Source organism: Podarcis filfolensis (assembly GCF_964270895.1).
Source record: "Podarcis filfolensis genome assembly, chromosome: 5".
In the NCBI taxonomy this organism is placed as follows: domain Eukaryota; kingdom Metazoa; phylum Chordata; class Lepidosauria; order Squamata; family Lacertidae; genus Podarcis; species Podarcis filfolensis.
In genome coordinates this window covers 43935975-44054751 of record NC_139608.1, presented here as the reverse complement: position 1 = coordinate 44054751, position 118777 = coordinate 43935975, and the positions used below count along the sequence as shown (strand labels likewise).

The 118777-nt window shown below is 42.5% G+C and overlaps 4 protein-coding genes and 2 long non-coding RNA genes across 12 annotated transcripts; 2 read left to right on the top strand and 4 right to left on the bottom strand.

Annotated features, from left to right (window-relative positions):
• Nucleotides 1-826: 826 nt before the first annotated feature.
• Nucleotides 827-12343, bottom strand: AS3MT (arsenite methyltransferase). Of its 2 annotated transcripts, none has more exons than XM_083616453.1 (11): nucleotides 12247-12343; nucleotides 11988-12019; nucleotides 10443-10570; nucleotides 9514-9664; nucleotides 8734-8870; nucleotides 8240-8309; nucleotides 7642-7723; nucleotides 6846-6977; nucleotides 6155-6297; nucleotides 5862-5996; nucleotides 827-1074 (listed from the first exon to the last, which is right to left on the bottom strand). In XM_083616453.1, coding segments are annotated over exons 1-11 (1113 nt in total). In that variant the 5' UTR covers nucleotides 12248-12343; the 3' UTR covers nucleotides 827-972. The 2 variants fall into 2 exon arrangements, with proteins under 2 accessions (XP_083472579.1, XP_083472580.1); XM_083616454.1 differs by having other exon boundaries at nucleotides 827-1071.
• Nucleotides 12344-16009: 3666 nt separating this feature from the next.
• BORCS7 (BLOC-1 related complex subunit 7) lies at nucleotides 16010-24761 on the bottom strand. The gene is made up of 5 exons (XM_083616471.1): nucleotides 24396-24761; nucleotides 20590-20652; nucleotides 19333-19376; nucleotides 18605-18625; nucleotides 16010-16846 (listed from the first exon to the last, which is right to left on the bottom strand). The coding sequence occupies exons 1-5, from the start codon at nucleotides 24543-24545 to the stop codon at nucleotides 16795-16797; spliced, it is 330 nt and encodes a 109-aa protein (XP_083472597.1). The 5' UTR covers nucleotides 24546-24761; the 3' UTR covers nucleotides 16010-16794.
• A 3087-nt stretch (nucleotides 24762-27848) lies between these two features.
• On the top strand, nucleotides 27849-40981 carry CYP17A1 (cytochrome P450 family 17 subfamily A member 1). 3 transcript variants are annotated; one of them, XM_083616443.1, is made up of 9 exons: nucleotides 27851-28209; nucleotides 28401-28512; nucleotides 31662-31800; nucleotides 33563-33792; nucleotides 34658-34744; nucleotides 36344-36559; nucleotides 37691-37860; nucleotides 38663-38766; nucleotides 40276-40981. In XM_083616443.1, exons 2-9 carry the CDS (start codon nucleotides 28417-28419, stop codon nucleotides 40551-40553), a joined length of 1320 nt encoding a protein of 439 aa, XP_083472569.1. In that variant the 5' UTR covers nucleotides 27851-28209; nucleotides 28401-28416; the 3' UTR covers nucleotides 40554-40981. The 3 variants fall into 3 exon arrangements, with proteins under 3 accessions (XP_083472570.1, XP_083472568.1, XP_083472569.1); XM_083616444.1 differs by lacking the exon at nucleotides 40276-40981 and adding an exon at nucleotides 38869-39446 and having other exon boundaries at nucleotides 27849-28512; XM_083616442.1 differs by having other exon boundaries at nucleotides 27850-28512.
• LOC310763794 lies at nucleotides 31698-50705 on the bottom strand. Its single transcript, XR_014548806.1, has 3 exons — nucleotides 49569-50705; nucleotides 34856-35208; nucleotides 31698-31787 (listed from the first exon to the last, which is right to left on the bottom strand). It is a non-coding gene; the product is annotated as an uncharacterized lncRNA (long non-coding RNA).
• Nucleotides 47367-49260, top strand: LOC310763795. Its single transcript, XR_014548807.1, has 3 exons — nucleotides 47367-47862; nucleotides 47956-48137; nucleotides 48214-49260. It is a non-coding gene; the product is annotated as an uncharacterized lncRNA (long non-coding RNA).
• A 3377-nt stretch (nucleotides 50706-54082) lies between the features above and the next one.
• On the bottom strand, nucleotides 54083-107990 carry WBP1L (WW domain binding protein 1 like). 4 transcript variants are annotated; one of them, XM_083616461.1, is made up of 4 exons: nucleotides 107735-107990; nucleotides 69149-69251; nucleotides 57702-57863; nucleotides 54083-56382 (listed from the first exon to the last, which is right to left on the bottom strand). In XM_083616461.1, the coding sequence occupies exons 1-4, from the start codon at nucleotides 107756-107758 to the stop codon at nucleotides 55640-55642; spliced, it is 1032 nt and encodes a 343-aa protein (XP_083472587.1). In that variant the 5' UTR covers nucleotides 107759-107990; the 3' UTR covers nucleotides 54083-55639. The 4 variants fall into 4 exon arrangements, with proteins under 4 accessions (XP_083472587.1, XP_083472584.1, XP_083472585.1 ...); XM_083616458.1 differs by lacking the exon at nucleotides 107735-107990 and adding an exon at nucleotides 107046-107330; XM_083616459.1 differs by lacking the exon at nucleotides 107735-107990 and adding an exon at nucleotides 95758-95806.
• Nucleotides 107991-118777: the final 10787 nt, after the last annotated feature.

The following is a 118777-nucleotide window of genomic DNA, read 5'->3' as shown; positions in this document are numbered from 1 at the left end:
GCTATCTGTAGCTCCTGTTTTGTCAGCTCAGCAGCTCCCTACAGTTTAGAAAGAGGACAAAGCTGGCTGTAACAGAGCATAGGGAGATTACTTAATATATATAAGCCTTCCAAAAGATCAGGTTTATGGATGTCCACTTCCCAATGACGCCATTCAAGAGTACAAGGGAAGAGTCTGAGATACAGAGCAGTACCCTTCACATACAGAGGATTTGAATCAGTGTCCCAAGCAACAGTATTGCTACCTCTCACATGTGATAAGCCACTACTGTCTTCCTGCTGGATCTTTGGCAGTTCTTTAAGGCAGGGATAGTGAAACTGTGGACCACCATATGTTGTTGCACTACACTTCCATCAGCCCCAGCCAGCATACCCACCAGTAAAAGCAATTAGACTGCCAGGTTGCATACTAGGGCCTTCTCAGTGGTGGCTCTACAATTTTGGAATTCAATCCTAGAAGGCAATTTCTCTTGAGAATAGGCAAGCTCCATCTCTCACATTTTTTTTAAAGAAGGCCTTAACAACCTATTTTTTTCTCAATAGCTTTTGATCTGAGGAGGTATAAATGAGGGCAGTTTATGGTTATTGTGTTATGCTGGTGATTTTAATGTTATTATTGTTTATTATTTCTAACTATGGATTTTAAACAGTTTTACGGAATTTATTTGTGTTCAAAAATATTGTAATCCGCTTTACGGTGCATTTCTTAAAAAAACAAAACACAGTGTATTAATTCCGTAAATAAATGGTCAGGATTGATAACCATTATAACCATCTGGTTTCCCACCAATGCTTTAAGACAAGATATTTTCACTCTTGAGACAATATACACCAACACAGCAGAGCATCTAAATCTCATAATTTATTCCTTTACTCTTACTACTGCTCAGAAACTGCAATCTCTCTTCTTGCCTTTCGTTTTTGGATTTATTCCACTGTAGCTTTTCAGACTCTTGATTTTACACTGAAAGGTTCAGCAGCATGCTTTGGCTCCACAGCATCCTGAGGGATTTTGTGCAGGGACATTTGGCTCCATCTGCTCCACTAACTTAAATGGATCCCTGAGTTTCTCCTGCTTAAAAAAAAAAATACAAGCAAAAACAAAGCAGGGTCAAAGCGAAAAAGGTAATGAGGATCTGTGTTACCTAAGCTAGAAAGGGCATGTTTTCACTGTTTCTTTTTACTTTCTAGTATTAGCATATTTGCAAACTTAATAGTTAATAGTATCAAAACTACCACTGACCGGCAAGTAAAATTACCATGTGGCACCAGAGAAAGTAATGAATATACAGAAGGTGGTGATTTTGTAATTGTCACAACAAGATGGTATGATTGCGATTTGGATAATAAACGCCATCCCAAACCAAGGCCTTACACCAAAGCAATTTCTACGAGAGAGCGAGGGTATTCTTGCCAGCTTCTACTTTAACCCAGGGCTTCGTCAGATATGGCATCTGTGGTGAAAATAAATGATCTTCACATCAAAAGTGATCTTCAGCCCCCCATCCTGCTTTTTACAGCACAGAATCTTCTACAATTTAATTCCAAGTGCTCACTTTTACATTAAAAGACAAATGTTTTCTGTCAAATGGTGCAGCCAATAACTGGGCAATAACAAAAAATGTGCAATGACAATTTTTAGCTCCCTGCCACCGGCAAGATAAGAAGAGGATTGTCTTCTTTAAGATTTCATAAGGTTTTTAACGTCTTCATATTACTGCATACATTACACTTACCTAATTTCTGCATTTGCAGACATTTTATATTAAGTTTTTCTTGTTATTATATATCAAGGAAGAATTTTTGCTACCCAGTAAAGAAGTTTTTAAGCATTTCTCTAGTATTTTCATAGTTTTTTGGAAGGTTAATATGCAAGATTATCACAGTAAAAATAAAGGGGTTATAATCCAGACTAAGTCAGTCATCCTTAAGTCTTATCAGTTTCAATAAGAAGTCTGGATCACTAACTTGTCCCATTGATTTTGATGAGAGCAAACCACAACTAACATGGCCTGGATCCAACTCAATGCTTCTAAAAATTCAGTTCTACTGATTCAAACTGCATACAAGAGGGATCACTGCAAGCAGTTCACCAAGAAGTGAAACAAAATACTTTTGAACTTGTGCACATGGTGTCTTTCAAGGGCTAAACCAGTTCTGAATTTCACTTCCAAAAGAGGTAAAACCAAAAGGAAGGCCTCAAGGTCTTTCCTCATTGTTTGTGGTATTTAGAGTAGGTACAGATAAAGCCACAAGGCTATATGCTATAGATACGCAAAAGAAAAGGAATTATAGAGATAATGAATGAATGAGTTCAAAGGATTTTGACAACAGGCTATTGCTTTGACTGGCCACTTAGTTTGGAAGTATGTCCGCACCAGCTCATTCTTAGAGGAGCTCTCTTTGAAAAGGATAATCACACCATATGCTTTGTCCTTGCACCATCTGCGCCCGATAAAAACTGCAATTTCTGGGTTTTTTACATGGAAGTCATTATCTCATTCAAGGGGAAATAACCGTCCTATCATTAAACACGGATAGATGCCTTGGAGTGACTCTCCTCCTGGGCCCTGCTGTGCTGCCTCCCTTAGTGTTGCATTAGAACAGGGGTCGGCAAACTATGGTCCAGGTGAGTCGCTGCTTCCCGGCTGAGGGAAGGCAGAGGAGGAGGCGGGGTCTCTGTGCCCAGACCGTGGACCTGCCTCCTGCCCCCAGCGGCGACCCTTCTCCCTTCACTGCCTGCCACCTGCCCACTTTGAAGGCGCTGGGCCAAAGCCATCTTTCTCTCTGCCTGAGCACCTTCCTCTTCAGCCTGGGCCGGCGGGCCGGGAGGGGGCAGCTTCTGCAGCAGCTACTGTCCCTGCCCAGGCTGAGGCCTGTGGCATTGGTGAGGCCTGAGAAATGGGGAGGGAGCAGTGAGGGGGCTGGTCTGGAGTCATGGCCAGCGAGGCAGCGGCAGTGCTTGGGCCCTCCTCCCACAGTGGGGACTGTGGCTGCGGGGGCTTCCAGCTCTGGCTCTTTCTTCTTCCTCTCTCCCACCCCACCCACATGGCGGTTCATATATTTTTTTCAAAGTATAGTCCAGCCCCCCACAAGGTCTGCGGGACAGTGAACTGGCCCCCTGCTGACAAAGTTTGAGGACCCCTGGACTAGAATGTGGGAGAGCAGGATGCAAATCCCCACTCGACCATTAAGCTCATTGAGTGACTCTGGACCAGTCACTGTCACTTGGCCTAACCTACCTCGCAGGGTGGTTGTGGGGATTAAAAGGGGGAGGACCACCCTGAGCTCCTTAGAGAGAAAGGTAAGATATAAAAGCAATAAATAATAAACAAACAACTGGGGGGGGCATACACACACAAATACCATAACCTACAACCTAATTTTTAAAAATGAACAAGCAAGTTTAAAATATCATCCACAAACACATGCAGCCTTGGGATTTCAATGTAGGTCACACACAGGCAACAAGACCAGCCCTAGTATTAGGGATGGTGTGTCTGCAGGAAAAAGCAGCTAATTCTGAGTATCATGTGACGGCAGGAAATTGACAATTATTTAATACATTATTGTTGTATTTTCACATCCAGGGAGAAGGAGAAGCCCTTGTGAGATCTTCTGCCCCAGGTGCCCAAATAATGCGACCAGCCTTGGGTAGCATGTACCTTGATGTGTGAGGAAGGGGGCACCATTTACAGCTCTACCTCAAACAGCAAAATGTCTTGCTTAGGCTGCCCCTGAACTTGGTATTTTGTTGACCTTAAATCCTTTCATCCACACATGAGGGCAACCTGTCCTAAGCATAGCAGACTCTATCCTTGCATTGTTTCTTCCAAAACAGGATTTTAATCCTTGGACTGAAAAAAGCATACATTTTCCAGTGCTTACAGCGAGAGGCAGGATATTGGGGAAAAGTAACCAAGAACTGGCTTTAGACTTGCTGGTTAATCCAATCCTGGCTTAGAAATTCTATGGTGTGATATATAAGCTTGGGTTACATTGCAGTGATGACATGGAATCTTTATTACAGAAACCAAACGTAGTTGTTTCTGTTGGGAGTGAAGCCTAAAGCACCTGACTGCAAACCTCCCCTTGGGCTTTGCTGCTTATCTAAGAAATGCCTCTCATGCCCTCATCCTCCCTCTTCCGTACGCCAATAAGCAAAGGGTTATCCTTTCTAGGACACACAGCTGTTTGCCTTCATCAGATGAATTGGGAGGAGGGAATAGGCTTCTTATAGATAGACGAGCTCCAAAATAGGGTCAGGGCCGCAGGGTAAGGCTCAAGATTCAGTTAAGCATGCTGGATGTACAGAGAAGCCCCTGGGGAATCCAAAGCACTAGTCGTCCTTTCATCTGCCGCTGCAACGTGCCGCACTGCTCAAAAGGGCTCCCTTTCTGCAGGCAATCATTTTAAGTCTCAGTGTACATGCACTGTGCAAATTACACAGGTGTGACTCCAGATTAATGCAGGGCTTGTTCATATCATCTCTTCTGAACGGTCTATGTGTTAATTTCAAGGCTGGAATGGCTTCACAGACTCTGCTGGAATGGAATCACCTACTGAGATACTTAGCAATTTGTAGTTGATGCCAGAGACCCCAAATCTAATTCTGGGAGGATCAACATAGCCATTCAATCTGGACGAAGCACATTTCAACATAATTTACATGCACACAGGTCATATCCACACTACACATCTAAAGCATATTTATACTACTTTAACAGTCATGGCTTTCCCCCAAAGAATACCAGGAACTGTAGTTCCCTTACAGAGCTACTATTCCCAGCACCCTTAACAAACTGAAGTTCCCAAGATTATTTGGGGGAAGCCATGTGCTTTACATGTATGGTGTGGATGTGAGCATAGAGTAGGCATGCCCAAAGTCTGTTTCAGGGGCCTAATCCGGCCCGGTTTAATCTGGCTTATTTCCTGGGGTAAAATCCTAAAAAAAAGCTCAACAACTTTGGTTGGCCCCACGGCCCTTCACTTCATCAAATCTGGCCCTCATTGAAAAAAGTTTGGACACCACTGCAGAGGAATTAACAAGTTTTGTCTGGCACTGCTAGCCAGCTAAAACTTCTGGTTGCCAAACTGACCCTCAATCTCTAACTCAAATGGAGGGACAGGATTTTGTGTCAATTATCACATGGAGCTTTTGAAGCTCAGAAATGGCATACAAGAGCCCTCACTTGTTTTTCTCTTTGCACCACGCTAGTGTGAGCACCTTGGATTAAGCCCCAAAATGAACTAAGCTTGGCAAACACATTTTTCCTAGTACTATCACAGTTTGCTCATCTACAGGAGCAAGACTTGAAGAAGTCTGCAGCAGACCTGGGGGTGGGCAGGTCTGAGAACAGTAGATGTTACTGAAGTGTGAAAACATCTCTTTCAGTCCATCTCATTTCTGCAGAACTGCAACTCCCACTGACAGTCCACACTTCCATGGGAAAACAGACTCTGGAAATCTGCAGAGATGTAAATAAAGTGTGCCGCTCATGCTTATGAGGAGTGTGGTAGTTTTATCACAATCCTAAGAATAGAAATTTCCTTTTATAATTTCATTGTAAAGTAAAAATCACTAGTCTGGCATAAGGCTCAGTAGGCATTAATCCACATTGGATTATTGCAATGTGCTGCCCTTGAAGACAACTCAGAAACTTCAGCTGACCCAAAATGCACCCACCAGATTACTATTCAGGGTTCCATTTAGAGCTCATACAAACCCATGCTTTAAAACAGTTGCATTGGTCGCCAGTTCATTTCTGTGCTTAATTTAAGGTGCTCATGCTAGTGTTTAAAACCACAAGTGACTTAGGATACAATAATGCTCTATTAGTATTGCTATAGGGTCTAACCAACCTTTTGCTTCCCAGGCATATAGCCTTCTGGGGATGAGACCTTCTGCCCCACTGGCTGGATCAGGAATTTCCTAGAAAATCTTGAGTTCTGTAGAATAGCTGCTGTCTCCTCATCCACATCCACCACTTCTCCTTGCTGAGAAAGGAGGGGAAGAGGGTGAATGCAAGACACATCACAATTAACAATCAATAAACAGGCTAGATGGGTATGTATAGGCAAGGGCTTATTATATTTACCTTCTGTTGGCTACAGCCCTCTTTCACTTCAACCCCAATGCCTCATCAGGCTTGTACCTTGAACCTGTAGTTAATGTCAAGCTCTAGTTCCTTCTCATGCCCAGGGATTCCTCCTTTGTAAATCGCTTCACACTGCTGAGCTGACCCATCCTTGGGGATCTTGAAGAGGCGAAAAGTAGCAGAAACAAACTGGAAGTCACCTATAATCAAAGTGGAGGGGCTTGTGTCACTCCTGAGCAATGTCACAGTACAATTCCCACCTCAGATGTGGGCTACCAGACGCATGTAGGTAATTTTCAGGGTCTCTCATCAACTACAACACTAGCTGTGTTTTATGCACCTGGATTCCTCCCTCCTCTAAAGATGTACACGCCTGTGGATTCAGAGATCAAAATATTCACAAAATATTTTTGCAACCAAGAATTCTCAGGTTAGCAAATTTTATTCCTTGTCCTGCTTTCCTCGAAGCTATGCATGCAGGTAAAGAAAATATAGGAATACCGCTAGCCATTTAACCAGGCAACCAAGGTGTGCATCTGGAATGTGCCCCTAAGTCTCAAGCATCTGAAATTAATTAACCCTGACTTAGGGCCAAACGACATGCGTAGCGGGAGAGCCACAATCCGATCTCCCAACAGCTTTTATTTGCCACAAAAACAAAAGTGCAAGGAGGAGGGGCAATCTAGACTGAAATGACACTGAAAGTCGACCGAGGAGGCTGACTAAGGCTGAAAAGTAGCACTCTTACCCACGGCATTTTCCAGCTCCTTGTTAGCAAGGGTTATTCGAGAGGCAGCAACCAACCGAGGTGGCAAGAATCCAACTTCCTCAGCAATTTTGTACAGATCCTTCCACCACAGGGCTCCCCCTAGGCACTCACCTACAGATGGTAGGATGACAAAAGTGATCATTTCCAGATAGCATGGGAACAGGTACACGCAGCTAATTAATGCAGGATTTAACCCTATCCACCCAGCCACCAGCTGACACCACAAGGGCCATCAGCTGATGAGTTGTCTGGGGGGAAATAATCTCACAGGCCAAGACTGGCCTCCACACTGAAGGTTCCCACCCCTTCTCTAGTGTCAGCGTAGGATTGCTGCCCCAGTCCACAGAACCTTACATGTGGCAGCAGGCTTCTCCAAGGATCTCATCCATAAAACTGATCATTGGTTCTATGCTGTGGGCACCCAGAAGATCCCGTAAGTTAGAGCTGGGCTGGAGAACTTCAGGTTTGGGAACTGAACATGGCCCTGCATCCCTCTCTATCAGGCCCTTGGGAGACTGTATCCCATGAGACTGTATCCCACCCGCAGCCATGCTTTGCACCCTCATGGAGTGCTTCTTCCCAGCTGGAATGTGTTAATGAGCTCTGATCATTTCTGCTACTCCTAAGGCCCGTATGGTATTGAAAGACATTGGCCTATGGGGAAAAAATGGGTTACATATTTGAAGCAATCTTCAAATGGTATATCTGACAGGAAGATGCAATGCTGGCTACCATTTTTCAACTGGGTGTGGGGAGAAGAGAATAATTCACTCACCCCACAAGACTTTATGGTTCCTGGTTTCCTGTGGCAGGTCACGGTTGGCATAGACATCACTGAAATACATCTCCCCGCCTGCCTGAAAGAGCAGGTAACAACAAGGAAACCATTAATTACTGTTTCCACGGTTTGATAGGCAAAAGAGAGCCACTGTTTGCTGCCAGTTTGGTTGCTTGCTATGGATGTGTTGTGTCTTCAAAGGCAAAGCAATTCAACCACGTAAACTAATCTTGGGGAGGCAACCCATTCCTACTAGGTAAATTCAATCCTCCTCCTCCCTTTGTTTGTATAAACAGGGCCCAGCAGTGGCTGGAAACTCAAGAACATTGAGGAGAAACAACCCAAATGCAGACCTGACATATCTTTTTCCTCTAAAGTCTTTGATTTTCCAGGGATTTCTTTCCAGATGCTGATCTGCAAAGGTTCTCCTATTCCAGGAGTTTGAACACTCAACTCCAATTACACTTTCCCCCTATTCTTTAGTGTACACCTGGGCAGAGCTACGTGCAGAAGAAAATTCTCCTTTTCACTCAGAGTCCTCCCTGTTGGCCTTAGTTTGCCTTAACATGCCTTATGCAACCAGCCCAGTGTTTACCTTTAACACTCGATAAGCTTCATGCAGGACAGCTCTTTTATCAGGGGACAGATTGACCACGCAGTTGGAGCTAAACAAGAGATAAAGCCAACTTATTTATTTGATTTATTTATTCTCCTGCCCTTCCACCTGAAGGAACCCAGAGCAACTGTGAATCATCATAAATGACACGTCGTTATTAAAAATGTTGCAAAACCGTTAAAACAACTAAAACCAAGTTTGTGTATATAAACAGCCATTTCCAAGCTGCTGCACATACTCCCTCCCTTCAAGTTCTAAATGCCTCAGTGAACAGAAATATTTCCAGACTACATCTGAAATGATGGCAACATACGGAACAAACACACTTCACGTAGGTGCTACTGATATCCACAAAGCCTCAATCGCAGCACGGTGTGGAATATGGCATGCAGTGCTAAATCCAGAAACTCAAATATAACCCCCAGTTTCCAGCCTATCTGCTTGCAGAGGAAGGGGCTAGAAAAAGGTCCTACATTACAAGGTTATAGCTTTCGTCCTTCAAGCCTGCTTCACCCAGTTTCTCCATGTAGCCCTGGATAAAGTTTACATTGGGCTTCCGGTAGCCAAATTTGTTCATATGATAATCGATATGCTTCTTCGCCACTTCCACCTGATGGAAGGAAAGCAAGGATGTAAAAGATAGAAATTCAGTACAGAAGTATATGGTGCATGATAAAGCAGTGCTAACCACACACAGAGAAGCTTTAATATACCTTTGCTTATATTTTCTGCCATTAAACCCATCCCACCTACTCTCCTTATGCCAGAATACCAGCTTGCTCTTCATCCTCCTGCCATCCCCAGATGTGATATCAGTCTACGCATGATTTCATTCCAGTTGGACTTGCTGTACATGTTCCAAATTGCATATAGTAGTACAAGTATTTCCCAGCATCCTTCCTGGGTGCCCACAGAGACCTCCCTAGCACCCAAAGGGTCTCCCCACCCCACTGAAATTAGGTTTGAGAGGTTGTATTTGTCTTGCTTAAGTGTAGTGTGTGTGTGGTGCCTAAGAGAGTTTTTCTAGTTTGCAAAGGTGTCCAGGAGTGCAAAAAGGCTGGTGACCACCTAGGTTAAGGACTGCAAACAAGGAGGCTTCAGATGGGTGAGATGCCAGAATGGGAGCTTGTGTGAAAAAGGTAGGTCATGAAGGAAGCTGCATGCCAAGGAGTCTCAACAGTTATGCCCTCCATTTAGCAATCTGAAGGTAAACATGACAGTCTTGAATCAGCACACAAAGAACAACCTCTTACCTGGGATTCAGTCATGTCTACCCCGGTCACATGTCCATTCTCCCCAACCATCTTACTGAGCATATAACAGTCTCTTCCACTCCCACAGCCCAAATCCAAAATCCGGCAGTCTTCTAGGCATTCTGGGATCACCAGGCCACAACCATAGTACCTAAAGGAACAAAAGATAAAGCAATGCAAAAGTGAAACACATTCTGATGGAGACAAATGGGTGGTTCAGATCAGCAGCGAGATGAGCCAATCCTCACCAAGTAGCACTTCATTAGATAAATACAACTGTTGTGTTGGCACCTGTTGTTTTTTAACACGTCTGCCACTGCTGAATAGCTTGGTTTTTAAATCACTGCATGGGTTAGTCACCACAATATTACATATTCAGACAAATTAAAACAAATACAATGAAGGACATAGAAAAACAATAGTTGGTCTATGACCCTTGCAATTTAACAGCACAATCCCAGGCAGGTCTGCTCAGAAACAAGCACTATCAAGTTCAATGAGGCTTAGTCCTACATAAATAAGTACAGGCTGTAACCCTAAACACACTTACTAGGGAGTAAATTGCACTGAATATAGCAGAATTTACTTCTGAGCAACCATGTATGTGATTGCACCTCAAGATCTACAAGTTCTTCCCTAATCACACATATTATTCTCATTTTATTATTATTTTGTTTAGATTCAGCCTACCTTTTACACTAACTGATCAAAATTCACCCTCACTGATTAAACAACTAAAAGCTTTACTTGCTTAATCTGCCAGTTAAATGAGCTGCCCTAATCTTTTGGTTTGATTTTATACTTGATATGGCTTAGAGGGAAAAGGTTAAATAAGGATGAGGGGGAAATTAGATCGCCTCCCCACTTTCCATAATGCAATAGGCAGTAACTCATGAGATCAAAGTTCACTCAATAAAACAATACTGTACTTTGCCGAAACCTCCTCATGCACACATTGTAGGGCTTCTCTGGCGAATGTGGGCAAAGGCCTTGCTACAGTACAACAGGCATTGGTTTTTAGGTCTTCTTTTTTCTTCAACTCTTTGCCATAGTAATCCTAAAAAAGGAAACAGAAATTACTGGTATATACAACACGTTTGTAGCTTATAAAGAATGGTCGAAACACATGTGATGAAGGCAGGTATGTCTGGCACCAGCAGTTGGCCAAGACAGGCACTGGCTGAAGGCCCAATGGGCTTGGCAGGGTCCCCCAGCAGTCTGGCCCAACCCAGCCAGGCCACTACTTTCCCTGCTGGGATCCTAGGTGCTTTCCCATGGTGGGTGGCACCAAATCTATTGATTTGACAGATCTCTGTATCAGGGCATGGCATTTGGGGTAATTTAAGAGGGTAGGTCACGTTCATGAATCACTGCCTTGCCGTGGCAAAGGGGCTTGAATAACTCCAAGAAGCTATGAGCTATGCCATGCAGGGCCACCCAAGACGGACAGGTCATAGCCGAGAGTTTAGACTAAATGTGATCCACCTGGAGAAGGAACTGGCAACCCACTCCAGTATTTTTGCCATGAAAACTCCATGGACATTAAGGAGAAGTTTTGAGAAGAAATTTCCAAGGCATGCTCTGATTCATGGGGTAATGGAGAGTTGGACACGACTATGACGACTAAACAACGACAAAGAGGGTAGGTAGCCACCTTGGATGGGAGCCAATTTTAGCTTCCATTTAAAAGCACTTTTGCCCATCTGCCACTGAAGTAGGACCAGGGCCTGGTGGATGGCAGGGAATGCTGCTTGCATCAAAACAGTTGTGGCAACAGAGGAAGAATGTCCACCACAGTCAGAGTGGTGTAATGTCCTATTTGGGGTGGACCCTCATCAACACCATACCAAGAGCCCCCCCCCCATATGTCAACTGGCACAAAAGATAAGGCCTCTTCTGTGATGGCTCCAGGATATATGAACAGCCTCCCCCTTGATATAATCTAAGCAGACTCTACAAACGTTTCTATTCATGATGACTGTTTTTAGTAGAAAATCGTTAAATTTAATTTATTATTTCCAAATAATCTAAAGTACATTGGGCTGTTCTGTCTTTAGAGACTCTTTAAGCCTTTGATAATTTGGAATGGGCTTCTTTAATCAGAGTGTTAAAATCTAGGAAATTTGACCCAAAATCCATTTCAATAGTAATTTGTACTGTTTTAAACACTGTTTTCATGAGGGGTTGGTAAAAAGGTGATTGGCTGATTGAGTACTACTGGACACAGTCGCCAGGCTGGATAAATGAGAATATATGACGACAATGCTGAGATAAGTAGCCATGGATCAGAGGTGAGGAATGAGGAAAATTAGACACGGAAAGGCTTCGTTCTGAGTGGGCAAGACTTAAGTGTATATAAGTGTTAAATCATAAGGCCAAGATTAAGTGTATATAATGTGCATTAATGTGGAACAGATCATTGGGATCCCGGTGAAGGAAGGATACGTCAAGATCTCAGCATCAAACTATCTCACCTGGACCTCTGTATATATCCGCTCCGCAGCCACTGTTAAGAAAAGGAAAAGGTCAGCACACCGTGTAAACACACTTCACCCGGGTTATTGGGGGAGCTGCAGACGTAACACGCCGCTTTGCAGCGGATTACCAGAGCCAAACGTAGCCCTTCTCCAAGGGGGAACTCAACCCCAAAGACGGACTCTCGGCGGGTCTCCTCCTCGCTGACTCATGAGCCCCCAGGCTGCCCCGTGAGAAGAAAGCAGCAGCAAAGCTTACTTAGAGCGACGCCTCTAGCTCTGGATCCCACAGCGAAGCCCCGGAGCAACAAGGATCAGCCAGAGCTCCTTTGGCCACGATTGCAGGAAGAGCGATTGGATTGTGTTACAGGATGTAGGTGTGGCTTGTTTCTACAGAGGCCGCAGGGCCAAGAGGAGGTGCCTCGCGGCTATTCCTCCGTACAGAGGGGCGTCTCGTGGCTTCCTAAGAGAAAAAGAGACCGCGGGAGAAGCCCTCGCTGGAATTAGAGGCTTTGGAAGGCTCTGCTTCGCAGTCTGTGGCCCCGTTCTGTTTTCGCGCCACTCACGAATCTGGGAAATTTAGGAACCCCCCCCCAGTGCAGGATTTACGTATAAACTAAACAAGCTATAGCTTAGGCCCCCACTCTCTTGGGAGCCCCGAAAAAATTTAAAGGAGAAAAAAACCCTGGATGTACATTTCCAATATATAAGATAATAAATAAAATAAAACCTACATACAGCAACAGTGTTTTGTGTTGTGTAGGCTCCTATTATGTGCAAATGGCTTTAGATACCTATTAAAAGGTAAAGGTACCCCTGCCCGTACGGGCCAGTTGTGTCCGACTCTAGGGTTGTGCACCCATCTCAAGAGGCCGGGGGCCAGGCAGCACACGGAAACGCCGTTTACCTTCCCGCTATAAAGCGGTACCTATTTATCTACTTGCACTTAGGGGTGCTTTCGAACTACTAGGTGGGCAGGAGCTGGGACCGAAAGACAGGAGCTCACCCTGCCGCGGGGATTCGAACCGCCGACCATACGATCGGCAAGCCCTAGGCACTGAGGTTTTACCCACAGCGCCACCCGCATCCCTTAGATACCTATTAGGTCCATAAATAACCCTATAGCATATATTCAACACACACACCAAAAAAACAGCAACAATTTGTTGTTGACAAAGGACAGCTGGACATAAAAAGGGCCCCATTACCTTCAGTATCTTAGGGCCTCATCAAACCTAAATCTGGCCCTGGATCAGACCCAGAGTCCGTCTGGTCCAGCGTCCTGTTTCGCACAGCAGCTAAGGAGATGTCCCTGAGAAGCTTCCAAGCAGAACATCTGCCTTGTATGCAGCAGGTGCCAAATTCAATCCCCAGCATCTTCCCCCGCCTGACACCTTAGAGCTGTTGCCACTCCTGGAAGGTGCCTTCCTCACAGCAGCTGGTATTCATGGGCATGCTGCTTCTGTAGCTGTTGCATTGTAGTCATCAGTCTTGAAAAAGGAAGCTGGCTTAGATTATGAGGGCCAATAGTTTGCCTATATCAAATACTGTATCAAAGTTACAGACTAAAAAAATTATTACAGGATAAGCTTTTGAGAGCCTCATTCCACTTCATCACATCATTAAGTGTTACTCTGAGTTGCAGATAGTGAGGCATCGCGAGGCTTTTTGTTGCCTTTGCTGCATAGAACTACCATGGCTACTCCTCTGGAAATACAAGACAATTCACATTAAATTTGGGAGTAGGGCAGTTTCTAACGCTCAGCTTACATAACCTAACTTACATAGCCTAACTTCCTTGCTGGTCTTCTGTTTAAGGCCAACTGTACAGACCCTCGACCCACTGATTTTCATCCTTTCCTACAAACCACACACTATTATTATTAATAATAATAATAATAATAATAATAATAATAATAATAATTTTTTATTTGTGCCCCGCCCATCTGGCTGGGTTTCCCCAGCCACTCTGGGCGCTTCCATAGAAACCAAAAATACACTAAAATATCACACATTAAAAACTTCCCTGAACAGGGCTGCCTTAAGATGTCTTCTGAATGTCAGGTAGTTGTTTATCGCTTTGACATCTGATGGGAGGGCGTTCCACAGGGCGAGCGCCACTACCGAGAAGGCCCTCTGCCTGGTTCCCTGTAGCTTTGCTTCTCGCAATGAGGGAACCGCCAGAAGGCCCTCGGCGCTGGACCTCAGCGTCCGGGCAGAACGATGGGGATGGAGACGCTCCTTCAGGTATACTGGGCCGTTTAGGGCTTTAAAGGTCAACACCAGCACTTTGAATTGTGCTCGGAAACGTACTGGGAGCCAATGTAGGTCTTTCGAGACCGGTGTTATGTGGTCTCGGCGGCTGCCCCCAGTCACCAGTCTAGCTGCCACATTCTGGATTAGTTGTAGTTTCCGAGTCACCTTCAAAGGTAGCCCCACGTAGAGCGCATTGCAGTAGTCCAAGCGGGAGATAACTAGAGCAGTCAAGAGAGCCATTGGAAAAAATATTCCTGCACATGCTCTCTTGCAGAGTAAATAAAGAAAGAGTATACAGTGGAACCTCAGTTTTCAAACGTAATCCATTCCGGAAGTCCGTTTGACTTCCGAAACATTCAAAAACCGAGGATCAAAGGGCGGCTGGGCAAATCTAATGGGAAAAAATGAGAAATGCGTTTGGCTTCTAAGGCACATTCGAAAACAGAAGCAGTCACTTCCAGGTTGTTGGCGTTCGGCTCCTGAAACGTTTGGCAGCCGAGATATTCAACAACCGAGATTTGACTATATTTTAAACCATCCATTGATATGCAGGAACTTGGTTCCTTCCCAAACTGATTATACTTACCAGATGCAATAGTTAGCTGGTGGCTTGATTTTAAATGTTTACATGTCAACTGCTTTGATTTTTTATGATTTAGCAGTATATAAATATTTTTCTAAATACATACATATATCTTACAACAATCGCAATAATTCTGAAACAGTTCTCTCCCCCCCCCCCACTTTTAACATTTTCATTTTTGTGTAAGAATGGAATGGTCAGCATTGGAACAGTGTAAATGGGACTTGCAATGAATTGTTGTAATGTGGAGTGTTCCTGTTCACTTTTCATGGCAGCCAGCCACTCAATCTCTTCTCACACCATTTTCCATTGTCCATCCCAGCATTCCATAGCCACTGAGCATGCTCAGTCCTCACTGGGTTGTTTGGGAAGGATTTCCCCATTAGGGTTTTTCATATAAAGAATTGTTGTATTTTGCAAACCCAAACCTGCTGATATTTCCTTCTTGTGAGTGGGTGACATCATTTTGGCTAATTAAGTAACAGCACTCATACAGTGACAGCATCACTCTTATCCACAGATATGTATTTAACTGGTACTAGATATGTATTTAACTGGTTCTTGTTCAAAAAGAGCAAGAGGTACAGCAATCGTAACATATATTGCCTGATTTTGTGTACAAAATACTTCGCTCCTTCAGTTTTTTGCAATTTGTCAATGAAGCATGAGTCCCGTTCTCTGAACAAAATACAAACAAAAAGGAAATACAAATATATTTTAAATACATATTTTAGATCAGTTCTGTTTCCCATGGGCTTTAAATTGGTTCAAGCCACAGCACTGTATAAATAAGATATTGCATGTACATCTGCAGCTGTATATCTGAATAGATTACTGGTTCAGTAGGATATTACATAATGAAGCCAAGGCTGCTTAATCAAGAGCCGTAATAGCAGTGAGTGCTTAGGAATGTAGCCCAAGGCCAAAACTGACAGCAGATGTACAGACTGAAGGGACCCCTTTCAAACACTTTCTGCAAAGGAAATATACACACTCAAGTAGTTTCATAACAGCTCACACTCATGTAGCTAAAACTACATTAAGAAATAAGGGAAAATAAATTTAAAGTATAATCCCATGCATATTAATACAAAAGTTAAGTTCCATGTGTTCAGTGGGGACTATTCCCAGATAAATGTGCACAGGATTGCAGCTTAAATTAGAAACCATTGGCAGCTATACATATTGATGTATATAGATTGATTGATTTGCAAATTGGCTGAACTTAGTCTTTTAAAGAAAATCTAAACAAGCTGTCAAATTTCATCTCTGCACACTCAGCTCCCACTAAACAAAGACCAAGTTGGGAGGGAAAAAATTCCAGTCCTCTAACTCTTTCTTTAATTACTTAGGTAGTAAAACTAGATAGATTTTCATACTCAGGGATGCAAAATGCCAGTACAAAGTGATGGTTGAACCTACACACAATAACCATACACAGGGAACCACCTGCATGCAGCTTTTTCAAACAGCTTTCTAGTGCTCATCCAACTACCATGAGATTGTATTCCTCAGCCCTGAAACATGAAAAATTTCAGCCTACTGATTAATCTGACTGAGCTCTGAACAGAGAAGAGTTTCATCCTTTAAAGCACTCTAAAACAAAACAAGATATATTTCATTTGTGATCTCCAGAAGTGTAAATCCTTGGAAAAATTAATCCATTAAAAATATGCACACGTGGGATTGCAGTCTGCAATTAGATACATTAAAATAGCCAGCTTTTTATAACTGCAACATTGGCGATGGAAAAAAATCCAAGAGTTTCCTCCATTTGCAGGTCAGAATCTTGTACACTGTGCAATGTACACTTTGCATCATTACAAACTGGCAGATTATTTGGGGATGAGATCAGTCCCATAGTGCATTTGGTGAAGAAGGAATAGAGGAAGGGTCTCCATAAGTCCTCAGACATGTAATTTCTCAGTGGTTTCTATCAGCTCTTTAACACCGTGCAACAGTCTCTCTTCATTTCAGAAGGTGAGTCAGTTGGTCGCACAAATTTGAAGACTGTTCAACACTGAAGATGAGAAGGAAGACTTCAATAGACACTCAAGGATATTAGGATATATTAAATATTGACTGTAAATGGGCCAGTCTGGGCTGCTTCTGCAATGTAAAGATGGACCAGGGTTGTCAGGATAAAATGGGGAGGTATCTGCTGATTTAGTCCACTAATCGCCCCTCCCAAAATATCCTTTAGAGATTGAAAGAAGAGGACACCCTACATCAACAAGAAGGGAACAGATGCTTCCATTTTAAAGGTTAACATTTAATACCCCACTGACTGACCCAAAAGGTTCTTGCAGCAGCTTAAAAAAATAGAAATAATGTTTGTTTTTACCTAACAAAACCACTTTACACCCAGGACTCAATTCAATTGCATCTACAACCAAGTAGCTAAAGATCCAACATTCTAGATACTTATCTTGGAGTGAGTCCTGACTTACTTCCAACTAAACATGCCTAGGATTGGACTGCACATCTTTCTGACTGAGAAATGAGGGCGAGGAAGAAGGGAGGTGTAAATGGGGACAATTTAAACGAAAGCCATAAGCATGAGGCTCATTGGCAGAATGAATCTGATCTTGAGCGATCAGGATGTCACCTAGGAGAGGAACTTTTGAAGTGCAATCCTGTGGGTGTTTACTTGGAAATAAGTCCCAATGTGTCAAACAGGGACTGCTCACCAGTAGTAAGCCTTACTCTCACAAATGGAGGTCCGTAGAGCAGGAAACAGAAACCATGGTGGGAAAAGCCAAAACAGTAAAGAGTATAGCCTTCTTGGTCCACTCACCTTTTTAAAACCATTTTTATATATCAAACAGTTTTATATATGCTTTTATTATACTGTAAACTGCTTCAAGATGCTTCATAAACATAGCTGTCAAGTGTCCCTTATTTGAAGGGACAGTCCCTTATTCCAGGGCCATGTCCCGCTGCTGTCCCTTATTGATGGATGTCCCTTAAATGTCCCTTAAATGATGTCCCTTAAATTTCAAGGGAAGCAGCTCCTCTCCCTCCCGCCCTGCCGGCCAGGGAGGACGGAGGCTCCAACTGTGTTGCTTGGCTGCGTTGCTCACCCAATAAGAAGTCTAAGAACGACTGGGGGGTGGAGCTTGCATGCCTTGTGTGTGGCTAGTTAATGCAAGCTGAGGGGCTTTTTGAATGCTGGATGCCATTTTGTTGCACGTGCTGCTGCAAACTTTGCAGTGCAAAGCCAGCCGGGGAGCCATCTTAAGTTGAGGCTGCATAGGCCTTGTGGTGCATGTGATTCAGATTCTAGTCAGTTGAACCTCTGGTTACAAAGTTGGTTGGACAGTGTTCTCAGTGCTACCAGCATGAGTTTGACCAGACTGCAGGAGGACAGGAAGATTGGAGTGTCTGGAACAGGTAAGGCTGCAGGTCCCTTATTTTGGCTGCTGGTCCCTTATTTTCAAGGCTGCTGGTCCCTTATTTTCAAATATGTAAGTTGACAGCTATGTTCATAAGAAGCAGTTCATAAATTAAAGGCTCTGGGTTATTATTTATGTATGTATTTATTTCATCACACATTTTACCTGTTTTTACTATGTTACACTTTAAAAATCAAGCAATATTACTATTATTTAACATTTATTTGGCACCAGCAGTGTGCCACCTTTGTACAGTTTTGTACAGAGGTGATATAGTCCTAACCTATTTGGTTTACATTCAAAATAACATGAACAGAACAAAAGGCAAAAGTAGCAACAAGGGGGAGTGTAAAAGCCACTCAAATAAAGCAGAGCAAACTTACTTTTTCTGAATAGCTTCTTGCCTAGAAAAAAAAGATGTCAATATAAAATAAATTATAAGGAAACTGGCTGCAAGGTGCTTAAGAACACAAACAGGTTGAACTGAATTCTGAACTGATGAAAGGCGGCCTGATTTCAGGAAGCTAAATAAATGAACGAGTATCAGATTGACTTCCATGATATATAGAACTGAACTGACATCCTGAAATTGCTACCAGTGTTGCAAAGAAGCTTGTGAAGTAAAGCTGCAAAAAGATAAATCCTACTTCTGAAGATTTCTTTTATGATGGCCATTAGATGTGTCTCAGAGATGTGTAAGGTAAAACAACCTAAGAGTCAATTTAGCTATTTTATCTTAGTAGTTAATAACAGAAGCTATATTGGAATGCTGGTAGTAGAGGACAAGAGTAACAAAATAATGCAGTGTGGAGTGTAGCTGTTCAAGATTCCAGCATTTTTTGTTCCATTCTACAATCCCCAACAGTCAGACAGCATTCATTGGACAATAAGCATGTTTGGGAAGATTTCCTCCTTAGGGTCCCCCCCCCAAAAAAATGTTTTTCTACTTCTGCAAGTCATGGAGTTTCCCCAAGCTTGCTGAAATGTCACTTTTGTGTTTGGTAAGTGAAGTTTTGGTTACATCACAGCCTGGACACTGGAAACATTAGAGGGGATGAGATTTTAATAGTCCTGGTCAATCAAATAAAGAGTACACAATGCATATACTTACTGGTACTGCAGATGAGTAGTTATAATGGCCATTTTCCTTAAACTCTGAAAAGGAGAAAATATTAAATACGGTAGATTTCCCCTCACTATGATTCTCAATCATTACTCATGGCATTTTACGTTACACTCTCCTAGCCTTGAGTATCTGTTGTTCTGAATGATCTGAAAGCTTTTGAAATTAACTTTATTTAACAATTTTATTTTTCCAGCTCTATACCTAGCCACTTCATACATTCTCCCAAATTTTTCAGCTCTGATCATGACACACCCTCCTAGAACTCATTTGGGAGCTTCCCTTTTAATTTTATTTAATACTGGATTTCAGATTCAATTCAGTAATTTTGGAATTCTAATCCTGAGAGCAACAAGCAAGATTCCTAATTGCCAAGCTTGATTAAAATAAAAAATAAAAATCTACCAGGCTTGGGCTGGACAACATACAGCTCACATACCATCTGTAACCAACCACACCAGCTGCCACCAGCCATGGCCTAAAGTTCATCACCAGCAACTGTATAAATTATGGGAAAATGTAATCACATTTTCTAGTTTTGGTTGAGTTTCATAGGAAGCAGAGTTCCCCTCTTAGCCACAGAAGCTGAGCAAGCTCCCTTGTCACATAGACTGACTCACCTAGAAGTCTGTAGACTGCCAATACTGCTCAAGAATTAATAAAATAAATAATAAATAATAAACCTTTATTGTCACTACACCACCTGTATGCCGTGAAATTAAACGAGCCCCCCTCCCCCCCCACACATACACTTACTTCCTGAAACTCCAACATAAATCATGAAGGCACAAGACTGGAATTATTGGGGCGGCGATGCACAGATATATAAGCCAACCGTATGTAGCAATGTCCACAGTCCCATATTTCAGAGATGAACAACTAGAGATGAATGATTTATTTATTTTTTGTCTAGCTCAAAGCTGGTAACGTTCTTGGTATAGATAACAATAAGCCAATGACTGTTTAATTCTCTTTAAATCTAACCATTAATACTAATGTCAAGGCTATTCTGATAAACACATAAACACTAATGTAGACTATTTGAAAATGATAAAGGCAGGTAGCCTATAGTGCTTCTGAGGTGAAGTCCAGATCATGTTAGGAATGGTGGAGAAACAAACACCTTTCAATTCCTAACCCTGCACTTTATGAGTCACCTCCTCTTTTTCCCATGTCTTGCAGTTCACAGAGAAGAACCTAGTTATCTGACAAAGTCCCCACTTTTGTAGCTCAAGTATTTCTTACATCTTCTGAGTGCAGAATGGCATCCTCTTGCATCACCATGTTTCTGGCAGCTTGTCCTAAGAACTGAAAGACATGGAAGCCACAGTAAGATACACAAGTTTCCTGTTCTTAGGTGCCAGTGATGTAGCATTCCACTGGTCCTCAAAGGTGGCAATTCTGCTCATAGCTTACTATTCCAATAGCATTTAAGCAATCTAAATGTAAGAATTATTGCAGGCTAACAAACAGAGGGTTAAAAAAAATAGTATTTGGGACTCATGGAAACATGCAGTCGGCTGCCATGAGTTTGGAATTCTCTTTTATTTTGACACAAGGTTTCAAGTAAGCTAAAGAATTACCGTATTTTTCGCACCATAGGGCGCACTGGACCATAGGGCGCACCCAGTTTTTAGGGGGGGAAATCAAGGAAAAAAAAATTTCCCCCAGCCCCAAAGAGCAGCGTACAGGCTGCGCACAACCTCTCCCTGCCGGAGCGGTTGCGCGCGGCTATGGCACAAGCCAAGGCAGCGAGCAGGATGGATCCCGCTCACTGTTTTGGCTTCCCCTTTAGCCCCGTGCAGCCTCTCCTTGCCAGGAAAGGCTGCGTGGGGCTAAAGACTCCATAGCCCCGTGCAGCCTCTCCTTGCCGGAGGGGTTGCGCGCAGCTATGGAGCAAGCCAAAGCAGCAAGCGGGGTGGATCCCGCTCGCTGTTTTGGCTTCCCCTTTAGCCCTGCGCAGCCTCTCCCTCCCGGGAGAGGCTGCGTGGAGCTAAAGACTCCATAGCCCCGTGCAGCCTCTCCTTGCCGGGAGACGCTGCGCAGGGCTTTTCTGGCTTTACTGGGAGGTGGGGGGATTCACCCACCTCCCGCAAAACCGGCAGAAGCTGCGCAACTCCTTTAAAGAGATTGCGGCTTCTCCTGGCTTTTCTGGGAGGTAGGAGAAGGGACTGATGCGGCCAGTCAGTCCCTTCTCCCTCCTGTGGAAAAGCCCGCAAGAGCGCACGGAGCTTGTGTGCAGCTCTTGGGGGCTTTTCCCGCTTGCCTCCCCCCTGCATTCGCTCCATAGGACGCACACACATTTTCCCTTGCTTTTTAGGAGGGGAAAAGTGCGTCCTATGGTGCGAAAAATACGGTAATACTCCAAAGCACGGGTAAGCAAACTAAGGCCCGGGGGCCAGATCTGGCCCAATCACCTTCTAAATCCGGCCTGCGGACAGTCCAGGAATCAGCATGTTTTTACATGAGTAGAATGTGTGCTTTTATTTTAAAAGAATCTCTGGGTTATTTGTGGGGCCTGCCTGGGGTTTTTACATGAGTAGAATGTGTGCTTTTATTTAAAAAGAATCTCTGGGTTATTTGTGGGGCATAGGAATTTGTTCATTTTTTCTTCTTCAAAACATAGTCTGGCCCCTGACAAGGTCTGAAGGACAGTGAACCGGCCCCCCGCTGAAAAAGTTTGCTGACCTCTGCTCCAAAGGCTTGGGGACATTGAGATGCAATCATGAGCAGCTGAAATCAAGACTTGACAATCGAATAATTTGTATGCTTCCTTTATTCCATTGAACTTATCCCTTCTAAGATATCTGGTAGACCTACCAAACATTAAAATGAGGGTAGCCTTTACACAGACAAGTTTAAATGTCCTTCTACTACAGGACTAGATAAGCTCGCACAAACCAATTCCTAAGAAGGACAAAGTTTGTGGTTGCAACTCTGTGCCAATAGAAGACAGAACTCATGTGCTCCTTGAATGCCCTTTAGAAACAACTATTTACCCATTGCTAAGAACATAGAAGGGAAGGTCACCCCCAGCTGTCTCTTTTGTTTTGTTTTGTTTTTTGCTGTCTCTTGTAGAGAAGTATATATCCTTTCAGAATATCTGAATTTCTTGCTAAGGCTCTACAAATCCATGCTATTAAACTTAAAGGGGTTATAGGAAATGATTTATCCTTTAAAGGTTAAGGAGCAGAAATGTAAATCTCTATTATTAATATTTTTGTTATCATTTTCATGTGTATAATGGCTGTCTGCTAAAACACAATAAACTGACTAATTCTTATTTATATGTTTTCCAAAAGAAAATAAAACAAATTGTACAGCATTTTCCAATTAGCATTCCGTTAGTGTCTGACTTCCCCTCTACCCTTCCATGGTTTTCTCAAATTTCCTAGTACTGCTGCATATTATAATTATTCTATGCCTTCTCTCCTCCACCGTATTCTCAGTAAACATTTTCTGCTGTTCTTACTCAAATCCTGCTTGTGTTTTAACATGTTTACAATAAAAAAAAATCTACAAACATTTTCCAATCCTCCTTGAAAAAAGTCTCATCTTGCTCTGTAATTTTACTAGTTAAATTTGCTAATTCAGCATATTCCATCAGTTTCAACTGCCAATCCTCTTTAGTAGGTACTGCCTCATCTCACCATTTTTTGTGTACATATAGTATTCTTCCTCACATACAAGAATTTTTTTTTTTTTTTGGTACATCTGTCCCAGTTATCCCTAAAAGAAAAGCTTCTGGTCTTTTGGGTAGAGCCTCCTTAAATATTCTCTTTACCTTGTTATAAATCATCTCCCAGAGTTTTAACCCAGGAAGTCCCAGAAAATAGGTAATGCCATGCAGCCCCCGCCCCCAATGAGCCTCTCTGAGGCTGTTCCCTCAAGTGGCACTTTGAAAGGGGCAACAGATTTGCTCTGAGTGCTGCACCTGCCTCCTTGCATTCTGCCAGGAGTTCTCTGGAAGGGTATTTATTTATTTATTTAGCTTTATATTTTTAATAAAAATCTCAAAGCGGTTTACAGCATGTTAAATCAATAAAACAGCAGCCAGGCAATGTTCCTCTGGCCTTATGAGGAGCCTCTTCAGTAGGGCTGGTGAATCTGGGCCTCGTCCACTAGGCCAAGTGGAAGGGGCCTTGCAGGGAGCGGCTAACTTCTATTATACCTTATTCTCATGAGCAGAAGAATTTTTAAGGTTTTTTGTATGGGAGCGAAAAAATAAATAAAAAGTACTTCCAAACCCACCCACCCCATATGCTTCTTTATTTGACAACTTGTTGCTTTTAAGGCCGACATATCTTGCAGACGTGTTCAGTCACTTGAATGTAATACCTCAAAATAGGGAATAAATTTTACAAATTTTGACTGTTAAAAAGTCGTAATCCTCCCTCCCAGGCAAAAACAACAGGGCTTTTTGTCCTTTTCAAAAGCATCATCACTTATGTTCTTTAATAAATGCAAGCAACTTGTATCAAATCCCTACCCCCACCCCTTTCTCAACTTGGAGACTGTCAGTTGCTGGGAATCACAGGTGGGCAGAAGGCTGTTGTTCGCATGTCTAGCTTGGGGACTTCTCACAGGCATCTGGCAAGATACTGTGAGAAGATGATGCTGGCCCAATCCTGCAGGCTTCTCTGTAGAAAGGCAGACCAAGATTCATATTGCCAATCATTTGTCAGCCCGAACAGTGCGGAGCACAGTATTTTATGACTGCAGCTAGTGGGAGAGAACTACTACGGCTTTTTAAAAGGAGGTGGAAACAGCAAGTGTGCTGAGAACTTTTGATTTTGAATCCCCGTTTCGATACCCATTTTTAAAACCAGAACAAGGAGTACAATGGAAAGCACTACTCAGCTGCTGTCCAACCCCCCTCCCCCCATGCCTAGGGCACTGCACCCCTCTTAAAGCGCTAGGAAGCTGGAGCAGTTCCAAAGCAGCCGGCATCCCACAGAGAATACAAATCCCACCATGCATTGCGCTCCCCAGCTGCCGGTCTAAAGTTTTGCCGCAGCGCAGTGCTTTCTGGGCCTCGTAGTCTCTCTCACCTCGGCGCTCCGAGAACCCTTCAGCACCTGTTTGGTGAGGGCGATGACATCCGTGCCGCAGCTGGTCACCTTCTCGGTCAACAGTCCCTTCACCGAGTGGCCGAATCGAGTCTGAACGTCCACGGCGCTCGCAGCTGAGGGTGCCGCCATCTTGGTAATGTCACCCGCCCGAACAAGCCCGTCTCCCACGTGAAGGATGCAACGACGGCGAGCGAGAAAGGGCAAAACAGGTGAAAAGGCAAGACGGCGAAACCGCTCTCCCAGAGGGTCCGGACCACGATCTTACGGATGTTGTGTTCTCAGTCTGTCAGACCCACACAGTCAGACATTAAGAAGTAATGGGGACATGCCCTTCCCCATTATTATTTATTTCTCAGGATCACCGCTTCTTCACACAAAGTGATTTATTTGCGCGCGCGTGCGCACACCCCTCCTCAACCATATAAATGAGAACAGAAAACAGAATCACAATCCCAGCCAATAAAACACAAATGTTTAATCAAATTAAAAGCGACAAAACAGAAACACCAGAGAGGCACTCACAATCACACCAGCGTGGTGTGCCACACCCTTCAAGAAGCACTGTTTTAAGCTTCTTGGGACAGGGACCTTTCTGCTCATTCTTTGTAAAATGCCAAGTGCAGACTGCATGAAAATATTAATAGTTGCCAGCTAAACCTGCAGTGAAAGGAGGTGGTAGAACACTGAGGTGAAAGAATGGGCTGAAGCCAGCACTTCATGGTAGGAAACAACACTTTTGTCTTTGCCTGCATATAAAAACTCCCTGTAAGGAAAAAATGAACACATCCTGGAGAAATGTTCTGTGCCAGTAATCTCCCTGCTGGGCTAGTTTTCTCCTTGCAGGAGAAGCAGCACCACTCACCTGTCTTCCCAACATCAAACATCCCTGCCCGTTACTGACAGCAAGAAGGGGAGAAAGTGGGGAGTTTTAAGTTGTGGGTAGACATAGCGGATGACGCAGTGATTTCTCCAAAGCAGCTCTTTATTTGTACGCTGGAACAGAACTGAACAGCAAACAGCTCAGCTGACCTGCTTTTATAGGCAGCCGGCTGTCAACACTGTAGCAACAACAACCCAGGGTTTCCCGCCTAAAATAACTGACGTGGACCTGAGTGAAAACTATCTACATGATACTCCTGGTGGCCAGGGTGAGAATTTCAATACATAACAGGGAGATTAGTGCAAGAGCAGTGGCAAGTGCAGTGGCAGAACCAATCTGATGTTCCTGCCACTATGCTCACACTGCACCAAGCTCCCTGCCTCTGCATCCTTCCCCCACCTGGTAACTGGGAGTGACACTCAGTGTTGGGAAGCCTGGTGAGCAACGCTGCCCCACCTCACCAACTGTTACCTGTATCACCTCTGCATCCTCAATTTCATGCAAGCTTCCATTTGCTATTTTGGCAAAAAAAAAAAGTTTTTATCGGTGGTTGCAAGAACAAATGATCGCTATATTCTAAACAAAATGCTTGTTTGACCTGGAGGTAGGCTGTATGAATTGTGTATTGCTTTGTAATGGTTTGTTGGGTCTCTGGACCGTAATAAAGAGTGATGATGCTATTTTGGCCAACTTAAGAAGTCTAAATGGGAGAAATAGATATCTACAGTAAACAATACACATGAAAATGCTATATATTTATCTGCCTAAGCAAATTCAGCTGAGACTGTTCCAAGGATGCAATGGAAATTAGGCAGAATGGATATGGGGAAATGATAATACCGGCCTTAGCCATAGCAGTATCCAACTGCATAACTTATCTGGGGTCTCAGAACATTCAGCTTTGATCTTGTCATTACTTCAGAAGGCAGCGTCCCTCAGCTGTCACCTTGAGAAGTATCAAGAAATAGTGACCCCCAAGGGATGGCAGTGTTCACAACTGTCGAAATGGACCCTGACACCTGGAGATGGGGATGTCATAGAAAGCTGGTCTCAAGGGGAAGATATTTTGCGCCATCTTAAAGACTCACAAATTTATTATGACATAAGCTTTCATGGACCGTTGTCCACTTCATCGGATGATCCAATGAAGTAAAGTGCCTGAAAGCTTATACTTATACCATTATTTAAAATGTGTTAGCCTTTAAGGTGCCACAAGATATGAGTTGCCAAAACAATTCATTGAGCTCTCCTGTAACACAAGCTTGGAAGTGCAATTTCAGCAACTAACATTACAGTGGTACCTCAGGTTACAGACGCTTCAGGTTACAGACGCTTCAGGTTACAGACTCTGCTAACCCAGAAATAGTACCTTGGGTTAAGAACTTTGCTTCACGATGAGAACAGAAATCGAGCTGCGGTGGTACGGCAGCAGTGGGAGGCCCCATTAGCTAAAGTGGTGCTTCAGGTTAAGAACAGTTTCAGGTTAAGAACGGACCTCCAGAAAGAATTAAGTTCTTAACCCGAGGTACCACTGTATCTGCACAGTGGAACCTTCCCACCTTTTCTTCTTTTCATGACCCACCCCCTAAAGAGAGCCAGCGTGGTGTAGTGGTTAAGAGCGGTGAACTCGTAATCTGGTGAACCGGGTTCGATTCCCCGCTCCTTCACATGACCTTGGGCCAGTCACACTTCTCTGAAGTCTCCCAGCCCCACTCACCTCACAGAGTGTTTGTTGTGGGAGAGGAAGGGAAAGGAGATTGTTAGCTGCTTTGAGACTCCTTCAGGTAGTGATAAAGCGGAATATCAAATCCAAAATCCCCAGGAGCCACAAGCAGAAATGAGAGTGTATGGAAGTTCTATCACACAGCTAAAACTCCTTGCACTAGTGAAACATTTGGATTCTGGCCTTAGTAATTGCCGTGACTAGCCTGTCATAATGAAAGGGCCTTTTCAGTGGTGGCACACAGCCTTGGAATGCTGTCCCACTCTGATACCTTCACCACACCAGGTAATTTTATTTTCCCAGTCTGGGTCCTTTTTTGAACTGGTCCTATTGAATTATTTTTATGCTGCATTTTTAGATCTGCTACCTTTTAATGCCCTTTATGTTGTTTTTAAAGTAAGCTGTGAGCATAAACGTATCAGCCAATAGAGGGATAATTAATAAATTCTGCTTTGCATTAAGAAACCTTAGACACCCCAATTTAGAACTTCCACAGAAAATTGAGTTTGACAGCTTAGATTTGTGTCTTTCATGAACAAATGGGGGGGTATGTCTACCCCATACAGTGGTACCTTGGGTTACATATGCTTCAGTTTACATACGCTTCAGGTTACATACACCGCTAACCCAGAAATAGTACCTCGGGTTAAGAACTTTGCTTCAGGATGAGAACAGAAATTGTGCTCCGGTGGCGCAGCAGCAGCGGGAGGCCCTATTAGCTAAAGTGGTGCTTCAGGTTAAGAACAGTTTCAGGTTAAGAACGGACCTCCGAAATGAATTAAGTTCTTAACCCAAGGTACCACTGTAGTGGAATGTATTATGGGGATATTGAGGACTGCTTTTGGAATGGGAAAGTAGATTATACATTTTAATTAAACCAAATAACCCTTACTTCTGCATTTCCCACTGCTTATCTCTGATTGTATATTTGGCTCAGATCCGCTAAAGAGTTTTGCATTTTGTTACTGCTTTTCTCTTTTTTTGGCAGGAGGCAAGGCTAGCCTTCGTGCTTCAGATTACTGCTATCTCCCATGGGTTGTCCAGCAAGGCCTGGCACACCCCCAAGGTAAAAGCATGTGACTACAAACCATTATAAGAGCCGTAACTTGGCTGTTGCAGGGACATTGCTTCCCTTTGTCTTCTTGTTCTTTGATTGCTGACCAAGCCGCAAACCACCTGGGGCAATGACTGTTCTACTGGCTGCCTTACTCTTGGGGCTGGCTCTCCTATCCTTCTGGAGGATGGCAAAAGGGAAACTGGAGCCCAAGGCAAACTACCCCAGATGCCTGCCATCCCTGCCAGTCATCGGAAGCCTCTTTTATTTTATTGGACATACCCAATACCATCTCTTTTTCCACAGATTGCAGCAGAAGTATGGCAGCCTCTACTCCTTGTACATGGGCTCCAGTTATGTAGTAGTGGTCCACGACTATACCCATGCCAAAGAGGTGCTGCTTAAGAAAGGGAAGATCTTTGGTGGCAGACCTCAAAAGGTAAGCAAGCTACAAGTGTCTTCCTTATTTCTAAGCCATGAAATCTGGTGGGTAGAGTGGAAGAGGTGATGAAACAACAGAGTACAGTCATACCTCGGGTTACAGATGCTTCAGGTTGCATTTTTTTGGGTTACGGACCACCGAAACCCGGAAGTACTGGAATGGGTAACTTCCGGGTTTTGACAGTTGTGCATGCGCAAAAGCGCTAAATTGCACTTTGTGCATGCGCAGAAACGCCAAATCGCAACCCACGCATGTGCAGATGCACCGCTGCAGGTTGCGAACGCTGCGGGTTGTGAATGTGCATCCTGCACGGATCACGTTCGCAACCCGAGCGTCCACTGTATGTTCTTTTAAGTTCGTAACCAGAGGTACCACTGTATATTGTTAAGTTATGACCTGATGTCTGCAGCAGAAAACAGGGTGGTTTTAACATGAAAAGGGACATACAGGTGATGAGCATTGAATCCTCTAACCTCTCCTCTGTGTTCAGTCATCCCAGAAACATTATCTCCAGCCCAGAACAGGGTACTAGGATTGAGCTAGGCTAGAAGAAATATACCTGAAATTTACATGAGTGATTGTGCATGGGAAATGAGGTGAGCAGTCTTGGCTTGCTCTATCACATTGCATTTTGCCCTCAGCGAAAACTGTTATAATTCTATGAACATGCATTTGCTCTTCAGAGCATGATACAAGTGGGCTTCTGTGCTCCTTGAACAAAAGCATCACCCATTTTGTTCCTAAGGAAGAGTTACTACTTGGGTTGCTGAGTTAACTGCAGGTTATAAATTTCTGGAACTGGTTTATTGAATAAGATTATTGATACCTGTAGTACAGTATTCTCTACTCTGATTTGCAGCAGCACTCAAGGGCTTTGGCAGATTTCTTGCCAGTACCTAAGATCCTTCTAATGCAGCTGTCAAGGACTGAAACTGGCACCTTCTGCATAAAATGCATGTGTTTCACCACTGAGCTGTTGCCTTGCCACTCCTATGAACTTGTCTTTGTAACCCAATACAAAGAGAGAGAAAAACTATCTGGAGAGCAGCAGCATGGCCAGGAAGAGGCAGATTCTGATAGGCAGTTTCTGGTTGATTGTAACCCTTCTCTGTCCTATACTTTTCTTAACTTTCAAGGAGAAGAGGTGAAGAAGCAAATGCTTTCATGCATCTTACTTTTAGATTATACTCAGCGGCGTAGCGTGGGTTGTCAGCACCCGGGGCAAGGCAAGTAATTTGCGCCCCCTAACCTGGGGCAAGGCAAGTAATTTGCGCCCCCTAACCCCTAACCTGCCGCCGCTGCCAGCTTCTTCTTGCTGCTGCCTGGGCTGGGGTATTTACGGTAAGGTAGCCACGGCGGCGGCGGCGGGTCCGTGTCAGGTGATCTCAGGCGAGTTGCCGCTGGCGCTGCCTAAACGACGCCGCTTGCCCGGAGGAGGAGGAGGGCAGAGAGGCGAGGAAAATGCAACATGGCCCAGCAGCTGCAGTGGCGGCAGCGGCAGCGGCGGGGCTGTGAGGAGGGGCTGCCTGGCGCGCCCTCCGCGGCCCTGACGCGCGGGGACCGCGGCGAGCGCTGAGAGCCGCTGCCTGCCGGACGCCTTCAGCCTGGACGCGCGCACAGCTCGTCGGTTCCACGAGACATGGGGCTCTGCTACAGCCTGCACCCGAGGCTCTTCGGTGACTCCGGAGGCGGCGAGCGCGCCCCCCCCCCAGATGCTGCGCCCGGTGCGGCCGGCCCCCCCTGCACCCCCCACGCTACGCCACTGATTATACTTATTTTTCATTGAAATATTAGCCTTGGCATGTCTAAGTGCTTATGATCTATATGCATTATAGACATTACACAGTAAATATTCACTCAGTTTAAAATACATAGATATGGATCGTGAGCTATGTGGTTCCTTTAGTATGATAAATTAATGTTTGCTGAGTTCTAGGTAGTACTTCCGCCTTTCTTTAATCAAATATAATTTGTGGCCTTAGACAAAGTGGCATGTTCATATATTTTGTTTTCCTACCTTTCTGATGTCTGGGAATCATTTAGGTTCTTCTCCTAGCATGTTGACTTTGAAGAGGGATGTATATATATACAAAATCCAACAGCAAAACTACTTGACTATGCCATAAAACAAGGCTGATTGTAAGATCTGCAGCGCTGGAATGGTTCCAGAGGTGCTTTATGAATTACTGGTCTTGGCCTCTGAGTAATATGCAACATTTAATAACCTTTCAAAGAATTTCCCAATTTTATGACCCAGATAAATTGCTGCACCTTCTGTTTTGCTTTAAAAAAAAAAGTGCAGCCGTAACAAAAATAAAGAAAACAAAGAATCAGAAATGTAAACCAGAAAGTGTTTGATTCTTCATTTTCTTGTTAAGGTAGCATTTTTTAACAATTCAATAAAATAATTTTAATAAATAAACGAATTGCTGCACTTCTTAAATTACACCCTCATACCTCTTCAGCGTGAATGCAGGTTCCCTAATATACAGATGAAAAGGCACTAATATTGCAGTATTATGTCTGCAGTAGTACCTTGGTTTAAGAACAGCCCTGTTTACAAACTATTCAGTATAAGAACTCCACAAAACCGGAAGTAGTGTCCCGGATTGTGAACTCTACCTTGGTCTACGAATGGAAGCCAAATGGTGGAAGGGCACTGGCGGCGGGAGGCCTCATTAGGAAAAGTGCGCCTCGGTTTAAGAATGGTTTTGGTTTAAGAACGGACTTCTGGAATGGATTAAGTTTGTAAACCGAGGTACCACTGTATTCAGAAGTAAGTTCCATTACATTCACTAGAGCTTACTTACAGCCGACTGTAGGACTGCAGCCGAAATCTGTTTTAATTCCAGGATGAAGGAACATCCTCTCTTCTGTAAAAAGAGAACAATTCTGGGGGGAAATAGGCTTTTAACATACAAAACTGGTTTGCATATATTTGCCCATTTTAAGCCATAATATTTAGGGAACAACAAACCTGTATCAGTGATATTGTGAATAACTTTTCGGTCTGAAGTGGCTTTAAAAAGTAAATTTTAATCAAATGCAGAAGAATGAATCTGATGAAAATAGTTGTTTGTGTTTTTCCTCCTTCCAAGTAAAATAAAACTACAATGCTGTTAAGTTTTCTTCTTCATTGATTCAAGGTGACAACAGACTTGCTGACTCGAAACGGAAAAGACATTGCATTTGCCAATTACAGCCCGGTCTGGAAAGTTCAGCGCAAGCTGGCACATTCTGCACTCTCCATGTTTGGAAAGGGTTCTCTGGCCCTGGAGAAAATCAGTAAGTAAACAAAGGAAATGTTGGGATTGCTGTAAGAGAATTCCAAGAAGGGAGCTGAGGAGAGAAGATCCTAGTGATGACTCTTGTGGCCAAAACATTAGGGTAATTTGCTCCTCTTTGGCTGAATAACACTTTAAGCATTTGTTTTCAGAGCAGTGTTCATTCTCCTCCAGCCAGAGTGCAAATATACACATCACCAGAATTTAGGCACACACCACAAACCTCAGGTTGAGCTTAGGGAGGAATCTGTTTTTCCAGGTTGCAGCTGAAACTGGATTTATGCCATCACTCCCTGATCAGCTGGTGCTTGCATCACTCTTGAAACCACCTCCTTACTTGCCTTCTCAGAACAGATATTGAAATAGAAAAATGATAGTTATGTGCAAAAATGTTTTTTAAAAAGAGTTTCAAACAATTTTTTAAGCAGATAAAGCAGTGTGAAAGTCCACCTGAAACATGGGGGGGGGGGCACAGAGGGGTGGCAACCAAATTAAATTATGTGTGTCCATTCAGGAGTGAAGGTGCAGGGGGAAAAGAACTAGAGGAAGTGTGCACCCATTCCCAGTTCTAAGCGTATCTATGCTTGCTCTGAATGTTAAGTCTGTTTCCAACCATTGGTACAGAGTTTGGGTGCAGTTGTGTTTGGCTGCCTAAACCTTTCAAAGGTAGAATTCCATCTTATAGCCACATGCTGGTTTATGCTGGAGCAACTGTGCTCTTTTGGGGAGGGAGCATTATCTTTCTAGAACTACACTTTGAATAATTTCAGGCATGTATTAGGCACCTGCAACTTTAGGAGTAGCAATCGGATTTCCTTACAAATATTTTCTTTGTACAGTATTATATATTCTTCTCATCACACAGACTACTGGGGTTCAGGTGAATCATAGATTTGTAGTGTAATGGTTTTTTAAAAAAAAACAACCCACACCTGTATTATATAATGTGAAAAGGTCTAACAGAATACAAATAATCTCAAAGAGCAACCAAAAATAAATATATAAAGCAGGACGTCCCAGTTGAATAACTATAGGAAACACATGATCACTGAGACAAAGAAAATTAGATATAATGTCCTGGATCACATCCCTTCTAGGCATGCCCCTATGACCCCCTAATATATTGCAGCCAATCTTTGGGGTCAATTAAGAAGAAAACTCTTTGCAGGGAGGAGCAGCTATGATTCTGATTGTCTTCTATACGTATAGGAATTAATTTTCTCAGCCTGCATCAGATTGGAAGTATCATATGGGAGGAAAGGGGAGCAGGAAGGAGACTGTACAAAATTCTTAGTACAGGGCATCGTCTTGTTTTGTCCTTTACTGTCACTTAGTGGTAGTGGTCAGAACTTACTTGCAGTGTGGCCAAAGAAATACTTTTTATCAGTCTCTTTCTGCTAAAAAAAAAAAGTAAAACAAGAATAGACAAGATCTCAAATTATACTGCGCATGTCAGGAACAATAGAATAGCTACCCAGACAGCAAGGATTCTTAATATGGGAAGTAGTATAGTCACTTCAGAAAGATAATGACCTCCTGACAAAGCCATTAGCAAGTTTGTGGAGGAAATGGCTTTGAACCCTTGTCTCCCAATGTGGAACCAGCATTCTTATCTGATGGATTACCCTGTCTATTTCAAAGTTGCCCCATCTCCAAATCTGGGTTGCCAATGTCCCTCAGTTTCATCCTTTCATCTTTATTCATAACCACCTTCTTCTAGCTCCTAAAGGTTTTAACATCCCTTCATGCATGTCTTCTTTTAGTCTGTCAAGAAGCAGCTACTTTGTGTGAACTTCTGAGTGCTAAACAGAATTCGCCCCTGGACATGGCACCTGAACTGGCACGTGCTGTTACTAATGTGGTGTGCACCATCTGCTTTAACTCATCCTACCAGCGTGGAGACCCTGAGTTTGAGTCCATGCTCCAATATAGCCAAGGCATTGTGGATACTGTAGCCAAGGAGAGCATGTTGGATATCTTCCCTTGGCTTCAGGTGAGAGCTGGTGGGAAGGGCTAGCAACTAAATAACACATTTTCACCTGATTTGCCATTCTTCATTAAGAGAGGTTGAGGAGAGAGGGTTAGGTACTCTTTTAGGATAGATAGATACGATAGATAGATGATAGATAGATAGATAGATAGATAGATAGATAGATAGATAGACAGACAGACAGACAGACAGACAGACAGTTATTCGAGTGGGCAATAGCATATAGATCAGCTAACTTAGAATTCTATGTGAGGGAGGGGAAAAATCACTTTGTGTTCATTGAACAGAATGTGTTCTTTGACTGGGCAAAATCCATAGTTACTTGTTTCAATGGGATATATTTGATGCAGATATTCTGTACTTCCATGTGCATGCACATCATGTCAATCTTTGCAGCGTATAGAAAGTCAGAATAGAGACCCATGAGGTTTTATTGGAAGAGAAATCATACTAAGTTATACAGTGGTACCTCGGGTTAAGTACTTAGTTCCTTCTGGAGGTCTGTTCTTAACCTGAAACTGTTCTTAACCTGAAGCACCACTTTAGCTAATGGGGCCTCCTGCTGTTGCTGCGCCGCTGCACGATTTCTGTTCTCATCCTGAAGCAAAGTTCTTAACCCGAGGTAATATTTTTGGGTTAGCAGAGTCTGTAACCTGAAGCATATGTAACCCGAGGTACCACTTTACAGGGATTTTGAGGCACGTGCAGGATGCCAGAAGCATCTAGTCAGATCACAGTCTACATTACATGGAACAGATCTGTCTGCTACATAACCCTTAGTGGCAGAGATTAACACAGGAGTTCTGGAGAGGGGATTATTTTCTGCAGACAGGAAAAGAATTGTCATTATGGTTGTTTCTTTCTCCAGTTCTTTCCCAATAAAGACTTGGTACTGCTGAGGAAGTGTGTGGAAGCAAGAGATCAGCTCCTACAGCAGAAGTTTGCAAAACATAAAGTAAGTAGAATACACTTAATATTATTGTTATTAATTACCTGTTCTTCACCCTAAGGTCCCAGGGTGGGTTACAACAATTAAAACACAATATTAAAAACACTTAAAAATAACTTACACACACAGAAGGTGGGTCCTAAAAATATGCACCTCAAGTCTCAAAAGCCAGGGTAAAGAGATGCATAGAGTAGCAAACCCAGCAAAAGAGAGAAAGCTGTTTCATGGAGATGGAAGGATCTGTGGATAAAAGCAATGAGCATCATAGCAAAGATGAAAATGGTACTCCAAAATGAATCACAATTAGAACACAATTTTGGATGATGAGAGAAAAGGGAAGGAGAGAAAGATGTGTGCATAAAGAAGGATCCTGCTTCAAGACTCTACGTCTTACCTTCTCCCACCTTTTTAACAATAGGCCCAGAAGTGGGAAGAAGCCTCAGTTCTGGAGCTCTCAGTCACCAGGTGTCCTAAACCAGGAAGATGGGGGGATGTTGGCACAGTAAGAAATGTTAAATTGGACAGAGCACATAGAACAGAAAGATCCTACATGCTTTGCTGTCATGTCCTTTGAAGCCCAGTCATTTAAGAAGAAATACAATATTTTATATATCATTTGTGAACCGCAATCATTCCCAGAATGGTTCACAACAATAATAATCAGACTCATGGGCAAACCATATTACCCTCACTATAACAGATCTGGAATATCAGGTGCTGTTAGTGGCATCAACAATGGGATTGTGTGGCCGGGCATTACTGTGTTCTTCATGTCAAGACAGTGGTTATATTTTGGGGGTTAGCTGCGGGAAAGCCAGTTTCAAATCCTTGCTCAGCTTTGATTAATGTTCAGGGTAGCCTTGGGCACTAATCTACCTCACAAGTTTATTCTTCTTGTGAAACTAAAAAATGCTACTCTGAACTTCTCACCTCCATAAAAGTCAAAGTCACTTTTCACAGTGACTAAGATTCATTCATTCATTTAACGTATGGGCAGAGATCAGGGCTGGCCCAAGAGACACCCAAGTATAGGGCGGTATATAAATAATAAAAATAAGAATAATAAGAATGATCAGGCTGCAATACCAGAGAGTAAGTGCTATTGAGCTCAGTGGGACATACTTCTCAATAGACAGAGTCTTGCAGTGTAAGGCTCAATTTACAATAAACAAATAAAACACTCCTCATGTTCCCTAAAAAATTGCTGGCTGCTGAACCATAACAGTGTTAATTACTTCCAAGCAAATACTTTGCAGGACAGGACTGCAGCCATTAGATATATAAAAAAACCTAATCTATACTGACTCGCCCATTTCATGATACTTTTGCCCATGTTCCAAAATGTTATACTGATCTCAACATAATTTATTTCAAATTAGTGGGCATATAGTCACAGCTTCAGAATTTTAAAACAAGATTTGTATTTTATATTTTATTTCCCTCTTACGTGTTTTGGGGGAGGGCTGACAGTGGCAGCGGCTGGCAGCTGGCATTTTTAAAGACTTATGACAGTAGTTGTTTGGGGGTTGGGGGTAGGTAGATGATGGCCTAGACCTTAAATTGTCGCTCGATCTTAGCCCACAGTTGCTTTCATCTTCTACCCAGGAAATGTTCAGCGATGACGATTCTGCCAATTGTTTATTAAACGTACTCCTGAGAGCGAAACTCAACATGGAAAACAACAACAGTCATCTGTTGCCTGGGCAGGAGCTGACGGACGACCACCTGCTCATGACAGTGGCTGACATCTTTGGAGCTGGTGTGGAGACGACCACAACTGTGTTGAAGTGGATTGTCCTCTATCTCCTGCACTACCCAGAGGTACAGCTCCTCTAGTCCTGCCCAAATTCCTGGGGATTCTTGACAGTGTGTTATGTGAACAAGACAGAGAAGAGTAGCATAAAGTGCAATCCTATGCAGGTTCAAGCCCCACGTCAATTCCTGCATTGCAGGGAATTGGGCTAAATGACCGTCGTGGTACCTTCCAACCCTACAATTCTATGATTCTATGAAACAGTCAATATCAACTAATGCAAACAAGTCAGGATGAATGCTCAATAAATAGGTCATCTGGAAATAGGGATGGGGGAGAATTTTGATGCTGTTCTCATTTAAAGGTGAACCTATCTAATTCACACTTTCGGAAACAATATGTGAACCAAAAGAAAGCCACCCTTCAAAATTATTGCAATGCTGAATTATGCAATGCAGTTCTCCTGCCAGGTAATGGGTACCAAAGGTGCATATACTAGGGTAAAGTATACATATAAATGCATGTATTAGTTAAAATAATACAGAAAAGTGCATTATGTTTGGGGGGAGGAATTGGTTTGCAAAAAATGTATATTTGGGCAAAATTGTATACAAAAATGTACACACTGGGAGAAATTTGTGCTAAAATGCTGATGAATTTTCACGAGGACTTAAAAAAAAAATCACAAAAGGATGTGGAACTGAATTTAAAATGAGAAACTGAGAGAAACTGAAATTGAAAGATTTGCTCATTCCTATCGGGAAGTGACCTGTCTTCATGGGACTGCACCATTTTTAGAGGCATGGAGAGGGGGAATCACCCAATCCACACACTGATGCACGCTGATGCATACAGTAATTAAAAATGGCTCCCTTATGTTCCAGCCCTCCCCAAACAAGCAATACCATAGCTTCACACACCCCTCTGTTAGCACAGGAGGTCTTGGTAAATGGGAAGTGGAAAAGCTGTTATCCACTAGCGGTGTAGTTTCTCACACCTACTGCGTGAGCAAAGGAATTAATACATGAAGCCCTATTTCAAAAGTACATGAAGAGGCAGTAGCTTTCTTTCCACTGTTGAGTCGCCCAACTGTAAGAAAAATGGTGAGGCCGACAGTTAAAGAAATTAGGGGGGAAAGAGAGACTTCCTAACCTGCTGCTCTCATTGTCTGATTTGTCTAACGCTTCCACACTTCCCAGGTGCAGCAAAAGATCCAAGAGGAACTGGATCAGAAACTTGGCTTTAACAGATATCCTCAGCTTGATGACCGGCAGCACTTGCCTTATTTGGACGCTACCATTAGTGAAACTCTGCGCATCCGGCCTGTAGCTCCACTCCTTATCCCACACGAGGCACTGGCAGATACAAGGTAAAGTCCATTTCCAAAAGTGAGATCTGCTGCAAAGCTGAGGTGCGGAAGGAGACATAAGGGCATCAGTAAGAGGAAGCGGATGGTGCTGTGGTCTAAACCACTGAGCCTACGGCTTGCCAATTGGAAGGTTGGCGGTTCGAATCTCCGCAACGGGGTGAGCTCCCGTTGCTCGGTCCCAGCTCCTGCCAACCTAGCAGTTTGAAAACACACCAAAAAAGTGCAAGTAGATAAATAGGTACCGCTCCGGCGGGAATGTACAGTGGTGCCCCGCAAGACGAATGCCTCGCAAGACGGAAAACTCGCTAGACGAAAGAGTTTTCCGTTTTGGAGGTGCTTCGCAAAACGAATTTCCTATGGGCTTGCTTCGCAAGACGAAAATGTCTTGCGAGTTCCTCCGGGTTTTTTTCCCTTCCCCCCCTTTTTCTAAGCCGCTAAGCCGCTTATCTGATAAGCCGATAAGCCGCTAAAAGCCGCTAATAGCGCTAATCCGTCAATGGGCTTGCTTCGCAAGACAAAAAAACCGCTAGACGAAGAGACTCGCAGAACGGATTCTTTTCGTCTTGCGAGGCACCACTGTAAATGGCGTTTCCATGCGCTGATCTGGTTTCACCAGAAGCGGCTTAGTCATGCTGGCCACATGACCCAGAAAAACTGTCTGCGGACAAATGTTGGCTCCCTCGGCCAGTAAAGCGAGATGAGCGTTGCAACTCCAGTCATTTGTGACTGGACTTAACTGTCAGGGGTCCTTTACCTTTATCTTTTTAAGAGGAAGCCACTGATGGCCTTTGTCTTTCTGCAGCATTGGGAAATACGACATTCCTAAGGGAGCTCACGTTGTGATTAACCTGTGGTCCATTCACCATGATGAGAAAGAGTGGGACAAGCCAGGGGAATTTAATCCAGGTGAGTCTGCCGCACTGCCTCCTGGCGTGTGTGTGCTGCTTAAATTCCCTTTTTGTCTGGGCAGGGTGGATTTTCAACACACTTTTTCTATTCCTTTTCCAGCCCAGTAACTGAAACTGACTTGGTCACATCTCTGGCGGGCTAGGGACAAAGATGAAAGTTGTTTCCTAGTTCTGCTGGATCTTTCAGCGGCCTTTGATACCATCAACCATGACATCCTTCTGGAGCTGGGGGCACTGTCATACAGTGGTTCCGCTCCTTCCTCCTGGGCCGTGCCCAGAAAGTGGTGTTGGGGGATGAGTGTTCAAACCTCTGGGCTCTCACTTGTGGGGTACCTCAGGACTCTATCCTCTACCCCATGCTTTTTAACATCTATATGAAGCCGCTGGAGACATCATCAGGGGCTTTGGGCTGGGTGTTCATCAGTATGCAGATGACACCCAGCTCTACCTCTCTTTTAAATCAGAACCAGTGAAGGTGGTGAATGTCCTGTGTGAGTGTCTGGAGGCAGTTGGAGGATAGATGGCAGCTAACAGATTGAAGTTGAACCCTGACAAGACAGAAGTACTGTTTCAGGGGGGACAGGGGGGTGGTAGGTGTGGGGGACTCCCTGGTCCTGCATTATAGAATTACTGTCCACGGGCACATTTGGGAAGGGTCTGTAGCAGATGTGAAGAGCCTTCAGCTATCAGAGGCTTAGTGCTGTCCAGCTGGCCATAGATAAGACTCCGGGCTCCCAGCCAGTTCCAAACAATTGATTTATTAGACAAAGTTCAAACGTACATCTCCAGCGTTTCCATTAACCTCCTTCCCCTTCTTCGTCAGACTGACTGTCCGACGACACGCTGCTGATAATCTCTCTAGGCTCCCTATAACTGCTGGTTTCTGTCCTTTCATCCTTTCCCGTTTGCCTCTCCCTGACATCAGCCCTCCAAATATTTGTTTATTTCAACACTGTGTATACTGCTTGATCACAGCAATACTGGAGGAGCATTATAATAAGACTAAAAATGAGTTAAAACAATAAAATCAGAATTCATTCAGAAAGCCTGCTAGAATAATTTAAAAAGTCTTCAGTAGGTGTCAAAAGTGCAACAGGAAGACAGGAGTGCCACAAAACTGGGCCCACAGTACTGAATGTATGAGCCATGCATCTGAGCCATGAGGAACCACTAATAGTGACTCCCCCAAAAGGCCTTAGTGCCTGAGCAGGGATATAAGGGATCAGGTACGAGGTGTCCTGGACCCCACTTGTTAAGCGGCTCATTAAAGAATACAAGAACCATGAACATGATCTGGTAGCATAGGAACTACAACTCCCATCAGCCTCAGCAAGCATGGCCAAGGACCAGGGATGATGGGAGTTATAACTCAGCAACATCTGGAGGGTCGAAGTTTCCCTTCATCTGGTCTATAGAGATATTCCAGCCAAGTTCTTGTATGGTATCAGTTTATGTTTTATTTATGTTTTCTGGGGATATGTTTATGTGTGTTCTTCCTCCCACACAGGACGTTTCCTGGATAAGGATGGGAAGAGAATCGCCTCTCCCTCACCCAGTTATCTTCCCTTTGGAGCTGGTATCCGGGTTTGTTTGGGAGAAGTCCTGGCCAAGATGGAGCTGTTCCTCTTTATAGCGTGGACCTTGCAGAGATTCACACTCAGCGTCCCTCAAGGCCACACATTGCCTGAACCAGAGGGGAAATTTGGAGTTGTGCTTCAAGTACCAAATTTCAAAGTGAAGGCCACACTGCGGGAAGCTTGGAAGGCCAAAGTAAGAGAGGAGTGACGTTATTTGGCTCTCAGACAGCCTCCCTAAATGGAAAGAGACCAAAAATTACTTCAGCTGGTTCAGTAAAAGGTTTGCTGGATAAGTGTGTCAAGAAGAGGAAGTAAACTGCTTGGTCAAGGACACGAGCCACTATCTACATAGTAGAATATATTAGGCACATTGGACAAAGGCAGAAAAGACACCACAGTTCATAAGAAACTTTTTTGACATCGAAAGTTGCATCTTCTTCCATCTCTCCCTCAGACTCCAATGGAATAACTGAGAATGCAGTGTTTTGCATGGCAGAGCAGTGACAACTCTGAAGTGTCTCTAAACAAAGAGGTCACCCCATTTGTCTCCCATTGCTGGACTTCTGTCATTAACCTATACTGTTAATTTTCTTTCAGTGATCTTAACCTGTGGAACACAGCTCACCCATTTAGATATGAACTTTGTCCCTTCTGTGTCCTCCCATTCTTATTTTTTGGTGCCTCCATTGATGTTAGCACAGGATCCTCAAATGCTTGTGCTGAAAGATCTGGTCATGATTAGTTAGGAAATCAACAGACACCAGCCAAAGCACTAGCACAACAAATTAGGGAAAGCCCTGGTTTGAGAAGAGCATGCATAAAACAAGGACAGAGCGCTGCAAAACCATTGTCATGGGTCTTATGTAACTTAACTATGAGCACCAGAGGCAGATGGGAATACTGTGATGTCTCTGTTCCTTGCCAGTACCTATGGACAGCTGCAAAAAATCCACAACCTTGAATGCAACCCATTTTATGTCCTAGTACTTTCTGTAGAGAGGGGAGAACATTAGCTGTCCAATGATGGGATTAAAATAGCTTTAGGAAGTGTGTCAGAAGAAAAGCGAAGCTGGTTGGTTCTTATCTGGGGGGAGCGCAGGCAGAAGCTGTGGATATAACATCAAATTATAAGGGGGTTACTTCAAGGAAGAAAAATAGCTCTCATTTAAAGCCAGGGTATAGTTAGGGAGGTCTAATCAGCAGGCTTTACAGTGGGTGAGAAGAGCAACGGCCTCATACCTCAGCTGGAGTCTGTTCACAGCATGTATTTGTTCAAAACTGAGGCCTATGCAGTACAGGCGAATCTGTGTCTTCTGGATGTTGATGGACTATAAGCCCCATCCCTAATCATTGGCCATTCTGGGGGGGACTGATGGGAGTTGAAGTCTAACAATATCTGGAAGGCCATGCTACCCATTCTTGCAGTAAAAGCCTTCTGCTACAAGGATAGGGCTTCCTCAGATTTATAGGGCTATTCATTTGTATTACTACAAAGAAGAAGAAGAGTTTTGGATTTGATATCCCGCCTTTCACTCCCCTTCAGGAGTCTCAAAGCGGCTAACAATCTCCTTTCCCTTCCTCCCCCACAACAAACACTCTGTGAGGCAAGTGGGGCTGAGAGACTTCAAAGAAGTGTGACTGGCCCAAGGTCACCCAGCAGCTGCATGTGGAGGAGCAGGGAATCGAACCCGGTTCCCCAGATTACGAGACTACCGCTCTTAACCACTACACCACACTGGTGTAGCCAGAAACTAATTTCACCCACTTCCAAATTTGGTACAGCTTACTTCTACCCCACTATATCCTCCCTCTAGAAATACCATTGAGTTTAGTTACCTACATTTTATTTCTCTCATATACGGCTTTTCTTCCACCCACATATTTTTGATTTTCCACCAGGTGTTATGCTCAATACAACTGCCAAAAGGGTTTTTCCCTTTTTCAATTTGCTTTTCTGTTATATCATATCAACGCATACTCTGTTAAAGTCAGACACAGGACAATTGGGGAAAAACAAACATATATATATATATATACAACACACATATATGAATAATAATGGTAACATAGCTTATTCCTTAAGTTTATTTGACTCTTATAAACCTTAGTTTTTACTCCCCCTTCCACTCTTTCCTTGGTTTCCTAACTGCTATCTTTTCAACTGCATTTTCTTACTCTACTAAGTTGTTTTCGGTACCTTATATTATCCCACGTTGTACCATCTACTGCTGAGTGTTTTTTGTCAGCCTGTTACGATTATTTTCTTGTTATAATATTTTTCCATATAATCTATATATAATGTCCAGTCTTCTTTTAAATTCTTATACAGTGGTACCTCAGGTTACATACGCTTCAGGTTACATACGGTTCAGGTTACAGACTCCGCTAACCCAGAAATAGTACCTCAGGTTAAGAACTTTGCTTCAGGATGAGAACAGAAATCGTACTCTGGCGGCATGGCAGCAGCAGGAAGCCCCATTAGCTAAACTGGTGCTTCAGGTTAAGAACAGTTTCAGGTTAAGAACGGACCTCCGGAACGAATTAAGTATGTAACCAGAGGTACCACTGTAGTTCTTTTTTAATGCATAACTAGCAGTGAATTTTAAGTTTGTTTTCCACAATTGTTCCTGCAGGTTCAAATCAATATTATGACCCACATCTTGTGCCCATTTGATCACAGATGATTTTACAAATTCTTCTTTTGTTTCCCAATCAAGTAATATCCTATACATTTTAGATAAATTTTTAACTCTAAATTGTAATATTTCTTTTTCAAATTTTGATAGTTTTTCTGCGAATCCCAATTTCTTATCTACCTTAAATTTTGAATTGATTTGGTGATAATTTAGCCAGGCCAACACGTACTCTTTAATCTCTTCATCCCCCCCCCCCCCCGCAATTTTTGGTTCTTCTTCTGAGATGTCTAGCAATTCATTATTGGTACCCCAGTTGTCACTCATATTAATTTCTTTTCCTTGTCTCAGCTTCTATTGGGAATAACCACTTTTCGTTTTCTAACAATTTTTTTGTATTATTTTCCATACTAAGGTTTTTCTAATAACATGATTGGCAAAGCTTTTACGTATTCCAGCTTTGCCGTGCCAAATGCCAGCCATATTTGACATCATGACCCTCCAAGTCTAGCAACTGTGCATTTTCTAGCAATACCCAGTCTTTAATTCAACACAGGCAGGCAGCTTCAAAATACAATTCTAAGTCAGGTAGTGTAAAACCTCCTCTGTCTTTTATGTCGATAAGGATCGTTTGTTTTATCCTAGGTTTCTTCCCCCTCCAGATAAACTTAGACAGATCTTTTCACCAATTTTTCAGACATCGTGTATTGTTAAGTATTGGGATCATTTGCAATAGGAATAGCATTAGAAGAAATTAGGGGAAATTACCAGCTGGAAAATAAGAGAAAAAAGCGAAGTACTTAGGAGTGTGGCTATAGGTAAATAATCATAACATCTGTAAAGATAATTATGTGAGGACTTGGAAAGAAATTAAAAAAGACTTAGATATATGAAGCAGAATGCAATCATTATTAATGGGGAGAATCTCGGCAATAAAAATGAATATTCTCCCCAAAAATACCAAAAGGGTTTTATTTTTATTACTTATTTTGGAATATATAAATCTGATTTGGGGACTGTTTATTCAGCCAAAGGTTGACAGGGTGTGAACCCCATTAAGCTTCTGATTAAAGATGGTTAGTTTGCATACCATTTGCAGCAGGGACTCTAAATTGAGGGGGGTGATAATAATTCAATAAATATGATTCAAGAAAGTTTTCCTAGATTTATTAACACAAACCAATTTTGCTTTTTAAAAATGCTAAGCTTTCTCACTAAAAGCAACAATCCTACACTATTTACCTGGGAACAAACCACACTGGAAATTTCTTCCAATAGAATGGCAGTGTAACTTAGCTAATAAATGATTAAAATATACCAACTAGTAAATTAGGAAGCTTCAGCTATTTCAGAAGGGAATATTTGCTATACTCCTATGCTCAGATTGCTTCGAAGCAAAGATCACCATATTCAACGTGACATACTCCATGTTGATGTTGTCTAATTCTACAAAGTTACTGAAAGGTTTATAGAACTACAATCACAATTGCTTTCTTGGTTGGTTGATTCCTCTATTAGTATATTTGCCACTAGACTTACAGACCCCGTTCTCCATATTCCTTGTATGCATGGATGAACTTGTGTGCATATTTTACCATATTTGCTTCACATTTACCATGGTTTTATGGTATGTATTATGGATTCTGGCTGAATTAAAACATATCCCTCAGCAATTGATGTCACATTTCATTGAAGCAGAGAGCATGTACATTTGTCCTGGTCATAAAAGCAAAAGGTAAACGGTGCAAGTGTGCAGAGAAGCTAGAGATTGTTTTATATTATTTGAACTCACAGTATACAAAATAGCACCAATAACAGAAGTCACACTGAATAGGAACCAGCCTACCATCTCTTCAGTCCCCAAAGGCCAGATGAAGGCTTTAACTGATGTCGAAAAGACGCCAACCAGGAGAACAAATTTCTCTCTGATGTGCGGGATTTCCAAAACTGATCAAATTTGACTACACAGTGAACATTACTGGAGGCAGACAAAACCCTCACACTGCCTTCAATGTGAAGAGGCAGGAGAGAAAGGAACACAACCCTTACCCAGTCAACTTCCTATTTTGCCATCCTGGTTTAGTTGCCTATTAGCATTCCCCTCCCCCAGGCCAGCTATACATGTATGCAGTTGCAGGACTGGTTGAAGCAGAATGTGGATGAAGACCCACAACTGCATGCATATCCCACTGAAAGCAGAACAGGGGAGGTGGACAATACCCACATTCAGATGAGCATCCGAACAAAGGTGTTGTTCATCTTTCAACAGGAAGCACATTTCAACAGAATGAGCATCCATAGTCTACCGCAATTAGTCAACTTGGCCAGGGTGAATGAACACCAGTCTGGCTGTTACAGCAACTCTTCTGCATGTTAGCTGCAGAAGAGTTAACAGTTTGCATATACTGTGAAGCTCGCTAGATGGCACCAGCTCACACATATTTACAACAGTTCCCGGTGATTATGATACAAGTCACTCTAGCTGCAGTTGCAGTATTAAAAGATTCCAAAAACGAGAAATTCCAAAATACCAAAGTGTCACAAAATAATGTGCAAGCTTTTGAGTTCTTAAGAACTCTAAATCAGGCCAGATGGTAAACAGCAGTGAGGAGAGGAAAAAGTAGCTTATGGGTGATGCTGAAGACATGTTTTCTCTATCTGGTCAAAGTCTTAAAATAGAAAGGGGAGAGGAGGTAGCAGACATTCAAATGGGGGGTTTTTTTGGGGGCCTGTTGTGCAGGTGTCAGTTTGCACCAAAGCCTGCTGGGAAACAGAAGGGTAATGATGGCAGAACCCTCATCTCTGAAAACACAGTAGACAGTGACTGGCCCAATTTCACCTCATGAGCTTCATGGTCGAGTGGGGGGTATGAACCCTGGTCTCCCAGGTCTTAGTCCAACACTAACCACTACATCACACTGGAAAAGAGAAGTGTAAAAGAGAAATAAGAGAAACTAGTCCTTATGTTAGAAAAGCTGGAAATTACTTGTGCAAGGCAGTAAGTCAATAGAATATAATTGTAGAATTGGAAGGGACCAAGAGGGTCATCTAGTCCAACAGCCTGCAATGCAGGAACCTTTCACCCAGTGTGGGGCTCAAACCTATGACCCTGAGATTAAGCGTCTCATGTTTCACTGACTGAGCTATCCAGTCAATTTGTGTAGCTTTACCTTGCAGTTTGAGATATGTTCCTTCAGAGAATCTTCAAATGGTGTGAAAGATGAAAATTTGTACCATGCAGCAGGTTCTCAGAAACTGGTACAATATTTTTTTGTTAGGCATTTGACAGAAAATAAACACAGAGCCTTGTCAAAGCAACATACAGACTATCTGCACCTGCCAGAATCACTGTCAAGAATTCTAGGAACATCAAAAGCTCCAATCCTAACTCTGTTTACCAGAAGGAAGTTCCATTATAGGATTAGGGATGTGCTATAATTCAGTAGGATCTTTATTATCCTTTATCCTGAACCAGAACAGATCAGGGCTGCTTGGGAAACAAGGCTTGCCTGAGGAGATCAAGGCTACGTGTTGAGGACAAAAAAAAGTTGTTCTGGGCTTATTTCAGTACCTTCAGCCAGTTAAGATGATCTGCTACACAGCATCAGGAGGCTGAGCTCACACCCATTTTTATATCCCCCTTTTTGCTGCTTAAGATCAATAGCCATTCAAAACATTCATTTGTAAGAATGCTGGCATTGTGTTACTTTTTAAAGTGAGCACTCCTATAATTATGAGATGGAAGCCATTATAGCTATCTAAGGCAGGATGAGAAACCTGTGAACCTCCAGGTGTTAATGGACTCCCCATCAAACCCAACCAGCTTGGCCAATGGTTATGGATGATGGGATCTGCAATCAAACAACATTTGGAGGGCCACATGTTTCCTATTTCAGGTCTAACATACTTATTTTAGAAGATCATCCCAGACTTGATGTGAAGGATAACTGAGCATATTCATTGTGTTCAGATAGCTTGGGCCATTAGAAAAAAAAACTTTCTGGTTTCTAGTGTGAATTTATTTTTCCAACAACTAGTGTGTTCTTCTTGACTAAAGATGCATTTTAATAATAAACTGCCCTCTTCTTGGAAAGTATCTTCAATATAGAAAATCACAATTTCCCTTGAAATGCCTAAGCCAGGATGGTAAGCTTCTTGCATTTTAACACATTTTCTACTTCAACATTGTGCATTATTGGCTTGCTAGGTTCCTCCCGCTAACAAAGTTCTTAAATTTCCAAATAGTATTTGCAGATACCTAGGGTTAAAAAAAAACTCTTACGAAGCAAAGACTTTAAATGTGTGATGTGGATGCAGCCTTGTAGTGCTATATAGAAGAAGTCCACCAGACTGAGGACCTGTTAATGCGATGGCTAACTTCTCTGGTTCAAATTGCTAGTCTATCAAGGTGCACCATGCATGGTATATAAATGAGCACCATGCTCATGGTGGATTGACTTAAAAACAACAACCCCAAGCTCTAAATTTTCTTTTCTTTTTTAAGCGTACATAGTAAGGAAAATAGTTAAGCAAGAGAGAGCGCTTAAGAAAAGCTCAAAACAGTGAAATAAGGAGTAGAAAGAGAATAAATTCTCTACAATTGCCACAAGATGGAGATCGCTCTAAGCATTGGCTGTTGCAAAATAAAAATCAATCTCAAACCATGCAATCTTTGTGAGGGAAGTTCCTGGTTCAGGTCTCTCTCTCTCTCTCTCTCTCTCTCTCTCTCTCTCTGTGTGTGTGTGTGTGTGTGTGTGTGTGTGTGTGTGTGTGTGTGTCTTGGAAGGACTGCAAGGAAGAGCTCAGAGTGTACCACAGTTAATAGCTATTTGCCTTGGTAAGGTGTGAGATCTATTGATCAAGGACTCCTAACAGCACAGTCTAGTGTATGAGGTTTTTGGGCCTACAAAGTTAAGAAAAGAAACCCACCATTCTGAAAAGGTGTCCTTGTTAGTCCTTATACTTCTTTTCAGTGAGCAAGTTTTTAGTGAGCACCAGTCATGAGTTTCATAACCGGGATCATGTCCAATAACACTGGAAGTGGATGAGTGGATGTCTTTTATGTAAGGAACAAAACTGCCATCGAGTTTTCCCAAACAGATTCATGCCACTCTCGCCATTCTATAAAATCACCAAGGCACTCACACATACACCCACAGGTCCTACTAACTTAGTTGGTCTTTAAGGTGCTACTGGAAGGAAAAAAAATTTTTTGTTTGTTTTATACACCCACAGGGGCCTTCTTTTCTCCCCTTCTCCCACTGAAATTAGACTGGAAAGAAACATGCTGTTGTAGCAAAAATAAGGTTACACTTAGACAGAGAGAGAGAGAGGGGGAGGGAGGGAGGGAGGGAGGGAGAATGTGTGTGTGTGTGACATAGACAGACAGAGAGACAGACAGAGAGATATGCACATGTTAATTATGCCAGTTTGCAAATGCCCTTACAGGCTCAAACAAACCAGATTTTGGCAAATTCTTTCACTCTTTCCCAGCCTGCTCTTCTCTTGATATAGTCACCAGTTTCTGACATAGAATATTTTTGACATAAAGCAACATGGTCAGCGGCTCTTGCTGATTAAGCTAAGAGGAAAATGCTCAGTACCCCCAATATGATCTTCCAGGTGGCCAAACTCAGTTTGCTTTTAAGCTTTTGTTTGTGTTAACAAAATGTCACTCACTGACGCCTGCATGCTTTTGCTCGACCTAAATTCTGCCTTCTTCCTTCGCTATCCAGATAGATATGAAATAAAGTATCCTTCCAGATTTAATATCAAGACCTGGGATGCCACTTTGGCCTATGATTTAATGACCTTGGATTTCCCATTCGCTGGTAAACACTCCCTCTGAAATCACTTCTATCAGTATTTATATCTCCACCAGCTGCCTCACAGCTTAAATTCCCATATTTTAGCTTGAGGGCTCTGTCCCATAGCCCCAGCTTGCTGAAGCTCATATTTAGCAGCCTGCAATAGGTGCAGGCACATATATATAGATTAAAACTTCACCAGGGCACAATAGGAGAAATAAAACCGGATGACAGTATCAAGTCTCTCCACTTTCCATACTAGGTTACAGAAGATTTATTTTTTTTAATTACTTGGCTGGGTGGAAAAGGTAGAATGCATTGCTTCAAAAATAATTATAACATGTAGAGACTGGATATAATAAAATAAGAGATTTATCATGATTAGACAGCCCTGCAGTATCCTGGAACCACTTGGGGAAACCAGTAGTAGTAAGCTATTTGTTTGCAGGTCCATAGGTGCTAAAGTATTCTTATCCATTAGGATACATAGGATGGAGTGAAAGGAGATATCCCCTGCCTTTCTGCCACTGGTTGTACTGCCACTTTGTATATTCCTGTTGCCATTGTCCAGGCTTCACCCTAAACAGATTATTATTATTTTTTATATTTGTATACAGCCCTTCATCTGAAGATCACAGGGCATTTTGCAACATAAAAACACAAAATGAGAACATAAAATACAAGAACAAAAAATGAACCAATAATTTCCCTCCCACAAACTTATTTAAAAGGCAGTAGAATGTTCAATCAGCCAAATGCCCAGTTATAGAGAAACATGTTCACCTTGTGCAGAAATATATGGTGTACCATTTACACTGTCGCTGATGTCAAACACGATTAAGCAATCCAGCTTTCTCTGTGTTATCTTGGGATGACACTTAGCGGGAAAAGTGGAAAATCCCTGAACACACAAAGCAACCTGGGGAAAAAAATACTATTGCAGCATTTTAGCATATTGGAGCTCTTGCAAAGGATATGGTGGGTATTATCCAATGTTGTGCTACTGAGAACTATTTTCAATATCAAAATACTCCCCCTCCCCACACACTTTCCAGGGAAGTCTTTCTATATCAGTATATATTTAGAAATATTACAAAAGCATAGAAATTTGTCATCTCCACAGATCCATCAAAATTCTATAGCCCAGTTTGAAAGTGGTCATTGCTATTGAGACAGGTGCAAAGATACACTGAACAGATGCTGGATAATCTTCCCCGGAAGGTCTCATCCTGAAATAATTAGAGATCACTTCGCTTTACAACAGGTGGTTCTGACAACATTAGCCAATGCCAACACATTCCTTCTGTGAATCTTCTCAAACTCTTGGTCTCCACAGCCACTTGCTGCATGGGGCAATGCAATTTGTTTGTATGATCTTAATTGGCTTCTTGTATTTTTAAGTGTCCTCTTATTGCTTATATTAAGAGACAGAGTCCGTTTACTCCCTTCATATGCTTTACCTTATGTCATACTCTCCAGTCTGCACATTTTGACATTGGTTGACTTTCACAGTCTCAATACCTTTCACTAGAACTATGTTAATGCATTCCTTGTGCCTCATGCCAAAGGGTGAACAATTAAGACCAGAAATTTCCAGAAGTGGAGTTACTGATTCTTACTGCTAAGGGCTTTACAGACATCTTATTAAGCACAATTCTTCATGACAGTATGAGAGCAAAATGTCATGGACATCCCCGAGGTTACTGTATTTAAAATCAACACCATTCCTTTTAGCACTCAGCTTCAGGGGAGTGCCCTGAATATGTGCCAGAAGTGAGAATTCAACATCTGAAATGGTTTCCAGAAGCAGTGTCACACCTACAGAGGACCTGATAGGGAACAAGAAAGAGAAAGCGTAGGCTGACTCGAATAGATGATAAACTCACGACAGCCCAGAACCATGGCAAGTGATAGCATTACAAGATATGACGTATTTACATCACAAACAACTACTTAATATTTGGGGGAATGTGTGCTTCCCCTTCAGCAATAATTGAACTTGCTAACACTGAGAGAACCTACCCAAGTCAATGAGCAATGTCTGTCGATTTCACTGGAATCTGTTTATTACTGTTCCTTCAGATGGGAATAAACTTCTCCCGTTGCTTCCCATGCTGAGTCCTCGTGTGCTTCTGGCTCCCTGGGTAATTATACCAAGTTACACAATAACCCTAGGGACATATGAAGCAATGGTAAGCAGGAGATTGTTACTTTCTTGCAGCAGACACAGAACAAAAGCAATAAAGCATGGCGAATTAATACCAAAATACCTGTGGGCCCTCCAACCTGGGCATGTGGCCAGATGAACTGGGAAAGCATGCACCCTCAGAGCACAGCTGCTCTTCAATCACAAACAAATCCAGAAAGAAATACTCTCCCTCTCATATTCCAAATGTCTTGCTGACAGTCTGGCTCTGAGGAAGCTGCTACAGCATACTTACCTCTCTGAGTATGTGCAGAAAATACATACTCATAGAATCATACAATTGTAGAGTTGGAAGGGACCGGAGGGTTATCTAATCCAACCCCCGTAATCTTGGATTTCTTAATTTCCTATGGATCTATAAAACTGTAGATTAGCACAGATGTTAATTATTCCAAGTCAATATTGCCCCCTACAGAGGAACAGCTTGTGCATTATATTGGGGAAACTTGTTTGCACAAATGCGTACAAGAAATTTGCACTAAAATGCTGGTGAATTTTCATTGGGATTTTTTTATTTATTTTAACAAAATCACAAATTGCTACAAGATGTAGAGAGCTGAATTTAAGATTGGAAAAAAGAGGAAATAGAGAGATCCTCCCATCCAAAATAAACAATCATAAGCTACCAGCTGGGGAGCAACAATGGAAGGCACTGGCATTAAAAGGCCAGCTTGAGGGCTGCCTAAAGCAGGGATCGGCAACCTAAGGCCCATGGGCCACAAGCGGCCCACGGGAGTTGTTTAACCGGCCCACGAGCTGCCCCTCAACTGAGCCGCCCACTCGGCAAGTCCCCGCACACTGCGCTAAACTGGCACAGCGCGGCATGGGGACTTGCTTCCGCAGCGCCGGAAATTGCCCCTGCGCTTGCATAGACACCGAAAATCACGTCTGCGCAGATGTAGATGCCAGAAATCGCAGGCACACATGCGATCCAGCCCATGGAAAGATCTCTGCTGGAGTGAACCGGCCCAGGCAAGGTAAACCTTGAGAGGCACATGGCTAGCTGCTGTGGGGGGCGGGGGGGAGATGCTGCAGCCTTGATCCAATTCAGGGTCGCTTCCAAAATTTCATTTGCTGGCCTGAATAAAGGTATTGTCTGACTTGCTCTCTGTAACACATGCTACTACCAAAATGCTGATAAAACTATTGCCAAAATGCTCAGCATGTAGTTTGGCAATCAGCCAAAGTCAGGCTTGTAAACCAAGAACTGGTGTGTGCTGCATGTGGCTTTTTATGCAATGGAAAATAAGTCAGCCAGTAATAAGACACAGGATCCCTACATTTCAAAACTTCTGTGTGAAAGCTGGGATTTTAAGGATCTTTTTCTTCCTTTAACCATGATCGGAATATATCTTTAAACAGGGAAGTAGCATTTTCTAAACGATCTGGGGAAGGAACTTTTGCACAGCTTCCTGTTGTCCCTTTTATCTTCTTCAGGAGCAGAAAGGATATAGGGGTGTGCAACATTAGCTCCAATGATTGATGTACAGTATAACGCCTACAGCAACCTGGCAAAAATACAGGGAGAGTAGCTTGGTAAAATGAGAACTCAACCCTAAGCCCACCCCTGAGTCTCAGGTAACCTCAGCTAGATAAAACAAACCCCGGTCTGGATTGGAACCTGGTCATAGCTCTGACACATGGAACAACACAGCAACTTGATGGAACTATAAACATACTTTTTTTTTTTTATTTCCACCATGTAATTTGAGTGCAGAAAGTGGGTTTCCTGGGCAAAGAATCTGGTGTTTGCAGCAGTTTGATAGTGCAGGGTTTGAATACGCAATGAAGAGAGTTTCGGGAAGTTTCATTTTTCTGTTTTAACATGGAACTGACATTTCTCTGTTTGTGCCCCATGGAAAGCTTTGAGCACATATTGAATCTGCTTTGGAACACATGTACTAGCTCTATAAAATCTGAAACCATCCTTGTGCTGCAGATGTAAGCATAAGGAAATGTGTGGGGTTCCCAAGGTTTTAAGTCCATTGAGGAGTGTCTTGACCCAGCAGCAAGGTAAGATGTGTCTCAAAACCCCAACCACAATTTGTAAGTGCTCAACGTTCCACCCAGCTCCTGCATGTGCTTTGAAAACATCAAAAGCAACACAAATACCAACTGAAGAACAGAATCAAATTAAAGCCTCATTGTCCCATCTGGCATGCAGAAAGGTGCCAACTGGATTGCAGATACAGAGTGAGGTTTTCCCACATCTGAAAGTGAGCTGAATTCCACGAAGTAGAAGTTGGTTTTGTGAGAGGGGTTCAAACTCAGGAGAGATGAGGACTCGGGACAAAGGGGTTTGATTCCACTTTAAGTCCCTAGGAGCTGTCATCCCCCTTACTGTGATGATTTTAGTGGTTATCAGGCTTTGGTCTGCTGTAGGCTGTTGTCTGCAGTAAACATGCACAGTAATATATTCACCTTTCCCCTGAGCTACTAGGATAGTGCTCTGCTCAAATAATTTGCTCTTTTTATGTAGGCAGAGATGGCTCAGGACATTTGGGTAGCAGAAAATCTAAATGTGTGATGTCATGGATAGCATGATCTGAACTTCACTTGGGTTCAGATCCCTCCTCAGTCATGAAGATCACTGGGTGACTTGGAGTCTTTACAGGATTGTTGCTGCCCTTTAAGCATACCCTAATATCTTCTGCAGGGAGCTAGTCACCTTGCCTTGGCAGGTCATGGGCTGGGGAACCTGTAGCCTTCCAGATGTTGTTGAACTCCAAGTCCCATCAGCTCCAACCAGAATGGCCAATGATCAAGGACGATGTGACTTACTAGTCCAGTAACATCTGAAGGGTCGCAGATTCCCTACCTGTGGTATAGGCGATATTTGAAGGAAGTCAGTGGAGAGGAGCAAGACTGCCTTCCTATTTGCATTATCACATGGAAATGCAGATGCACCAACACCTCCCTTCTATACAGTGAAACATAAAGATGTGCTCTCACCAACCCCGTGTTAATCGTATAATTCTGAGTTAAGTTCACTTTGAAGTGCAAAAAAATAAAGCCCCAACCCTCTTCTTTCATTATGATATATCTCAACTGCTCTATCTTTCCCCAAACAAAATGAGACACAGTCCATGGATTATCAGAAAAAAGGCATTATATTTGGGCTTACATCGTATTTCAAACTGATTTTGGTTTCAAGCAATCAAATCTGAAAGTCTATTTTATGACATAAATGACCCAGACAACCGTAATTAAAGAAATGGGAAAACAAATCTCTATCACACCTAATATAGAAACCAAGGCTTGCACTCTTCCACAGGAACGCTCCAGGGAATGTTAGTTTCAGCTGCTTCAGTTTGTTTCTTTTCCTTCCCCCTTGGGGTTGTTACTAACAAAAGCTCCACTGTTTGTTTAAAGCAAAGCAACAGTCTTTTCTGTTTTGTTTTTGCAGTCTTACAGCAGCAAGTTTCGTATCACCAGTAGGAAACACACATGCATGTACTGCAGTCAGACACACATACACACTCACAGACGTTATACAGTAGCCTGTTGCCGCTATCAAAAGAGAGAAACACAGACACTCTATCCTTTTAAGTGGTCACCATTAGGATCATGCTAAACTTGTGGACTAAAAAAGAAAGAAAGAAAAAAGAAAAATACTGCACAGGTCTTCCACATTGAAGCTGCAAGTTATCCTTTTGCAGTGGATGGAGTTCTTGCCTCCATTTGTTCAACAAGCATCGCTGAAACCTGAAGGCACGCTGGCCAAAAAGACAGCCCTGTTGTGTGTGTTTGGTTTTGTTTGGTTTTGTCATTTTAACTAGCGTGCTGGCCTAAAGTTGCAAAGTCCCTGTTCTGTTGCATTGTAGCACACCTATTGAATGAGATTTAGAGACCACAGTACTGGAAAAAGGCAGGTCCTCTGCCAGGAGTCTCAACTCATAGTCATCAACTAAAGGAATACATTTGCCTTTCTTTTTCCCCCAAATAAAAATAAAATTAAAGTCACCATCCACAACCCGTTTTTTGCATAAACTGCTATGTTTCAGGCTAGCAGTTTGCTTTTTTCTGGAAGAAACTGGTCCTTTATAGTCACCAGCTTCAAGAGGGGGGGAAATTCCTACAGGTTGCTCTAACCAACAATGCACCAGAGAGTACAGCACTGTATCAATTCAGGAAAAAAACCCCAAAGCCCACCCACATCTCTCTGGGGTTTCATTTTAACCCCTTAATGGCACTGACTAGGCAAACCGCCAGCGCCATCAAATGCCACTGGCTTCTGGGAAGACGCCTGGGAAAGAGGAGGGAGGGGGAAGAGATACATGAGCACTCCTTGTTCTCACAGGGTCAAGTTAAGTCTTTCTGATAATAAAATAAAGCAGGTATTGAAAACCTCTAAGAAAACAACCAACCAAGTAAACCGTCACCAAAATCAGCAATAGGAAAAGTTTTTCTCTCGTTTGTTATATGTATAAAAATGATCTCACTCTTAATCCTAAACCCTAACCAGATGGAGGCAATTAAAGGGGGGGGCAGGAGGCAGGGAAGGCCCAGAAGCTTCTGCCCCTTCCTCCATACCTATTATTTTGGGGTTATTCCCAAAGTTACATCTGAAGAAAAAGCTGAACCAACTTGTTTTTGGCTGAAGTCATGTTTATCCTTTTGTAGAATATCCCTTCTCGCTTTGCTTATTTTAGCTGGGGGAGGTATTGGCATGAGAGTTTGGCGAGTCCTGTTCGTTTATGGTGTTCAGGAGCACACAAACAGGCTGCCGGGGGAGGTGGTGGTGGCTGTGCTCTTGATGCTGCTCATCCGGGGCATTGAAAAGCCCTTCTTCCTCATCTCCATGGGGAGGGTGGCCACTGCAGCTATCGCAGAAGTCCATGGGCCCATCATCAATGAACCCATCCAACTCCTTGAGATCACCATCGTGGTGGCCCTGGTTGCAGATGCAGATTTCAATGCCCGAGTCACCAGTGAACCTTCGGTGTCTGCCCGGCGTCTTGTCTTTAGCATCGGAGAAGGCGTTGTTGTGGTCTAAGCTTTCCGAGTTGTAATCCTTAAGCAGTTCCTCCTTGCACTCTGACTCCTTGTCGGAACAGGGCGCGTGGTTGGCCGTCTCTTCCAACTCTGCCCCACTGCTGGAGTTCCTTCGCTCGCCACTTGTTGCTTTGGTGGTTGATCGCTCAGCTAGCAGGGTGGACGATTCGGGGTTCCCGGTGCTGGAGGAGGCAGTGCTGTCTGTGTTTCCATTATTGCTTCCTGCTCCTGACAGAGAGCCTGTCTGGGCTGGCTGTAGGTTTCTTGTATCTGGTGCTGCATTGCTGCCGCCAGGTGGAACGCACTGCTGATGTAAGGCACTATATGGTGGGGGAGGGGTCGGAGGTCGGTTCACCACTTCCTCATAGGGAGGTAGTAAATAATTTGGCAAAAATCCTAAATGGGGGAGGCAGGGAGGACAAGTTAACCTCTAGATTACCTAAATGGTTCCAACTTTATAAATGTTGTCAGAAAACACAATTGAAAGTAATTTAACAACACTTTGGACTTAACTTCAACAAATTATATTAATAATAATAAAAATTCCATCCTGATTTGGCTAAGGAAGCAGTCGATTTTCCATATGTTACAGCTGGAAGAAACTAAGGCAAAGCACTGTGTAGCATTCAGAGAAACCTATGAAATTAAGGAATATTACATCCCAGAGTCAACTGGGAGCTGATTTAAATTGTCTTCCCCCTGATTTTGTGCAAAAGGAGAGAGAGAGAGAGACAGAGAGAGAGAGAGAGAGAGAGAGAGAGAGAGAGAGAGAGAGGGAGAGAGATGGTTCCCTCTCCTCTATGTAGCATTTTCTCAGGTATCCTACTCTGGGTGACCTTGGGCCAGTCACACTTCTCTGAAGTCTCTCAGCCCCACTCACCTCACAGGGTGTCTATTGTGGGGGAGGAAGGGAAAGGAGAATGTTAGCCGCTTTGAGACTCCTTCGGGTAGTGATAAAGCGGGATATCAAATCCAAACTCTTCTTCTTCTTCCATTGCCTTCTACTGGGTGGCTAATGTTTTTGTTTTGTTTTTTTGTTTTAAAGTAATAAAGTATTAATTAAAATTGACATGGGCAAAATGAAGTAGCATCACTCATCATTACATTTATTCTTGACAAGAGACCTTGGGTGTGATGCCCCTCTGCCACACCACCATATTAGCTATTCTGTGGTGCCTCTTTCTTAGAGACACTCATGTTGTGTCAGCTGCAGAGGAAAAGGTGTGGGAAGTTTTTTAAAAAAAATCTCAGCCTTGTCACTGCTGCTGCCACTGCGTAGATTAAAACGTGAAGAAATCTGTCAATCTAGTTCCTCCTTTTATGACAGTCTAACCAACCACTAGAACTGGAAAACAAGTCCGAGTAAAGCGCTGCTCTACAATGTTCAGAGGGAAACGAATTCAAATCTCTCTCTTTCTCTCTCTGTGACCCAGAAATTTATTCACAAGATTTAGATTATGCCCACACTTGTCACAGAGTTATCTGTGATTGCGCTTCAAGCTTGTGTAGCCAAGGTGACAAGAAGGACCGTGTGAAGTCTCCCAACATACTGCAGTATACTACATGGTCCTCTCCAGCCACCAGCAGACATCTCTGCACCCATCCCCACCATCTTTGCTGTGAATCTCTGTTGCGTCCATGACCCCCACCCAATATGCCAACATCTTGCTCTTTGCTCTTTGAAAGGCAGCTTGCTCCTTGCATGCAGTACATACGGAAATAAAATGGCAGGGTGGAGTAGTTATGAGCTTCACGATAGGCAATCAGGTTAATCTCATGCTGCCGTTGTTGTGCCTGAAGTCTGTGTTTGGCGCGCCGATGATGGCAGACACAGCAGCAACTCAGTATGATGATGATCGTCCATACTAGCCAGAACCCTATGGAAAAATCAAGAATAAAAAAGGCGGGAGGGGGGAGAGAAGAGGAATTTTACTAAGAGTGTTTCTTCTTCAGGAGAAAGAGGTTTCAAAACTATGAAGGCACTGAGGTGCCCTTTTGAAACAAGTGTGCACCTACTGCCAATCTTGGCACAGGTCACCGTAACAGGATATGAGAGGCACTTTTCAGAGACACAGACTCAGGAGATCTCACCCTAATCTCCGATATATGCTTCAGAAGTTAGGAAGCTCAGGCCCACAGGTCAAATGTGGCCCTTGAGACCCTTCATAGGCCACGTCCCTCACTGGCTGTAGTTCACACCATCCTTGAGTGTTTTCGTGTCTTCTCTTTGGAAAAAAAAATAGTTCTAGTTTAGGAAGTGGGGGGCATAGGAGGTTTTTAAAGGGATACATGGTGTGGAAAAAGTGTGCAGGTATATGTTTTTCTCCAGAACTTGGGTCATCCAATAAAATTGACTGACAGATTCACTTCTTCACACAATGTATACTTAATTTACAGAACTCACTCCCACAAGATACAGTGATGATCACTCTACTATGCAAGTAAAACAATGGTAACATTAAAAGGCAACAAATAAATGTTGAAACTGTCAGTTTTGAGTGCAAAGCCAGAAACGTGTGAAATGGGAACAGCAGTTTGGTGCGAGAAAGCAGTGCTGAATCCCAACTACTGTTGAAAGTGCTGTTTTATTTTGCCTTCGTCTCCCGGCAATCCCAGATCCCAGATTAGCAGCTGAACTACTCTGCTGCAGCTAAGAACATAAAAAAGGAAACCCATGGCACCTTACAAACCAATTCCCACATGTACTGTGCCCCACACATGCTCCCCGTGATGACTGGAATATTTTGAATAAGTCTGTGTCTGAGGAAATGTGCCCGATTTGCTTAATATATGTAAAAATTAACTGATTTATCTTTAAGGCGCTATAAGGACATTTGTCTGTTAGACTACTGCATAGTTCTACATCTGACTGGTCCTATGAACCAAAGCACTTGAACCCCAGCAGACACAAGGAGGTACCATTTTGAGATCTGAGTCAGTCATTGACAAACCACCTAAATGCAGGTGTGAGTTCTGTGTTGCGCAGTTGCTTTGCACTGACAACTTGATAACCTAGAAGCTACCACACTCTTAACAGGAAAGCTGCAACCGTATGCTTAAGTAGACAGACGAATCCCCATTTATGCAGGGGTTAAATTCTGGCCCCCTGGACATAGGTGAAATGTGCACAAATGGGGAGCACCCCGCTGCACCTCCAGGTCATGAGCAGACCTTCCCCAGAGACCAAAGAGGATGTCCTCTTCGAGCTCTAGGGCAAATCTCCTTGCAAGCTAGAGCCACAGTGGGGTTTTCTGGCTAACAGCTGATATGCGGGAAAGCGCAGCAGCAATAGCTGCAACTCTGGCTGGTGAGGAGACCCTCCCCAGAGCCCAAAGAGGACATCCCTTTTGGGCTCCAGGGAGGGTCTCCTCGCAAGCTGGAGACTTTAATAATAAAAAGGTAAGTAGACCTTACATTCCTAATTAAAATGATATTTTTCTTTTGCCCCAAGGAAACATGTAAGGCATTATGCCATTTTATTAAAATTCTACATGTTTTTTCAGTACCAAAGGCTTCTGTCTCTCTCTCCTTTCATTTAGTTTGCAGGACTACTTCAGATAGTACACAGCATCAAACACACATTTGCCCCTGAGTTTATACTCATCAGGACACTGTTGACCTAGCTGCTTTGTGTCTGCACCTGTATAATATATACAGTTGAAAATACATGTATCAACGTGTGCATATAACACATTTTACAGGTACAGGAGCTGCTTTCATATCCCAGATTTAGCCTGCCAAAAGCTACTGAATTTTATCATATGTGGTGGGAATGTAAAAAAATGAAGTGCTTCTGGGAAATGATATATAATGAGATAAAGAAAATACTGAAATATACATTTGTTAAAAAACCAGAAGCATTTCTATTAGGAATATTAGGTGGTGAAATAAAAAGGAACGATCAGAAAGTATTTCTGTATGCAGTAACAGCAGCCAGAACTCTTTTGGCCCAGAAATGGAAACAAGAAGAAATGCCTACGATTGAAGAATGGAGATCGAAATTAATGGATTGTGCGGAACTGGACAGATTGACAGGGAGGATTTGCAACCGACGAGACCAAAGATTCACTGAGGACTGGAGTAAATTTACAGAATATATTAAAAATATTTGTGATAATGATATAACGTTTGTAAGTTTTCAAGAAGCTCTGTAAGAAGATTTGGTAGAAATATTGTTTAAACAACATGGTAAGATAAGATATATATAGTGCAATATAAATTAAGAAATGTGAAGATTTGTGATAATTACGGAAAATTATCAGACATGTTGATGGAAGTCTAAAAGAAAAAAAGATGTGGATGAGTTTTTGATGTTTAATAATGTTATAAATTTGTTTTTATTGGAAAATTAAAAAAAATCTTAAAAAAGCTACTGGGGTTTTTTTCAGGCTTAACAGAGTGTACAAGTCCATTAAAAAAGAACTGTTTTATTTGTTTACTGGGATAATGTAACCAATGCGTCTTTTTGACCATGGTGGAATCTACACACATATTAAAAAACACTGTGAAAATGCTTTTTAAAAAAAAGTTTTGAAAAATACATTGAATTTGGCATAGCTCACTGTTGCCATATAGTGTCACATTTGTATATTGCACTTTACAACAAATCTAAAACATTTTATTTGCAGCTGTATAGCGGAGTCCACAATCTAAGTGGATCAAGATAGGGATACCCTCAGCCTATGCTTATTTGCAACTCATTTCTTTTTCCAACTTGGAGACTGAATAATTCAACGTCCTGCTAAAACAAGTGTTTTGTCAGTGCAAGCATTTCTGCTTGCACAACAAAATGACCTTCTCTCTCCTCCCGCTGTGTGTTGTTTGGGGGGGAGGGGTAAGGGGAGATGGGGAAGCCCTATTGAGCTAGCAGGAGCCCTTCTGCTGGCTCCCACTAGTAGAACTACATTGCTGAATATGGCCCTGAGCTCCATGTTGGAAAATGTAACACATGAAGACTGCTTAATTTTAACATATGCTTTGATAGCAAGATATAAAAAGTATTTAAAGGGTGGCACAAATCTCAGAATAGTGGCTGCATGCTTGTCTCTCTAAGACCCCTGACCATTTCTTCCCATCTGCTCCAACTGTTTTCTTCCCTCGTATATTGGAAGCATTCTCAGCTTTTACCAATGCAGGACTGAAATCTGTTTTAAAGGTCAGAAGCACCTTCCTTTGAAGCAGCCTTTCTGAACCAACTGCCCTCCAGGTGTTTTGGACTGACAATTTTCATTAGCTCCTGCCAGTACAGCCATGGCAGCTGGGAGCAGGTGGATTGCAGTCCAAAAGATACCTGGTGGACGGCTGACTTACAAAATGAATAGCCCCGCCCAGAGATGTAAAGTGTCCAAACATTTTGGAGGCATGAAGAAGAACCACCAATCTTCTAAACAATATAATACAAAAAGCAAACATTTATATTTTATGGAAATTGAAATATATGCAATACACTTTTACCAAACCTAAACATATTACATAGCACCCAAGAGGTACTGTTGTGTACTGTTGGGTATATTTATGAAATTTACACATGCTTTCGTTTTATTAGAATGTTTTAAATATAACTGATTTTAGAGATAGCTCTGCAAGCTGCTGTACTTAAGATGCTATGTAGCAAAATGCTGTGCATATTTATTTGGATGAAAGTCTCACTGTGTTCAGTGGGACACAGTAATCCCATGTAAATGTGCACAGAATTGCAGCCGAAGTATATTTTCGTTGGGAAGAAAGTTCCTTTTCTTTGCTACAATGCTGATGGATTCCATTTTCAAGTTTTACTATATCAACTTATAAACAGCACCATGCAGAAACAAAATAAATATTTTTTATAAAAACATTCAGAAAATAAACGTGCCTATATGTTGCAGGGATGGGAAACTTGCAAGATTCCAGATGTTGTTAGACTCCAACTTACATCAGCTCCAGCCAACACGGCCAGTGGAGAGGGATGATGTTTGAAGACTACATCCCTGCTATATTGGAACTGAGAAGCAATAACTTGCTACTCTCTTTTTTTAAAGACATATTGATGTTACACTTTAAAATAGGTACTGTTTCACTTCATTGCAAGGGTCACAGTAACTGAAGATAGTCAAATTTACTCACCCTTTTAAAATTTATATCCTGGTCTACCTACCTAAATAAGATATCTATTGAAAAAACAGCATAACTCAAAGTTTATTTATCTAATCAGACATGCTTCATTAACTTGAGAAACTAAAATTGATCATTTGCACAAACTGAAACAAGCCTCTCAACTCTTTCCACATGTTATATTGTTCCACCTTTGTGTGCACTTTCAAACATTGGTTTCATTCACAATACAGAAGAGAGGAATCTGAGGCAATGTTGTAAAAAAAACTTTGCTAGTATGATGCAGGAGAAATTTGGAAACTCCCAGACCACAGCCCTACACTAAATACCTGAATATGTTGTGTATTGTTTAACAATTGAATTTACTTTTATTAATTAACATACAACAGTGCCAAACGGGCTTCTAAGTACTTTACAATATATAAATACCAATTACACAACATCATTAAAATACATTGTCATTAAAGTGTGCAATAACTTTTCCTAACACCACCCTAAGAACACTGCCTGTTTGCCATGCTGTAATCATGTGTGCCGCTTATGTGCTGCTTACTTTATACTGGTCTACTTCGAGAATTGGCAGCATAGGTTCATTTCTTCAATGCTATAATCATGGCTACTATGGAATCCCAGATCTTAAGAAATGTGCAGCATTCTGAACTGACTGTATAACAAAACGGTCACATTTCTAGTCTGCCCTTAGTTAACAGTTGGTGTATAAATGTCTCTAATAAAGATTAATACAGTATCCTAACATGGATGTTTCTAAACTAAAAGACACCTGATGACTATTGTCCAGTCAGCAAGATTTCCTATTTGTTGAATTGCTAAATCTTAAAAAAAAAAAGTATCTCCAAGTTTCTGAGAATGGTTGGATGCAGATATTGCACAATGCTAACAGTAGGGTCTCTGGAGAATACAGCAGTCAGCTGGCAGTGAGGCAATGAGAAAATGCTTAGCTTATCAAGAGGAAAAAACTCAAGGACCTGTGTTGCCAAGAAACTTTGCAAATTAAAAAGCATCAAAACCACTGAAGACAATATACAACAAAGGTAGCTGGACTACAACTTCTATCATCCCTGCCCATCAATTTCCAATCTTAGGGTGTTTCCAAACAGTGGGATGCTGGGTGTGTTTTTTTGGTAAATGTTCCCACTTGCTACCCACATGGAGGTTGAGCTAATCTCTGTACTGAAACCTGCTAGTTCAAACATCATAGAATTGTAGAGTTGGAAGGGATCCAAGTGGACCATCTAGTCCACCCTCCTGAAATGCAGGAATCTCAACTAGATAATCTAGCAGGGTTAGTGCCAGTGGCAAGCCCAAATCAGCAAGAGTTGCACAAAACCCCTATACCAGTTGATAGCACTTTCATTCACTACTTTCCTTCTCAATTCCATGTTAAGGCAACAGTGCAAAGCCCATAGATTTGGGGGGGGGGTGGACGGACGGACTAGTGTTAAAGGCCGCCTGAACTAATGGCAGAAACAGAAAGCTGCCATTGCTCTAGTCATCTCTGGACATGGAGTAGCATTAGGCCTTAGCAACAACCATATAACTTGGTCCTGGAAGATACTAAAATGGTTTCCACTCTTTTGGACTGCAAGTACAAATAAAGTGCTGCCTTGGGTTGGAGTTTACTTCCTTGGCAAACACAGAAAATATTGTCAGCTTTAGGAACCAGTAAGCCAGGGCTATGTATCTGATCTCAACAAAACAACAACAGCCAAATTATGGAAAAATAATTCATCTGGTATGCTCAGAATTAGATAATAGAAATTTAGCACTTCTTTGTATTACATTTATTTTGCACAGCTTGCTCTGCTTCCAAGATGAAGGATTCCAGTGAGTTCAGAATTCATTATTTTTTTTTAGAAAGGCTAGAAGGAGGGCAAGGTGGGAACATGGAGGAAGGCTGTGTGAGGAGGAGAGCAATTGAGCAGCAATTTGGAGGCAGGCAGGGGCTCAAGCCATGTCTCAAATCCCCACCTAGTTTTTGTGATTTCTCCCAATACTGTCAATGAGAATTTTTCAGCCTTTACTGTAATACAATACCTCCTTTCTTGAGGAGACCAGGGGAAGGTCTATGATGCTCAAAACTGCATGTGTAATTGTCCTATAGATCCTTGGGGATACAACAACCAGAAGGATATATTTCTATGTTTCCCCGGTGGCAAGAATCCAAGCAAAGATCTCACAAAGGAAAGTGCCTTTTACTCTTGCAAAACGGGAAAACATGTTTTCCCCTTTAGCGTTCAAGAGCAGGAACAGAATAGTCTGCCCTAGAGTTCACAGTAAACTTGGGTAGATGCCACTGCTTTATTGGCAGGAAACCTCATTGCAGCTAAGCCAAAACATGTAGCAAATCATTTCTCTGCCTGCCTTAGAAGCATGCTAGGTGATGGCCTTAGCTTCAGGCTATCTGACCCAAAAGAAGGTAAAATAGGACATTTTTGAGAATTAGTGTAGAGGAAGTGTGGGGCAGCTACTAAGAGCCTGTGCTTGGAACTGAGCTGCGAAAGGTCCTGGTTCAAATCTCCTGGTTCAAATCTCCCCTCGGCAATTAGCTGCTGAACTGCAGGCAGCCTTCTTAAGCTAAGCAACTGAGGTAGAAATGTACGCAGCTAATTATGGCCTTAGGGCATGGATGGAGAACTGGATTTGACTGGTGGACAGGAGTATTATCTCCTCGACCCTTCACAGGCCAAGTTTGACAGGTGGGTGGAGTATGCCACCTGTCAGTCACCAGAAATGACCATGACATCAGGTAGCTTCGTTGCTTACAAGGGTCTTGCAGAAGCCCCTTCTGAAGCACTATCTTAGGGAGCACTTTGATAGATCCACAGAAGCCCTTGACAATCAGCTGACTGTCAGTTTTCAGAAGTCTCATGGGCGAAATGGGGATGCCCAACAGGCCTAAGTACCCCACCCCTGCCTTATGCAAACCACTCCCAGCCCACTTTAAAACATGGGGGAAATAACGCTGGCCTACCTCTTACAATGTTGTTGCAAAGACAGCTAAGATTATCTATCATGAAGAGCTTTGAATACTCTGAAACACTTAATAAACGCTAAATATTATCAGTGTTCTTGGTGGAGGAAGGGCTGTATATAGTTTCCTCTCAAAGAGCAAGCCAATGCTTCAGCTCTGATGTACCTCAGTTTCTCAAGTGTTACCAGGAACAGAAGCCCACATTGGAGACTGTATGAGAAAGGTGGACACTTTATTAAACAGTTTTCCTGGGAGAGTCAATACCATCTTCTGCTAAGCTCATGCCCTCCAGATATTTTGCAAGCTGTGCTGACTGACATTGATAAGAGTTGTACACCAAAACACCTGAAGGGTAGCAGCCTGGCAAAGGCTGGTCAACACTGGTATTTATGTTGTGCAATGGTTGGGGAAACCAACAGCAGCATTTCAATACTGTTCCTTTTTTCTCTAATAACACTGCTGGCTTGAACACAGAATCCTCAGCAGTAAACACCTAAACCTCACAGCTAGGGAAAATACTGGACTCCTTGAATCCCTGCTTGAAACTTTATCTAGATTCAACAAGGGTTAATGTGATGCATTAAATCACGATTTTCCACAGAATTCTGTGACAGTAAAAGATTCTGCAAATAATTAACTGTGCATGCTGGGGATGAGGTATCCTAAATCAGCAACGCCCAATTGATTTAATAATGGGAATCAACAAAAGACATGTTTTCTTGGGTTTGGTACATTTCTCCCAGGGATATGGCTTTTAACTGAATGAGGTGTGCTCTCATTGGAAAGGTAAAAGGGAAAGGGAAAGGACCCCTGGATGGTTAAGTCCAGTCAAAGGCGACTATGGGGTGTGGTGCTCATCTTGCTTCAGGCCGAGAGAGCTGGCATTTGTCCACAGACAATTTCTGAATCTTTGTTTTGTGAATGCATACAAAGGACATTAACTGTATTTTTTTCTTTTTTTGTATTCTGTTAAATTTTAAATTACATTAAAACATCTCTCTCCCTAAAAAAGGTGGTTAATGTCAGCTATAGTTTATTTAAACAAGCCAGGTTCCTAAACTACTGCTCTAAGTTAGCTTGTTTCAATATACCATTGTTAAGATTAATTATAGTTGGTTCAGATTCAGATATCACAACAAGATGTGTTTAATCTAAAACAGAAGCAAAATCTTTGAATTCTTCCTTGTAGCCATGCTGGGTAGGAACAGTGGTGTGAGTTCTACATGAGCTGGTTTAGCATTATGTTTAAACAAGGACAGTGACTTGTCAATTAGCAGGGACTATTTTTAAACAACGGCCACCATCAGGAGTCTTCTAGGTATACTGAACACTCAAAAAGAAAAAGAAAAAAGGGAAAGAGAAAGGGAAAAAAGCATCCGCTATGAGGAAGTTATGTGTCTGACCCAGCCAGAATTCTGGATTTCCCTTGCTGATCTGGGCATACAGCCTTTTCCAAGAAAGCATAAAACCAAGAAATCTGGGCAGCCTATTTTATGAAGCTAGAATGCAACCTTTAATTCCTGTGGACAGACTTATTACATAAATAAGCTGAATAAATATCAAGAGAACGTGTGAAGGTCAGAGCAAGAGAAAAATAAATTATAAAACAAAGAAACATTTAAGCTGGGTAGTTTCTTCTCTGGCTAGTTTCTGTTGGAACTTCCAAGCAAGGTTATAAAAAGTCCAAAAAGCTACTTGCTTAAGTGAACTGGAAACTGCCTTCCTTTTCCCACTTACCTCCAAAAGGAGGAAGTAACCTGTAAGCAGGACAAGATAAGCACAGATTTTTGTTTTCTTTTAGATAAATACACCCCAAAGTAGGCACAACCTTTTCTCCTCAAGTTAAATGCTCAAACTGCTTTAATATTAGACAAGTGCCATCTCTGATGTGTTTTCAGCACCACCTGAAGACCTTCCTCTTTCCACAAGCCTTTTAAAGTTGAGATTTCCCTCGGTCTACATCTGTATTGGAATTGTTTTTATGATGTTTTGTTGTTTTACCACTTGCCATTGTGCTCCTTTGTGAGGAAGGGCAGGGTGTAAATTAATAAACAAATAATCAGTCAATCAATGACGGTTAGCAGGGGAAGAATTTCTGTGTATGAACACAGTGGAGAGGGGAATCAGTGAGGCAGGTAGCCCAGTGAGTTAGGAAGGATGCAGGGTCTAGGGCAAGAGTGGGCCAATTGGTACTTTTCAAACTGATTAACATGCCCCAGATTTGACAGAATGAATATTTCTACAGCAGATTATCACAAAATGCAAAACAGCAGAAGGCAAAACAGAACCACCTTCCCACTTGGATGACTTTTCCTGCATGGTACTGAACAATATAGTTTTACCAGATGTGCATCTTTTTGTAACTGCTATAAATTTAGTTAGGAAGGGAAGTCACATGGAATTTCGCTCAAACATGAACAAGGAATAGATTCCCCCGCACCCCAGTATTTTCCATTTCAGACTAAACTATTCAACAGCAGTATCAAACGGAAAACCTACGCCATACCAAGACATCAAGTTCAGAAAAAGACACAAGACAAGAAAATCAGATACAAAGATTGGGCTGGAGCCAACTAATGAGCCCTGCTACTTAGTGGAAGCCAGTGCAAGCACAAAAGGGCTTTTTGCCCACTGTCCCCCATGTGCCCTGCTCATAGAAAGAAAAATTGTTTATTTTATTAATTTTTAGTTGTCAATACAAAGTGTTCAAGAGTTTTAGCAATAGATTTTGGCAACAAGATATTTCAATGCCCGCTTCATCTTAAAACAAAATTGAGCTTGGATCTAGCTAGCACCATCTAGCTTTAAACCCAATCCACCTGCTTGACATATCATGTATTTTACTCTTCACTCCACCCCATAACAAACACCACGGATTCGGTTTCCCATCAGCTTTGCTCTTCAAAAGGGGAAAACTCTGTTGACTGTAACCACTCCCAACAGCTAAAACATGTTTCATGAAGCATGTCAGGTGAAGAGAGATTCTCTGTTTCAACCCATGACTCCTTCCCACAAGTTAAAGTGGTAAATAAAGTTAAAATCAACAGCAAGACCTATGAAAAGGAAGGGAGCTTTCAGTGCTAGGGTACCAAGAATGGCGACAAGAATTGTTCACTTTCTAAAATCTACTTTGGTGCTTAATCCTGTGCTCAATGTGCTAAAACATTACATTTTCAGGAAGACAAAACACACTTCCTGTCAGCTGATTAAGCTGGGTGCTTCCCCCAGCCTTTCCCAACCTGGTGCCCCCCCAAGCATTGGATTACAACTCCCATCAGCCCCAGTCAAAGGCAAACCCTCATTGTAAATAATTTAAAACAGGGGTTCCCAAAGAATGAATGATGGAGGCTAAGTGTCAATCTTGCAGAACTGTAAATAGCTGGCACATGTCACATCGTTGGAAAGAGAGAATTCTTGCCATGGTCATCACCTGATTATCAAGCAGCAATGCTGGCTCAAGGAATACACCTAAACCATGAACCCCATGTGTTGATAGAGCACAACTTCATCCAGAAAAGGTTGTACATCTACTCCAACTTGATAGGCCCACCAGCCATGAACATCTCTGACTTGAGCTTCATTTTACTGGCCCTCACCCATTACTAGCTCCAGACACCTGTTCAAGAACTCTGCTGCCTCACCCGAATCCAAGAAGAAAGTGGGCATCCTGTTGACATCAGCTAAACCTTGCACAACCTCTCCCAGTAATTTCACGCAGATATTAAATAACATGTGAGACAGAATAGAAACTTGAGGCACCAGACAGGGTCATCCCCCTGGGGTAGGAAATCACACACCCCTAAACCTGACAGGTGGTGCAGAAAGGTACACTGGTTGACTGGAGAATTAGCAAGGACACACACACACTCCCCCTGTGCGTCTCTAGCAAAGGTCATGGCAAGGGCAGCCTGGCTGAAGTGAGTCAACATAATCATTTTCAGTTTCAGTCTGGGGAAGGACACCTATCACCCGCTCTAACACCTTGTCTCTGGATAAAGCCAAAAGTGGATGAAACTGAAATGCCCTTGACTCAGATTATGAAAAGAATTTCACTTCTGTTTATAAAAACAAGAAACTTACACCAGAGTTCATAATAGTAATTGCAGCACTGAGACTGTCCACAGCAGTGGCCTGTTTCACAGATGTAGCTTTGATTGTTGATTCCTATGCAGGGCTCTTTGTCCTAGAATGTAAGAGAGGAATAGGTTAGTGAGGAAGGCCCAAATACGTTAAACTTGGACTAAGCCTCCGGTTGCTTGCAAGACATGCATGAGCCCAGGGCTAAAACAGCTGCTCAAGGTCACAGACTGCCTGCATCTGTTTAGGCATCTCCACTTTCCTGGATATCTTTCAGTTCCATGGTGCTCCCACACCCTACCATCCATCATCAACCTTCCAGGCTAGGTTCCTACATGCAGAAGGAAGAAGTACAGATGATATGGTAGAATGGATTGTACCTCTTCAGTCTACGGGGGGGGGGGGTTCTGAACACCCATCTGCATTAACCCTCCCACCCCCAGCTCTTTAAGTCAAAAGTTAGGATAACACAACATATAGAGAACAGGACTAGAGCACTTCTCGCTGCTACGCTAGTTTTCTTCTGTCATGGGGTTTCTTAAGCTGCTATTTATATAGTGCCAACTATGCAAGATAGTGTTTAACCAGGGTTCTGCATTGAGACACACAAGGGAAACAACAGATGTAGGGGAGGCAGAGGTAAAGGGGGTGAGGATAATGTGTTGCAGTTATTTCAGTTACAATAGGGTATGGGAACAATTGGAGGGAGCATTAAAAATGGTATCCCCCTTCTTCAATCTGAACTAGCACCATTCTGCTCCAAACTTTACCATCTTATTGCTGAATGTCTAGATTAGTTCTCATTTTACCTTTCTCCAGCCTAGTCAGCTCCTAAATTGCTCTAAATAACTGCACCTATCTTTTCCACACCTTGATAAATAATTTCCCACTTGCAGTTTGCATAATGCAGGCTTCTGTTCTGCACTTCAGTGCTGATCCTCATACCTGGGCATCTATAGCTATAACTGTGGCCCAAATTATCAGAATTTAGAAAATGATACTTAGGTCAGACAACGCAATCAAGCATTCAGATTTCCACAACCCTGCAAGTAGGAATAGTTTACATTAAAATCATATAAGGTTTCCATTTTTAATGTAACTATTTCCCCCCTGCTTGTGATTAGGTACATGATGCCTAATGCACTGAGATGAAGGGACCCATAGATACTTTCACTTTGGTATATTGAGGCATAAAATTTTATGACCCACTCATGGTGTGTGTTTCAAATACACTGCAATTCCACTGTTGTTAACAGGGTGGTTTTTTCAGCTTCAAGTCTTGCACTTATAGAATCAGAAAATGTAATAACTGAAGAGAGGGCAATCTGGGCTCAATTAGATCAAAATAACATTTACCGTATTTTTCGCTCGATAACACGCACCTGACCATAACACGCACATCGTTTTTAGACGAGGAAAACAAGGGAAAAAACATTCTGAATGAAACAGTGGATGTATCATTTTTGTGCTTCATGCTGTGGCCACAGACATGTGATCTGATGGTGAATTTGGGGTGACCCAATGCAAAAATCCTGAGAATCCCTGTGGATCCATGCTTTGTAACCACGTTTTTGCACCATTGCAGCCCCAGGCAACAGTGGGTGTGTGATTTTTGGGGGGGGGGCAGGCTGTAGCCATGGACATGCTATGTGCTCTGATGGTGAATTTGGGGTGACCCAATGCAAAGATCCTGAGGATCCATGTTTTGTAACCACGTTTTTGCACCATTGCAGCCCCAGGCAACAGTGGGTGCGTGATTTGGGGGGGGGCGCAGGCTGTAGCCATGGACATGCTATGTGATCTGATGGTGAATTTGGGGTGACCCAATGCAAAGATCCTGAGGATCCATGTGGATCCATGCTTTTTAACCACATTTTTGCACCATTGCAGCCCCAGGCAACAGTGCGTGTGTGATTTTTGGGGGGCAGGCTGTAGCCATGGACATGCTATGTGATCTGATGGTGAATTTGGGGTGACCCAGTGCAAAGATCCTGAGGATCCATGTGGATCCATGCTTTTTAACCACATTTTAAGTGGGGAAGGAAGGAAAAATACAGAATGGACAAGGAGCACGAGAGGGGTGTGCAGAGAAGCAGCTGGCTAAGAATGCAGGAGAGGGGTATAACGGGAGGGAGGAAAGGAAGGCAAAAGTTTTCCCTCACCTACCCACCCAAGCCAGCCAGCGCTCTCTCTCTCTCTCTCTCTCTCTCTCTCTCTCTCTCTCTCTCTCCCTCCTGCATGTTTTCAGCAGCACCGGAGCACAGAGACGACACTCTGCTTTCCCCTCTGCTTGCCTGGAGGGGAGGGGCTTTCCCTGCTCTTTGTTCCGTTTGAGCAAACACAGCAAGGAAACAGAGGCGGGTGGGCAGTAAGACCCCGAGGCAGAATGCAGGAAAGCAGCCACTTCCTCTTTTCAGGTTTCCCTTCTCCGAGACGCGCGATTTGATTTTTGCCTGATTTTTTTTTGCCATTTGGCTCCAGGGACCACACATTCGCTCAATAACACGCACAGACATTTCCCCTTCCTTTTTATGAGAAAAAATCTGCGTGTTATAGAGGGAAAAATACGGTACTACCATATAACCCTACTCTGAAGTAATTCTTGCCTAATTTGCAGAACTTTTAAAATAAAATAAACATTCCAACAAAATATCTTCCTGGAATACTCCTGCAGTCTAGGACAGAAGCCAAGTCAGTCATACTTTTTCATCATCACATAATCCTCCCTGAAGGCCATCTCTGTGGACAGTTAAGAGATGGAAAACAACTACCACCCAATGGCAATGACCCCTCTTGCCAGAGTGTAATGTAGGGCAGAGATATAATGGGTGTTGAAGTAATTTCTGGAGTCTTTGTTTTATGTCCTGGGAAAAAAATGCACAGCTGAACCATTGCACTATGAAAAGCCATGCAAATCTAAGTTATAGTATAAAACAAACAGCAAAACTAAGGTGATGTTGGTTTATTTTTATAGTAGGATCAATATGCATGAAGGTTTATGGTGTAAGAGAAAAAGTGCAGTCGCATGATCAAGTTTGGAAAGATTCAGGCCTTGGAAGATTCCCTAGTCTTCCAGAAAGGCAATATATGTCTTCAATCATCAGGAACACATATCTAGCTTCCATCTGCCCTACCCAGCAGGGTAAAGGGTGATGGGATGTGTAGTCAAACAATGTCACAGATTCCCTGGCTTAAATGCCCGTACAATACAGGAAAGTGGTTGCAGAGCTGTGGAGCAGCCCAAATTACAACATTTGGCATCAGAGTGCCCAACATGAAAGGCAAGCCAAGTTAGCTGTAGTATAAAGTGAGTTCTTAAAAAATTATTAGAAATCATCATCATCATTATTATTTTAATATTTCCTTTGAAAGGTTTAAGCATACCCATCCCACTGTTATTCCCCCCTGAAAACCACCATCCTGGCTTTGGCCCAAGTAAACAAAGATACATGCTGTGTTATTCCTAAAGGAGACTCATTCTATTTTTGGATCTAGAGACATGGGCATCAGCATTAACATTCCCACCAACACCCACTACCCCAGTTAGAGTTAGCACCCTCCCTCAAAAGCCAGACATCTGACTTCATTTTCAAAGTGCCCATAAAGTGCTAAGATAGTTTCTAAAAGAGGAAACATCTCCTGCATCCTTTCACAGCAGAAGGGGCACTCCTCTATTTCACCCACAACAGGGTTCAAAGAAATCATGTAGCCTTTAGCAGAGGTTCGAGCTAAGACTCCAGCTGAAATTAAGTATCAAGGCTGCCTGTGGTCCCTGATATGCTATCTACAGCTGCATTCCATTTTACTCTTAAAGATCCAAAAATTAAAAAGGTTTCCAGAACAATGAACAAAGTTGCCACATTCTGTACTGTCCAGACATCCCTTGGAACATCTACCAGGAGTGTATGACAAAGCACTTTCCAAAACTAGTCTGTGGAATAGGGGACGATAGATAAAGACCTAAGAGCCTTCAAAGAACGCCAACGTACTACAGCTTCCTTTAATTTCTAAAATGCAGCTCCCTCACACTAAAAAAAAATAAAAAATCATGCATGATGCAGGGGCAAGTACAATATGGAGCCACAGCCAGTTACAGCTTCCTGACAAGTGTGCCTGTACAATGAGTGTATTTGTTGCATTTGCATTTTACATTTGGACTGGTGAATCAGAAGGCAGTGGGGAAGGAAGAACCCAAGGCAGAGAAAACAAGGCAGGGGAGGCCTCCCTTTTCTTCCCCATTCTTCGGGGGGGGGGTGCTGATTTAATGTATGAAGTACAATTTGATTTTGCTATCCTGCCATTGTATTATATTGTTTAGTTTATTTAGTATACGGTTGTTAAATTTTACTTCTTTAAATTATTTTAGTGCTTTTGATTTGGGCTTTTTGATTACCCAACCTTGAACATTGATGAACATTGATGAAGGATGGGATAGAAACTGAAATAATAAACAAACAAATGGAAAGGAAAATCAATATGCCAGCTCAAGGGCTAGTGTACTTTTCCTGTTCTGGGGGCATGTCAGGTAAATGGGAAACCTTTGGGTCCTAACAGATCAAATGCCTACCCTGATCTGCCCCCAAACTCCTACTTTATGACTCTATAACCAGAGTACTGATGATGGAGGGAAAGATAGAAATATTTATGTAGCTGCAACAAGAAGCCTTCTATGGCAAGCATAAGCAAACTCAGCCCTCCAGATGTTTTCGGACTACAACTCCCATCATCCCTGACCACTGGTCCTGTTAGCTAGGGATGATGGGAGTTGTAGTCCCAAAACATCTGGAGGGCCGAGTTTGCCTATGCCTGCTCTATGGGCAGACTTTCTGCTCCACTTACAAAGAGGGAGATCACAAAAATGTATGGCCTTGGGACATTAAAACATCTTAGGTATATGCTCAGAAATGTACCAACAATGACCTTGTCCATATATGTATGATTTTCTAGAAAATGGAACCTGTTCAGCATCATTTCTTTGGGCTTTTTTGAATCAACTAAAAGTTACTGTATTTTTCGCTCTATAAGACGCACCAGACCACAAGACGCACCTAGTTTTTGGAGGAGGAAAACAAGAAGAAAAAAAAATATTCTGAATCTCAGAAGCCAGAACAGCAAGAGTGATCGCTGCGCAGTGAAAGCAGCAATCCCTCTTGCTGTTCTGGCTTCTGTGATAGCTGCACAGCCTGCATTTGCTCCATAAGACGCACACACATTCCCCCTTACTTTTTAGGAGGGAAAGAGTGAGTCTTATAGAGCAAAAAATACGGTAGTTTTACAGATCATATTTTATTTTAGGTCTAGAGGAGAAAATTAATTGCAGATGACCTAGTTTTGACGTTACAGGAGCCAGAATCTAGTACGAAAAGAGTATTAGAACTGATTCAAGAATTTGGTCATGTGGCAGGATTTAAGCTGAACAAGTCAAAAACTAAAGTTCTTGAGAAAAATTTAACACCGATTGAGAAAGAGAGGTTTCAGAAGGAGACAGGTTTAACATTAGTTAAGAAAGTAAAATATCTGGGGGTTAATATGACTGCTAAGAACTTAAATTTATTTAAAGATAACTATGAGAAATGTTGGACAGAAGTGAAAAAAGACTTAGAAATATGGTCAAATTTGAAGCTTTCCTTGTTGGGTCGAATTGCAGCTATATAGATGAATGTATTGCCAAAAATGTTATTTCTGTTTCAATCATGGCAAATTTTGGACAAGATGGACTGTTTCAAGAAGTGGCAGAGAGACATTTCTAGATTTGTCTGGCAGGGCAAGAAGTCCAGAATAAAATTTAAAATATTAACTGATGCAAAGGAGAGAGGCGGATTTGCCCTGCCAGACCTTAAACTTTACTATGAATCAGCAGCATTCTGCTGGTTGAAAGACTGGCTGCTTCTTGAGAACACAGACATTTTGGATTTGGAAGGTTTTAATAATGTTTTTGGGTGGCATGCATATTTGTGGTATGACAAGGTTAAAGCACATAAAGCATTTAAAAACCATATTGTCAGGAAAGCATTGTTCAATGTCTGGATAAGATACAAAGACTTATTGGAAAATAAAACCCCAAGGTGGTTGTCACCAATGGAAGCAAAGGCTCAGAAAAAGCTCAATATGGAGGCCAAATGGCCGAAATATTGGGAAATTCTGGAACAAGAAGGAGACAAATTGAAACTGCAGAATTTTGAGAAATTAAAAGATAAAGTGCGAGATTGGCTTCATTATTATCAAATAAGAGAGGCCTATAATTTGGACAAAAAAATTGGCTTCCAGGTGGAAAAATCAAAATTGGAAACAGAACTGTTAGATCCCAAAACTAAGATACTTTCAAGAGTGTATAACTTGCTGTTAAAATGGAATACGCAGGATGAAACGGTTACCGTATTTTCCCCTCTATAACACGCAGATTTTTTCTCCTAAAAAGTAAGGGGAAATGTCTGTGCGTGTTATTGAGCGAATGTGTGGTCCCTGGAGCTGACTGTCCCAAGTGCAGGGCAAAAATCAGGCAAAAATCATATCGCACCGTCACGGAGGAGAGGAGGCTGCTGCTTTCCTGCATTCTGCCTCAGGGTCTTACTGCCCACCCTCTTCTGTTTCGTTACTGTGTTTGCTCAAACGGAACAAAGAGCAGGCAAATCCCCTCCCCTCCAGGCAAGCAGAGGGGAAAGCAGAGCGTCCTTCCCTCTAATTCCTCTCCGTGCTCCGGTGCTGCTGCTGCTGCGTCTAGGGACTCGCAGGCAGCGGAAAACATGCAGGAGAGAGAGGGGGGGCTGGCTTGGGGGGGAAGACTTTTGCCTTCCTTTCCCCCCCCTTTAAACCCCTCTCTTGCATTCTTAGCCAGCTGCTTCTCCGCACACCCCTCTCGTGCTCCTTGTCCCTTCTATGTTTTTCCTTCCCTCCCCACTTAAAACGTGGTTACAAAGCACGAATCCACATGGATCCTCAGGATCTTTGCATTGGGTCACCCCAAATTCACCATCAGATCACATAGCAATGATCTGATGCAAAAACAGGGCTGCAATGGTGCAAAAACGTGGTTACAAAGCACGGATCCACATGGATCCTCAGGATCTTTGCATTGGGTCACCCCAGATTCACCATCAGATGACATAGCATGTCCATGGCTACAGCCTGCACCAAAAAAAATCACACACCCACTGTTGCCTGGGGCTGCAATGGTGCAAAAACGTGGTTACAAAGCACAGATCGACATGGATTCTCAGGATTTTTGCATTGGGCTACCCCAAACTCACCGTCAAATCACATGTCTGTGGCCACAGCATGAAGCACAAAAATGATACATCCACTGTTTCATTCAGATTTTTTTTTCTTGTTTTCCTCCTCTAAAAACTATGTGCGTGTTATGGTCAGGTGCGTGTTATCGAGCGAAAAATACGGTAAATCTGCAATGATTAAATGGGCACAAGATACTGGTCATAACATTATGTTTGCTGACTGGGAACAGTTGTGGACCACCGGTATGAAATTTACGGCATGTAATGCCTTAAGAGAGAATATTATGAAAATGATATATAGGTGGTACATGACACCAGTCAAGCTTGCAAAAATATATCATTTGCCTGATAACAAATGTTGGAAATGTAAAGAAAATGAAGGTACATTCTTTCATCTTTGGTGGACGTGCCCAAAGATTAAGGCTTTCTGGGAGATGATCTATAATGAAATGAAAAAGGTATTTAAATATACCTTCCTGAAGAAACCAGAGGCCTTTCTCCTGGGCATAGGCGGCCAATTGGTGCAAAAGAAGGACAGAACTTTCTTTATGTACGCAACAACAGCAGGAAGAATACTGATTGCAAAGTATTGGAAGACACAAGATTTACCCACCCTGGAAGAGTGGCAGATGAAGGTGATGGACTATATGGAACTGGCGGAAATGACTGGCAGAATCCGAGACCAGGGAGAAGAGTTGGTGGAAGAAGATTGGAAGAAATTTATAGACTATTTACAGAAATATTGTAAAATTAATGAATGTTAAAATGATGATTGGATTGAATAGGGGGTATTAGCAACAAAGTTAATAAGAATATGCAAAAATGAATTGATAATGGATGAAAATATAGAGTTATAATATGTTAAGATATAGAGTTAAGATAAATGAAAGAGGGTAAGGATTTGCTGATTTGATTACCTAAATGGGAATACAAAAAGGGGAGGTGTGAGGAGGTCAAGGAAACAAGTTAATGAGCATAAAGTAATAAAAAATGGGTTTGTTTTTAATTCTCTTTTACCTATTCGTTTTTTGTATGTTGTATTTTTATTTGTATTTCTTCTTTTTTATGTACTTTTTTTAGGTTTTCTTTTTTTATTCTTTTTTATTTTGTTCTTTTCATATGTTCTTTTCTGTATTTTGTAAACTGATGTTTTTGTACAATTCCAATAAATATTATATATAAAAAAAATAGAGGAGAAAATTAAGGGTGTTAGATCTGAACAGCCCCCAACTGAACATTATGGTTTTATAACCTTAAATTAAGAAATTAAGATGCAGTTAGTGAATATAGAATATTCTCAAAACCTGCACATTTTTTTTTAAAGATGTGGCAATTTGAATGCAAAATTAACAATGGCTTTAAAAGTGTGGAGAAATGAGTTAAAACTACACTTAAGATGTACAGAAGGCACTTGTATCTCTGCGTAGGCAGACTTGTGTCTGGGGCACTTCTATGCTATGATACTTCATAAAAAGCTGTTGAAAGATTACCTGAGTCACAACAAAGCTGTAGACATGATGTGCAGCTGGGAAAATATCCCTTACAACAGAAAGGTCTGAAGCTTAATCCACTTCAGACCACTTCGCAGAACTGGTAGAGCTTGAGCTGGTTTTTCATATTCACAATGAGCCAGTGTGAAATAAATTTTACTACAGTTAATATTTAACTAGAAGTATACAGTTTATCTTAGTGCTTTAACAGTACCAAACCTTTCAGACGTGCTTCAATACCAATCTAAATTAATAACAAATGTTTGATGCTGTCAGCGCTGCCCAAGGTCCCAGCTCACACAAGACCAACGCTGCTCCTTGCCCAAGTTTAAAAGTCTTTATTGAAGTTCAGTCTCATTTCTAGACGCGCAGCGCGCAACGCTACATCTGTCCGTCAGACCGTAGAACTCCCATCTGAATCTCCTCCCCCCTGACACCAGCTTACGATTCTAGCCTTACTCCACCCCTTCCTCTGTTCCTTCTTTCTCTGGGTCCTTCTGCTAGTCGGAGTCTCAGCCCTCCGAGATTCTTCTGACGCTGATTCTCCCGACTCCTCCCCCCCCCCTCTTTCGGGCTTTAGGACCTGGCTCCCAATCCGGGTTTTCTGCTGTCCCGCGCTCCTCCACATTTGAACTTGGCGCGCGCGCGCAGCCTCCCACTTTCCTTCTGACCGTTACACTTGTGTCACTGCTCCCCCTTTCGGGGAGGCTAGCTGGACCTGGCCTTCCCTCCGTCTCCCCACTCCCCGATGGAGGAGAAGCTGGTCCTGACTCACGTGACTCTTCCCCCCCACTGTGCTCTGGTGGGGGAACTGGCCCTACTGCTCCGCTACTCCCTCGGGACTCCCCTCTGGTTCCTTGTTTATGGATCGTCCCCTCTGGGATTCGCCTCGCCCTTACCATAGGCGCCCCCTCCTGGGAATCTTCAGATTCGCTGGAGAAGCTCATGGAATCTCTCGGTCCACTGTCATATTCCCCTACGCTCCCCTCTGATTCCTCTCCTCCGCTCTCTATTTGCTCTCTCCCCTGCTCTTCTGCTCCTGAGCCTCTGACAGATGCCATGCTACATCTTTCTGCGTAAGGGCCTCTTGTTTTTCATGGGGGCTTATGGCTATATTCAGCTACTGCTTAAACAGTAGTATGTGGAAGAACACCTGACTGGACAAGCAACCCAAGCAGTTGCTTGGGGAGGCAATATTTTTAGGGGTGCCAATGAAGCAGCACACAATCCAAAAGTGTTTATAGGATCTGTTACAGAAAATGCTGGGGCTCAGCTTTCAGGTTCCAGGCAGCAACAGAGTTGCGCTCCAGCAAGACTCTGCAAGGATCCTGGGTCTTGCTCCTTAGTCATGCAGTGCAACTTTATTGAGCAACAAAACAACATAAAACAGACCTAAATGGATGACCACATGCAATTCTATCTACATTAGCATTGCCTTTATTCATATGCAATACAATAAAAGACCAAGAAACACAGGTCTCACTCATGCATCACTCAATGCTACAGCAGAAGGTATTCTTGATTGCAAAATACAGAAATTTAAGTCTCAAATATGTGGTCTGAGCACTAGCCTCAGATGTATGCTCAGCTTACATGGTTTCAACAGAAGAGAGGGAGAAAGAGGAATAGGAAACAGACAATACTTCCTCCATCCCTGAAGGTGAGGGAGCGTGACCTAGCTGCACTTTATAACATTACAGCTATGTGGTCCCTAACCCCTTAATTTACTAACTAGTATAGAAATGCACTGTTAGGTTTGTTGCCAAAAACTCCCACCATCAACAAACCCCAAGAACAGCATGAGAGGTGGCAGGAAAGAAAGGAGGAAAACCTGGAGGGAAACCATTTTCTGTTGAGGGAAGACCCTTACATCTAAAGCAGAAAAAAATGGACTTGCAACATGTTGTAGTGCATCCCAATTCCTGAACAGTCCTTCTGTTTAGGGCGCCAGCTAACGGAGAATAGGAACTGCTCAAAATAAGCTTCTTTTTAAAAAATCTAATGACACATAGCCCCTTTCCCCACTCTAGGATATAGTATGGGGCTTGAGCAGGCCCATTTCCTTTCTCCCCCAATCCTTTATTTCCTGCTCCTGCTTTCAACTATAGGCCAAAATTGATACATTCAGTGTGTCTGCAAATCTTCTGGCTCCTCCCACAACCCCAAAAGCGACCTTTATAAACCAAGGTTAGTGAATCTGTGCCCTCCCTCCCAGGATACTCTTGGACTCTTAACCCCTGTCAGCCCCACCCCACCCATCATGGCCAACAGTCAGCGATCCAACAGTCCAACAGATTCCCCACCCCTGCTCTAAATGAATAGGCATAACCATGTGAATTCAATCTGTGTGGTGTCACTTTATTTCATATGCCAACAGTAGTGACTTTTCTACATGCTTATTATCTCCTGACAGATCTCTATTGAAAGAGCTTATTGCATATAGGTCATATTCATGGCCTTGACTTCTTTGTGCTCTGAGTCTTGACTGTGCTGAATCTCTTCTTTGTACTATGCACTGTTACAGTTCTGTCATTCCCTCTCTCCTTAATTAAAGATTTTAATTTAGAAACAAAATTGAGAAGAAACTACCACAGAAAGCATTGAGAAGCCTAAGTGCTTCAAAATGCTTCCAAAACCCAGCGAGCCCAGGAGCATCACTCACTTTCCACTAACCTTGCCCAGAGATAGACTCACCACTGCTATGTGACCAGTACTTTTGTAGACCCTTGTCCAGAGACTGCAGAATATTCTACACAGCCAAGTTAATTGATGTTCAAACTTGGTAAAGTTTTTTGGGGGGGTGGGGTGGGGGGGGATGCTCAACTCCAACCTTCTAAGAAGATGGAACATAGGAAGCTACCTATACCATGTCAGACCATTGGTCTACCTAGCTCATTATTGCCTACACTCATTGGCAGCCATTTTCCAAGGCTGCAGACAGGGCTCTCTCCCAGCTCTACCTGTATATGCTGAGGATTGGACTGGGAACCTTCTACATGCAAACCACTTGCTCTACCACTGAGCTACAGCCCCTCTCAAGGATGAAGGCAAAGCATGAACACAGTTCCCCAATATCAGAAATTATGCAATCATGTTTCTTCCATTTGGAAAAATTGCAGGGGTCAGCAGACACAGATTGCAATGGATGGGCCTCACCCGGGAAAACTACCTTCACAACTGTGATATCTCACCTGAAAGGGACATGTTAAACAACGAAGCAGAACCAGGGTTCGAAATTAGCAGGGCACCAGACACATTTTGCACCTAAAGGTTCTCCATTTGAGAGCACCTCTGGCTGCCATTTTTTGCGCCTGGCTGACACTCAAGATTACTGAAATGTACAGTGGTACCGCTAGTTACGAACTTAATTTGTTCCGGATGTCCGTTCTTAACCTGATGCGCGCTTTCGCTAATGGTGCCTCCCGCTGCCGCGGCGCCGGCATGCAACTTCCGCTCGCATCCTGGGGCAAAGTTTGCAACCAGGAGCACCTACTTCCAGGTTAGCAGAGCTTGTAACCCGAAGTGTTCATAAGGAGAACAGTACGTAACAGGAGGTTCCACTGTATGTTCTCTGAAGCCTCGGAGTATATGTTAAGGATAGACAATAAGTTAAGGAGTTTAACAATAAAGAGTGTTTTGAAAACTGAAGTATGATACCAGTATTTTTATTGTAAACACCAAATTAAACATGTATTAAAAATGTGATATTAACAATGTGTCACTTATGTGAATTGTGTATTAATTCATGCTTAACAAAATAAAAAAGTGTTGCTGACCCCCCCTTCCAGTGACGACAAGACATTCTATTTTGGTGCCCACAACCCAGGTCCCAGAAGTCATTTGGCTCCTAGCTTTTTTATTCCAGCTTCGAACACTGAGCAGAACAGTTTCAATTGCAACTTTAAAAATAACTGCTTAGTTGTCCAATAGTAAAAAAACCTCAGTGGCCTAATTTGGATGATTGAGGTGTCATAAATCATCAGATTTTAGCTGATCAATTTATATTTAATCAGAGTTCCTCAGATTTGGACATAATGGGCAAACAGATACTAAGATCTGAAGTGGTACACAAGTGAAGAAAGGGAGGGGCTAGAAAGAAATGCTCTGCACAGAGCATTGTCAATAAAAAGACTGTTTGTTTGTTTGATTTATATACTGCCCTTTATCCAAAGATCACACTGCAGTTTACATTATAAAAACACATAAATACATAACGTAACAAAGCAACAAACTATTTCACAGCAGGAGCACTTTAAAGCTAATGTTGATGGCCATACAGTATAGCCTGAATGCCATTACACTAAAGCTGCAAAAGCTACAACTTCAGCACTAACAAAACAAATTTAATGCATAACTGTACTGCTCAACATCTGCACTCCAGTTTAAAGAGGGATCACAGATTCCTGTGTATGAATGGGGACAGGTCTGTGACAATGGATTCTGGCATCAAGGCATTCACCATTTCAAAAAGATGTCTCAGATAGGCCAGGAAGGGCAATTATCAGGTATTGTGAGGTATCTTTGATTGACAGACTGGTAAATATGCTGAACGTGAACTCTTAGCATGATCTGATTTACATGTACATCCATTTTTGTGACAGTGTGTTGCATTTTTGTTGGGTGGGCTTTCTGTGATTGGGTTGGGTGGTCGCTGTACAAGCATTAAAAAAATTGTAACTCACTTCTGTTTGGGGTTCTTTTTCCGCTTCTTGTTTTGGAAGTGGGAACCTCTGTTTCAACAGACCCGATAAAGATCAGGCTTACTAAGTACTTTGCTTTTTCTATACTTGGTTGCAATCCTGATTCTTACCTCTGACCAACATGAGGACCTTGCAAGGGATGGTAGGTGCCTTGAGCAAGGGGTGAACTTCCAAAAGTCTCCCCTGAGCTTTCTTATAACGACTGCAAACTTATTTTCTTCAATAGTATTATTTTGTTTAGTTAAATTTCACAAGCATCTACTTCTGTTAGTGATTTTTAGAAGATTTTGTCCTAGACAAATATCAGGAAAGAAAAAAGTATAGCTGTTTTAAAGATAATAAGCAGCCTAAGGTGTATCTTGTGAACTATTTATGGGCCTATGCTTTAGCTATTTGATCTAGTCATACTGAAATAAGGTCCTATTGTTTACAACTCTAAAATAGCTATAGAAAAATTAGAAATCAGTTTATTTTCTAACATACACTAAACTGGCAGATATGTAGCTAACACAGCACAGGGAGCTTATTGCATTTACACAGCAGTCTCTAAACAGCTATATGCTATAAGTTCAAGTAGACAGAAAGGAATAAAGCAACTGCTTTTGCTGCTCAGACCGGCCCTGTGAACCACAGACAGGAGCAAACAGTAAGCAACTAAGCAGCTAAGGACAAAGAGAAAAATCAAGTGAAACAAAGAAAAGGTAAACAAACTGGTTTCAGAAACTGGATTGCCTCCTTTGAGGCTTCCTACATCAGTAAAGAAACCCCAGAAGGTGCCCAAATTTCCTTTATGGAAATATACATGGATTTGAAAGATTTCTAAAGACACGTAGCTATCTGCTGCTGACGTAATTCTAACAAGGTCAATTGGTTCAATTTCAACATTTCTTGGGAGGCTTAACATGCATATTCCCCAAACGAATGCCCTTAAATTGGCAGCCCACAGCTTTCCTCTTATCTAATAGAACTATAACCATAACCGAATCTTAAGTTCTATTTAGAACTTTACATATAGCCTAAATTTATTCTGCCCGCTTCAAGTAAGCAGAGCAGTCAGTGGCAAAAGGTCATTGCGCTAGAGGTAGTTCTTGTCTCAATTCTTGAATAGAATTATGTAAGCCCAAATAAAAAAGATTTGGTTTCAAAAAATAAACTAGGTAGCTACAAACAAAACAGCTGTTTTTCACTTTTTAGAGTGCTTTTTGGAAAGTAAAACTAACAACACTCACCATCAAAAAAAGAAAAGAAAAGAAAAAGAGACAACTTTAATGCTCACATACCTGTAATACCTCCAGACTTCATTTGCTACACTTACTTGCCTAAGAACATAAGCTAGGTGATGTGTACAAGTAATCAGATGTTGTTCCTGGAACAAATAGCTCCTGGACTAAGATGATTCAAATTTGGTAGAAGCCGGCTGCTGCCCACCAGGGAGCAGATGGGTGACTTGCTGCTTTTACTCATTCCAGGCTATGTATTTTGGTTAGTAGTAATAAAATTATGAGTACTTTAAAACTCCAGCACATACACAACAAATTCAGAAACGGGTTTAAAAAGCATGTGCACTGTTAGCTCTGACAGTTTCTTATTAGAAGCTGTTGACTGTTTCTTGTTTACTCTAAACCAGAACTCAGCCAAAGCACAAACACAAAACCCAAGTCAGCTTTAAACCCCTAAAAGTCCTTAAAGCACAAAAGTCCTTAAAAACCAAAAGTGAAAGCCATAAAATAGAGTGAAGTGGGGGGGGGACACGGACAATTTTTTTGCTTCAAATAATAATAATAAAGTTTCTTCCCTTTATCTGCAGAATTATTCAATGTTAAGTAAAATAGATTTGTTTTTCCCCTAGCATAAACACAACAGAGGAAGACAAAAGATCGCATTGGATTTTACTTGAGTGGCTCACTTCACAAGGCAAGCAGAGCTGATTTTCTTTCTTCTTTTTTAAGCCAGCAAAATCTCACATTCTCCACCCTAGCTAGTCAAACAAACAAACCAGAAACAAGTTACCTGCCGCAGGCCCAAAAGGAAAGGCATTCTGCATTCTCATAATCCACGCTAGGGGCTTAAACAAAGGAATTTCTAGAATCCCAGAATAATAATTTCCTCATCTGTAATGGACAGGCTGCATCCGCAATCCTGTTTAAACCAGGGCTTCCTTGGCTGGGAATGTTAAGTAAACAGGGTCCCAGGACATAGAATGCACTCACTCAGCCTCTCTCTCTCTCTCTCTCTCTCTCTCTCTCTCTCTCTCTCCCCTCCCTGTGACCAATCTCAAAAGCAGCAGAGCCTCCGTAGGCGTTTGCCAAGGGGGAAGTGACATCAGTAGCAGCACTGCAAGGGGGGGGGGGGAAGCTTCAGACAGCTGCTGATTAACAACTCAAAGAGGCCTACTGCATAGAAGAAAATGCACAGTAGTTAGCAAACAGAAAGCACTTACACCGGAAACCTGGTATTTACGGACCACTATGGTTGTTAAATGCACTAAAAAAACTGTAAGATAAACTTTTAGTTATATTTAATTATATAAGAAAAGTATTAGTTGAACAAACAACAGGCCTTTCTTTCAAAATCATTCACTAAGTCCATGAAAGCTAATTGTTGTTGTTGTTGTTGTTGGCCTCCGTCTGTCTTGGAAGACAATGGAAGAGTGCGCCTTTGGGGGTGAAGTCAAACTGTTGGAAGGTTACAGAGCCTGCCGTGGTTGTACGAACCGATAGGGGAGAGACATGTCTTGTTGCAGCTGGGCAACTAAAGGCGTCTGGTTGTGCTGATTCAGGTGTGCTATGATGTTTCTTCTCTCTGCACTCCTCCCAGCAATCATTCCTCCTCTGCCCACTGCTGTGGATACACCTGGGGTCACACCTGCCTATTAGCGGTAAGTATTCAGGTGTTCATTTACAAATGTTCACATAAATTCAAGACCAAATTCAAGCCAAATCTTCACCCTCTTCCAGTCTGAATTAACTCTGGTTTTCTGGACAATTTGAGCAAAGGTGTCTTTAACTGTAGCTCCTGCACTGCACCGGCAAACTTATTCGGAAACAGCAATTTTTAAACGCCATTTGGAATATAGTAGGGTATCCTGCCATTTTAAAGGGGGGAATGTGTTTGTGTGTATTCATTCTTTGGTGATCACTCGTAGCTGAGTAAGAATGTCTTAGTGTCCATAGTGTGTGTGTGTGTGTGTGTGTGTGTGTATAAAATTGATGGTAAGGTTGGCTATGGCATTCAGGTTTAGCAAAATGCATCCCAGATGTATCTTCCATTTTAGAAACCTTCCATTTTAGAAACTGTCATTCATGTCCCAGTGACCTCAGTGTTCTGTGTGGGTCCAACTTTAATACTTTGTCTGGAAATCAGCTGGTACAGAATGCCTCTACTGTATTTGTTTGTGAGCTGTTGGGAACCGTTTTGAAACATCTGCATTGACTGCCAGTTTGTTTCCAAGCCTAATGCAAAGTGCTGGTTATGACTCTCAAATCTCCACATTGCCCAAGCCTTGGCTATCTCGGGACACACATTCTCTCTCTCCGACAACAGGCACCTCCACTGGATTCTCACATCTGCTGACCAGGCTCCACTCAGTTTCATAGGCTGTTCCTCTGAAATGCTTTGAAATAAATACCTTCCCCATACAAAGGAGAGGTAAAGGGAATCCCAAAGTTGCTGTCCAGAAGCATAAACAGATTGTTCAAAAGGAGATTCTACACTTAAGCCTTAGAGCTCTTCTCACTTTTCATGCCAGTGGTAGCTAGTTTCTCAAAAACTGTTTGTCTTCTTGTAAGCAATAGAGTACAGCGGTACAGCAAGTTCCAAAGTAATAGAGATGATATGAAAGAAAGTGATCTAAATTTAACTTTTGCTATACCTCTGCTTTAAAAGTTCAGCAATCTTTTTTGTGCTTCTCTTAAATCAGCAGCTGTTCTCGCCTGTCACATGTCAGCCTAGAAGCCTCACCACTCCCCCATGTCGGGACACATTGCATACATATTTACCAGACTGGGAAGTTTCCCCTTCTTTCTGTTTGTTTGTTTATTGCAGATCTCTTTAAAAATCAATAGTTCTACAATGTTGCAAAAAAATGTTGTGTAAGAACTGCAATAAGTTCATCCACCATTAAAAAAAAAAGTGGTCTCCTGAAAGTTACTGGAAATTCAGTTACACAGCTTAGTCAATGCTGAGAAGGGGAAGAAAACTTATTCCAAAGAACATCCCAGTGCAGATGGTTTAAGGGCCACAGGCTCCCTCCTTCTCTCACAAATCTCTTCCTCCACTCTGTGCCCCCCAATTTCTCACCCTTCCTCTTCCTTCTCTTTTATTTCTCTGCATCTCCCCCCCCCCAAAAAAAACAGTATCTCCATGCCTGCCTGCTGAGTACAGAGGCAACAGTAACAAAGCTTTCCTTCTTTTACCATTTCACATACAAAGACATATGAAGGTAGAAAGGTATTTTTTACTGGGGTTCCCAACCTTTTTAGGCCTGCAGGCAGATTTTAAAATCTTAGAAACTGCCATGGGCGCCACAAATGCACCCATTTCACAGGAGAAACACAACGATGCTCAAAACCCGCATCAAAAGCAGGGGGAAGACCTCCATACAACCCAAAACAAACACAACACAAAACAAAAAGAAAAGGCAACACTCCCTGCCAATCAAACATCCCCTCAAAACCAACAACACCCCCCTGAGAAACAACCTCAGCTAACTTTGTTTTAATTGGAAAGGGGAGGGAGTCTTGGCAGGTGCAAAGGAGGTGCGTGAAAAGCTCAGGTACGGAAGAATCTAGCACTGATTGTAAACTTAAAACACATTTTGTTAAGTATTTCTGTATGAAGGAGACAAGAGGCAGAAGGCATAATGCTACATAACTGGACTGTCAGCAATAGATGTTTTGCTCAAAGTACTAGGACAAAACGAATATACAAAATGCACAGTATACACGTACCATCCCTGCCTTTTCTTGTTGAGCTACAGTCATCCTTTATGGTTAGCCATGGAACAGGCTACATTCCTTTATATTAGGAACTTGTGTGCAATTCATGGCCTCATTAGAATCCCAGCACAGAGCAAGAATGTGCACAGACAGAGAACAGTGGGTGGCCAGGTAGATATGTTGCTGCTGAAAGCCACAAACTCACTCAACTCACATGATGAGCGCGCACACCATTGTAGGCCATGTCTGGGCAGTAATGAGATAGAAACAGGAAAGCATAGCTGTAATAATTCCTAGCTCTTCCAAAATGGTTACTTGCCAATTGCAGCTCTAACTTCACTCATTGGCTAAAACTATGTAAGATGGCGACTACGAACCAGGTTTGCTCATTTCACAGAAACGGGGTGTGTGTGTGTGTTCACATTTTGGCTTATATGGTTTGATCTACAGCACGTAAGAACTTTTAAAGCTTTTTTTTAATGGCAGCTAAGAGTCTAGAACCCCTAACGGCTTTGCCCCCACCCCAAAGAAACACCACCCGACCCTTTCTACCCATCTGGCAGCAGCTCTGGTCCCAGTAGCACTTCACTGTTGCTTTGTGGTATTGGTGGGGTTTTTTTGTTTGCCAATGTGATCCTTTTTTGAACTCAAATGAGAAACCCAGTTGCCTCAGCCTTATCTGTTCAAAGCCTTTCTAATGACACTCACAGCAACAACAAAAAATGGGGAGAGGGAGAAACAGTTATTGCACAATGGGGCATGATTTTTATTCTCCCTTGCATCTTCACTATGAAAATTCCCATAGTGTTTGAAATGCACCCATGGTGAGGGAACGCAGAATCAGGACAATGTACATAAGAGAGAACGAGATAAAGGCTGGAGCCTGCTTACAATGAAAGGCAAAGGTCAAAGTGAACACTGCCGGCTTGCCTTTGGGCAGAATACCACAAGCACATTTTCTCTCATTTCTCTCAGATCATATTTCACCCCCCCACACACTTTTTTTCTTCTTTTTCCTGTCTGAAGGAAAAGCAGAAAAAATGAACATAGAAGAATGATGATCGGAGTGGTTGGAGAAAGGAAGCAAACACAGACTAATATCATTTGCTGTGTTCCAAGTTGTATATTTCCATGCCCAGCCACTGTCACCTCTTTGTTGGCAGCTGTTTGTGCCTCCAATAAGCAGCTAGGGATCAGTGACAGGAGATTCACTGCTTGTTCCTCTGACTTGTTCTTGAAAGAGTAGATGCTTATTGGAATTGAGAACATAATGCTGGTATGAGCGCGCATGCGCGCGCGCACACACACACACACAAAACCACTCCAAAACGAAGGTAGTTTTTAAAAACTTTAAGCATAATATGTTAGCATGCATGACCAGAAAGCACGAGAGTTTTGTTTGCAACTTAGTGCTAGATCTGAGTTGGGTTGGGTTGAAGGGGGAAATTTAGGTAGATTAACTTTGCTGCAACCTGAGGGATGTTATGATTGGAAGATTTTAAGGTGGAAATGCAAACTGGCACTACTGCAGGCTTGCAGAAGGGTTAACAGAGGATTTGGGCTTAGAATCATAGAATCATAGAGTTGGAAGAGACCACAAGGGCCATCGAGTCCAATCCCCTGCCAAGCAGGAAACACCATCAGAGTACTCCTGACATATGGTTGCAGGGTTGTAGTAAACTGCTCTCTGCCACAGCTGTCAATTTTTACGAAGTTTAAAAAGGAAGAAAATACATGTTTTCACATGAAATAAGAACTGAATTAGAAAGAACAGGAATTCCCATCTTCATTACTACATTTTTTTGGAAAGTGGGCAAGTAAAGAGGTACATGGCTGTGAAGTTACAAGAACAGTGGTACCTCAGGTTACATACGCTTCAGGTTACATACTCTGCTAACCCAGAAATAGTGCTTCAGGTTAAGAACTTTGCTTCAGGATGAGAACAGAAATCGTGCTCCGGCAGCACAGCAGCAGTAGGAGGCCCCATTAGCTGAAGTGGTGCTTCAGGTTAAGTACGGACCTCCAGAAAGAATTAAGTACTTAACCCGAGGTACCACTGTATACTAATATTCTGTTGTCTTCTATGGGCTGCTCTAACTTCTGCAGTGGAGGAAAGTAGCTTCTGTAAGCAGGAGTGGCTAGCTTGTGTCCCGCCATTTCTGCTGGACTCCAACTCCCATCAGGTCCACTCAACAAGCTAGCCACCCCAGTTCTATAGGAATCAGAAAGCTCCATCTTGTGATTCTAGCCTATTGCTTTTTCTTTCTGAGTACATAATACATACATGATATCACTACTTCCTTGACATGCTAGTCATAGCTGGGACTTCCGTTACTAGCTTTCACAATGGGAGCAACTAAACAACTAAACAACTGGGCAGAATATGAGCAGCACATTTTCTCTCACATCACATTTTCTCTCAGATACACTAAGCATAGAGAGTAGCTCTTCCCTTTTAAATAAAAGATGGGGCTCTGGGCCAGATTGTTTCCAATAGGTGCTGGCATAGCATGGCCAGAACCAAAAGGAAACACTGCCATTGTGTTAAGTTAAGTGACCAATTTTTTAATTTAATACTAGGCATGTGGGGCCTAGGACAGAAGTGCACAGGAAGGTGAGATTTAGCTCTTCCTTCCCCAGGTTCCAATGAAAAATCACCCTCTTGTCACTAAAAAAGCTGCCAAGATCAAAAGAAAATATAGAAACAGGATTTTTTTGTGAAAGAGAAATGAGTGGAACACACTTCAGCAAAAAAATAAGATTGGCCATTGTCCTCTTATGTCTTCTTCTTCTTCTTTGGCGATCACTCATAGTCGAGTAAGATTGTCTTCCATAAACACAGCTTTAACAATGAGTCTGTAAGTGACTGTGGAGGCCAATTCTGGATCCACATGTCCTTCCACAGTGGGGACATTGGTTTCTGGGCGGGAGTTGATCATGGTGTGGATTTGCCAAGTGTGCCTTCCTCTTAGCATGTTTCTCCCTTGTGTTCTGAGTTCGAGTGTCTTCAAAGCTGTAAAGGCTGTTCTCCAATTCCCCTTATGTTTCTCTAGTAAACAAGAGCTGAACTGAAAAGGGGGGGGGGCAAATTTAGCAAATGTTTTTGCAGCCCTCAAAAACTGCCCTCTACTTTTGAGAGAGGTTTTTTTAAGCATGTGAGACTGAGGTACTGTATTACTTCCTATTCTAGAGGACTGTGAAAGGAAAGGAAGTATTCACACATAGACTCACATTGTGATGTGCATACGTAAGAATTCACATTCAAGCATATCTAAATGCACATCTCTGCCAACCAACCATTCAGGTTTGACTGACACTAGAGTGAGAGCAATAATGATTTATTTACTTCCAAGGATACTACAGGCAATTTGTTTTATGAAGTTATCCCATTCACTATGTGATCTTCAACTGGCTGGGATCACATAATAAAGTTGTTGTTTTTTTAATGTACCCAATAACAGGTGATTGGGACAGTAAATTTTTTCTCAAGTTCTTAATGCAGGTTGTGAACTTTTTCAGCCTTAGGGCAGCATTTCCTAACTGGCAACCCTCTCAGGTGGTGGGGCCGTTGGCAAAACTGAGCAGAACAACGTATGGGACTCTTCCTTTGTATAGGCGGCTATATTCTAGCCATATTCTAGTGGATTCTACCTTCACAAACACCTCCCCACCTGCATCTCCATCCTCCTATCAGGCAAACAAGAAGCATTGTCTCAGTTCCATTTCGGTCAGCCCACAGTGCTCAAGAAGGGTTCAGAATAGGGTTTGTGGCCTAGGAGAGTCCTAGGGGCTGAATAGGCATGTCTGAAGGACCATACAGTATTTGACTCCCAGGCCTGACCTTCCTCACCTGTGTACTGCATGTAGGAAACATTTTTGATCCCTCAAGATAAATAGGAAAGGCAAAAAACTGAGTTCTAGTATCTACTATGATAGGATTGCCATATGTCCGGATTTGGAGGGTTAAAAATCTCTGTCTGGGTTTGTCTGTTTTTAGAATATGCAAAAATGTTGGGGTGTTTTTCTGTGCCCTGGAAGCAGCAGTAGCAGCTCAGAGCCTAGCTTTCCTTTGCTGCCAGCAGCAGGGGTCGTCTCACACCAGCCGCATCCCTCCCCAGTGTCCTCTGACGTTGCTCTCTCTTTTTCTCTCATGCGCCAGCTCATGCAGTCCCTCCCCCGCCTCTGGCAACCCTAAGGTAGGGGGCAAGCTATGGAGATGTGCAATGAAGGGGGTGCACCAATGAGGTGTGTGTGTGTGTCCAGGTTTTTGCTCTTTGGAATATGGCGACCCTACACTATGAATTCACAAAATTATGGGTGTTCAGTACAAAGCACTGTGGACATACTTATCTGCCGCTAAATGTGTGTATCATTCATTGAACATATTTCTTTAGTGCACTTGACTTTTTTAAAAAACTGCTCAAATAATGTTTTCCTGTTGTTTCAGAAAATGTTATGGTTCAAGTTTGGACAATCTCTAGAAGAGTTTTGTAGCTTTGGGACAGCCACTGAACACAATTCCCTGTATGCCACACAATTCCCTATATGCCATTGCTGTTTAAACTAGAAATACATGGCCCAGACAGGAAGGCAAACACAGCAAGGAGCAAACATGATCTTTAAAGTACACAGGACCCAAGCCTTGAGATCAAAGCCAATGGGAACTGACCAAACCTTTCTGTAATGTTCTCTTATGATATACAAACCATTATAAAGTTGTCCCTATCTGCTTATTTAATGGTCAGTCAGCCTGTCAATGTTCTAAAAAAGGTAAAGGTAAAGGACCCCTGGCAGTTAAGTCCAGTCGCAGACGACTCTGGGGTTGCGACGCTCATCTTGCTTTACAGGCCGAGGGAGCCGGCATTTGTCCGCAAACAGTTTTTCCTGGTCATGTGGCCAGGATGACTAAGCCGCTTCTGGTGCAACGGAACATTAAAACCGGTGCAGCGCACGGAAACGCCGTTTACCTTCCCACTGGAGCAGTACCTATTTATCTACTTGCACTTTTTGGCATGCTTTTGAACTGCTAGGTTGGCAGGAGCTGGGACCGAGCAACGGGAGCTCACCCCGTCGCAGGGATTTGAACCGCTAACCTTCTGATCGGCAAGCCCAAGAGGCTTAGTGGTTTGGACCACAGCACCACCTGTGTCCCAATGTCAATGCTCTACCAGGTTCAAATTTACAAAAATAACTTCTATTTGCTTAACTATAGGTAACTTACTAGATAGCTATTAAATCACTGAAGTTCCAAAGTCCCTCACCTGAACAGAGTGCAACAGAAGGCATATTAGCTGTGAACAGAGACAATGTCCTGGGTATTCATATTCAGCTAATTACATGTCCAAGATGCATGGCAAAGATTTTGCAAGAGTGGTATCAGCAAGTGTATTCCTCAGCTGTGAGGAAATTAAAAAGTAGCAAGTCATGGATGGTTTCCAATATTTTGCATCTGAGAGTGTGAAGAAGTGATAGTCTGATATAGTCCAGACCACTACTTTTTATCAGCCAGCTGTCCCAAGAGAGAACAGTAACACACTTTGATCCACTGCTGTGCAATCATTAAGCTTTTAAATAAATGCATAAAATGCCAACATTATCACCACCAGTAAAATGCCCTTCTGAAGATCAGGGCCATGCATATATACAGGCAATCTTGCCTACTTTGTTTTTACAAAATCCAAGGCAAGAAGCCAACAGCTGCTTTCATCAGGAAAAACTCATTCACCCTCATATTAATCACTGTGTACATAGATAGCAAAACATATTTCAACAATTAAAACCACATTAACTAATATTTGTACACTTTAAACAATTTTACTTGTCATCTTACACAGACATCATACTACAACTATAACTCCAAACTAGCAAAAATGTTAAAGCTATCATTCATTCCTTTCACTATTATTCCACTAATTCTCTTCCTCATAAACCTTCATTCTTAAGAGACATACATATCACATTTTCAACTTAGCAATTCGATATTTGCAGTACAAACTGGCATCTAGTATACAAGCACCCCTCAGTTCTTCCCAGAGGTGCCAACTTGAATAAAATATTTGGGGGGGTAGGTAAGCCCTGTCCTGCATAATTAATCACATGATGCAGTGCACACAGTGCACAGTGCAATAGCCATCAACTTTGGGGCCCCCCAGCCCCCTCAAATATTTTAGGAGGGGGATGAAGCCCCCAAAGCCCCTAGGAGTTGGCTCCTATGGTTCTCCCCATCATTTCCTCTGTATTTATTTTATAAAAATATTCATAAAATATACCACTATTCATTTTTTTAAAAGGAGTGGTTTACAACAGTCATACATAAAACCATATAAAATTATAACATCAGAGATCAAATAATAATTATGGAAAGACGTATTCTTAATTTCCTGCATAAGCCAGATAGAATAGAAAAGTTTTCAGCAGGTGTTTAAAGGTTAAAACAGAAGGTGCCTTCTGAATTTCTACCGGCAGAGTATTTCGCAGGAATTCCATAGTAAACTCAATTATCCTAATATGGATCCTTATGTAAGTAAAACGGCACCACACCCACAAAAGAGAGTCATCAGCATGCTCAAAGAAACACCAAGATTTTTCAGGAAGAGTTATATAAGCAAATATCCCAAGGTAGAAGCCCAGTGCACTTTCACATTGTGCACGAGCATTATAAGTGTACCCATCAGAAGGTTTTGTACCATGTAATGTCAGTGATGGAGGCTATATTTTGCTTTCACCACAACCACATCCCAAAGCACAGCAACTTACTTCTCTCCATAAGAGTGAAAGGCATACAGTGGTACCTCAGGTTAAGAATTTAATTCGTTCCGGAGGTCTGTTCTTAACCTGAAACTGTTCTTAATTCTTTTTTACTATGTTCATTTAATTTTTCAATACATACCGTATTTTTCGCTCTATAGGACGCACTTTTTCCCCTTCAAAAATGAAGGGGAAATGTGTGTGCGTCCTATGGAGCGAAGACACCAAGGCCCTGCGACCCTCTCCTGGCTGGAGAGGTGTCGCGCAGCTATGGCAGGAGCCACCATAGCCGCGCGTCACCTATCCACCCGGGAGAGCGTGCGCGGGGCTAAAGCAGCCCCCCGCAACCCTCTCCTGGCTGGAGAGGTGACGCGCGCCTATGGCAGGAGCCTCCATAGGCGCGCGTCACCTCTCCACCCGGGAGAGCGCGCGCGGGGCTAAAGCAGCCCCCCCCGTGACCCTCTCCCGGCTGGAGAGGTGACGCGCGACTATTGCAGCAGCCTCTCCGCTGCGCCTTTCCGCTGCTCCCTGACCTGCTCTTTGGGGCTGGTGGTGGGCTTCCCCCCGCCAGCCCCAAAGCGCAGGTCGAAAGGAACCTGAAGCCTGGAGAGCGAGAGGGGTCAGTGCACACCGACCCCTCTCGCTCTCCAGGCTTCCAGGGTAGCCGCCTGAACGCACCTTAAACGGCACCTTGTTTTAGAGCAGGAAAACAAGAGGGGGGAAATTCTCCCACTCTCTGCGCAGCGCCTCCTGCCACTTCGCTGAAGGGGCACTGGGCAGAGAGCGGAATAATTTTTTTCCCTTGTTCTCCCCCCTCTAAAACAAGGTGCGTCCTATTGTCCGGTGTGTCCTATGGTGCGAAAAATACGGTATACAGTGGTGCCTCGGGTTAAGAACTTAATTTGTTCTGGAGGTCCGTTCTTAACCTGAAACTGTTCTTAACCTGAAGCACCACTTTAGCTAATGGGGCCTCCTGCTGCCGCCGCGCCGCCGGAGCACAATGGCTAAACTGGCTCTTTCTTCCCAACAATACCAGTCAATAAACACCAAGCTTGCTCCATTCTTCATAGCTCATCTCAAATTCCATTTCCTGTTCATGACTGACAGAACATTGGCAAGTGACTTCTTTGAATATAGATTTCTGAAAGTTTTTAATTGGTTAGATTGCATAAACTACTGCAGTTCATCTTCATCACATTAAAACCACATATAGTCACTACAAAGTTCAAGTATTTTTACTACCGGACAGGAAGAGGGAGTGAGAAGAAGAAACCTAACTTTATTCCTTACAAGAAGAGAGATGCTTTGAGAACTACATGCCAATTTCACAGAGAGAAGTTGATCATATTCAGAAGCGTCCAGGTTCTTTTCAATGACCAAAAGAGCAGTAATATTTACACAACATACGTTTCACATCTATATGCAATATAACTCTCTAAGTGTTCTGACAAATCACAGCTGTGAACAACTCAGTTTTTGGGTATCTAAGATTCAGCCAACAAGTAGTACCTTCAAGAAGTGAAACCAAACCATGCGCATCTCATAGCTCAGCAGGATGGAAGTAAACATACTTGTTACCTGAAAAATTTAGACCCGCCCTTTCATTTCACAACATCAGATCTGCCAAGAGGGAGGAATGACCAGGCAGACAGAGAACAGTCAGAATCTCCATGAGATGTCATTTGATCCTCCCATATAAGAGAACTCTGTGTCCATGTTTACAATTTCATTACAGATTCCCCGCATAACTAGCCAGGAGTGAGAAACATGGCCAGAAGTACCCTCTGCCACTTTCTTCCGGTAAAGAATAGGAGTGGGTTCAGACTGCAACAGAGAGGCAAATATGATTCTATATACCGTATTTTTCCATGTATAAGACTAGGTTTTTCTCCTAAAAAATAATGTCAAAAATTAGGGGGCATATTATACATGGGAGCTTCTTATAGACGGAAAAATATGGGTACTTGGCAGATATAATTAAATCAGAGATCATTTGTTATAGGTATCCCAGGATGCTATTGAGCATCATAAAGATTAGATACTTCACAAGTGAGGGCATGTAGTGGAATAAGAGTAGGGATTGTTTGGCACTTTAATAATCACAGCAAGTACAAAGGACATGTCATTCCCAACTGTGAGCTGCAAGGATTACTCAATCTGTTAACAAAATGTTAAGCAACTTGCAGTGTACATGCATAGTTTGTATTTCCTTTACCTTAGGAAAAAGCATGGGGCTGCATGACATCCTCTCCTTGCTCTTTTCCTACCCTGCATAATGTAAATAGGAGAGGCCATCAAGGCATGCAGAGACAGTTATCTCTGCATGTGTTTTGCTGCCTTTCTTCCGAGACTTTCTTTTTACTACTGTACCTTTAAGAATGCAGTGTCAGTTTCACCATGTCTTCTATTAACACCCTATTCATTTGGTCGCCTCTTTGGTAGCTGGTTATTAAAAATGAGAGGTTAAGGTAGTCAAATCAGCTTTCTATTATGACACCACTGGAGAACCTGCAGCCCTCCAAGTGTTTGTGGACTACAACTTCCATCATCCCTGACTACTGGCCATGCTGGCTAGGGCAGATGGGAGTTGGCAGTCCAAGACCTGGAGAGCCATAGGTTTCCCAGTGCTGTTTTAGGAAGAAAACTTGTTCTTAATAGAAAGCAGCAAAATTAGGGTTGCCATACTTCAAAAAGTGAAAATCCGGACAGAGAAGTTGTTGACACTGCCGACATGGGCTGCCATACACCTGGAATTTCCCATACATTTAGCTGTACTGCTTGCGGCTGCAGTATTCCAGATATGGCAACCCTAGTCAAAATGAACAGCAAATAGTCAAAATGCTTTCCCCCTCCCCTGTCCCAACCTGTTTAGCTATAGCAACTTGTCCTGGGCCTTAAAAATGTCCAGAATGAAGATAAAAACAGCTTGATGAGGTTGTGTCAGTCCAACATAAATACAAATATAACACTATCAGTTTAAGTAAACTTGCTCTCATTCCATGGCCTAATTTAACCTGTTGGTTTAAAGTCTCTCTCTCTTTTATAATTGTAGAACCTGGTGAGCTAAGAAATTTATCTTTCTGGTGGGCCTTCAGGATCAAGTTACACATGAGCTGCTGTGAGGAAAAAGATTTTTTACTCTTGATTTTATTACTACTTTATGCAAGACATACCACATGCTGTCCAATCCCTGACCATACAAATTAGATATTAAAAGCACTGTGGGATGCTTATTTTTGTTTACAGTAGAGCACTGTGTCCCTGGGACCCTTCCAGACATGTAAAAGTTCTCTCTCTATAAAATTCAGCTTGCTACACTGAAGTATATAGAGCATATCTGCTAAGGGGTGTCTACACCACAAAATCAATCTACTGGACCTTCAAATCTGTTTAAATTGCTATGGCTGCTAGCCAAAGAATCCTGAGAACTTTAGTTTTGTGAAGACGACAGGAGTCTTTAGCAAAGAAATCCCGCACCAACTTTAGGTTTTACTGTTTCTCAGTCTAGAAGTACTCAGAAGCAAACTTTTCACAATTCAGTGTGCCTTCAAGTGACCTCTATTTCATCCAGATCAAGACTGTTTAAGCAAGGCAAAGTACAAGGCCAGTAGACCTGTACTCTGTACTTTGTACATCTGGGCCTTGCTTCAACCCACAGTTAAGCTCATGTCTTGGGGAAATCAAACTGAAACAGCTGTTGCAATATGAAAAACTGAAAAACACTCATTTATCTTGCATATTAGTAAAATGAAACAGAACAGATTTCTTAACACTAGAGCTTGAACAGCCTTATTCCAAGCTGAAATTCCCTCAGCCAGGGAGTTTAAAAAACTCTGTTTCTACAATTCATAAGGTTGTATGTACAGAATCTTGCAAATTACTTTGTTTTACATCCCACCCTTCAATATGTCCTCAAATTCTTTCCCACAGATCCCTGGCCTTCTACAACATACCAACTTCCCTTCTACAATATACCAAATCCAAATCTTTCCCCTAATCCCAGACCAAATTGTAAATTCTGAACAAGCCCCAATTGTACAAGCAGAATGAATAATCCAAATGAAGCAAGTCTGTCCAGAGTTTGAGACTGTGAGGCACAGGATTACAGAAGTCCTGATCTCAGCAGCCCTACAGCAACAACAACCAGTAGTACTAGCATTTAATCTCAATCTGTGATCAAAGAGAATAAAGCACTGAGACACTACGGACTAAACATAAAAACACTTTAGTCACACTCCAGAACAGCAGAATATTAATACAGACCTGTAGTAGTAAACATTATGGATGATTTCAAATCTACTGTTCACATGAATCAAGTCTTTTGTAATGCTGCTATAAAATCATGAGAGATACCCCATTACTCCAGAATGAGAGACTATATAAAAATAAATCGAGCATTTTCCAATAAATATAATACTGCAAATACATATGGTGAAAGAGATACACAACGTGGTGATTTCTCTTACTCCAGGACCCATATACATTATGGGAACAAGCTGCAATATAAGACACAGCAGCATGATTACCATCTCAGCATTCTTATTTTTTATGTTAGTTGATACTACTGTATACATGAACCATTGTCTGCAGCACATAAACTCATTTGAGCATCCAAGTTTGGGATTGGGTCGAACTGGTTTTGCAGGCTTTCACAGCACACCCTTGAAAAAGTTGAAAGTAAGTCCCAGAAGCATGACCAGCTGCAAGTGTCTTTACATTTGAGTGTGATTGTCACAGACATATATTGGAGAGTGCTCATGAGAAATAGCACAATCCAACTGCTAGAGCAGCTATGAAACTATTAAAACACACACACACAAACACACACCCCAGACTTTCCTTAAATGACAATATACCTGCACTTAAGCAGCTTTTAAAAAAAGAAATTAAAAGTGAAAAATTTCCTTTGGCATAAAGCTACTTGCAATACAATATAGATAATTTCAACACCACATTAATTTGTTTGGGAGTAACTAGTCACTAGAGGAAACTTTCTAAGAGGAAGCAAACAGGCCTTTCCCCATGCCTTCCTTATCTTCCCTTTTTGTCCATTAAACAACTTGTTCAGTTTTCAAGCTACTAATGCTGGACTAGGATTAGTGCCACAATAGGAATAAAGATGGTGTGCCCAGAATCCACTCAAGCCGTTTTTGCACCAGGCAAAGACTTTTCCGTATATTTATTTTATTTATTAAATTTATATACCATCCTTCATCCGAAGATCTCAGGGTGGTTAACAAGATAAAAATACAATATAGAAAAACAAAATAAATAGTTATAACGGAAACAAAACAATAACCCTCTGTTCCCACAACCACATTTAAAAGGCCCTGCTGTGATGCTGTGTCTTGTCAATCTACTGATTTTATTGGGAGGAAATCAACATCATTCTGATCATTCCCCATCAGTGCAAAAATTTCTGCCTGCCAGGTGGAATGATTCCCTCTCTCTGCATGCTGTTCTGGGGTTTTTCCTGAACCAGATTTGGGAGATGGAGGGGAGCACATGGGAGGAGGAGACCCCTCTTGTACTAAAGGGAGCCCTTGCACTGACTTCCACTTACACGCCAGATGGACTGAATCTGGGCTGTTGCTTTTCATTCTCATAGGATTTGTTAGCTGCACGGAGAACAGCAACACTGAAGGGTAGGGTACAGGGGTACCTCCACTTACGAACTTAATTCGTTCCAGAGGTCCATTCTTAAGCTGAAACCATTCTTAACATGAGGCGTGCTTTCACTAATGATGCCTGCCGCCAGCGCGTGACATCCACTTGCATCCTGTTCTCAACTGGGAGCATCTACTTCCGGGTTAGCGGAGCTCAAAACCTGAAGCGTTCGCAAGGAGGACAGTACGTAACACGAGGTTCCACTATATAATTTCCTCAGTAAATGGCTAGCCTCATTGCTTCTTAGAAAGCAACTTCTAATAAATAGCTGGGAAAGAAACCGACATATGATCCCCCAACATCAGACAAAACTACTACATTCAGTTTGAGGTAAGAATGCCACCTACTGGTTCCTGGTGCTTCAAGATTGACTTGTTTTGACCCTACTTTGGCTCACAAGATGAGGCATGATCAAAAGAACTGGGAACTATTGCTGCTAGTGAAAGGAAGGGAGGATTATCTTGGCTGGAATGCAGGCTTACATAAAAGTTAAAATGTTGAATTCTTAAGTTACTGATAACGGCTTATCCGAAAACCGCATTAGTTATAGGTGAATTAACTCCAACACAAGATGTTTGGAGAGAGATCAAGAGAAAGGGGGATATCCAGTTAACACTAATGCTTTATTTTACAACCATGAGAGAAAAACATAAAGGCATTTAGTTTTTGCAAAATCATTCTACAAGGAAACAGGTAAAGATGGACTCAGCCAAAATGTCATGGAATTACCACATACAGAACTCCAAGTAAGTTTTGAAATTAGTGCCCCAGAGATTTCATCAACCCTACATGCAAGAATGCAAAACCAGACAGAAGAAGATGCTATAGTCACAAACTTAAATGAGCCTCTATGACTTAATTTGAAATATTTTGAAGTACAGTGGTACCTCGGGTTAAGTACTTAATTCGTTCCGGAGGTCTGTTCTTAACCAGAAGCACCACTTTAGCTAATGGAGCCTCCTGCTGCCGCTGCACGGCTGGAGCACGATTTCTGTTCTCATCCTGAAGCAAAGTTCTTAACCCGAGGTAATATTTCTGGATTAGCGGAGTCTGTAACCTGAAGCGTATGTAACCCGAGGTACCACTGTATTTTACTTTGTCTTACTCACCATGAGACCTTACTATGCATTGAACATGTTTGATGAGCTCTGCTTCTCCAGGCCAAATTGCTCTTAGAAAGCTGCAGAAAGGGGCCAAAGTTTCACATACATCTGGCACATACACCAAGAGTTTGTGGCAACTGCCGCTGGTCAGCACATGCACACTACAACAAAGGCAGCTGCTACTAGGCTAAGGCTCAAGTTTCCATATTAGAACATCAGTTGTCCTCCCAAGCCATTCCTGAAGAAGTAGCACTCAGTCAGTACTATGAATTGCTGCCACACTGCAATCCAGTCTTATTGAGGTTATGGAAAGTTGTGTTTTACATGCTCCTCTTTTCTCCAAGAAACACATTAAAGAGCATATTTTCCTCCATCACCATATCCAGCATGGAACATAGTTTTGAAGGTGTTACCCACTATAAAAGCCCAATCTCCATGCATTCCTTTTCCCATTTACACTCCCTATTACAATGTTTTTTGTCAATACTTTACCAACATATCCCAAACTTTTTTTCTGCTTACAAATTCATAGTCAGATAATTATTAAAACAGATAACTTCTTTCTACCTCTTTAGAACTGTATGAAATCAGTAGTTTCCTCTGCATTGTTCAAATATCATCCACAGATGAAGCATTCCTTCTGAATCCAGCTTATGCTACTCGCAACACTTATTTATTGCCTTACTAAGGTCTTATTTATTGCAATACTAAGGTCTTCTACTTAAAACTGCACCAACCTCCATAAAAAGGCACATGGAGAAAAAGACAAATAAATTTGAATCAAACCTAACACATGTTGCTCTTTGTGCTTGCAGATTTGCACTTCCAGATAATCTAAAGAGTCTGACCGCCATACATCTCCACATCAAATAGACAACTGCAGTTTCCATTACAATGGCAAAACCAAGTTCAGAAAGTATCAAAAGTTGAACTAGATTCTGGCTCTTTAGAATGAATGTGAAGTAGTGTCTTTCAACAGTATATTCTATGAGGCTTGAAACACTGCGGTTGACATGTTTAAGCACTATTTGAAAATTATCTTTACCCAGGTTTTTTTATCTGAGATCTGTTTTACATTGGGGTACAGTGCACACACCACTTTTTAGTACTGTACAGTGTAATGATTTTACAGTTATGTTTAATTTAGATGCTTGTTTTAATGATTTACTACATAAAGGCACCTTCTGCTCCAGATTGGAATAAAGTTGGGTACAAAAACATCAAAATTATAATAACTATTATTATTACAAATGAAATTTCAGTTCCAGCATGTGAAATTTAGCTACATGCACAAACAAGAACAATCTCTATGCCTCCCCAGGGCCTTTGCTTCTCTGTCCACACCTTTTATTTATCTATCTAATAAAATTTATATACTGCTTAATTGTATATGAAACCTCCAAGCAATGTACAAAAAATATAAAATATACGTCTTGTGTTCTGTTTTATGGTATATTTATTTGTGTTTTTAACAGTGTTGTAAGTCAGTTAGAGACCTTGGGTAACAAGTGACTAACATCTAAAAGAAAACAAAAAAGAATTTATTATTATTAATAATAAAACTCAAAGTTAGGAACAAGTTTAAAGAATCTGAAAATGAGTAAAATCAGCAGTTAAAATTATACATTATAAGCTAAAATTACAGACTTAAATACAGGTTAACTTCACCTGTCTGGCTAGACTCCCCTAAACAGGAGAGTTTTTAGCACATGCTGAAAAGAATACAGTGAAGGTGTCTGCCTAATGTCAATGGACTTGGAATTCCAGAGTGCAGGAGCTGCCACACTAAACGATCAATTATTTACAAGTGTAGAACAAACATAATGTGGCACTTGCAAAAGTACAGGTTCCATGGATTGAAGTGGCTGAGTGGGCATATATGGTGTAAGGATATCCTTTAAGTACCGGTAAACTGGCCTTAAGCTGTTAAAAGTTTCCTACCAACTACACAGAACTCCTATGTTTCTCTCCCATTCATTCATCCTTCATCACATGCCTGAATGGAAGCTCTACCTGCTGCACCCCCACCATATTTGGCTCACCAGCGTCCTACACCCTCCAACAATACTGACTTGAGCATCCTGTCTTTGTTCCCGAATTGTTAGCAACAGGACAGACCCCAGCCTAAGTCCTGTGCAAATGTTTTTCAAGTCACTTCTCTCACAAATGTTATAGTGTTTGGCCGTGGGCTTTCTCTCTTCCCCCTAAGCTTTAAACCTTTGCAAATGTTTTACGGCATCATAACAAACATCCAAGAGAGATTTTTCAGGACAGGCAGTTTTCAGCCTGTTACCTAAAGTCTACTGTATGTATTTCATCCAAAAGTCTCAAGGCTCTAAACATTCCCCTCTAACCTAAGTTCCAACAAACTAAAACAGCAATTCAAAACAAGAACCTACATGTTGGTAAGACTCTACAAAAGTGATTGTAGAATGTCAGCTTATGCAAAGGCCTGCGTTACTTTTAATTTTTATACAGTACTTAGCAATGCTTTGTAAATTCTAAAACAACATGGCAGATGTCTGTGCTCAAGTACAGTATTGTAATAGTATGACGGGCAGCAAAGGTGTTAAGCTCCTAAAACAAAGAACCTCAAATATCTAACTGGTCAAGAATAGTAAGAGGAAAAAAACTGCAATCATCCTTCCTAGAAGCTGCCCTAACAGCCCTCCTCTCTGTATCCCTCATATAGCATCTAGGACAATCTCTCCAGGAATACCTTGAGATCCTAGTATATGAATATACGAGATCCCTGTTAACTTCAGTCTAAGCATGTGGAAGAGAATGGAGAACAAGTGATTTCTGTTATGATTAAAATGGAAAACTCTACAATAAGGGGACAGTTTTAACCCTGGAATACCCTCTCTCAATAAAAATCCACCAAGCACCACTTCTTATTTTTAGGCATCTGCTCAAGACTTTCTTGTATCAACAGGTCTCTTCAGTTGATGGATTTTAAGAGATTGGCCCGTTATTTACAACGTTTCTGTTTTTATATTTTTCTTATCTTGACTGTGATTTAATATTAGTTGGACAATGCTTAGATGCCTTCTATAGGATTTTGTGGTTTATAAATATTTTTATAAATAAATAATAAATAAACTTTATCTCCACTCAATTTTATCTAAGATCCTCTTCCTTGACTCACTAGCAATGTGGTTCATCAGTCACCACTTGAACACAAATAGACAGTAATTAGGAATTGGGCAAGGATGCATAGAAGAAATCAACTGCCATGGAAGGATCATTTGCTAGCGAGTGGCACCTACCTCTATTATTCACTCCATCTCAAATACTTTAGAACAGATGTGGGGAAACTTTGGCCCTCTTGTTGTTGATGAACTACAACTGCCATCAGCCCCAGCAAGCAACACCAATCGCCAGGAGTGATGAAAGCTGTAGAATCATAGAATTGTAGAGTTGGAAGGGACCACAAGGGTCATCGAGTCCAACCACTGCAATGCAGGAATCTTTTTGCCCAACATGGAGCTTGAACCCACAACTCTGAGATTAAGAGTCTTGTGCTCTACCAACTGAGCTATCTGTTTGCCCAAATGTTTCTCACAGTTGGCTTAAAGATATATCATAGAATCATAGAATTGTAGTATTGGAAGGGACCCCAGAAGTCATCTAGTCCAACCCCTGGCAATACATGACAGATGGCCATCCAGCCTCTGCTTAAAAGGAGGAAGGAAAGTCCACCATCTCTCATGGGAATCTGTTCCACTGTCAAACAGCTCTTACTGCCAGAAATGTCTTCCTGATGTTTAGTCAGAAACTCCTAAATTGAATCCATTGGTTTGAATCCCACCCACCAGAGCAGGAGAAAACAAGTTTGCTCTATCTTCCATGTGATAGCCCTTTAGATATTTGAAGATGGCTATCACATATCCTCTCGGTCTCTTCTTTACCAGATTGAACATACCCAACTCCCTCAACCATTCCTAAGGCTTGGTTTCTAGACACTTTATCGTCTTGGCTGCCCTCCTATGCACACATTGCAGCTTGTCAATATCTTTCTTAAATTGTGTGCCCAGAACTGGACACAGCACGTCAGGTGTGATCTGACCAAGGCAGACTAGAGCGAGACTAGTACTTTCCTTGATCAGGACATACATATATACCTTCCACATGCATTAGCAAAATCTGTAAGGTTTGTAATGCCCCAAAAGTTTATGGTATAAACTATTTGTTCACTGAAACTGAAAAGATAGAATGGTAAAAGCATGTTCAAGCAAATTTAAACCCAGTATGTTTATGCAAATACAGGAAGTCAGCACGAAAAGAAAACACATATACAACATTCCCATATGGTTGATGGAATTAACAAAAGCAAATGAAGCTGAACAGGCCTTGCTCCTATGACCATCAATCAAATGCCTCTTCCACAAAACCACCTCCCTGTTCCAGATTTTTGAACTTTCACTAATAATGCCAAGCCCTTCTCCTCCTCCTTTTCCAAAAAAGTTCCACTCTTTCCCAGAGATATGTTTGCAAAAAAGAGCACTCTGTGGTATCTTCAAAACCAGTTTATTACATACGAAAACAAAAGATTACATATGAAAACAAAAAACAAAAGGGCAAAAGAAACTACTTCAACAAGTAACATGCAAAAAAACCAAATTCCTAAAGCAGGGGAACAACACAAACTGCATTTAGGAGAATATAGGAGGAGAAACACTAAAATTTGAGACAAATTACCCTTTGTGTGATAATCATTTATTTAGACCACGAGAGAGCACTCATTAAAAATTTGGACACTCTTAATTCTGTGTCCTAGACTTAAAGTTTAGTGACCTTAAGGTCAGAGATAAAATGCCTAGGGAGAACACAATGTTCGCCCACTAGTTTCTGTAGGTTTCCATTTACCAAGTTTGAGTTGCATCCATTCATTCTTCCAGGAAGAAACTATCCTGTTTGGCTTACATACTTGTTACATCTGATGAAAACTCTTATCTAGGGCAAGTTTGATTGCTGTTTTAAAAGATGCCACTATATATTTGGCTGCCACACATGTAAACAGTTAGCATTCTGGAATTAGGACTGCTTCACACATGACATTTTTCTTACTCAGGACCAGTTTTCATGCCATACTTTATACTCAACCACACAGAATACACACCACCTTAAGGACACCTGTCTATTACCTGCAGGTTAGCCCTTCAAAATAAACAGTAGGATCAGCTGAATAGGGACTGAGCCTTGCACGCCATAGCGGCAAGCTATGCTATCTATGCCTGTACATCCTTCACAAGAGAGGTTGTGTGTGTGTGTGTGTGTGTGTGTGTGTTGTATATACAGTGGTACCTCAGGTTACATACGCTTCAGGTTACATAGACTTCAGGTTACAGACTCTGCTAACCCAGAAATATTACCTTGGGTTAAGAACTTTGCTTCAGCATGAGAACAGAAATTGTGCAGCGGCGGCACAGCGGCAGCAGGAGGCCCCATTAGCTAAAGTGGTGCTTCAGGTTAAGAACAGTTTCAGGTTAAGAACAGACTTCCAGAATGAATTAAGTTCTTAACCCGAGGTACCACTGTATAGGTATGTGAACCGAAGTGCAAAACACCACATGATATAAACAGCCTACAGAGTGCCAGAGGGTGAACCCTACTTGCACTTGTCCACTCAGGGAAGCAAATGTATGAAATCAGGAATGACAACTTAACATGCACATTTCGTTTTCCCCAGGAAGGCTTAATGTGCCAGACATTTTCTACTGCGAGAAGCACAACATCCCAAGGATTACACCCTTCGCCACAACAAATGACCCCACCAGCCTTTCCAACGGGGGTGCCCCTTCATCTCCCTCAAGACCTTCGCCTCGCGGGCCTTTCTGAGCAGCCGACCTCGGACCTACCCTCAAGCCCTTCCCGCAGCAGGGGCAGAGGCCTCTCTGCTGCTCCTTCCGCAACCCCCTTTGGGCTTCCCCGCCCTGCCCTTCACTCGCCTCACCTCAGAGGCCCGAACCCCGGAGTCCTCCCTCCCCACCCTTTGGCCCCTCCTCCCCGCCCCTTCCTTCCTACCTGCGCGGGCTCCACGCTGGCCGGGAGCCCCTCGGGCAAGGCCTGGAAGAGGAGCAGAGCCATTGCACCGAGGAGCCTCCTCTCCATCCCCCCACCCCACCCCCCGCTCCCCAGCTCTCTTCACCCGGCGACTGTGAAGTCTGACCCGTGAACTGGTGTACCCCGGGAGGCTTGCCCCACCTACGGCATGCTCCCCATTGGGCAGGAGGAGGGCCTTCTTTTCTTTCATTGGCCGCCTCCGCTGCTCTTTAAAAGACCGCCGCAGAAGCAGAAGACATGAGGCGTAGGTTCCGCCCTCTTGGGCGTCGGCCAATGAAAGGAGCCGCGAGGCGGCCATGTTAAGTGTGGCGGAAACTGTTGGGCAAAGCGAGAGAATCCGCCAACTATCAAAGACATTTAAAGGGGCAGCAGATTGAAAGCTCAGGAGGAGAGGAGCGCGCAGGGTCCTTTTGGGGGGTTCGGCCTTCCGCCACCGCGGCGGGATATTTTGATAGGTCCAGGACCATCAGACATATTGGCATTGTTAGTAAAGGATAGGCAAGATTAAAAAGGCAGCTGCTCTAGAGTAAGATGCTCATTCACACGCCGAACATGAATCCTTGTCCTGCTTCTCAGCACACGCGGCACAGCTCCCACAGCCGACTGCATTCAATTCACTTCCTGAATCTCCATGATACCCAAACACTCACCCAAGCATCGTCTGATCCTTCCATTACCGGTGACAATCACAGCATTTCTTGGTTGGAGAGAATCTGCAGCCTGTCTTTATGCGCCCCGTGTCTGAATGCACCTGCCTCTGAAGCAACCTTGGTTTTTGGCAAGAGAGGCACCTGCCTTGTGGCGGCTTCAGTGACTGAGGAGGTGCATAAAGGAGACGGAAAGGCGGGTCAAGCTAAGAGCACGAGCCATCTAGCTGATAATAGCGTTCCTTTCATGAAGGCACGGGCAACTGATCACCATGCCAGGAAGCTGAGGGACAGCTCTGCCAGTGGCTCACCATCCAAAATGTAGTGGCCATTCTGAATGGTTTGAAGGAAAGAAAATTAACCTATTCAGCTGAATCTGAATCATCTGAATGCGCTAGTTTCAAATAAGCTCAGAACTCTAGGAGGCACCAAAAAATATGATCCAATTCATTCAACCGCTTAAGTGGGCTGTTTCATACATAATTACATCTACGTTAGACTTCAGTGCTATGCTGTACCATTCATATGCTCACAATTTTTTATTTTTTATTTTAGTATGGCAGTTGCTCACATACACTGAGGTGAAAATGCATTTCTTGCTGTTTGTACTGAGACAAAGGTACAGTATGTATGAACTAGCTGTCCCAGAAATTCATAACAGATCTAATCCTTCATTTTCTCCTCCAAACAGTGGTTCATTTAGGTAATTTTAGGCATTATACAATGGCCTCACATGAGGAGGGGGAGGCTCTTTAGATGTAATACTTCACTTACTTCAAATGATCTTGTGTCCTCCCCATTACAGTGGTACGTCGGGTTACATATGCTTCGGGTTACATATGCTTCAGGTTACAAACTCCGCTAACCCAGAAATATTACCTCAGATTAAGAACTTTGCTTCAGAATAAGAACAGAAATCATGCAGCGGCGGCAGCAGGAGGCCCCATTAGCTAAAGTGGTGCTTCAGGTTAAGAACAATTTCAGGTTAAGAACAGACCTCCAGAACGAATTAAGTTCTTAACCTGAGGTGCCACTGTAAATGGTAACGTGCATTATGGAGCACCTCTTCCCAGGCCATGTATATAATCCCCTCCCTCTCTGTTGTTGTTTTCAGTCAGTTAGTCAAGACCTGTTTATTCCAGCAGTCTTTTTTAAAATTAAGATTTTTTTTTATTGTTGTTAACTGTCAACCTCCATCCATCTGTAACTGATTTGTACCAATTTTATGAAATTGGAATCTTCATATGCTAAGATCCATCTTATATTGTGTAATCACATGAGAACATCATTAAGACGAGCTCTGCTGTATGAAGCCAAAAGCCCATTTAGTCTATCATTTTGTTCTCCTTCAGGTAGCATTCTTGACTTCAGATACTGGAGGAGGGGTGGGGTGAGCATCTGAAATTTGTTGTTATAATATTACTACAGTAATACATGTTATTAGACCAGTTTTTGCATTTTACAGTTACATAAAGTTCTACCAGTTGAGCTGTTTGGGGTTATCCAATTCTGCCTCCCCTTTAGATAAAGGTAAAGGGACCCCTGACCATTAGGTCCAGTCGTGACTGACTCTGGGGTTGTGGTGCTCATCTCGCTTTATTGGCTGAGGGAGCCGGCGTACAGCTTCTGGGTCATGTGGCCAGCATGACTAAGCCGCTTCTGGTGAACTAGAGCAGCGCACGGAAACACCATTTACCTTCCCGCCGGAGTGGTACCTATTTATCTACTTGTATTCTGACATGCTTTCAAACTGCTAGGTTGGCAGGAGCAGGGACCGGGCCACGGGAGCTCACCCCATCGCAGGGATTCGAACCACTGACTGATCTGCAAGTCCTAGGCTCTGTGGTTTAACCCACAGGGGCACCTGCGTCCTCCCCTTTATTATGTCACTTATGATTTCATTTTGCAATTTCTTTATTCCTCACTCCCACCCGAAATAGTATTTGGCAGCTTTGGTTACCCTTAACACTCCAGATATCACAAACTAAATACATCCAAATGTATATTGTTGGGTTTCTTTCCCCCCTCACCCATCCCAACTGCAATGAAATGTAGTGAGTCAAAGATACAAATATGCACTTGCCAGCCAGGTTTTGTATGAAAACAAGAGACGTCATCTGCAGTAATACTGATCTTAACAAAATAACACTTCAAAGGATCTGGAAAGCTGTGTTTCTGGGAAGGGGAGAGGATGTAGAAGGAGGATTAAACACATATGTGGAAAACAAGAACATACGCCTTGAAATATGTGAGAAATAGAAGTTAAAAATGCCTTGTTTTTTGTTTTGTTGCTATGTAAGTCACAAAGGTTGCAGTCCCAAATTCAGTTACATGCTCAAGCTCTATTGAGCATGTAACTGAATAGCATTTAAGTGCACTTTACTTCGTGTAAGACTGACTGTAGACAAAGGAAACTTTTATTATTTCCATCTTTCAATGAAAGAGAAATCTTTTGCTATCCCAGGATCTAAATAAAAATCTAAAATGTGCTGGGTTGGATTAAGAAGTTTTACAAAAATGAAACACCCCACACTTTAATGCAAAGAAAACATAAGTATACCAGAACTGAAATGAAACTAATACAGAAAAAAATTCATCAGTGGAAGATGCCGCATTTTACAGTTTAGAAATATAAATGGGTTTATCCATACAGTACAGTCCAATTCATAGACAGTTAACACGCGGAAATCCATATAGGAACAGACTGTTGATGTTTATAGGTGGGTTGACAGCATATTTTATTGTTGTGGGATTGGGGGTCAAAAAGAAGGAAACTAGTAGTAGTTTTGGAAGACTTCTTGTTGGCATCCATCTGTCTTGGGAGACAATGGAGGAGTGCACCTTTGTGGGTGAAGTCAAACTGTTGGAGAGTTACAGCGCCTGCTGTGGCTGTAGAGACCAATACGGAGAGACATGTTTTGCTGCAACTGAAGCAGATATGGCATCTTGTTGTGCCACTGCAGATGCACCATGACATTTCTTCTCTTTGCGCTTCTTGCAGCTATCATTCCTTCTCTGGTCACTGCTGCGGATACACAATTTGTCTCCAGGTACCATGGTTGTCTGCAAGGGATTCCCCCATAGCAGGGTTGTTAACTTTTCTTCTTTGGCTGGTGCAGTAGTTCACTCTGCTCGTTGAGTGATACTTGGAGCTCCAAGCACCCACTGAAGCAGGTGGACAGTGGCAGGTCAGCGTTTTATTGACCTGGAGCTGCTCTGCCTAAGGCAGGCGGTAGCTGACCAGTGAGACACAGTGAACTTTCCCACTGATGAAGGCAACCTGTTGTGCTCATACCTTATGCCAATCAGGTTGAGTTTATAACTCATAACCGCTGCCTCACACGTTGTTTTTGCTGCATTTGTAGCACCAAAGTGACCTTTCCAGGGTGCAAGCCTGGGCAGTGTGTATGGAGGTCCTGGGCTGCCCAGATGACAAGATCCCCTCCATCTCGGCCTCCCTGATATGATCCAAAAGACCACTGTCAGTGATTGGCTGACTGCTACCAATGGCAAGCCTTTCAAGTGGCTAGGAAATACCTGAAATACCCAAACCTGAGTAGGGATAATGTGATCAAAGTATCCTGTGTGTGAAGAGAAACTGCCATTTGAGGAAGACATACAGGCACTGAGGGCTGACATTTTGAGTTCCAGCTAACAGCAATTTCAGGGGGCTGTCTGTCTCCCTGGTCACCTGATATGGGCACAGTGGACTTTGGCTCTCTGTTTGGAGTGTTTACGTTGTGCCTCCACCTATGCTCCAATTATATATTTGTAAATAAGCACAATTACAGAACACCAGTAAACTTCTAGGGTCCTTTTTCCAAATGAAATTAGAAGCACTGTGTTGCTGAACCTTCTCAGTTATGCTCAGTGCGGTGAGTGAAACAATATAAAAATAGGCATGACTTGCTGGTGACACCAAGTTTTTAGAAAGCTAGTTACTCCTGAATTTAAGTGGTCAGCTTCTGTTATCATTCTTGTTTGCTCCTGTATATAGTACAGTAAGCCTGCAACTTACACACATTTAACTTGTGTACAGATTTACACGCATGGCAAAAAATTAATAGAAAATTCAAAATTTTCCCAAGGTTCCAGGAAAATGATGTTGGCAATCCCACCCACCATTTAAAGATCTTACTTATTAATTGGTTTTCTGTGCTCCTTTTTATTCTGTTTTTATTGCATATCTCTAAGCCACTTTCAATACTATTTCAAATATAAAAAGCAGACAATAATATTTTAAATTTTTAAGTCCCTCCAATTCATAAGATTATGGACAGCCAGAAATGAGTGTGCTAGGCTTTACTCTGCATTTATGTTCAGGGATACAGCAAGAGCCCAAAGAGATTTTGAGACTGAGAATGTGCTCATCTTGCAATAATTCTGCAGCAGACTTGCAGGGATCCTATGCTACAAATCAGTATAGAAATGATTTGAAATCAATTGTTCTACAGGAAATTTTAGAGCCAAGTTTAGTTTGCTTATTACCAACTAGGCAGGTAGTGACGACACTATCAGTGTCTGAATTCTGCTGTTCAAACAAAGAGAGATGGGAAACAGAATGGAACTCTGTGTTCCTCCACAAAAATTGGCACATGCTTCTACATCACAGAGAGTCCATGTTACTTGTAATGCAACAAGTACTGGACATGGTTAAAACAACATGGCTTGTTCCTACGACAAATTCCAGAACTGAAGTTGATGGTTCAGTGTCAAAAGTGTTTCTCTCTGTGTGTCTAGGGCTAACAGGTGGGGCTGGGCAGGTGGTTTAGGTCAGATTCACAGCATACATTTAAAGCACATCTAACACATATATAAAGCACATTATTTCCCCCAAAGAATCCTGGGAACTATAGCTTTCCCCTCACAGAACTATTCCCCAGCATTCTTTACTACAGTTCCCAGGATTCACGGGGGGAAATTCATGTGTTTTAATTCATGGTGCTGACCTAGACTGGAAAAATTATTGGAGGAGTGGGAAGAGTTAAATGCCTCACTACAGAGTTGCACATAATTGGTTGCTATTGAAGTAGCATGCAATAATAGCAACAGGCACTTCATATTTCTTTCAGTTAATCCCTAAAATGATACTGAAGTATATTCATGTTATTAAAGCATATTCATATTCATGTTAGTAACCATTGATTGTTGCAGTGTGTTGTTAACTAACCTTTGAGCTAGTTATTACTCTGGTATCTTGATTGCAGATGCAGGAAACATTGATTTCAGTCAATTATCTGCTTTGCATGTGGTTGTACAATCACAGCTGTGCAGTGCCTGTAAAACAGGAGCAGGCAGCCAGGACACCAGGCGTGGAGAACCTTTTCCAGCCCGAGGGCCATATTCCCACATAGGCAACCTTCCAGGGCTTGCACTCCAGTGGTGCTTGGGGCCAGAGACAAAAGCGGGTGGAGCAAAAGATGTGAGCCTCGCCTTTATATAATAGGCTTGCAATCCTGCCCCCCTTTTGTCTTCTTGTGTAATCTCCATTAAAGCTGGTATTGCGCCTTGGGATTTGGAACCATCAAAGCAATATAATTAGTAAAAAAAAGTTCAAGTAAATCTGGTCAGCTACTTTAATACCCTTTAAAGATAGACAGGCATTTGCTAAAGGCTCCATCACTAGGGCAAATAATATTGGGGACAGGGGACACCTTTGTTTTGCACCCATTTATCGAAAACATTCCCAAATCCAAACTGTTGATTCTTAAGCAAACCTTCTTCTCTGTAAATAGGTTTACAAACAACTTTACAAGTCGGAAGCCCATTCTCATTTCTTTTTCTAAAACACCCAAGTTTACAATATTCAGTGCACGAGGGTCGCTTGTTAAAGATTTCCTGACCCACTTCTGGTTATCGTAGGAGGATGAAATTGCACATATATAATTACCGTATACATCTCTCCATAGGTAATGTGGCAATTTGTAGCTCTGAACATGATAGAGAATTGGCATCTTTCTCCTTTGATGTACAGATGAAGTTCAGATAAGCCTACCTGGTTGGGCACACACAGAGTTCTAATTTATCAGTTCACGCCTATGGTTTTCTATTTCGTTCTTAGTATAAGTGATTTTCTTTTTTTAAATCATGCTTTTACAAGTTGCACTGCGTTTAAAATCACCAGGTTTTCAATAATGAGCATATGGAAGCTTATTCATCTGGGAAGGGAAATTTACCTCTAGACCATAATTCCCTGCTCCCCACAGATGAATTACTTAATTTGACTGATCCTAGAATTTGACCCCCATTGCAGGGCTATTAGGTGAAGGCTTGTCTGAGCAGAATCAAGGTTTCTTTGGTATTTTCCAAAGAACTGGAATCATCTCGTTCACTCATTGTCTTCACTATTTGGTTTCAGGCCCAGAAACAGCATTAGTTTGTTTGCTTCTTTGTGAGTAGAGAGACTAGGTAATCAAAGCTGACTATAAGTTTAAAGGGGAATTTCCAGTGGTGTCCCAGTCAGGCTTTTCTCAGTTGCTCAATGTAGGGTTTAAAGCTTTTTCTGCATTGTAGCATGTTTTGGCTCCATCCTTATAAAGACTTGTGTGCCTCCCGGTGGTTCCAAGCTTCTGGCTGTTGTTTTTGAAAGACTTCTTTCTTCATCACATATTGTATAAAAAAAATTGTATCAGATCCCCGGGCATCTTTCCTCCTCTCAGCTTGGGCTTAAGTATTCTACAGACTTGCTCTATATCTTGCAGTAATAAATGTAAACCAGGAAACAGTTCATTAAGCCATGCTATTAAGCTTTTTATGGTCTCCACAGTAACCTTCTCCCCATGTCACCCTAAGAATATTGTGGAGATTACTGACCTCGAGGTCCACCAGTTTGCCACCTGACCTCTTGCTTCTCCTTTGACAGGGCCCAAATAACAACTTTGTGCTTCAAGCGTAGGGTCTTCACTTTGCAATCTTTTAATATGTCAGTTCCTTTATTGCAGTTTTGATGCTTTTGACCAGTCTTCCACTATATCAGTCCTGAATTTAACCAGTATATCAGCCGTAAATCCAACATAAATGTTCCTTTTAACACCACTGAAGAACCCACATTATTACCTCAAGGGCCTATTACTGAGGCAGCGTCCCATGCTTCAAAATGTGATCTCAGATCAGATCCCATTTTTATGTGATCTGAAATCCTTGATGCATCTTAGGTCAGGCATGCCTGAAACTGAAGCAAATCAAATTCTAAGTAAAGGTAAAGGGGACCCCTGACCATTAGGTCCAGTCGCGACCAACTCTGGGGTTGCGACGCTCATCTTGCTTTATTGCCCAAGGGAGCTGGCGTACAGCTTCCAGGTCATGTGGCCAGCATGACTAAGCCACTTCTGGCAAACCAGAGCAGCGCACGGAAATACCGTTTACCTTCCCGCCGGAGCGGTACCTATTTATCTACAGTGGTACCTCAGGTTAAGTACTTAATTTGTTCCGGAGGTCCGTTCTTAACCTGAAACTGTTCTTAACCTGAAGCACCACTTTAGCTAATGGGGCCTCCTCCTGCTGCCGCGCCACGCCGCCAGAGCCCGATTTCTGTTCTTATCCTGAAGCAAAGTTCTTAACCTGAAGCACTATTTCTGGGTTAGCGGAGTGTGTAACCTGAAGCGTATGTAACCTGAAGCGTATGTAACCCAAGGTATCCACTGTACTTGCACTTTGACGTGCTTTCAAACTGCTAGGTTGGCAGGAACAGGGACCAAGCAACGGGTGCTCACCCCGTCGCAGGGATTCGAACCGCCAACCTTCTGATCGGCAAGTCCTAGGCATTGTGGTTTAACCCACAGCGCCACCCGCTTCCCATAATTCAAATTCTAGGATCTGTCAAATTAACTGATTCATCTGTGGGGAGCAGGGAATTATGGTCTAAGCCACCATCTTGGTGGAATGATGTCACCATCCCCACTTGCTTTGATTTAAAACACATTTATAGGGATATACATCTATATAGCTATGCAAGACTAGTAATTCCACTCCCTGATTCTTTAGAAGGGCATTGGGATTGAGAGGATTGCAAAGGATAGAGACACCTCCTCAACATGACTCAGTAGTTACACATTTATTCCTGCAATTGATGCATAATTGAATTTGTCCTGCTTTAGCTTCCAGTTCTTGAGGAAACGTTCCTGTCATCTACAACTACTGACAATGAAACTAGTATTTGCCAAGTTTCTGTAAACAAGCTATCTGATCAGCGTTATGTAGCCCAGAGATTGGCACATCAGCTTGAAATACAATTGGCACACACTGTGTATGTTTCAAGTACTATCTTGTTAATGATAGGCTGTGCAGCTCTTTTGGATACGAGTACAGATACGGCTTGTATGCACAATGCCAGACTTGGTTTGGTTTGGCCTGGGTGTTTTTCCTACGGGAATCAGCACTATTTAAGAAACAAAAAACCTCTTGTGTTTGACTTGCAGGAAGCCAGAAAATAAAGGAAATGCTTTGTCTGTCAACTGATCTCCCTGCCCCCCCCCCCCCACAGCCCAAGTGAAATGGAACCTGCTTGGTTTGTAAATCTAAAATGTACTCCAGAAGCAAAACTAAGGCTACAATTTCTCACCTTGCCCCAGTCTAGTGAGTGGAAAGTCCACCGTCCCTCAGACCATGTGGTGGGCCGGTCTATACCGGTAATTTGAAAAAAAAATATGAATGAATTCCTATGCCCCACAAATAACTCAGAGATGTGTTTTAAATAAAAGGACACATTCTACTCATGTAAAAACACCAGACAGGCCCCATAAATGACCCAGAGATGCATTTTAAATAAAAGGACACATTCTACTCATGTAAAAACACGCTGATTCCCGGACCGTCCATGGGCAAGATTGAGAAGGTGATTGGGCCACATCCGGCCCATGGGCCTTAGGTTGCCTACCCCTGTGGGTAAGCAACCTATACCTTTAAAGTGCATTTAAAGCACATTCCCCCAAAGGGTTCTCGGCACTATTTTGCTAAGGGTTCCTGGGAATTTTAACTCTGAGGGGTAAACTAGAATTCTGAGGGGGAAATGATGTGTTTTGGATGTGCTTTAAAAGGTACAGTGCACACATACAGAGCCTTAAAACAAAATTACCTGAAGCACTTTCCAGGAGGAGGGGACAATGAGGCTGCTTCCCATACCCAACTTTGTCTGCTCTGAAAATTCTGAGGCAAAAGGAGTTTAAATTACTTCATCAATCAATGGGACTCTGCAAGCTGCTTAGAAGCCCCTTAGATGCCGCTCCTTCCCAGGTAACAAAGCTATGTGTTTTAGACCCTGCACCATGAGACCAAGCTGTACATGATGCTGATTGCATGTAAGCAACCAATATGCGTTTCAAATATTATGAGATAGCCACAGTGAGGGCCTCCGAGCAAGATCAAAGTCACAGTGTACATGGAGGAGCATTTTACTTCCTCCCTGCTACCATCCCATTGAAAAATATTCTGTTTGCCCCAGGAGGGAAGTTTCCGTTGGCTTCTATTTGTGTTTTGCTTAGTATGGATTGAGATTGATCTATTTCCACTTATCTGAAAAGGATCAGGGATAGAATACGATGAGGGTTTCTGTGCAATACCATGTGGGCATGCAGTGGTACTTATTCTTGTAGGGAAAGTGGTTTGGGGTGTGTCTTTTTTATGCCTGTCTCAAAAAATGTTTAAGGGAGCACTCAAATAAAGGATAACCCTTTTGAAAGATGGGCAGCAGGAGTAAACTTAACTCTTGAGCTACATTGCAAACTGAGGCAGTGAGGTCAGGTGGAATTTGAAGCCTATCCAGGAAACCTGAGAGGGAGAACCAACTCATTACAAAAAGGGGACAGGAAGAGAAGTGAGAAGCAGATAAGCAATTCAGCCATCAGGCCAGAGAGAGGTGGAGGTTGTTTACCAGAGTTAGGGAACATCAGCTCTTGCAACATTCAGCCAGAGTGGACCAACGGTCAAGCCAATGCAAGGTAAATATTGAGACTTGAGGTACAGCTCTGTCTTCTAAAAATTGCTGATCTACAGCATATTTGGCAGGTAGAGCAGAAATACAAGCAGCTCCTCAGAAAACAATTGCAATGCTGCAAAGGATGACCTCTGCTGTCAAGTGGTATATATGGCCTTTACCATCTAGTACACTGCAGTGTTGCAGCCATCTTGTTTGTCCTTTTCTGAGGTCTCCAGGCTGCAGATAGCAGACCCTCTTATAATTAACCTTTGATCCAACTGTATAGCTCAGTGGAGGGTCAGATAGATGGGGAGTACTTTTGTTTGAGTAAGGAAATCAGTTTGCACTTGGTCTGAGATCGGCTGACCTTGGAGTTTAGAACAGATGACAAATGGTTGGGGAGTCACCAGTCTATCATCCCAGGCCTCCCTCAAACAGCAACAGGGATATCTAACAGACATCTGCACAAAGCTGGAGCAACAGTAAGTCCATAAAGCATCTGGAAAATAAGGTTGCATGAGGTGTAGCTGAAAATAAGGAAACTAAGTAAAGTAAAAGGGACGCAGGTGGCACTGTGGTCTAAATCACAGAGCGTAGGGCTTGCTGATCAGAAGGTTGGCGGTTCAAATCCCTGCGACGGGGTGAGCTCCCGTTGTTTGGTCCCAGCTCCTGCCCACCTAGCAGTTCGAAAGCACGTCAAGTGCAAGTAGATAAATTGGTACTGCTCCGGCAGGAAGGTAAATGGCGTTTCCGTGTGCTGCTCTGATACGCCAGAAGTGGCTTAGTCATGCCGGCCACATGACCTGGAAGCTGTCTGCAGACAAACGCCGGCTCCCTTGACCAATAGAGCGAGATGAGCGTGCAACCCCAGAGTCGTTCGCGACTGGACCTAATGGTCAGGGGTACCTTTATCTTTACTTTTAAGTAAAGTAAAAAAATAAGGTTGCAGGAGATGCAGCTGGGAAATGTTCTGGAGTAGAGGCAGAAACACTCATCACCTCACCATCCTTCTGGAAATGCCTGCCACAACCCACTCACCTGTTTTACACAACCAGTTCAATCTATTCCATTCCAATACCACAAGCAGCCCAAGATAATGACTCTAATAATAGCCCTAGTAAAATCAATGGGGA

Bases quoted from the DNA above. Each gene is read 5' to 3' on its own strand.
- AS3MT (XM_083616453.1), bottom strand. The intron at 7,724-8,239 runs GTAAACACTGGG...CTGCTCTTTCAG, and splicing joins AAGCTTATCGAGTGTTAAAG to GCAGGCGGGGAGATGTATTT. The intron at 6,978-7,641 runs GTGAGTGAATTA...TACCATCTGTAG, and splicing joins GAACCATAAAGTCTTGTGGG to GTGAGTGCCTAGGGGGAGCC.
- BORCS7 (XM_083616471.1), bottom strand. From the start codon at position 24,545: ATGGCGGCACCCTCAGCTGCGAGCGCCGTGGACGTTCAGACTCGATTC. The intron at 18,626-19,332 runs GTAAGTATATGC...TTTTTTTTCTAG, and splicing joins ACTACTCATCTGCAGTACCA to GCAAGAAGCTATTCAGAAAA. The intron at 16,847-18,604 runs GTAAGTTTGCTC...TCTCATCTTCAG, and splicing joins CAAGAAGCTATTCAGAAAAA to TGTTGAACAGTCTTCAAATT.
- CYP17A1 (XM_083616442.1), top strand. From the start codon at position 28,204: ATGACTGTTCTACTGGCTGCCTTACTCTTGGGGCTGGCTCTCCTATCC. The intron at 34,745-36,343 runs GTAAGTAGAATA...TCTTCTACCCAG, and splicing joins AGAAGTTTGCAAAACATAAA to GAAATGTTCAGCGATGACGA. The intron at 38,767-40,275 runs GTGAGTCTGCCG...CCTCCCACACAG, and splicing joins GCCAGGGGAATTTAATCCAG to GACGTTTCCTGGATAAGGAT.
- WBP1L (XM_083616458.1), bottom strand. From the start codon at position 107,132: ATGGAGAGGAGGCTCCTCGGTGCAATGGCTCTGCTCCTCTTCCAGGCC. The intron at 69,252-107,045 runs GTAGGAAGGAAG...CTTACATTCTAG, and splicing joins CCAGCGTGGAGCCCGCGCAG to GACAAAGAGCCCTGCATAGG. The intron at 56,383-57,701 runs GTATGTACTGCA...TCCCCCATTTAG, and splicing joins CACCCTGCCATTTTATTTCC to GATTTTTGCCAAATTATTTA.